Source organism: Hyperolius riggenbachi, chromosome 7 (genome assembly GCF_040937935.1).
Source record: "Hyperolius riggenbachi isolate aHypRig1 chromosome 7, aHypRig1.pri, whole genome shotgun sequence".
Lineage (NCBI taxonomy): Eukaryota > Metazoa > Chordata > Amphibia > Anura > Hyperoliidae > Hyperolius > Hyperolius riggenbachi.
Genome location: NC_090652.1, coordinates 287,190,590 through 287,334,768, shown reverse-complemented (window position 1 = coordinate 287,334,768; position 144,179 = coordinate 287,190,590). Strand labels below are relative to the sequence as shown.

General features: G+C 45.8%; 1 protein-coding gene and 1 long non-coding RNA gene across 2 annotated transcripts; one reads left to right on the top strand and one right to left on the bottom strand.

Moving 5' to 3' along the window:
* Positions 1–68,304: 68,304 nt before the first annotated feature.
* On the top strand, positions 68,305–142,368 carry SPOPL (speckle type BTB/POZ protein like). The gene is made up of 10 exons (XM_068245881.1): positions 68,305–68,581; positions 81,868–81,989; positions 87,991–88,142; positions 100,303–100,430; positions 127,983–128,160; positions 128,269–128,324; positions 132,053–132,175; positions 134,627–134,769; positions 136,860–136,913; positions 140,051–142,368. Exons 1-10 carry the CDS (start codon positions 68,504–68,506, stop codon positions 140,193–140,195), a joined length of 1,179 nt encoding a protein of 392 aa, XP_068101982.1. The 5' UTR covers positions 68,305–68,503; the 3' UTR covers positions 140,196–142,368.
* Positions 97,373–119,849, bottom strand: LOC137525087 (uncharacterized). The gene is made up of 3 exons (XR_011022860.1): positions 119,726–119,849; positions 100,418–100,488; positions 97,373–97,819 (listed from the first exon to the last, which is right to left on the bottom strand). It is a non-coding gene; the product is annotated as an uncharacterized lncRNA (long non-coding RNA).
* Positions 142,369–144,179: the final 1,811 nt, after the last annotated feature.

Below are 144,179 nucleotides of genomic sequence, written 5' to 3'. Positions count from 1 at the left end.
CCAGCGGCAGCGTATAGATTAAGAGGCAACGGGCGGGGATCACTCACCTTTTCCGCGTTCCAGCGAGCGCTCCACTGACGTCACTTCCTGCAACGCCGGCCACTTACTGGGCGGCATTGCAGGAAGTGACGTCAGTGGAGCGCTCGCTGGAACGCGGAAAAGGTGAGTGATCCCCGCCCGTTGCCTCTTAATCTATACGCTGCCGCTGGTACTTAACTTTTTACAGCTGGAGGGGAGCATAGATCGGGGGACCCAGGCGAGGGAGGGGGGGTCCGACCCCCCTCCCCACCGCTAGGCCCAATACCCCCTTCCTGCCCGCTACCCCTCAAGCTCAGTGGGGGGCTTCTAGGGCGGCGATTTTTTTTTAAATTTTGCCTCAGGCGGCAAAAAGTCTAGGGCCGGCCCTGAGTACCATATTGTGAACTGTCACGAGTTTCCCCCGAGGTTTTGCTGAGCAAAATATATTGGACTTGGTGGCAAGGGACTAAGAACTGATTAAGTACTGGACTGAATTGCTCAGTAGACCAGCCCATTTCCCCAGCCCACGCCCAACATGGGTACTGTGAATTGTATATGCTGTAAAGTGGTTGATTGTTGTACAAGAAGACCTATTGTAGCTCACCATAATTTCTGTGTAACTAACCGTTTCCTACCGCAGCATTTACCGGTGCACCAGCAGTGAAGACCAGAAGATTGTGTTATTTGACCTTTGACGTGCAAGGAAAGTGTATTTTTACATTGAAGTGTACTTGATTGACTCTTTTCTACAGTGGCCTGTAAGGCTTGGTGGTGTATTCTCCACAGTCAGCATGCAACGCATGAGCTGGCGTGGAGGAGGTACACACACTAGCACAAGGAAACAGGCTATCCCTAGTATAGTGGAGGGGAGGACTGACTCCAAAAGGAGATTGTGGCGCACAGAGCCGGTGCAGATCCGACAGCCACAAACAATACTTTTGCGATAACGTCTCAGCGCAAGGTAGCGCTGAGCGCATAAACCAGGACTGAGGAGATCAGGACAGGTAGACAGAATGAACGCTTGCTAGCTAGCGGCTACTTAGCGACAGCAAGCGTCCAAAACAAGACAGACTGGAATGAGGCAGCCAATGCGTTTGCAGCGATGGCGTGCCTCACAAAGACAGGACAGGATAGTCAGGAAATAGCAGGATCAAGATAGATGAACGTAACACAGACAAAAATACAATAAGTATGTTTTCCTAGCGTATTACAATTACAGCTATCAATGAAACTATTTGTAACGTCTGACTAACATATGTATATATCGGCAATGAACCGATATATGACATAAGCAGGAACACTGACTTAGACTGGAGCAATACAGGGAACAGGACTCAGAAGGATTCGCTATCTCTTCGCAGAGATGAACGCAATCCACAAATGGTAACAGAACAGGATTCAGAAGGATTCGTTATCTCTTCGCAGAGATGAACGCAATCCACAAACAGAACCAGGAGCAGGGTAACTACCTCAGCACGGGTGATCACGGTACGCGCAACCTACCAAAACGTGCTGGAAAGCTGACTAACTGCACACAGGATATAAACAGTTCGTGTACGTATACATCAGCGACACTGATGTATCAACGTAACACGAATACAAGGAAAATAATAAACGTGCTGGTATGCATATATATTGGCAATGAACCAATATATGATGCAAAGACCAGCAAAGTATCTTTTAGAACAAGAAACACGATCGGGGGCTGAAGCGACAGCAAGACAGGCTTAAACTGAAGCTATGAAAACCCGAGGAGTCCTGCAGGAAGCAGATCTTTATACTGAGGTCATCCAATGGGAGCAGACATGCAGATTCCCACACAGGTGAATGATAATCAGTCACAAGCTGACAGCAGGGAAAGGCAGACAAAGCTATGCAGCTTGCATGGAAAGAGATCAGAACTGCCTGAGCTGCAGCACTACTACTTCCAGCAATACCTGCTGCAGCAGCGATCATGACATGGCCACTGTTAGGTCACAAATAAATCTTTGATAATTTCCACTCAGCCAATTGCCTGGTGCTAGCGGATATAGGGGGTTACAGTTGCCTTCACTACCCCACCCCTGATAGTCCCCCCCCCCCACAATAGTTGCCCCCTTCCCACCAATAGACACTGTCCCACTGCTCCCTAGGGGCCCCTGCACATAAGCTGCATGCTCATTGTCCCGTCGGGCGGCGGCTGCACTGTCCATGCAGTCTTCGGACACGCTGTCTGCCTCTTCTCTACCTGGGGCGTGTTATGTGTAGTCATGCACTAGATAGAGAAGAGGCGGACTCCGTGGTTGACAACGGTGCAGCCTCCGCCAGCTGGGACAAGTGAGTATGCAGCTTATGTGCAGGAGCCCTGCGGAGCAGTGTAGGAGTCAACTTGTCAGGGTCCAGTGGTGCAGGAGCCCCTGCAGAGGTCAGGGGCTCTGGGGCAATTGCCCCCTTTGCCTGTATAGCAGCGCCAGCCCTGAGGACAGAGGAAGAAAGGAGACATTTATAGAAGACTGGCGTCAAGCGGCCTACCTGGGTTTCTGTGCAGCCCTCAAAGTGTTTGCATGAGTGAGATAAGCCATGCAGCCAATCCAATAAATGATCAATAGCCAGGGTCGTGACTACATTGGGCCGACCCATCCACCCCTTGCAGAGGTCCTTCAGCCACCTACTACCCCAAACTCAATCACAAGGGATGGGGAGGGCAGGAGCTAGGGGGGCCCGGTCCTGTGCATGATACAGAGTGGAGAGTTATCCATCACTTCACTTTCTCTTCAGTTTGCAGGTGTTGTGTAGCCAGCCAATCACCATGAGGCTTCAGTGCCATATCAAGTGACAGGAACAGAAGCCTTATTGGCTGGCTGAGTTTTAAGTAGGTGGAGGGGATTGAATACAAGCATTTAATGATAGCTTGGAGAAAGGCGCCGCCAAAACTGGCATTTTCAACCGCTGTTATCATATAGGGCCAATTTATGGTGTCCAAGGCCTGCTCCATGTCCAGGGAGACTAAGGCCATTTCAGTTCCACTTTAAATCCCAGCTCTGGCAAATACAATTCATTTTAGTTTTTAACTGAGTGAAGAATGGCTAGATGTCCTGTGCGGTTGCCATTGCTGTCTGTGCTGCCTCTGGGGGCACTATTTCAGGCGGGGTTTACATATGGCATAGCGTGAAAAAGTCGCGTTTTAGGACGGTGCATTTGCGATTTTCTATTGCGTTCTTACCACTTTTTTGATGTGTTTTGCGTTTGCATTTTTTTTTACGCAAATGCGTTTATGCGTTTTGTGTGCGTTTTAATGCGTTTGCGTTCGCTAATGTAAAATGCATATGTGTTTTGTGTACTTTTTTTATTTACGCAAATCACTAGGAAGACAACAGGAAGGGAAAACACATCAAAAATCTTTCTTTTTTTAATTAAAAATGCATTAAAAACGCAATGCATATGCGTTACCATAGACTTTCATTATGTGCGTTTTGGCAGCCAGCCTGCATATTATGCAACACTAACCGTGTTTGCGGAACGCATACTGTACAAACGCAGTGAAATGCAGCTTCCCCTGCGTCCCAACAACTAACATTGCTGCATAAAATGCAGCGTTTCCCGCTAAGCTACGCAGCTAAGCGCTGCGTAATATGTTGGCGCTTTATAAATTCAATAAATAATAATAATTTCTGCTATGTGTGCACCCGGCCTCTGGCTTACTGTCCCAATGATATGAATCAAATCTTTCCAGTGGGGACAAAGGGCATCCCACAAATAGCATGTTATGTAGATAACACATGCATTGCCCATATTACGTCCGTTATTGGCTCACCACTAACACTTGCAATCTGGGCAACCAATACTTTGTATTAATAACATGCATAATGCGTATCATGTGACTTGCGTAGCTTGCACTGAACTTTACCAGCACTATCAGCATGATGTCAAGTTTATTGAATGAATCCCAAAGGCAGCATAGACAAAAAGAGGACTTTTAAGCCACCATCGAGCATGTGAGAACATACTCAGAATAATTTAGACAGTACTTTTTTTCCCTACTTTTTCAATTGCAGAGTAGAGATGTGGCGAACGGTTCCCGAACCGTTCGCCGGCGAACATCTCTGAATCCCTGGGGGGTTTACTACTTCCGGGTCGCTCTGACCCGGAGTAGTATGCCTGCACTGCCCGGCGGAACGCGTCCTAGATCGCGCTCCTGTTGCCGGGCACTTTCTGCGCATGTGCGTGATGTCATGAACGACGTCACGCTCATGCGCAGAGAGTGCCCGGCAACAGGAGCGTGATCTAGGACGCGCTCCGCTGGGCAGCGCAGGCGTACTACTCCGGGTCAGAGCGACCCGGAAGTAGCAAACCCCCCAGAAATGTTCGCCGGGCGAATCGTTCGCCACATCTCTATTGCAGAGTGTTGAAAAGTTACCATATTTTAAATAAAAGATGAAAAATTATCTCCTAGGAGAAAATGTTGTAGAAAAAGTGAATTGAATACAAGCCTGTTAGGTTTATGACTTCTGAGTTCTTGCAGAGGAGAGGTTTATTTTAAGTCACCAGGACAGAATTTTTCAGTAAATGTCTTGTAACAGTAAAGGTGGCCACACACCATACATTTTTTTTAATTTATTTTCAATTCAAGAATTGCAATCAATTGTTCTGATTAATTGTAACATTTGATAAATCTGACCAACGTACCTCACATGTATGTTCAAGTTTTCCACAATTATGATTAAAAAAATGATTGAAAACTCTGTCTTGAGCCAATACATACAAATTAACAATCTATCCTACACCATTCAATTTTCATTAAAATTGATCAGAAAAGAGGGGCGTGGTTTGGCGCCGCTCGAGAATGGCTGCGTGAGACGAGTGCTCCGCCATAGACCCGCTCTTTCTTCCAGCCTCCGGCTACAATGAGCACGAGCAGACCTCCAAAAAAGAGCCAGCAGACACATAAGACCTCCGGGACCTCGGAGCTACTGACAGGGAAACACATACCGGAATATTTTCGCCCTCAGAAGACAGACCAATCTAGGCCTCAAACCGGCAAGATGGCGCCTGAGTCTCCAACAGAAGATTCCTCTCCTCAGGCCACCTCGCAAGACCCCGGGTTAAATCCGGGCAAAGGAGTGATAGATCGCCTCAATAACATGCCTACTACGGAGATAATGAAAGCTATCGCCTCGGACATTAAGAATACCTTAGCTGCCGCTATTGCAGAGCTCCGGGAAGACGTGACGCAGATCAGCAAACGCTTAGCAGTAGTAGAGCAAGACAACACAAGCATCAAACAACAGGTCAGTGAAATTCAGAGTCAATCTACATACCGAGATTCAAAAATGCTTGACTTCCAGCAAAGATTAGAAGATCTTGATAACAGAGGCAGACGGAATAATATTAGAGTGAGGGGCCTGCCGGAATCGGTCTCTAACGACCAGATCAGAACCGCCATTACAGCAATTTTTAATCAACTACTTGAACGGCCCACAGACTCACCGATTGACTTAGAGAGGGCACATAGGGCTCTGAGGCCTAGGAAAAGTGATGATGACCCACCACGAGATGTGATCTGCTGTTTCGCCAGCTTTACCCTCAAAGAGGAAGTCATGAGGAAGGCAAGAGAGCAAGACGGAATTACATTTAATGACGCTGACATAAAACGTTTTCAAGATTTATCCGCTATAACACTCCAGAACAGAAGAGCACTTAAGCCGCTGTTGCAAGTCCTCAGGGAAAAAAATATTACCTATCGATGGAGATTCCCCTTCTGCCTTCATGCGACCAAAGGCACAATTAACGCGCTAATGCGCATACCTGCGGACACCCCTCACTTCTGCAAGCTTCTGGGCCTAGCCAAGATACATCTGCCTGACTGGCTCCCAGAAAATGATAGTCCTCCTGATGTCTTGAACTCAGCCCCTGTGGCCCGCTCCTCATACAACAGGATTACACGTAAATCGCCACTGAAAGGCCCAAGATTCCAGAGCGCTAGCCGCAGAAGGAGACACAGCTCAGCGTCTGATATACAAGGAGAGCTGTCTGCAGGAAACCCGTAAGACGATACGGTGGAATTGGAGGTCTCACCTTCGGACAACGAGGACAATCCCCTTACCTGAAAGATAGTGAAGCAGTGATTTTGAGTATCTCTCCTCTGGGAAGACTGGTAGTATATAATTTTCAGTTTTATTTCTTTCGTATTACATATATCTACCATAACTGTCGTTCTGACATAACAACCAGATAGTTGTTAGTTATGCTTCATGAAGAGGACTTTTTTTTTGCTGTTATATGCTTACCTCTCTGCACAATATTGTTCTACGATGTTTTTTGGGGTTCCCCCCTTGTTTCTTCCGCTTCCTCTCTGTTGTGAGCTTGCTCCTTTTTGGGAAGAACTTTTTTGCTTTTTGCTCACTTGGGACTGATACTCACCTGCCTTAGTTTATGAAAAGATTTCCTTGATAAGATGCACTAAAAATGAGGATATATAAGCTGTTAGGCTTTTTTACAAGTATGTACACCTAAAGGAGCAACAGGGAATTGCTTTCTAGGAGGGGGGGGGGGGGGGGGGGAATATATCAACAATGTTTTAGAGCTATATATATATGACTAACAATGTATTCCCTTACAGGTTCTAGATTTAGGCATCTTAACATAGGCTAGGTACTTGTTCTCCCTGAATATATGTTAGGACACATTAGATAATGACTAAACAACATATGATCCTGATAATATAGTAATAGATTGCCTTATGACCCCTCTGACTAAAAGCTCATGTTAACTGTTCTGACAAGCTCATCACATATTATTAGCAATAAGTTTTAAGAGATTAAGAGGCTGGAGGAGAGAGAGGACCGGGTCGAGGCTTATGAAAGTACTTATTCGACAAACACTCAGCTTGCCCGAGCAATCAGACCCCACTCCCACCCAGCGATTATTTTATAATTGCTGAGCCTTACTACGGTACTCTATAAGTGCTCTATACAGTAGAGACTTTGCACAACCGTATTATAATAACATAACTACTGACGAACTTAGATAACTTGCTGAAAACGAACAAATACTCTAATGCTTTTGACCCAGTGGTTCTTTTTGTCTGCTCTTTGGGCAAACGGGATAGTCGGGACCTCACCAGGGAACCTCCGCTTTGTAAACCTCGCCAGCACTACAATGCCACTCCGGTTGGGTCAAGAAGTACCGCCTGCTAGCTCCTGGAAAATAGCCTCGTACAATGTCAAAGGCTTAAATACCCCAGAACGCAGAACAGCTCTCCTCCAATTACTGCAAAAAGAAAAAATCACTATCGCTATGATACAGGAGACCCATTTCTGCAAAACTCACATTCCCAGATTGAACGATAGGTACTATACCAGGAGCTACCACGCAGTATCACCCTCAGGAAAGACAAAGGGCGTATCTATTTTATTGCATAAAAATTGTGAGGTTGAAATTACCAAACATCAAATTGATCCTGAGGGACGATATGTCTTCCTTCTGGGTAAAATTGACAATAGAGAGGTCACCTTTGTGGCTATATATGCCCCAAATGAGAAACAATCTGTCTTTTTAGCTAAGATAGTCTCACAGCTACTGACATTTGCAAAAGGAATGATTATATGGGGTGGTGATATTAATATTCCTTTAAACCCACTACTTGATACTTCCAATGGGAAGTCCACGGTTCCTTACCAATGTCTTAAAAAAATAAGAAATTTACTTAAAGATTTAACTTTGATTGATGTCTGGAGGATTTTCAATCCTAAAGGTAGAGACTTTACTTTCTACTCCAACGCATACAAAAAATACTCTCGTATTGATTACGTCATGATATCACAATCAGACCTACACTTTGTCAAAGACGTGGGAATTGGCACCTTGGGCTTCTCTGACCACGCTATGGTCTATTTCTCTATCACATTCCCTACTCATAGACACAAACAATATAATTGGAGGCTGAATCCAGAACTCTTAGAAGATCTGGAGACTAGTGACACAATTAAGAAACTATTGACAGAATACTTTCAGTTAAACTCCAAAGAGGGGATCTCGTCTCTGACTGTCTGGGAGGCCCATAAGCCTGTGATACGAGGGGAATTGATCAAAATCGGAGCAAGGAAAAAAAAAGAACATTTTTTTCCGAATAGATTCACTACTACAAAAAATTGAGAACCTAGAAAAGTCTCACAAACTATCTATGGACTCTAAAAACCTAGCCGAATTAACGTCCCTTAGGACAGAACTCAAGACTTTACTAGATAGAAAGGCCAAAAGTATCCTTCTATACTCGGAAGCTTCTTTCTATGAGTGGAGTAATAGACTGGGTACACAACTAGCCAGAAGACTCAAAAAAAAAAAAGCTAAACAACAAATCACAGCTATCAAGGACCGGGAGGGTGTGCTGAGACATACCCAACAAGAAATAGCAGACGCCTTTCGGCAGTATTACCTAGACCTCTATAATCTCCATAAAAGACAGAATTCTCCACATGAGCAATCAACTAAAAAAGACAAGATAATTAATTATCTAAAGTCTTGGGGATTTAAGACACTAGACAAACCAATCATAGACGATCTGGAATTGCCTATTACTATCTCTGAGTTTCTTTACACAGTGAAACACCTTAAGGTAGGTAAGAGCCCTGGCCCAGATGGCTTAATTTCAGCATACTATAAAGCCTTTGCTAAAGACCTAGCTCCATTTTTCATTAAAGCGATTAACGGTATCACTAACTCCACTACTCCCTCAAAACAATTCCTTGAGGCACATATAACTATTATTCACAAAGAAGGCAAGGATCCCACCTCCTGTGCGAGTTATCGCCCTATCTCTTTATTGAACAATGACGCTAAGATATTTGCCAAAATCCTGGCAAATAGAATCTCCCCTATACTTCCCAGTATTATCAATCCAGACCAAGTGGGCTTTGTCCCAGGCAGGGAGGGTAGGGATAACACCACAAAGGCAATAGGGGTACATGATTGGCTTTCTCGGCGATCCGTGGAGGGATTTTTTCTCTCCACGGACGCCGAGAAGGCTTTTGATAGAGTAGACTGGGACTACATGAGAGAAGTTATTACTACACTCGGCTTTGGGCCCTCACTTATGGCCTGGATTAACATCCTGTACTCCAACCCATCTGCTTGTGTAAAGGCCAACGGAATCCTATCCAGGAATTTTGACATTACAAATGGCACGAGGCAGGGCTGCCCATTGTCCCCTCTAATATATGTTCTCACGCTGGAGCCCTTCTTAAACTTTGTACGTAATAATGGCAAGATCGCAGGAGTTAAAATAGACAAAAAAATCTTTAAAGTAGCAGCGTTCGCTGATGAGATGCTGTTCTTCTTGACAGATCCGCAGCACACCCTCCCGGTTTTGATTAGAGCCTTGCAGGACTTCGGAGATGTTTCAAACCTGAAAATTAATTTTGGGAAATCATGGGCCCTTGGTGTTACTCTCAGGCAGTCGGAGATTGAGACCTGTTCTGCTAACTTCCCCTTCAGATGGGAAACCAAGGCCATCACTTACCTTGGAATGAAAATCCCAGTAAATCTTGGCGAGTTATATGCAATTAACTACCTACCTCTAGAGGCAAAAATAAAAACTGATATTGAAAACTGGAATGCACTTAGGGGTTTATCATGGTTTGGCAGGATGGCTGTCACTAAGATGACTATCCTCCCCAAGCTTCTATACCTGTTCCAGGTGGTTCCGACAGAAGTCCCCATGAGTTATATCCAAAACCTACAAACAAGTATCAATAAATTTGTATGGGCAAATAAAAGAATTAGGATTAGAGATGAAATCCTCTCCCTACCCTCTGAGTCAGGAGGAGCAGGTTTACCTAATCTAAAACTTTATTATTTTGCATCACACTTACTCAGAGTTATTGACTGGACAACCTCAGCCCCGCAAAAAGACTGGATAGAATTAGAACAGGCAGCAGGCGACACCTTCATGCCTGGATTGGCATGGATTTCTCCCCAATCTTTTACACAGCTTGACATTAGCCACCCCCTAATCAAGGCAACATATAAAATCTTTCACAAATGCTCTGTGAACTTCCAGATCTCACAATCTCCAGGGCCCATGACCCCTCTGGTGGGGAATCCAGATTTCATCCCCGGGGATTCCTCTAGATACCTGCAATCTTGGAACATAAAGTCTAACCCTAGAATTCTTAATTTTGTGCACTCAGGCGGGGTTAGAGATCTGATAGACACCCAACATCCAGACCCAGACGTACAATTACCTAAGTGGGTTTATTTTCAAATACGACACTTTATTCTCTCACAGAAAGTGAGAAACAAGGCTCTGACGCCTCTCACAGTATTTGACAAAAAATGTCTGGAGGTGTCCCCAAGAGAACACATGTTGTCATGGGCCTACTCACTGCTTTTAACCGCCAAACCAAGACCGTCCTTACACTTCCGGGAAAAATGGAATAATCTTCTACCAGCTCCCTTAACAGAAGACCAATGGGCAACCATCTTCACCAACACCCACAAATCAGTAAGAGATACAAACTCCAAAGAACAGAATTTTAAATTCCAAACTCTTTGGTATAGAACCCCATCGGTCCTGCACAAATTCAACCCAAATTATGCCAATATTTGCTGGAGATGCAACAACGCTCCTGGAGATCTTTTACATATAGCCTGGAACTGCCCAAAGTTAGACTCCTTCTGGCATGAAGTGCACAGAATCATAGGAATGGTCTCTGGCCTAGCGGTCAAGTTCTCCCCAGATACCTATCTCCTCCATAACTCAACCATATCTCCCCCAGTATACAGGAAGTCCATTTTACCTCACATGATAAACTCAGCAAGAGCCCTTATCCCCGCACACTGGAACACACCTACCATCCCTACTATAAAAGCCTGGTTCCAGAGACTCAACAAAATAAAAGACCTGGAAGAAATAATTTTGCTTGCCCATGACCAAACTCATAGAATTTCCTCTACCTGGGCTGTGTGGTACGAATTCCAAAGCTCTGATGAATATAAGTCAGTCATGGAATAGGAAAAACGCAGGTGGTTATTGATATCCACCTTCCAACTTTATCCCTTCTACCATGGAAAGGGTCCCGAAAGACTCCCGAAACCGCACTATCCATATCATTATACTCAATACTCTTAATGCCCACGAATCTTATCCCTAACAAAATAATAGGGTCTACTTCCAACATAAGACTTCCAAGACAATTGCCACATATAACTAGGTCAAATTTTCCATCACTTCCTTATTTGGGCCCACTTTAACCCCCTAAGTTTGGCTCTTCTAACATAAAAACACCAAGCATGGGAGATATGCAGAGCAATGACAGTAGAACATCACATTTACCCCAATGCTAGCTAGTAGGAATGGAACGTGAATGACCCTAAGGTTTCATCTATACTAATGGCTCTGTCTTACACTGTATTTCATATAATAGAGTTATGTTCCGCTACCTTGTAAGCTAGGAAAATAGAAAATCTATTATTTGGGAGCTTGCTCTCACTGTTCGAGTGAATTTTCTGATGATATTATAACAGAAGCTTCTTTTTCCCTGTTTATAATGACTTGCTCACTTGAACTATGTGTATTGTATCTTTATAACTTGTTAACCTGTTACAAGTTTTCAAATAAAATATATATTGAAAGAAAAAAAAAATTGATCAGAAAAATCCACCATTCCTAATCGACCTACATTGAAATGAAATGGAAAATTCGATCAGATTTCTCTAATGAATAAGAGAGATTTAGATTTTTCTGTACAACCTATTGGTTTTATCGATTTGCTGTAAAATTGAATCATTTTATTGTATCGTATGTGGCCAGCTTAACAAAAACAGCTATCATATTGAACCAAATTAAAAATAAAAAGTTTGGATCCTATTATGCTGTTGCGGTTTGTAATCAGCACAGTATTGCTTGCTGATTTTCGCCAAAGTCATTTTCGCCACTCGAAAATGCTATTTTCGATTTTGAGAAAATATTCCCAAAAATACATTGCAATATGGTCAAAGAAAATAAATTTTTCTTTCCAATGCAAAAATTCACAAAAAGCTTTAAATAAACTGTTTATTTTACTGCAAAAATGCGCAAATAGCGTTAAAATAATTTCATTTTAGTGCATAAATTCTCAAAAAATATTGAAAACTATTACAAACTTATTACAGAATTATTTTCAATGGCATTTTTGCTCGAAAGTTGAACTTGTGAAAAGAAAATTGGCATATTCCGCTCATCACTGATTCAACGGACATAAATGATCAAATCCATCTTCTGCTATGAAGCTTCCCTCAGCTCTACTGTATTCCTGTTTCTCTGTTTTCCGGATCTGAGCAGCGTCCAGGCCTGTCTGCTGCAGAGGCTTGATTAAATGAAAATCCATAGCCTGCAATGGTTTTCTCCTACACACTTTGCGGAGTGTTTTATGCTATGTGACCTGCCTCTCCTTATTCTTAAACCCGAATTGCGCAGCCTGCGGACGTCCATTAATTCATTGTGGCATCTCCTGTGTAGACTGTGCTGAGGAAGATCTGAACTGAGATTACAGGCAGTCCTCATTTTACAAACGCTTCATTTATGTGAATCTAAAATCATATCATCTGCCAAATCGGCTATATAATTTCATTTACATGAGCTGTTTAATATAACACGGATAGTGCAGGTAAATTGAGAAAGCTTAAAGAGACTCTATAACAAAAAAAAAGTTCCCCTGGGGGGTACTCACCTTGGGAGGGGGAAGCTTCAGGGTCCCAATGAGGCTTCCCCCATCCCTGTAGCTGCAGGCAGTCCAGCGCTGGCTCCCCCGAAGTCTCCTGCAATCCACACTCGTCAATCCTGACAAGGCTTGCTATATTTACCTTCCCTGGCTCCAGCAGGGGCGCTGTTGCGGCTCTCAGCACAGAGATAGGTGAAAATAGCCGATTTCTGTCGGGTCCGCTCTACTATGCAGGCGCAGGAGACTTGTGCCTGCGCAGTAGAGAGAGCCGACAGCAATCGGCTATTTCCACCGAGCGGAGAGCCGATACTGCACCTGCATTGGAGATGGGAAGGTAAATACCTACATCCGCTGTTTGGAGGGCCAGAGTGAGACCGCCATGGAACACAGGAGGATGGGGGAAGCCTTGATAGGATCCGGAGGCTTCCCCCTACCGAGGTGAGAACCCCCCAGGGGAGCTTTTTGTCATTACAGGTTTTCTTTAAAGGGCATGTAAAGTGTAAAAAGTTGTCCAGTTTAACTTACCTAGGGCTTCTTCTAGTCCCCTGTAGTCATTCTGGTCCCTCACCGTCATTCCGCGTTGCTCCCCTCAGTTGCTGTGCCCGGCCAAAAGCTGTCCTGCTGGGCCAGTCGCGAGCTACTACATATGGGTGACTGCGTGCCTCCTTGATCTTGTGATTCTTTAAAGTGTACCTGAGATGAAAGGGTTGATAAGTGTTATACATACCTGGGGCTCCCTCCAGCCCCCCCACCCCCTCACAGGTCACTCCCTCGCCACCGTCCTCCACCTGCTGGATTTTTTAATCTAATAAAGTTTATTTCTTAACTATTTATTCTAAATAGGTATATATATATATATATATATATATATATACCTATTTACCAGGTAAGGGGGGGGGGGGTAAGCTTCCTTAATATTGAAGGGTGTCCCTAGATTCCACCATAAGCTCCCAGGGCCTACACTCACAGGCATGGGGGTAGTAAGCCTCCGTCCGGGCACCAGTGGTGGGGAAGGGCCCCTTGTTCTTGGAGTGGACAAGAGCTCTGGGGAGAGGGGGAAGCTTAGCCACATCCCAATGCCAGAGCTGCCAATACCATAGACCATGTGGGCTGGTATAGCTCAGGGTGCAGAGCCCCACAACAGTCTGGGCTCCAAATTCTGTCTATACCAGCCTGCATGGGTGACAAGGGGTTAAAGAGGCTTGAGTGAGTGGACCCCACAATGTCCGTTTTGTTAAACTACAATGAAATGTATAAAAGATATTAAGTATGCCTCAGCCATTTAATGAGTTGAAAATCAACTTTTTTCCCATTGTAGATTCAAATCAATTTCCCCCAAACCTAAGAATTTAGAAATAAAAATATATAGAGTTGTTCCAACTATTCTCCATAACATACTCTGCAAATCTGATGATGATACCATGTATGGGGGCTTTGCTATTAACCCTTTGACTTCAATGTAAGTTTTCAAAATGTATTTGCCAAAACTTTGGCAGACTTGTCGGAAGTTCAACAAAAATCTAGCGATTAGGCCAGGAGTGATTTTGCTCATCTGTAGTTCTAGGCAGAACTGGTTCAATGGCTGATGCGGCCATGGGGCAAAGGTAAACTGAGGCCCATCCCAGCAAATTCAGCCCCCAGGGCCCCCAAGCAGCCTGTGCTCCATGATCTTTCCCTCAACTCCCCTGTGGCCCCTCCTCCCTCTGGGGCTACTGCACAATAGCAGCATTGTATTTCTTCTGTTCCAGCGGCTGGCACGCTGCTCCCCTTCTTCTTCTCGCTGTCTGCCTCCAGTGGCCGGTGCATGTTATGCATAATGGCATGCACCAGGTAACAAGAGGCAGGCAGCGGGATGAAGACGGGGAGCACGAACGAACAGAACAGCGCGCCAGCCACCGGGATAAATTAGACACAATGCTGTCACAGTAGGATTTATGGAGAGGCCACAAAGGCCCCAGCCTTGGGCAGCTGCAGTGCAAGGGGGTACCTGAACATAAAAGAGGAGTTGCTACATAGGAACGAAGAGGCTGAAAATGGGGAGCAACACATGGAAAAAAGGGAATGGAGCTGTGCAAGAAAGAGAGGGGCTGCTGCCTGTACATGGATGTTACACATGGAACAGGGGGCTGCACATGGAATGGGAGGGGCTGCTGTACATGGATGTTACACATGGAAGAGGGGGCTGCACATGGAATGGGAGGGGCTGCTGTACATGGATGATACACATGGAAGAGGGGGCTGCACATGGAATGGGAGGGCGCTGCTACACAAGGATGATACGCATGAAAGAGGGGGCTGCACATGGAATGGGAGGGGCTCTGCTGCACAAGAAAGGGGAGCCACAACATACTTGGCTTAGGGGCACAAAAAGTATAAATCCAGTCTTGAATTGTGCTATTGTGCAGGGGCCCCGGGAGCACATAAGAGTTCAGTTGGGGTTTCAGCAGGACGGGGGTGCCAGCAGCACTCAGAGGCCCTAGGACAATCGCTCCCTTTGCCTTAATGAAAGCACCGGCCCTGTTCCTAGGTAAGGTCATCACACATTATGCCGGACAAAACATTCTGGGATTTTTGGTTCCACAGACAGACACGCAAAGTAGCGGATTACTGATGCAGACGGCTAATTAAATGTCACAACTCATCAGTAAAATCACATCACGGAATCTTCGCTCACTCAGCACTCCGTCCATCTGTCGGGCGTCGGCACATCTGCGGCGGAGGCCGCGGCTCGCATCCCGGTCAGCAGAAGGACCCGCGTATCTCCGCTGAAGATCTGACTGCAACTTTTTAGCAGTGAAATATGTTTAGCCCAGCAGAACTATAAATAAAACTGCTTAAAGCACAGCACACGTTATTAAATCACTTTTTTCTCCTTAACTTGCTCGTAACTTTAAATCAAGGCTAAGATCGGGCTGCAACTTGGCAGGTCTCTGGTGATAGAGTGTCAAATATGTTTTGATGCATATTGTGTACTTGGAATTATTTTTCCTGGCAAATTATCAGCCCGCTAAAGGAGCTGAAGCTTAAAGCGACAGGAAGCAGCCACACTCCTAGTAGAGATACAGTTATCCAGCACATCCCAGTGCAAAGAGGACCTGTCATACTTGATACTTCTCTGAAATAAAAACACAGCTTACCGCTATGGGCTTTTGTTAAATAAATGTGGTGAATAAAAGCAGTATATAATTTAATGATACCAATGAAGGCCACATTGCCATAGTCTTCATTATCATCTTCATTTTTTTGTAGTTTGGATGTTTCCTTTAAAGACTGAAGTGATAAAATAACTCTCACTGTGAAAACTTATCTCTACACCCTAATAAGGCAAGATCGATGTGTGGTAGTAAGTTTTCTCTTGCCTTATTATCTCCAGCATGATCTTAGTGAATTGAGGCCAATGCTTCAAGTGACCTCCTATTGTAGGTACTGTCACTTGCAGTAACCCCTAGACCCCTATTTATTTGTTTGGAGTAAACCATTAGTGTGTATAAATGCTTTTAAGTAACTACTGTAAAATACTTATTTTTGTTTGTTTTTTGATGATTGATCAGTTATTAATGGGTGTGTTTATTAATAGTGGCAGTTAGGGCTGTCCGGCTCAGGGTGGATCAAACAACATGACCAAATTACACATTGAGTGTCAAACATTTATTGATTAGTCCTGAAGTACTTGTTTCAACTGCATGACACCCTCAATCATAGATCAAAACAGGGCCGGTTCAAGTAACAATTGGGCCCTATGGCGAAATTAGCCTGGGGGCCCCCCAACAGACACCACCCCAACCAAAAAGCATCATTAGAGGCCCTTTGTTGCAGCCAAATTTCACTCCTGGGCCCCTGAGTTGGCTGCCCAATCATCTCCCAACTTAACAGACTCTGCAGAGCAATAGGTAAGATAGGGAGGGACACCTTGGGGGCCCCTACAGGCTCTGGGGCCCTGGGGCAATTGCCCATTTTTTATGGTAGCTCCGGCCCTGGATCAAAAGGATCTAATATCCTGGTCAACCATCCTGAGTCCACCTTAAAAGCTGGAGACAGAACCTTATGTCATGCTGCCCCTACTTTTTGAAACTCCCTGCCACATCCAATCAGTAGAGATGGGCCGAACCTCCGATTTTAGGTTCGCGAACTTCCGCGAAAGGTTCGGTTCGCGAAAAAGTTTGCGAACCGCAATAGACTTCAATGGGGAGGTGAACTTTCAAAATTTTAAAAAATTCTATCAACTGGAAAAATGATAGAAAACATGTTTCAAAAGCTCTAATACCTGGAGCCCCACCTAATTGAGTGAAATACACATCACTGCTGGAGGACCCACCCTCCTCCAAGCAAGGTCCTTTATACCATTTGCCTACCTACACTAATTAGTTATGGGACAGCTGCTACACACTCTGCTAGGGAAATTTTAATTGGCCACCTCCCTCCTACCGGAGGGAGGAGGGTCTCTTCTGCCAGGGAATTATACTATTTTAAAAACCAGTGTACATCATACCATAGCTGGTACATCATACCATAGCTGGGAATACATACATAAGTATACATCATACCATAGCTGGGGATACATACATGAGTATACATCATACCATAGCTGGGAATCGAACCCAGATCTCACCGTGTGGTGGGCACATCACCCTAAGCACTGTACCACTACAGAAGTAAGTGAAGCTAGCCTAAAATTTAACATTTATGCTCAATGCAATAGAACCATTAGGTTGCTTAAAGGAGAACTGTAGTGAGAGGTATTTGGAGGCTGCCATATTGATTTCCTTTTAAGCTATACCAGTTGCCTGGCAGCCCTGCTGATCTATTTGGCTGCAGTAATAATAATAATCCAAACATTTGTATAGTGCTTTTCTCCTGTCAGACTCAAAGCACTGAAGAGCTGCAAGCCACAGGGACACGCTCAAGAGGCCACCCTGCAGTGTTAGGGAGTCTTGCCTTGAACTCCTTACTGAATAGGTACTTGACCTAGCCAGGATTCAAACCCTGGTCTCCCATGTCAAAGGCAGAGCCCTTAACCAGTACACTATCCAGCCACTGTAGTGTGAATCACACCAGAAACAAGCATGCAGCTAATCTTGTCAGATCTTACAAAAATGTCAAACACCAGATCTGCTGCATGCTTGTTCAGGGTCTAGGGCTAAAAGTATTGGAGGCAGAGGATCTGCAGGATAGCCAGGTAACTGGTATTGCTTAAAAGGAAATCAATATGGTAGCCTCCATATACCTTTCACTACAGTTCTCCTTTAAAGGGAACCTTAACTGAGAATTATATGGATGTTTCCTGTAAACAATACCAGTTGCCTGGCAGTCCAGCTGATCTTTGTGACTGCAATAGTGGCTGAATCACACCCTGAAACAAGCATGCAGCTAATCCAGTCTGACTTCAGTCAGAGCACCTGATCTGCATGCTTGTTCAGGGGATGTGGCTAAAAGTATTAGAGACACAGGATCAGCAGGCGATTCAGGCAACTGGTATTATGTTAAAAGGAAAAATCCATATCCTTCTCCGTTTAGGTTCCCTTTAAGGATTTGTAGCATAAAAGCCAACTCACATTGGCTGGGATTTGAACCTGGGTCTCACTGTATGGTGGACAAGCACACTAACCACTATACCAACTGAAGCTGGCCTGAAATTGCTGGCCTAAAATTTACTATTTATGCTCAATTAGTGTTGGGCGAACACCTAGATGTTCGGGTTCGCGAACGTTCGCCGAACATCGCCGCGATGTTCGGGTGTTCGACCCGAACTCGGAACATAATGGAAGTCAATGGGGACCCGAACTTTCGTGCTTTGTAAAGCTTCCTTACATGCTACATACCCCAAATTTGCAGGGTATGTGCACCTTGGGAGTGGGTACAAGAGGAAAAAAAAATTAGCAAAAAGAGCTTATAGTTTTTGAGAAAATCGATTTGAAAGTTTCAAAGGGAAAACTGTCTTTTAAATGCGGGAAATGTCTGTTTTCTTTGCACAGGTAACATGCTTTTTGTCGGCATGCAGTCATAAATGTAATACATATAAGAGGTTCCAGGAAAAGGGACCGGTAACGCTAACCCAGCAGCAGCACACGTGATGGAACAGGAGGAGGGTGGCGCAGGAGGAGAAGGCCACGCTTTGAGACACAACAACCCAGGCCTTGCATGAGGACAAGAAGCGTGCGGATAGCAATTTGCGTTTTGTCGCCATGCAGTCATAAATTTAATACAGATGAGAGGTTCAATAAACAGGGACCGGAAACGCTAACCCATCACAGATGTTCATTGTTCATGTTACTTGGTTGGGGTCCGGGAGTGTTGCGTAGTCGTTTCCAATCCAGGATTGATTCATTTTAATTTGAGTCAGACGGTCTGCATTTTCTGTGGAGAGGCGGATACGCCGATCTGTGACAATGCCTCCGGAAGCACTAAAACAGCGTTCCGACATAACGCTGGCTGCCGGGCAAGCCAGCACCTCTATTGCGTACATTGCCAGTTTGTGCCAGGTGTCTAGCTTCGATACCCAATAGTTGAAGGGTGCAGATGGATTGTTCAACACAGCTATGCCATCTGACATGTAGTCCTTGACCATCTTCTCCAGGCGATCGGTGTTGGAGGTGGATCTGCACGCTTGCTGTTCTGTGTGCTGCTGCATGGGTGTCAGAAAATTTTCCCACTCCAAGGACACTGCCGATACCATTCCCTTTTGGGCACTAGCTGCGGCTTGTGTTGTTTGCTGCCCTCCTGGTCGTCCTGGGTTTGCGGAAGTCAGTCTGTCGGCGTACAACTGGCTAGAGGAGGGGGAGGATGTCAATCTCCTCTTTAAAGTCTCCACAAGGGCCTGCTGGTATTCTTCCATTTTGACCTGTCGGACTCTTTCTTCAAGCAGTTTTGGAACATTGTGTTTGTACCGTGGATCCAGAAGGGTATAAACCCAGTAATTGGTGTTGTCCAGAATGCGCACAATGCGTGGGTCGCATTCAATGCAGTCCTAGGCCGAAGAGGTCATAGCCTAGGGTCACAAAAACCTGTTTATTTGGGCTATTTCAATGGTAGTGATGGTGACGTACATAAATCTCAGCCATGGCCGTTAGCAACGTCTGAATTTCACGAAATGTCTTATGCAGGTAGAAGACATATTGTTAGACTTGGATTCCAAAGATGGGGTCCCTACATCTCTGCAAACCAGAGTTACAGGGGTCCAAAATTGGTAAAATCCCCCATAGACTTTCATTGCCTCCCTATTTCACTTTCCAAAATCTCACATCTTTTCAAAGGCCAATGGCTCAGCAGTACCAAATTTTCTAGCATTGTAGGGACCCTTAGGGGGAACATGACTGGTGAGTTTCGGGCCCCTAGGCCAAAGAGGTCATAGCCTAGGGTCACAAAAACCTGTTTATTTGGGCTATTTCAATGGTAGTGATGGTGACGTACATAAATCTCAGCTATGGCCGTTAGCAACGTCTGAATTTCACGAAATGTCTCATGCAGGTAGAAGACATATTGTTAGACTTGGATTCCAAAGATGGGGTCCCTACATCTCTGCAAACCAGAGTTACAGGGGTCCAAAATTGGTAAAATCCCCCATAGACTTCCATTGCCTCCCTATTTCACTTTCCAAAATCTCACATCTTTTCAAAGGGCAATGGCTCAGCAGTACCAAATTTTCTAGCATTGTAGGGACCCTTAGGGGGAACATGACTGGTGAGTTTCGGGCCCCTAGGCCAAAGAGGTCATAGCCTAGGGTCACAAAAACCTGTTTATTTGGGCTATTTCAATGGTAGTGATGGTGACGTACATAAATCTCAGCTATCGCCGTTAGCAACGTCTGAATTTCACAAAATGTCTCATGCAGGTAGAAGACATATTGTTAGACTTGGATTCCAAAGATGGGGTCCCTACATCTCTGCAAACCAGAGTTACAGGGGTCCAAAATTGGTAAAATCCCCCATAGACTTTCATTGCCTCCCTATTTCACTTTCCAAAATCTCACATCTTTTCAAAGGGCAATGGCTCAGCAGTACCAAATTTTCTAGCATTGTAGGGACCCTTAGGGGGAACATGACTGGTGAGTTTCGGGCCCCTAGGCAAAAGAGGTCATAGCCTAGGGTCACAAAAACCTGTTTATTTAGGCTATTTATGATATGATATGATATGGATTGTTCCTTTTAAAATAATACCAGTTGCCTGAATCGCCTGCTGATCCTGTGTCTCTAATACTTTTAGCCACATCCCCTGAACAAGCATGCAGATCAGGTGCTCTGACTGAAGTCAGACTGGATTAGCTGCATGCTTGTTTCAGGGTATGATTCAGCCACTATTGCAGTCACAAAGATCAGCTGGACTGCCAGGCAACTGGTATTGTTTACAGGAAACATCCATATCATTCTCAGTTAAGGTTCCCTTTAAAGGAGAACTGTAGTGAAAGGTATATGGAGGCTACCATATTGATTTCCTTTTAAGCAATACCAGTTACCTGGCTATCCTGCAGATCCTCTGCCTCCAATACTTTTAGCCCTAGACCCTGAACAAGCATGCAGCAGATCTGGTGTTTGACATTTTTGTAAGATCTGACAAGATTAGCTGCATGCTTGTTTCTGGTGTGATTCACACTACAGTGGCTGGATAGTGTACTGGTTAAGGGCTCTGCCTTTGACATGGGAGACCAGGGTTTGAATCCTGGCTAGGTCAAGTACCTATTCAGTAAGGAGTTCAAGGCAAGACTCCCTAACACTGCAGGGTGGCCTCTTGAGCGTGTCCCTGTGGCTTGCAGCTCTTCAGCGCTTTGAGTCTGACAGGAGAAAAGCACTATACAAATGTTTGGATTATTATTATTACTGCAGCCAAATAGATCAGCAGGGCTGCCAGGCAACTGGTATAGCTTAAAAGGAAATCAATATGGCAGCCTCCATATACCTCTCACTACAGTTCTCCTTTAAGCAACCTAATGGTTCTATTGCATTGAGCATAAATATTAAATTTTAGGCTAGCTTCACTTACTTCTGTAGTGGTACAGTGCTTAGGGTGACGTGCCCACCACACAGTGAGATCTGGGTTCGATTCCCAGCTATGGTATGATGTATACTCATGTATGTATCCCCAGCTATGGTATGATGTATACTCATGTATGTATTCCCAGCTATGGTATGATGTACCAGCTATGGTATGATGTACCAGCTATGGTATGATGTATACTGGTTTTTAAAATAGTATAATTCCCTGGCAGAAGAGACCCTCCTCCCTCCGGTAGGAGGGAAAAGGTAGAAGGGAGGAGGGAGGAGGCCAATTAAAATCTCCCTAGCAGAGTGTGTAGCAGCTGTCCCATAACTAATTAGTGTAGGCAGACAACTGAGTCAAATGGTATAAAGCACCTAGCTTGAAGGGAGGGTGGGCGGGCGGGTTCTCTAGCACTGAAAGCAGTGTGTTTGACAATAACATGTCTGCTGACAGTGAAATGGAGGGTAAAAATTTTGCTCAATACAGCATTATGGGGCGAATCGAACTTCCGCAAAAGTTCGCCTAATGCAGGCGAACGCGAACCCCCAAAGTTCGCCTGGAACCGTTCGCAGGCGAACCGTTCGGCCCATCTCTACCAATCAGGACATCTCCATCCCTGGAAACATTTTAGTTCAAACTGAAAAGCCACCTGTCTAGTGTGCCCTGACTATTTCCTCTGTAACACAGTCCAGCCTGCAACCCTGTATTGATCTGTGACACAACTATGCGCTTTGAGTCCTATGGGAGACAAGCGCTTTACAAAGGTTATTGTATTGTATTATCTTCAATTTTTTTAACTTCTTACTTTGCAATGTCTTGATTTATTTTTTTCTCTCTATTTGTATCTTTCACTAAAGTTCCTCTTTATAATCCAGAGGATTACCCATTCGCGTTCCGTCGTTTTCACTTGAGAAATGTTCACCTCCCATTCATTAGCCTATAACTTTATCACTACTTATCACAATGAACTGATCTATATCTTGTTTTTTCCGCCACCAATTAGGCTTTCTTTGGGGGGTACATTTTGCTAAGAGCGACTTTACTGTAAATGCATTTTAACAGGAAGAATAAGAAAAAAACTGAAAAAAATCATTATTTCTCAGTTTTCAGCCATTATAGTTTTAAAATAATACATGCCTCCATAATTAAAACTCACGTATTGTATTTGTCCATATGTCCCGGTTATTACACAGTTAAAATTATGTCCCTATCACAATGTATGGCGACAATATTTTATTTGGAAATAAAGGTGCATTTTTTCCGTTTTGCATCTATCACTATTTACAAGTTTAAAATAAAAAAAATATAGAAATATTTCATCTTTACATTGATATTTAAAAAGTTTAGACCCTTAGGTAAATATTTACATGTTGTTGTTTTTTTCATTGTAATGTTTTTTTTTTATATTAAACATTTTATTTGGGTATTTTTGGGAGGGTGGGATGTAAACTATAGTTTTATAATGTAATTGTGTGTTGTTTTTAATTTTTTTTACTTTTAGTTGTAGTTTTACTTTTTGGCCACAAGATGGCGGCCATGAGTTTGTTTACATGACGTCACTCTAAGCGTAGCACACGCTTAGAGTTACGCAGGGGGAGGCAACGGCCAGAAAAAGTATAGCTTCCGAGAGAAGCTGTCGCTTTTTCAGCGGGGGAGAGGAATCAGTGATCGGGCACCATAGCCCGATACATTGATTCCGTGGCTACCGAATCCGCGGCCGGGAGTGCGCGTGCACGCGTGCGATCGGCTGCGGGAGCACGCGGTAGCGCGCATGGTTCCTGGATGTAGTTTCTACGTCCAGGAACCAAAATAGATTAAGCATTGGCCACAGTTATTTGTCTTTGCATCATCGGCCAGCGTATCCCAGAGAGTGAAAACACTCTGGCCTGTTGCCTCTACATATGTGTATGAGCCTTTTCTAGCAGCGGGGTAGGTATCAGTGCTGGAAACGAATGTGATCGGGACATTTAATAGAAATGTCAGTAAATAATTTTGCGGAGTGTTACAGCAATATGTCTTACCCCCGGGCGGAACACAACTTAATCTGCTGCACCCTAAGACTGGAAAATTCAATTAAAATTAACAGCATTCTTTATTTCATAGAGGGTAGGTTAGATGTCGGTAATGGCCTCTCCGTTTGCATGTGACACTTTGGGAAATTACAATGTTTTTATTTTCTCAGGCATGCATGCCGGGTTCAGAAAGCTGAAATATAAACGCTCTGGCACAAATGTGATTGTAATACTTGATAGCTTTGTATTCTGGCCAGGCCATTAGGTTTCTTAAAGGATACCCGAAGTGACATGTGACATGATGAGATGAGACATGTGTATGTACAGTGCTTAGCACACAAATAACTACGCTGTGTTCCTTTTTTTCTTTCTTTGCCTGAAATAGTTAAATATCAGATATGTAAGTGGCTGACTCAGTCCTGACTCAGACAGGAAGTGACTACAGTGTGACCCTCACTGATAAGAAATTCCAACTATAATTTAAAACACTTTTCTAGCAGAAAATGGCTTCTGAGAGCAAGAATGAGATAAAAAAGGGAATTTCTTATCAGTGAGGGTCACACTGTAGTCACTTCCTGTCTGAGTCAGGACTGAGTCAGCCACTTACATACCTGATGTTTAACTCTTTCAGGCAGAGAAAGAAAAAAAGAAACACTGCATAGTTATTTGTGTGCTAGGCACTGTACATACACATGTCTATCTCATCATGTCACATGTCACTTCGGGTATCCTTTAAAGAGTAAAGGTAGCTATACATCTAGCAATGATGGGCAGATTCAACCAAAAGACAACTCTCTCTTTAATCGAATCTGATTATAGAGAGATCTGTTGGCTGCCCATACACCGCCGATCGATTTCAGCATGAAATGTCTTGGGAATCGGCTGAATCTGCTGCGTCCGCCGTTCATAAACGTGTGTGCATGTACATTACCTGTCCCGTGACGCGGTGCCCATCCATTTTCTGAATCCGACACTCTTCCATAGCTGCATGTACACCGTGGGCGTGGCGTGTGACTTCACATGCCGTTGGTGGCGTGTATGGGTCTAATGGAACGGGGATTTGGAAGACTGATGGACTCCGCGATAGGTGACAAGCAATGTATAAATGCACACATTACATACACATTTATACAGTGGTGTGAAAAACTATTTGCCCCCTTCCTGATTTCCTATTCTTTTGCATGTTTGTCACACTTAAATGTTTCTGCTCATCAAAAACCATTAACTATTAGTCAAAGATATCATAATTGAACACAAAATGCAGTTTTAAATGATGGTTTTTATTATTTAGTGAGAAAAAAAAAATCAAAACCTACATGTCCCTGTGTGAAAAATAAATTGCCCCCTGAACCTAATAACTGGTTGGGCCACCCTTAGGGCTCTTTCACACTAGAGGCTGCGGTAGAAAAGGCTGAAAGTCAGCCTTTTGCCTAACGCCAATACATAGCGTTTTCAAAGCGTTTTCAAAGCCTTTTGAAAGAGTTTTACAGCCCATATGAAAACGTCCTTTTTTTTTTCTTCTATAAAAATAAGTGAACAAGATAGATGTAAAACGCTTTGAAAACGCTTTGAAAAGGCTTTGAAAACGCTGAAGTTGGCGTTTTCCATTGACTATCATTGAAACGCCAACAGCCAACTTCGGCTGTAAACAGCCCTGAAAAAGCTCCTGGGAGCGTTGAAACGCAACGCTCCAAAACGCCGAGTTAGATGTGAAAGGTAAAATGAAAGTCTATGGACTTTCTTTTACCTAGCAAAACGCCAACTTCAGCCGTGGCGTTAAAACGCCGAAAAATCCCTCTGGTGTGAAAGGGCCCTTAGCAGCAATAACTGCAATCAAGCGTTTGCGATAACTTGCAACGAGTCTTTTACAGCGCTCTGGAGGAATTTTGGCCCACTCATTTTTGCAGAATTGTTGTAATTCAGCTTTATTTGAGGGTTTTCTAGCATGAACCACCTTTTTAAGGTCATGCCACAACATCTCAATAGGATTCTGGTCAGGACTTTGACTAGGCCATTCCAAAGTCTTGATTTTGTTTTTCTTCAGCCATTCAGAGGTGGATTTGCTGGTGTGTTTTGGGTCATTGTCCTGCTGCAGCACCCAAGATCGCTTCAGCTTGAAGAACAGATGTCCGGACATTCTCCGTCAGGATTTTTTGGTAGACAGTAGAATTCATGGTTCCATCAATCACAGCAAGCCTTCCAGGTCCTGAAGCAGCAAAACAACCCCAGCCCATCACACTACCACCAGACCATCACACTACCACCACCATATTTTACTGTTGGTATGATGTTCTTTTGCTGAAATGCTGTGTTACTTCTACACCAGATGTAACAGGACACGCCCCTTCCAAAAAGTTCAACCTTTGTCTCGTCGGTCCACAAGGTATTTTCCCAAAAGTCTTGGCAATCATTGAGATGTTTTTTAGCAAAATTGAGACGAGCCTTAATGTTCTTTTTGCTTAAAAGTGGTTTGCATCTTGGATATCTGCCATGCAGGCTGTTTTTGCCCAGTCTCTTTCTTGTGGTGGAGTCGTGAACACTGACCTTAATTAAGGCAAGAGAGGCCTGCAGTTCTTTAGATGTTGTCCTGGGGTCTTTTGTGGCCTCTCGGATGAGTTTTCTCTGCGCTCTTGGGGTAATTTTGGTCGGCCGGCCACTCCTGGGAAGGTTCATCACTGTTCCATGTTTTTGCCATTTGTGGATAATGGCTCTCACTGTGGTTCGCTGGAGTCCCAAAGCTTTAGAAATGGCTTTATGACCTTTACCAGACTGATATATCTCAATTACAGTACTTTTGTTCTCATTTGTTCCTGAATTGCTTTGGATCTTGGCATGATGTCTAGCTTTTGAGGTGCTTTTGGTCTACTTCTCTGTGTCAGATAGCTCCTATTTAAGTGATTTCTTGATTGAAACAGCTGTGGCAGTAATCAGGCCTGGGGGTGACTACAGAAATTGAACTCAGGTGTGATAAACCACAGTTAAGTTATTTTTTTAACAAGGGGGGGCAATTACTTTTTCACACAGGGCCATGTAGATTTGGAGGTTTTTTTTTCACTAAAAAAGAAAAAACCATCATTTAAATCTGCATTTTGTGTTCAATTATGTTATCTTTGACTAATAGTTAACGTTTTTTGATGAGCAGAAACATTTAAGTGTGACAAACATGCAAAAGAATAAGAAATCAGGAAGGGGGTGAATAGGTTTTCACACCACTGTATATTAGGGCAACATTGCCGGGTTCATTACCCGATATCGCTCGCTGTTACAGCCGTGCACCTGAGCGACCACGACGGCCCGACATCTTGCAGCATGTCCGACTGATATATTCGACGAATTTCGGCCCAAAATTGGTGACACTTTTGCTATGAACTTGGCGGCACCGATTTTCATCCGATTCTGATTATAATAATTGAATCGGATGGTCGATCAGCTAGCAAGTCACCTGATGTATGGCCACGTTAGTTATAACAAAAGAAAGGGGCCAGTACAAATTTATTTGGTTGAGGCCAGTCTGGGATCAACCAGCCTATTATGAAATGTAATTGCTTTTAGTAGATTCTGCACAAGGCAATCATTACAATTTCTGTGTCCCCCAGAACATTCCCCCTCCTCCCCTCATTGCACACATACACCTCCATCCGCTTCCATTTGCATATAAGTATCAGTTCCTCTATTACATGTTTCAGTTTCAAATTTCTGTAAAGTGTAACACAGTTTTCCAGTCCCTTTTTTTAAATGTATAAGTCATATCATTTAGATGTTTCTCTATGCTCCGAGCAAGTATTGAACACTGTTTCTGTAAGGCTACCAGTTTTAAAAGCACAGCTAAATTGCTGAACTGAAATCAAAATGATATGATATAAAATACAGGACACCATCCACCACCATACATCTGTCACACCCAACTGGTTTCACTTACAACAAGCTTCTTCGGGGGCCTCTGAGGAAGCCTAAGCTTATTGTAAGTGAAACTGATTGGGTGTGGCGGACGTATGGTGGTGGATGGCATCCTGTACTTTACACAAAGCGAATTACAACTGCTGGGTCTCTATAATAAGGGTACATATGTAAGTGCTTTTATCTGTTTTTTATATGCAACATTGTATTAGTTCCAATAAATATCCATTAAAGAGGAATTGTAAGCCACAAAATCAAATTCTATTTCTATTGACTGTGATTTTACAACGTTTTAGAGTTTGACTGTTATTACAGATTTTTCCTTTATTTTGTAATATCATTCATGATAATATGGTGGGCCATTAGGCTATGACTATGTGCAATAATTGTTTAAACAAAATTAGGCAGGTGCATACATTTGGGCACCACAAAAAAGAAATGAAATCATTATTTAGTAGATCCTCCTTTTGCAGAAATTACAGCCTCTAATGACAGTCTGGACTCTGGTTGAAGGTATTTTGAACCATTCCTCTTTATAAAACATCTCTAGTTTATTCAGGTTTGATGGCTTCCGAGCATGGACAGTTCACTTTAATTCACACCACAGATTTTCAATTATATTCAGGTCTGGGGACTTAGATGACCATTCCAGAATGTTGTACTTGTTCCTCTCCATGTATGCCTTAGTGCATTTTGAGCAGTGTTTAGGGTCGTTGTCTTGTTGAAAGATCCAGCCCCGGCACAGCTTCAGCTTTGTCACTGATTCCTGGAAATTGGTCTCCAGAATCTACTAATACTGAGTGGAATCCATGCGTCCCTCAAGTTTGACAAGATTCCCAGTCCCTGCACTGGCCACACAGCCCCACAGCATGATGGAACCACCACCATATTTTACTGCAGGTAGCAGGTGTTTTTCTTTGAATGCTGTCTTCTTTTTCCTCCATGCATAACACCCCTTGTTATGCTCAAATAACTCAATTTAGTTTCCCCAGTCCACAACACCTTATTCCAAAATGAAGCTGGCTTGTCCAAATGTGCTTTAGCACAGGGCTTTTCAACTCTGTCCTCAAGTACCACCAACAGTGCATGTTTTGTAGAAATTCAGAGAGGCAGTTAATCAGCTCTGCTGAGACACTAATTACCTCACCTGTGCATGTTTGTGGTTTTCTGCAAAACATGCACTGTTGGTGGTACTTGAGGACAGGGTTGAAAAGCCCTGCTTTAGCATACCTCAAGCGACTCTGTTTGTGCTGTGGGCGGAGAAAAGGCTTCCTCTGCATCACTCTCGCATACAGCATCTCCTTGTGTAAAGTGCGCCGAATGGTTGAACGATGCACAGATTCCATCTGCAGAAAGATGATGTTGGAGGTCTTTGGTGCTGGCCTGTGGGTTGATTCTGACTGTTCTCACCATTTGTCGCTTCTGTCTATCCGAGATTTTTTTTTGGTCTGCCACTTCAAGCCTTAACTTGAACTGAGCCAGTGGTCTTCCATTTCTTAAATATATTCCTAAATGTGGAAACAGACATCTGAAATCTCTGAGACAGCTTTCCGTATCCTTCCCCTAAACCATGATGATGAACAATCTTTGTCTTTAGGTCATTTGAGAGTTCTTTTTAGACAACCATATTGCTACTCTTCAGAGAAAATTAAAAGAGGAGGGAAGCTTACAATTGACCCCCTTAAATACTCTTTCTCATAATTGGATTCACCTGTGTATGTAGGTGTCTGAGGGGTCACTGAGCTTACCAAGCCAATTTGAGTGCCAATCATTAGTTCTAAAGGTTTACGAATCAATAAAATGACAACAGTGCCCAAATTTATGCACCTGCCTAATTTTATTTAAACAATTATTGCGCATTTTCTGTAAATCCAATAAACTTCATTTAACCTCTCAAATATCACTGTGTGTGTCTCCTATATAATATATTTAACTGGCATTTTTTATCGTAACAACCAACAATTTATACAGGAAAATCATGACGATTAACAAGGTTGCCCAAAACTTGCATCCCACTGATATGGTAGGACATTAGACTATGACTATGGTAGGATTAGATTGTGAGCTCCTCCAAGGTCAGTCAGTGACATGACTATGTACTCTGTAATGTGCTGCAGAAGATGTCAGTGCTAGATAAATACATAATAATATTATGGTTGGACATTAGACTTTGACTATGATAGGATTAGATTGAGAGCTTCTCTGAGGTCAGTCAGTGACATGACTATGCATTCTGAAAAGCGATGCGTGAGATATCAGTGCTATATAAATATGTATGTATATATATATATATATATATATATATATATATATATATATATATATATATATATATATATATATATATATACAGTATATACTGTATACATATATATATACAGTGGTGTGAAAAACTATTTGCCCCTTCCTGATTTCTTACTCTTTTGCATGTTTGTCACACTTAAATGTTTCTGCTCATCAAAAACCGTTAACTATTAGTCAAAGATAACATAATTGAACACAAAATGCAGTTTTAAATGATGGTTTTTATTATTTAGTGAGGAAAAAAACTCCAAATCTACATGGCCCTGTGTGAAAAAGTGATTGCCCCCCTGGTTAAAAAATAACTTAACTGTGGTTTATCACACCTGAGTTCAATTTCTGTAGTCACCCCCAGGCCTGATTACTGCCACACCTGTTTCAATCAAGAAATCACTTAAATAGGAGCTATCTGACACAGAGAAGTAGACCAAAAGCACCTCAAAAGCTAGACATCATGCCAAGATCCAAAGAAATTCAGGAACAAATGAGAAAATGTAATTGACATCTATCAGTCTGGTAAAGGTTATAAAGCCATTTCTAAAGCTTTGGGACTCCAGCGAACCACGGTGAGAGCCATTATCCACAAATGGCAAAAACATGGAACAGTGATGAACCTTCCCAGGAGTGGCCGGCCGACCAAAATTACCCTAAGAGCGCAGAGAAAACTCATCCGAGAGGCCACAAAAGACCCCAGGACCACATCTAAAGAACTGCAGGCCTCACTTGCCTCAATTAAGGTCAGTGTTCATGACTCCACCATAAGAAAGAGACTGGGCAAAAACGGCCTGCATGGCAGATATCCAAGGCGCAAACCACTTTTAAGCAAAAAGAACATTAAGGCTCGTCTCAATTTTGCTAAAAAAACATCTCAATGATTGCCAAGACTTTTGGGAAAATACCTTGTGGACCGACGAGACAAAAGTTGAACTTTTTGGAAGGTGCGTGTCCCGTTACATCTGGCGTAGAAGTAACACAGCATTTCAGCAAAAGAACATCATACCAACAGTAAAATATGGTGGTGGTAGTGTGATGGTCTGGGGTTGTTTTGCTGTTTCAGGACCTGGAAGGCTTGCTGTGATAGATGGAACCATGAATTCTACTGTCTACCAAAAAATCCTGAAGGAGAATGTCCGGCCATCTGTTCGTCAACTCAAGCTGAAGCGATCTTAGGTGCTGCAGCAGGACAATGACCCAACACACCAGTAAATCCACCTCTGAATGGCTGAAGATTGAAAAACAAAATGAAGACTTTGGAGTGGCCTAGTCAAAGTCCTGACCTGAATCCTATTGAGATGTTGTGGCATGACCTTAAAAAGGCGGTTCATGCTAGAAAACCCTCAAATAAAGCTGAATTACAACAATTCTGCAAAGATGAGTGGGCCAAAATTCCTCCAGAGCGCTGTAAAAGACTCGTTGCAAGTTATCGCAAACGCTTGATTGCAGTTATTGCTGCTAAGGGTGGTCCAACCAGTTATTAGGTTCAGGGGGCAATTTCTTTTTCACACAGGGCCATGTAGGTTTTGAGGGTTTCTTCTCACTGAATAATAAAAACCATCATTTAAAACTGCATTTTGTGTTCAATTATGATATCTTTGACTAATAGTTAACGGTTTTTGATGAGCAGAAACATTTAAGTGTGACAAACATGCAAAAGAATAGGAAATCAGGAAGGGGGCAAATAGTTTTTCACACCACTGTATATATATATATATATATATATATATATATATATATATATATATATATATATATATATATTGTAAACAATGCACAAATAGCTGCAGGTTAATACCAGGAAACCTCTGTAAGCAGCTACGATAATATTATGTAATGAGTTACCACGTTTTATATTTTTTCTTTATACCCCTGTTATACCGCACAGACTTTACTCACCTCGTGCCATCCTTTAATCGGATGCGTCGAAGAAACAACTGCTCTTCCTATTGGAAAATTTGTGCTAATGATTTGTTTTCTTTTAATGGGCAGATACTGGGGCTGCATAATTACCGCAACAGTAATAGACTGTCACAGAACTGAATGATTCCATTACATGGATCAATGCATGAACACATTCCGGGCCTCCATTTTAAATATGAGCATTTTTCAAACGCTGTAGAGAAAGGAAAAAAAAAAAAACGAGCAGAGAGACAGCCAGACTTGAACGGCGGCAGAACAGCGTCCCTTCCTCCGTAGCCCTGCGGGCGATGGAAGCTGAACTGCGCGCCGCCATCAAACGGAACGCGATTTATGAACTGCTCGTAGAGTCGCAGGTGAAGTATTTAAAGAACGACTCTGGGAAATAGGAAATACAGAACTGCTAATGTCTCACCGGAAAACATTGCAGCTGCGCTAATGTCACTTGGTTAGGAGCCGCCTCGAAGCCATATTGGGCAATAGAAACGGAGCATATGGTAATAAACTATGAAATTACAGGATATGGAAAGTGACAACTGCAGTGTAGTTCCAGAGATGGGAACAGATGTGATATAACACAGTGGAGCTCAGAGCCGGGTCTAGATATAATGGGGTGGCTTTAGGGGCCCACTTTTGCTGCCAAATATCCCCCTCCCCCCAGGACCCTGATGCAGCTGCTGGCCCCCAGGTCTCCCCCAACTTTATTGTGGTCCACGAAGGCCCCTGTGGCCCCCAAAGGTTGTCCCTTCCCCCCCCCCCCCAGTGGGGTGACCATGCTCATTCAGATTTCACAGAATTGAAATTTCCGCATTGGCATTTCCGATCGGAAAATGGAAATCAGATTTCTGCAGAAATACCGCATTACAACAACTCAGTAATTTCAGCCCAATCACAGAACTCGGTAGCATTGGACCAATCAGAGAGTGCAAAGTCAACTCAAAATTATCAAAAAAAGACTCCTGGGAACTCGGAAATAAGATTTCCACAGAAATACATCATCAACCCCAATTTGGTAGTTTTAGTCCAATCACAAAACATTGGAAGCACTGGACCAATCAGAGAATGCAGAGTAAAACTCAAAAGTATTTGGCTAATCAGAGAATGCAAAAAATGCCCCCCCCCCCCCCAAAAAAAAAACTCCTCAGAAATCCTCATTTCCGACCATCCCTAGTGGTGACTCACTGCCTGGCTGGCATAAGTCTCCATTTTCATCCTCGCAGGGGCGCCTTTCTTCCGTGACCTGGCACATGTCTCGGACAGTGCCTTGGACACTGCGCCAACCCAGTGGTGCTCAAATACCCCTTTTTAAAATTCGAGTTTGGTCGAATTCGAATAGTAAATTATTCGAGGTCAGTCGAATATTCGAGTCGAATAATTTTTACTATTCGATTCGACCTCGGACTTCGAGCTGACTATTCGAGTCGGTATTCGAGCTCATTATTCGAGCTGACTATTCGAATTGGCCTTAAATAGCTTCCAACACTTGTTTTGAGGGTGAATGATGCAAGAAACATCTTTTTTTCCAAGTAACAACAGCAAGTGATTATGTGGGGATGTTCCTTTAAAAAAAAAAGGTGGAAAGAGAAGTTGTGTCCAGAATTTTGTTCAGTACTGTATATACTTCTTCTTCTTCTTCTTCTTTATCTTCTATATCTTTTTCTTCTATATCTTCTTCTATATCTTCTTCTTCTTATTCTATATTGTCTTCTTCTTTTTCTTCTTCTTCATCTTCTAATCTTCATCTTCTTCTTCATCTTCATCTTCTTCTTCATCTTCTTCATCTTCTTCTTCTTCATCTTCTTCATCTTCTTCTTCTTCATCTTCTTCTTCTTCTTCATCTTCTTCTTCTTCATCATCATCTTCTTCTTCTTCATCTTCTTCTTCTTCATCTTCTTCATCTTCTTCTTCTTCTTCTACTTCATCTTCTTCATCTTCTTCTTCTTCATCTTCTTCATCTTCTTCTTCATCTTCTTCATCTTCTTCTTCTTCATCATCTTCTTCTTCTTCTTCTTCTTCTTCTTCTTCTTCTTCTTCTTCTTCTTCTTCTTCTTCTTCTTCTTCTTCTTCTTCTTCTTCTTCTTCTTCTTCTTCTTCTTCTTCTTCTTCTTCTTCTTCTTCTTCTTCTTCTTCTTCTTCTTCTTCTTCTTCTTCTTCTTCTTCTTCTTCTTCTTCTTCTTCATCTTCTTCTTCATCTTCTTCTTCTTCTTCTTCATCTTCTTCTTCTTCATCTTCTTCATCTTCTTCATCATCTTCTTCATCTTCTTCTTCTTCTTCTTCTTCTTCTTCTTCTTCTTCTTCTTCTTCTCCTTCTCCTTTTTCTATATCGTCTTCTTCTTCTTCACTTATTTCTCTTTCCATTTTTTTTTTTAAAGAAATGCAGCTATTTTTGAGCGTAACAAATAGCTGGTGGGCGCACGCATGTTGGAAGCGCCATTGTATGTGCTCCCTGGCAGTGGAAACACACAGACAGCAGGAGGTAAATTCAGCAGCAGGAGAAGGAGGATGAGTGTGTGGCAGCAGGCAGTCAATGAGGCAGGCAGCGTGACATAATAGCCCTGGTACCTAGCGGTGATACCAGGGCTGTAAATAAACACAACAGGAGGTCCCAGACAGCGGTCGTGCAGCCCACATCGTGTCCAATACACAACTGGGACAACACAGTTTTCAACCCGGGCACCTCAGAAAAATTAAACCTTTTTTTTTTTAATGGTTTTTTGGTTTTGGTTTTACAACCAATTACACAGATATAGCTATTATTTGACGTAATAGCTGGTGGCAGAGTGGCAGCAGAAGGTAATTCTGTGTACCCTGGCAGTGGGAAACACAGACAGACAGCAGCAGCAGCAGGAGGAATGGAGGAGTAATTATGTGAGCAGCTATTGTTTGACGTAATAGCTGGTGGCATAGTGGCAGCAGAAGGTAATTCTGTGTACCCTGGCAGTGGGAAACACAGACAGACAGCAGCAGCAGCAGGAGGAGGAATGGAGGAGGAGCAGTGTGAGTGTGGCAGCAGGTAGGCAGCGTGACATAATAGCCCTGGTACCTAGCGGTGATACCAGGGCTGTAAATAAACACAACAGGAGGTCCCAGACAGCGGTCGTGCAGCCCACATCGTGTCCAATACACAACTGGGACAACACAGTTTTCAACCTGGGCACCTCAGAAAAATTAAACCTTTTTTTTTTAATGGTTTTTTGGTTTTGGTTTTACAACCAATTACACAGATATAGCTATTATTTGACGTAATAGCTGGTGGCAGAGTGGCAGCAGAAGGTAATTCTGTGTACCCTGGCAGTGGGAAACACAGACAGACAGCAGCAGCAGCAGCAGGAGGAGGAATGGAGGAGGAGCAGTGTGAGTGTGGCAGCAGGTAGGCAGCGTGACATAATAGCCCTGGTACCTAGCGGTGATACCAGGGCTGTAAATAAACACAACAGGAGGTCCCAGACAGCGGTCGTGCAGCCCACATCGTGTCCAATACACAACTGGGACAACACAGTTTTCAACCCGGGCACCTCAGAAAAATTAAACCTTTTTTTTTTAATGGTTTTTTGGTTTTGGTTTTACAACCAATTACACAGATATAGCTATTATTTGACGTAATAGCTGGTGGCAGAGTGGCAGCAGAAGGTAATTCTGTGTACCCTGGCAGTGGGAAACACAGACAGACAGCAGCAGCAGCAGGAGGAATGGAGGAGTAATTATGTGAGCAGCTATTGTTTGACGTAATAGCTGGTGGCATAGTGGCAGCAGAAGGTAATTCTGTGTACCCTGGCAGTGGGAAACACAGACAGACAGCAGCAGCAGCAGCAGGAGGAGGAATGGAGGAGGAGCAGTGTGAGTGTGGCAGCAGGTAGGCAGCGTGACATAATAGCCCTGGTACCTAGCGGTGATACCAGGGCTGTAAATAAACACAACAGGAGGTCCCAGACAGCGGTCGTGCAGCCCACATCGTGTCCAATACACAACTGGGACAACACAGTTTTCAACCCGGGCACCTCAGAAAAATTAAACCTTTTTTTTTTTTAATGGTTTTTTTAGTTTTGGTTTTACAACCAATATAGCTATTGTTTGACGTAATAGCTGGTGGCAGAGTGGCAGCAGAAGGTAATTCTGTGTACCCTGGCAGTGGGAAACACAGACAGACAGCAGAAGGGCAGTACACAGCAGCCCACTGTAGGTGTAAAATGTGTGGCTGCAGGCGACGTAATAGTCAAAGTGAACCAGGCTGGCTTAGTGAGCAGGAGCCAGGAGGTGGTAAAGGGTGGTAAGGCACATTAACGATGGTTCTAAGTTCCGGCAGCCAGTTCATGTCCCCCTCTCGCCGACAACAGGGGCCAGGAACTCGCCTTCCACCCATGCCTGGTTCATCTTGAGAAACGTCAGTCTGTCCACAGACTTGTGAGACAGACGTGAGCGTTTCTCGGTGACCACGCTACCAGCTGCACTGAAGCAGCGCTCGGACAGCACGCTGGAAGGGGAGCAGGACAGCACTTCCAGGGCGTACTGCGCCAGCTCGCTCCAGATCTCCAGGCGCTTGACCCAATACTCCATGGGATCAACAGGGGCATCGCTGTCAAGCCCGCTGTAGGACCCCATGTAGTCAGCCACCATGCGGGTCAGGCACTGGCTGTGACCGGAGGAGGATGCTGCTGCATGCACCTCCTCTCTAGTCACTGCTGCCGGAGCCTCTACAGTCCTGTAGAGCTCGTGGCTGAGAGACAGCAGGTCTGTGGGGCGCTTGCTGCTGGATGCAGGCACCTGCTGCTGCCTCTGTGCTGGCTGCTGGACAGTGGGGGTGGAAGGCTGGGGGAAGGCTTCCTCCAAGCGCTCAACAAGGGCCTGCTGCAAGCTCCTTATTTGTTGCGCTGGGTCTCCTCCTGCAGGCGGCAGGAACTGGCTCAACTTCCCCTTGAGGCGTGGGTCCAACATCATGCTGATCCAGATGTCCTCCCTCTGCTTCATCTGGATCACCCTGGGGTCCCTGCGCAGGCACCTCAGCATGTGCGCTGCCATTGGGAAGAGGCGGGCCACGTCTGCTGGCACATCGACGGCAGTGCTGCTGTCCTCATCCTCCTCCTCCTCCTCTGCCTCGTCAGCCTCATCCTCTCTCCACCCCCGCACCAACTCAGCTGCACTGTGCTGCTCCCCCTCATCAGCAGCAAGGTCAGGGACCTCCACCAAGTCCTCCTCCTCCTCCCCCTCAGAGGTGGACTGTGCAGCTGCTTGCCGCTCCTGCTGGTCCAAGGCTGCCGCTCCCTGTTCCAGCAAAGCATCGAGGGCCCTGTTCAGCAGACAAACCAGGGGCACCCACTCGCAGACCATAGCATGGTCCCTGCTCACCATGTTAGTGGCCTGCAGAAAGGGAGCCAGCACTAAGCACACCTGCTGCATGTGCCTCCAGTCATCATCTGGGACGATGGACGGGATGTTGCTGGTCTTGTCCCTTCTCTGAGCGGCGGAAACAGTGGCCAGGGCAAGGTACTGGTTGACAGCGTGCTTCTGTTCAACCAGACGCTCGAACATCGCCAGGGTGGAGTTCCAGCGAGTCGGAACGTCAAGGATCAGCCGATGGCGTGGCAGCTTCAGCTCCTTTTGCACGTCTTCCAGGCTCGCACAGGCTGCAGCCGAGCGCCGGAAGTGACGCATAACGTTCCTTGCCGTTTCTAGCAGTTCGCCCATCCCCTGGTAGGTGCGCAAGAACTTCTGCACCACCAGGTTCAGCACGTGGGCAAGACAGGGGATGTGGGTCAGGTTTCCCCTGTCTATTGCGGCAACCAGATTGGCCCCATTGTCGGCCACCACCTCCCCGACTCTGAGGCCTCTGGGGGTCAGCCAAATCCTCTCCTGCTCCTGGAGTTTGGCCAACACATGGGTTGCCGTCAGCTTGGTCTTCCCAAGGCTGACCAAGTGCAGCAGCGCTTGGCAGTGGCGGGCCTTCACGCTGCTGCTGAGGCGGGGGTTTTGGCCAGGTGTGCCGGAGGATGGCAGAGGATCGGAGGAACCTGCTGCAGTTCCCCTGACCCTGCGGGGTGGCACCACCCACTGTGTTGCTGCTGCTGCTGTGCCCGCTGCTGCTCTCCCATCCTCACCCCCTTCCACCAAGCTGACCCAGTGGACAGTGAAGGACAGGTAGCGGCCTGTCCCGAAGCGGCTGCTCCAGGAGTCCATGGTGACGTGGACCCTTTCACCAACCGCGTGCTCCAGCCCTCGCTCCACATTGGCCATCACAAAGCGGTGCAGTGCAGGAATGGCCTTGCGGGAGAAAAAGTGTCTGCTGGGGAGCTGCCAGTCTGGGGCTGCGCAAGCAAGCAGCGCACGAATGTCGCTCCCCTCCTGCACGAGCGTGTACGGCAGGAGTTGGGAGCACATGGCCCGTGCCAGCAAGCCGTTCAGCTGCCGCACGCGACGGCTGCTGGGAGGCAGAGCCCTAACCACCCCCTGGAAGGACTCGCTCAAAAGGCTCTGGCGTGGCCTTTTGCTGGCACGGGAATCAGCAGACACAGCGGAGGAGGCCACTGAGGACTGGCTGCCAGAACAGGCCTCAGTGTCGGCGGGAGGAGTTGCAGAGGGGGGAGGAGCAGTGCGTTTCCGCACTCCTGCTGGTGCTGCTGGAGGAGCAGGAGGGCGGGTGGCTGCTGTTGCTGCTGCTGCTGCTGCTGAAGGCTGTGCAGTGATGGGTGTGGTGCCACTGCCAGCACCAGATGCCTTCAGCCTCTGGAACTCCTCATGCTGGTGGAAATGTTTCGCAGCAAGGTGGTTGATGAGCGAGCTGGTGCTGAACTTTAAGGGGTCTGCACCTCTGCTCAACTTCCGCTGACAGTGGTTGCAAGTGGCGTACTTGCTGTACACAGTGGGCATGGTGAAATATCGCCAGATTGGTGACAGAAACATCCCCCTACGGCATGGAAGCGCTGCTGCCTGTCTCCCTGTGGTGGTTGGGGGCTTGGGTGCGGCTGGTCGTGGTACTGGCAGATGCTGCTGCTGCTGCTGCTGAGCCTGAGACACCAGCAGGCTGTGGGACCTGCCTACTGCTGCCAATGCTTGCAATGATGCGCCTCCTTGCAAGGCCCACAAGAGCATCCTCCTCCTCCTCCTCAGAGCTGCTGAGTACGACATCCCCTGGAGGTGGTGGCACCCAGTCTCTGTCTGTCACCGGGTCATCATCATCCTCCCCCTCCTGAAACATGTCCTGCTGGGATGATGACCCCCCAAACTCCTCTCCTGATGCATGGATGGGCTGCTTGACTGTCGCCACAGTCTTGCTGTCCAATCCCTCATCCCCCAAAGTGCCCATCAGCATCTCCTCCTCAAAATCGCCAACAACAGCAGACAATACCCTGATGGTGCCTGGGGTAAAAATACTGCTGAGTGACAGGTCGCCAACTTGTGACGGTGAACTGGCCTCCTCCCCAGACCCTGCTGGGCGGCTGCTGCGAACAGGGGTGGTGGTGGTGAGGGTGGAGGCCTCGGATGCAGAGCTGATGGCGGGCTGCTCATCCTCCGTCATGAGTTGCACCAGTGTCTGCATGCTTTTCCTCAATGGGACGTTTCCGACCCGGCTGGAGGAAAATCGGAGCAGGTGCTACACGCTGCTGCTGCTGTGTCTCTGCAGCGTGAGTTGCAGATGCTCCTGTTGGGCGGCGCCCAAGGCGTCCACGGCCAGTGGCTATGGGAGGAATGTTAGCCACTGATGCTGCTGCTGCGGAACTGTGCATGGTGGCGCGGCCGCGGCCTGCCACAATACTGCTCCCTCTCCTCCTGATTCCCTTGCTGCCCTTCCCCTTGCCCAAACCGCGCTGGCTGCCACTTCCAGACATCTTCAATGTTTTGGGCGTATAGACAAAAGTTTTTTAAAAGGGCGGGTGAAAAGTGGGGTACTTTAATGGAGTGGGTTGGTGGGTGAGGTGACTGAGTGAGTGTGCCTAGTACAGTAAGTAAGTAGTAACAGTCAGGAAGTACAACTAGCAGTTAAAATAATCAGTAGTAATCACAAGTAAATTTAGTGTGTGTACACTACAGACAGTGAGTGCACGCACGCGCAAACACGCGCAGGAGCTAGCCTATGAACAGTGACTGAGTGAGTGTCCCTAGTACAGTAAGTAAGTAGTAACAGTCAGTAAGTACAACTAACTAATTACAATAATCAATCAGTAATCAGAAGGAAATAGAGTGTGTGTAGTGTGTGTACACAGACAGTGAGTGCACACACGCAGGAGCTAGTAGCCTATGAACAGTGACTGAGTGTCCTAGACTCCTAGTACAGTAAGAGTAAGTAGTAACAGTAAGTACAACTAACTAATTACAATAATCAATCAGTTATCAGAAGGAAATAGAGTGTGTGTAGTGTGTGTACACAGACAGTGAGTGCACACACGCAGGAGCTAGTAGCCTATGAACAGTGACTGAGTGTCCTAGACTCCTAGTACAGTAAGAGTAAGTAGTAACAGTAAGTACAACTAACTAATTACAATAATCAATCAGTTATCAGAAGGAAATAGAGTGTGTGTAGTGTGTGTACACAGACAGTGAGTGCACACACGCAGGAGCTAGTAGCCTATGAACAGTGACTGAGTGTCCTAGACTCCTAGTACAGTAAGAGTAAGTAGTAACAGTAAGTACAACTAACTAATTACAATAATCAATCAGTTATCAGAAGGAAATAGAGTGTGTGTAGTGTGTGTACACAGACAGTGAGTGCACACACGCAGGAGCTAGTAGCCTATGAACAGTGAATGAGTGTCCTAGACTCCTAGTACAGTAAGAGTAAGTAGTAACAGTAAGTACAACTAACTAATTACAATAATCAATCAGTTATCAGAAGGAAATAGAGTGTGTGTACACAGACAGTGAGTGCACACACGCAGGAGCTAGTAGCCTATGAACAGTGACTGAGTGTCCTAGACTCCTAGTACAGTAAGAGTAAGTAGTAACAGTAAGTACAACTAACTAATTACAATAAGCAATCAGTTATCAGAAGGAAATAGAGTGTGTGTAGTGTGTGTACACAGACAGTGAGTGCACACACGCAGGAGCTAGTAGCCTATGAACAGTGACTGAGTGTCCTAGACTCCTAGTACAGTAAGAGTAAGTAGTAACAGTAAGTACAAATAACTAATTACAATAAGCAATCAGTTATCAGAAGGAAATAGAGTGTGTGTAGTGTGTGTACACAGACAGTGAGTGCACACACGCAGGAGCTAGTAGCCTATGAACAGTGACTGAGTGTCCTAGACTCCTAGTACAGTAAGTAGTAACAGTAAGTACAACTAACTAATTACAATAAGCAATCAGTTATCAGAAGGAAATAGAGTGTGTGTAGTGCGTACACACTACACAGACAGTGAGTGATCACACACGCAGGAGCAGCTAGTAGCCTATGAACAGTGACAGTGAGTGTCCTAGTACAGTTACAGTATATAACTACAATACTAATACAATCAGTAGTAAAGGACAGCAGAAATACTGGTATAGATGAGAGAAATAAACAGAGGACAGGAGAGAACAGCTGCCCACACAGGCAGGCCCTGAGGCCTAAAGCTGTAAGCGTGCAGCAGCTGTCTGAGTCTCTCTCTATGTAACACAAAAGCTACTAACTAAAATACAATGTCTAACTAACTAACAACAATATAGGTGTGTATAGGAGGTGTATGTGAGCAAAAACGCTAGGTAAATGACCACAATAGAGCTCTTGCTAAGCCAAAGCACAAAGGAGCAACTCTCTCTCTGTACAAGTCTCAGGCAAGCACGGAGAAACCTAACATGGCGGCCGCTATTTATAGGGTAGGGGCTGGCCAGGGTCCCCCTCTGTGATTGGCTGCCGTCAGAGGGCCTGGGAGCCCTCTGATTGGCTCTAAGGACATCAATCTGGGCTATGACGCTATTCGAGCTCGGTACCGAGCTCGAATAGCGCCGGTTTGCTCGAATAGCTCGAATAGTGAATGGGCTATTCGAGTGTACTCGAATAGCCCATTCGAATAGCTACAGCTATTCGGAGCTCGAATACCGAGCTCGAATAGCTGAAAAAGAGCTCGAATATTCGAGCTACTCGAATATTCGAGCTCTGCTGAGCACCACTGCGCCAACCAGGAAAAGTGAGTTGCTACACTGCTGAGATCTTTGCAGGGGCCCTGGGGACCACAACAAAGTGAGGGGGAGACCTGGCAAGCGCTGCAGCCAGCTCGGGACCCTGAGGCCATTTCCGAGGTTGCCCTTTTTGTAGCACTGGCCCTGGGGAAGCTGAAAGTTGACCTGCTGAACTGCCTTGTGATCCAAGTCCTTGCCCATGATTTTTTTTCAACTAAACCCTTTTCCACCACCAATAAACCCATTGTGGACTCCCAACCTAAGACTTTTCCCATGCTCATCTCTAACCGTCTTCAGCTTTGGAGCCACATGACCACACTATTTATCCACATAGCCATAGAGTTGCTTCAGCTGTGTGTTTTTTCAGCAACCTTCCACTTGACACACTTAGAACCGTTTTTTCTTTCGTATTGTTGATTTTGCTATTGTGCTCAATTTGCCTCAATGGTTACAGAACAAGTACTGTAACGCTTTGAAGACTTGAGGAGTGTTGCTTGCAAACTCAGGTCTCATGGAGTTGAAGAGATCACAATACCGGCCACTGTGAAGGATGTCACTGCTCTCCTTCCTGTCAGAACAACGTTGACGTTTCGTCAGAGTCTTGATGAACAGGATATTGTTTGTTGTGCTCAGTGCTAGAGGGATGGGTTCATCCTCTGCTCATTTCTCTGGTGGCTCTCGATTCCATCTTCCTATCTTCTAATCACAAGCTCAGTAGCCTAGCGACTTTCTCGGCTGCCTCTTCCCGGCCGCGCTTCAACAGACCATTTATTGATTCTGCTGCACTGGCTGAAGAGAAGAGACAGAATTCAATTTAAGCTATTGACCTGTACATCTTGCACAGTTCATGCACCGTGCTATCATACATGCTGTCTTTAGGGCAGAGCTATAATCTTTCTTCCTAGGCTGGGCTACGGACACTGCAGCCTCTCGTGGAGCTAATCTTCTATTTTTTCCTTTAGCATTTCATTAATTAAATTCCTTTCTGCTCACAAAAGGTCAGAATCACTATTCTAAAACTGACATTATAATGTACGGTATATCCTCAGGAAGGTAGCAGTGTGTGATTGGGGCCTAATAGCAAAATGATTATAGGCGCCCCTGTTCTGAAATCTGCTACACAACAGTAGTTGGTCCTGATCGATTACGGTTCAGTTCAGTCATTTTGGTCAAAACTCCTTATAGTCTCCTGCGTCTTTGTAAAATGTTTAGTTTGTCCAGAGGGCAAAGTGATCTGGATTGTGCATCGAGCAGTACGAAGTAATGTTGAAGAGATGGGGTGCCTGGATGAGTACGTATTGTCACCCCACTGGTGAGCTACCGCTCAAATCTCTGGCAGTGTTAAATACTATTAAACCCCCCCCCCCCCTGAAGGGAGATGTAATTCGGGGTCTGTCGATCGTTGAGTGCCGGGCGCCAAAATGGCTTTGTGCCTGGACACCATGTAGGAGAAAAAGACACAGAAGCAACGGGAGCCCAGATAGCTTAGTATGTATTTGTTGGAAAAGAGAAATCATAAATGACAAAGTGGCTACTCAAAAATTGGGTTGCAAAGGGGGCAACCAACCATTGGAAGAAGGTGTAGACAATTCACTCGATTCCACTCGGGGTGTCCAGCCAAATCTGGATGTGGTCACTCTCTCTGGTAAATAAAGGGACTGGCTCTCACACTGGTGTCAACCAAACGAGGCCAGGGAGGAGGTCTCCAACCTCTATGGGGTTTAGGTAAACACAGCACAAAGGGGTAAAGAGGTGCCCAGGTATTAAAAAAAAACAGGTTAAAAACACTAAAAACATAAAGGGTAAGGTGGCTTACCTCGATGACGATACTTATAATGCTTATCAATAGGTATTACTGATTCCAGACAGATTTCTCAAGCAAGACAGGCCAAAATGATGGTCTGGGCAATCACGTTCACATCCATACATGGGAATTCTCTGGTTTTCAGACGGCACTATTGGCATTTATTACCCTTTGCCAGCATTTCTCCAAGCAACCTCAGTTTCTATGCCACCCCTGCTAGAAGACTGCTGTGTATGTGTATTATAGTTTTTTCAGTGCACCTCCCAAACGTCTTCTGTTGACCCATAGCTTTCTTCTCCACCCTTGTCTGACACAGTGGACGTGTGATTTCATACATCAAGTGATACTGAGGCCATCACATCAGTGTTGTAAATAGACATGGTAGGTAAAGGAGGCTTTAATACCCAGGCAGGTCACTATAACATAGCTCAACATGCTCCCAGATGCTAATATCTGCAGGTGGTGGCACGCATTGTAGTAAGGACACTAATTCCCAAGTGTAATTGGCTAGGTTCCCTTCCGGCTATGCCAAACCTAAACACACAGGGCCATTTTTAGCCATAGACAAACCAGGCAGACGCATGGAGTGACAAATGCAGGAGGGGGCACCCCAGAGTGCTTGATGGAATTCTTATACACAACTAATAGTTGGCACGGCTTGTTAGCATAACAATGATGACATGGAAGGTGCTATTAATGTGCTAATCTCCTCATCCCCTAAACACCTCATAACAATTAGAATCAGAATCATTTTATTTCGCCAAATACAGCAGAGCTATATTCAGAATTATTTGTGGTACACATGGCATAGACATAGTACAGGAAGACAAGACGCACAGCATAAACAATTTGGAACTACAGTAATGGTATAGGTCTGACCCTTACTAGTAACAGACCCGGGTCATCAGTTAGTGTTTTCACAGGTAGGAGTGGATCCAGGAATGTGCTAGGCCCTTGATTCCCAGTGTTGAGAGGGTCTGGAGAAGCAGAAGATGATCAACAGTGTCAAATGCGAAGGACAGATCTAGGAGTCTTCTTCGCAACGATTCCCGGAGGCAATCTCCTGTTATTCCTCCTTTCTCTGCTTCCTGTCCCCTAGGAAACACGTCCCCCAGCGTATCCCTCTGATGATGCTGCCTGTGCCCCCTGGTGTCGGGTGCATGCAGCGTTATCACATCAGGCAGGAAATTCAATTTTTTTGTATTGGATTCAATACAAATCTCTGTATAGGATCCAGTGTAAAAGAAAAAGCTATGGACAGCACTATTACCAATAGCAACAAATAATAAACTAAAATAAATAAATAATATGCATATAAGACTACTTTTCAACCCTTGAAAATCTTCTGAAAAGTCAGGGGTCGTCTTATACGCCGGTTGTCATTGATGCCAGGTGATACGCCCTATCCTGTTCCCGCCTCTCAGATCTCGCTGCTGAGGACTGTAGTGAAGCGGTGGAGGCACGCATGTGCGAGTTTGGAGAGGCAGAGAAGGAGGTAAATAGGATACAAGGGTGGTGAAAGAAGGGTGAAAGAGGCGTGTTTTATGGGAACAGCGCAATCTGTTCTTCCCTACCGCTCTGATAAACAGGGGGAAAAGGAGAGCTGACCAGTCCACTTAGGGAAAGGGAGAGTTGACCAATCCAAACAGTCAATCTCCCATATACGGTTAAGGGTTTCAGCTTGCAAGACCACAACTTGCAAGCAATCCAGCAAAAATGCTTACAATATAAAAAAAAGGCTTACAAAAATTGTACTGCTTTTGGAAGAAAAATTGCAGGGAGATGAAATGCCGGGAAGGTGAATCAATTTTGATTGTGATTAAACATTTTTAGAGGGCCCCCGCCCTTATGCAGCATGGACAGTAAATCTGTTGCTATGATTTTCAAATTATGTTTGAAATTCGCTCTAAAAATAATAACTAGCGGTCCAATAAGTAATTTCAGGCTTGGTGATGAGGATGATAGTTTAGCAAACAGTTCATACAGTAACCCATGTACTGGCACATTAGACATTGAACTGTTGTTTTCCCATCATAATGCATCAGAGCTGCGCTGCTATTGGCTACTGTGTTTGTGTCTCATTATAATGCATCACATGTGCACTTACACAACGCATTTCATTAGCCCTAATTGCTGTAAACAAGCTAGTCCTGATTTTTTTTCCCACCAGAAAGCCAATAATGGAAAGGTCGATAACTTAATGGAATGTGTCTTAAATACAGGGAACAGAAGTGATCACTGTTTTTAAAAGAAATGGGACTTATAATTAATTTAACACCAAGGTACACATACTGTACTATAATGTAGACCGTTAAACAAACAAACAAAGAAAAAAGTTCCCTATGACAACCAGTCAGAATCCATCTTTCTGTAGAATAAAAATGTGTGTGGTTACACCACTTTTCAACCACAGTTCTTTCCCCTTAAAAAACCAGAGCAATTTTCACAACATGCTCCTCCCATTCAATCGCCAATAACATTATCGTTACTTATCACACTGAAATAATCTATATACTGTTTTTTTTTCAGCACAAATTAGGCTTTCTTTGGGTGGTATTCTTTGGTAAGAACTATTCTCTTTTATATGCATTTGAAACAAAATAATAAAAAAATGAGAAAAAAAATAATTATTTCTCAGTCTTCAGCCAAAATGCGCTACAATAGATAGAACCCATGTTTTATTTGGCCATTTGTCCCCGGGTATCACAACGTTTAAATTGTGTCCCTAGTACAATGTATGGCGATAATATTTTATTTGGCAATATTTTTCCATTTAGTTTTTTTTTTTTTAAACGATATCAATAATTACAAGACTTTATTTACAAAAATAACAGTAATATACCCTCATGACATACATATTAAAAAGTACCTAAGGTAACAGTACACAATTTTGTGTATATGTTTTAATTTCACCTTGTAAATAAATACCAGCTTCTCACTGATGCTTGCTTTCAATCATTACAGGTGATGTGATCGGTTTTGGGAACAGCTGTTCCCATTCAACACCGATCATGGAATGGCTGGATGGCGGTGGAAGCGGATGGGAGTGGTGCGGCAAGTGGTGAGGTAAATAAACATGTACGCATATCTACACCCCTTGTGCGCAAGTGAAGTTTGGTGTACATATGCATACCAGTGGTGGAGAAGAGGTTAAAAATCCTGCTTGTAAACATTTGTAGTCTTCAGCTGGGTCATATTGAAACAGTGGGGGTTAATAAAAAGTTAGTTGGTATTATGTTCTTCTAGGTATCTAGGTTCTTTCAATCTAATGGCACTCTTCCTTCCTTTCTAATAGGATGCTTTGAGTTTCCCTCTCTAAACTCTCTTCCCCTTGCCCAGTGTAAGTACCTCAAGGCTCAGTCATTGGTCCCCTTCTTTTTTTTATCTATACCTATGGATTAGGATCACTAATCATTTGGCGTCCAGTATCACTTTAATGGTGATGACACCTAAATCTACCAGTTTGCTCCTTCAACATGCTGTGTCCTTAACTGTCCTAGGGCCATCTCCTCTTTCACGTTCCTCACACTGAGGCAGTTAATTTGGATACTGACCCCAAACATTTAACCCGGTGTCGCCATAGACTGTAGCATGCAGCAGGGGTGACAAATTGGCTGGATGTCTTGACTGTACAGAGTTCTGAACTTCCCAAGTACCTGTATCTATGCTCTCACTGTAAGTTTGTACGATGTTTATGGCGCTACATAAACAAAAAGTAATAGTATATTAACATAGTAATAATCTATCAGGAGAAACCCATCAGGGGACACAAGCATAGGAACCTCTCTGATAGTTTTCATTGTGACCTTCCCTGCAAACCTTTATACGTTCCACCTCCGGACCGCGTCCATTCTAACATGCAGCGACCTTGTCACCGAGCCATTTCTGAGCTTCTCCGAGGTTCTGGCTGGTAACGGAGGTGGGGCAGACCTTTCTGATGAAGCCATTTGTCTAGATGTCTCAGTGTTGGGGCTGCTGCACTGCTACTTTGCAGGAATACACAACATAACAGATTTTATATAGCGAAAAAAGAAGGAGGGAGGGGGTGCTTTTGTAAGCAGTGGTGGTGTTCTTTTTTTATATAGCACAAATCTTTTTTTGCTACAGGCAAAACTAGGTAAAATAACATACAGAAGTATCGCCTGTGTTATGTATACTTGAACTTTAACAGCGCCCATGAACAGTGCGTTTTTTAGCGAACGATTGTGTATCTGATAAGATAATTCAGATCGCAAGAAAAGATTGTATTTAGTTGATCTGCAGCATCAAAGGATCCAAACTGCAATCATATCTAAAGGACTTGCAAATGCATCTATGAAAAATCCAGAACATCGATTAACCATTTCTTTAAAGAAGAACTATTAGGTATAAAATGCCCCCCCCCCCAAAAAAAAAACATATGTAAGTAGATAAATACTTGCTCTACTTACATAACAGTTGTATTGTAGTGTCTACAATTTGCTTCCTGTCAATCACCTGCAGTAATATATGAACAGTGCTGTGGATGGCAGGGGCCATCTTGTGTCCTCCGGCTATATCCTTCCCCAACCCCCCCCCCCCCCCCACACACACACACACACACACTGATACTGTGCACAGTGGGGAGGAATAAATTCAGCAGCCACAGACTCACCTACTAATGGATCCAAGCGCTGCCGTTCCACTCTATTCTCTGCACTACTGCCGGCGGTAGTGCAGAGAGTATAGAAGGATACTTCAGCGCATGGAACCATTATTCTGTGAGTCTGTGTGCGCCGCCATTATCCTTCCCCATTGATCAGTGCGGGGAAGAGAGAGAATGCAGCGGCGGTGGCAGAAGAAGGGAGGGGGGGGCGCGGACATGCCACTGGAGGAGGGGGGCAGAGGACAGTGACAGGAGATGGCCTCTGGCCCTCCTCCCTGCGCTCTAACAGAGGCTGGACCACAGGAGAGAAGGGAAGACCAAGGCGGCCAATCATAGAGGAGAGAAGTGAGTGACAGAGGCTACAGCCAATTAGGTTTATTCAGCATGCCTGTCACTACTCTTCTGCGGCCTTGCGTATGCGCTTAGAGCCTAGGGGCATGAAAATCTGCTTGAAAAAAAAGTAAGAATGATTTTAATCTTTTGAATTGCCTGGTTAGCAGCCTTTCCACTAATATATCAGCCTGCAATAGAGATTGTATTGTGTATTATATGCCTAACAGTTACTCTTTAAAGAGAACCCGAGGTGGGATTTAATTATGCTAGTGGGGCACAGAGGCTGGTTGTGCACACTAAGACCAGCCTCCGTTGCCCCATGGTGTGCCTCCAGGACCCCCCTCCGCGCCGCTATACCCCCCGCAGTGCTGGCGACACACAGCATGTCGCCAGCACAATGTTTACCTAAGTGCTGTCTGTCAGCGCCGCTCCCCCGCCTCCTCCGCATTGGCGCTACCCGCCCGTGTCCCTCCCTCCCGCTGATAGGAGGGAAGTGACGCGGGCGGGTAGCGCCGATACAGAGGATGAAGGGGAGCGGCGCTGACAGACAGCACTTAGGTAAACATTGTGCTGGCGACATGCTGTGTGTCGCCAGCACTGCGGGGGGTATAGCGGCGCGCAGGGGGGTCTTGGAGGCACACCATGGGGCAACGGAGGCTGGTCTTAGTGTGCACAACCAGCCTCTGTGCCCCACTAGCATAATTAAATCCCACCTCGGGTTCTCTTTAAGGAAACAAATGATAATGCAATTGTTGAGGATTGACTGGGCCCATCAGTGTCTCTGTTTTCATACAGTATGATCTGAATAATGTGATCAAAATTACATTCATACACTAAAATTACGTAATTTTACTTTGGTGTCAAATTTAGCAGTTAATAACAAAGCTCCCATATATGCTATCATCACCAAAATTGCTATGCATGTTAAAGGGAAGGTTCAGGGAACTCTTGAAAAAAATAAAAATCCCTATCCACTTACCTGGGGCTTCCTCCAGCCCGTGGCAGGCAGGAGGTGCCCTCGCCGCCGCTCCAGAGGCTTCCGGTCGTCTTCGGTGGCCGACCCGACCTGGCCAGGCCGGCTGCCAGGTCGGGCTCTTCTGCGCTCCATGGCCGGGCTCTTCTGCGTCCCACGCTGGCGCGCTGACGTCATCGGACGTCCTCCGGGCTGTACTGCGCAGGCGCAGTAGTTCTGCGCCTGCGCAGTACAGCCCGGAGGACGTCCGATGACGTCAGCGCGCCCGCGAGGGACGCAGAAGAGCCCGGCCATGGAGCGCAGAAGAGCCCGACCTGGCAGCCGGCCTGGCCAGGTCGGGTCGGCCACCGAAGACGACCGGAAGCCTCTGGAGCGGCGGCGAGGGCACCTCCTGCCTGCCACGGGCTGGAGGAAGCCCCAGGTAAGTGGATAGGGATTTTTATTTTTTTCAAGAGTTCCCTGAACCTTCCCTTTAAGGGGAATATAGTAGTGGGAACAATTCAAAAAAATATTTTTTTTACAAAATAACTTGTAGTTTTTGAGAAAATTGTTCTTAAACTCAGAAAAATGACTGTATAAAATTTTTTTTTCTAAACTGATCATCAGAATTTACAAGGTTTTTTTTGAAAAATTCAAATTTTCACTTGTTCCCAGGGAGTAAATGGAATGTCAGGTACTCCCTATCTTGCCTGATGAAGCAGGTCACACCTGCGAAACATTGTGGAGTAGTCACATAAAGCTAAATTTTGTTTAAATTTGACAAAATCGAGTTTCTTTGAGGAGGTAAGTTCACCACTACCCCCCTTTTTAAATGACTTTTTTTATAATGCCTAATTTTATTTAAATAATTATTGCACACTTGGGGCCTGATTCACAAAGCGGTGCTAACAGTTAGCACCCTGGTGAAAAGCCCTTTATCACGCCTAAACTCAGTTTAGGCATGATAAGTTTAGGTGTGATAAGTTTAGGTGTGATAAGTTTAGGCATGATAAGTTTAGGTGTGATAAGTTTAAGCACCAACTGCGTTAGCACCGCAGTGCACAGCTGATCAAAAGTTTTGCGCTAGCAAAGTCTGGTGCACTTCGCATAGAGTTTAATGGCGCTGCTCTGCGTGCGGGACTTTGCACGCTATCTACACTTATCTAAACTTATCACGCCTAAACTAGTCACACCTAAACTTATCATGCCTAAACTGGCTTTTCACCAGCATGGTGCAATGGTTATCACGCCTAAAGTCTTTTAGGCATGCTAACTGGGTTAGCACCGCTTTGTGAATCGAGCCCTTTCTATAAATCCCTGTGTGTGTCTCCTATATGATATATTGTAACTGACATTTCTTAACGTAACAACCAACGATTTATACAGGAAAATCATGACGATTAACAAGGTTGCCCAAACTTTTGCATCCTACTGTAGTTAGAATACAGTATAGTGTGATTATCCATAGTTTTTAGGGAGTATAGTGAATACTGTATATAGGTATAAAGTTAGTATACAGCATAGCATGATTACACGTAGTATTTAGGTATGATATATTGTATAGTATATTGTACATATAGTATATGGGTGTATAGTTAGTATATAGTGTAACGTAACTATACATAGTATTTAGGTAGTACATAACATAGCGTATATACAGTATATAGGTACTGTATATAGAGTAGTTAGTATTCAGTGTAGTATGATTTTACGTAGTATTTAGGTAGTATAAAGTATAGCAAATATATAGTACATCGGTATAAAGTTAGTATACAATGTAGCATGATTATACATAGTATTTAGGTAGTATATAGTATATATACAGTAGTATATAGGTTTTATATAATGTAGTTATTTTACCCCTTAATTAAATTCTTTACCAAATACACGGGGGGGGGGGGGGGGGATCTAGTTTTCTAGATGGGGTAATTTATGTGGATTTTCGAGGGTCTCTTGATCTTTTTGCAAAAAATTGTGCTTTGCAATTTCAGTCCATAAAAATGAACTGGTTTCTTTGATTCTGGGCCCCCTAGTTCTCTAACAATGGGATTGTTTATTTATTTTATTTATTTATTTATTTATTTATTTATTGTATTTATAAAGCTCCAACATATTACGCAGCGCTGGACATTAGTTTAGGTTACAGACAATATTTAGGGGCGACATACAGCAATATGACAATACAGGACTACAAGAAAACCAGATCACGCAGCACAGTAGGAGTACAAGGTAATGCTTAGTCACTTGAGGGGAGCAATGGAGATTACGCAAGTCGCATTCACTCAGATCCATAGGATGGGTGCACGGTAATGGAGGTGCATGATCAGGTAGGAGACATAAGGAGGAGGACCCTGCCCAAAGGCTTACAATCTAGAGGGAGAGGTAAGGACACGAAAGGTGGGGACCAGAGTTCTGCTGCGGGTTTAGAGCACTTGGGAGGGGGGTAGGCCAGAGTGAAAAGGTGAGTTTTGAGGACCTTCTTGAACATGTTGAAGGAGGGGGCTGCCCTAATGGGTGGATGTAGGAAGTTCTATAGTATTGGAGCAGCTCTTGAACAGTCTTGGAGGTATGCATGGGACTGGGTGATGCGGGGGAGGGGAGGGCGGTCAGGTGAAGTTCATTGGAGGAGCGGAGTGAGTGGCTAGGTGTGTACCTCTGAGTAAAATCAGAGAAATGTAGGTTGGGTAGGTTTTGTGGACAGATTTGTAGGTCAGACACAGTATCAGAATCAGAATCGCATTTATTTCGCCAAGCACGACTGGGTCGTGCCCGGAATTGGGCTTGGCACAGAGTACAGGGCATGTACATAGAAACATAAGAAACAGCATGGCATAGAGCCTAGTGGCATGCCTACATCTAACAAAAACATATACATATACATAAGAGTTTCTAAACACAACTGGATCCAAACCTAAACATACTGCTTTAACTTTTCCAATCACATCTGTCAGGTGGATTACAAGCAGAAAGTCAAGGGTGAGGGGGGGGGGGGGGGGGGCAGTCAACGGGGGGAGTGCATGGCAGAGTTTATTGAGTTCAGTGTAGTTACAGCCGAGGGGAAGAAGCTGTTTTTGTGTCTCGTGGTCGTTGTTGAGATGGACAGGTACCTCAGATACCTCCGCCCCAAGGGGAGCTGATTGAAAAACTGGTGGCCAGGGTGGGAGGGATCCCCGGCAATCTTCAGTGCTCTGGAGCGTAGTCTGGTATTGTAGAGGGAGTCTAGGGCAGGGAGTGGGTTCCCGATGATCCGTTCCGCAGACTTGATGACCCTCTGTAGCTTACGTCTGTTGCCTTTGGTGGAGCCAGCGTACCAGACAAGGATGGAAGAGCAGAGGACGGATTCGATGGTTGCGGTATAGAAGTTCGTCAGGAGTTTTTGTGACATGCCAAACTTCTTCAGTTGGCGGAGGAAGTAGAGCCTCTGCTGGGCTTTCCTCTGGGTGGAGACAGTGTTAGCTTTCCACTTCAGGGTGTTGGAGATGGTGGTGCCCAGGAGTCGGACACAGGGCACTTCCTCCACTGCCGTACCTCCAATGTGCAGTGGGGGTGGGGAGGAGGCATGTTTCCTAAAGTCAATGATAATCTCCACGGTTTTTGCGTTGTTGAGGACTAGCTTGTTCTCCCTGCACCAGTCGCAGATCCTGTCCACTTGCTGGCGGTATTACTGCTCGTCGTTATTGACAGAGCTTGCCGAGGATCTGCAGCTGTTCGTGTACAGGGAGAACAGGAATGGTGACAAGACGCAGCCTTGTGGGGCCCCTGTGTTGGTGGTCTTTGGTTGCGAGGAGGTGGAGCCCAGCTTTACCACCTGGGATCTGTTTGTAAGGAAGTCATTGATCCACAGTTGGAGTGTGGGGTGGACTCCGAGCTCAGCCAGATTCTCCTGTAGTATATGGGGGCTAATGGTGTTGAAAGCCGAGCTGAAGTCGAGGAAGAGGACCCTGGCGTATGAATTTGGTTTGTCAAGGTGGTTGTTGACAAGCTCCAGAAAGCTGTTTATGGCATCGTCCGTCGACCTGTTTGCCCTGTATGCAAATTGATACGGGTCTAGCTGGGTTTCTGTATTGTGTTTAAGGAGAGGCAGGACCGCCTTTTCGAAAGTTTTCATTATGACCGATGGGAGGGCGACAGGCCTGAAGTTATTGAGGTCGGACACGCCCTGTTTTTTGGGTACAGGGATGATGGTGGACCTCTTGAAGAATGCCGGTACTTTGCCACACTGTAGGGACTTGTTGAAGACGGAGGAAAGGATAGGAGCGAGCTGCTGTGCGCATGTTTTCAGGCAGGCTGGCGACACTCCATCAGGGCCTGGGGCTTTCCTGTCCTTTAGCCTGGACAGGTGGCACGCCACGTCCGACTCATTTAGGGCCGGGGGAGGCAAGTTTTGTCCTGGTGGTACTGCGGTATGTGGTGAAGTGAGGGGAGCCTCTGGCATTGGAAGCTCCACAGGAGCGTCGTTCTCCTCGAAACTGCAGTAGAAGTCACTGAGGTCTTCCGCCAGCTCAGTGCTGGGAGGTGCACTTTGGGGGGGAGGCTTGTAACCGGTGGCGGCTTTAAGCCCTCGCCAAACTGCTTGTGAGTCGTTTGAGGAGAGGTCCTCTTTCAGCTTATCTGCGTAACCTTTCTTAGCGCTTCTCAGTTCCCTGTCAAGCAAGTTTCTTGCCCTGCTGTATTCCTCCTGGTTCCCGGACTTGTGTGCGGCTTCCTTGCTTCTGCGCAGTTGCCGAAGTTTCTTGGAGAACCATGGCTTGTCGTTTGGATAGACTTTGTGAGTTTTTGTTGGTATACAGGAGTCCTCGCAGAACCTGATGTACGAGCTCACGTTGTCTGCCCTATCTTGAATCTGATTCTGGACTGGATAGGAAGCCAGTGAGGGATTCACAGAGGGGAGCCGCCGTGGTGGAGTGATGGGAGCAGTGGATAATTCTGGCTGCCGCATTCATGACGGACTGCAGCAGGGCAATTCGGGTTATAGGGAGACCAGACAGAAGGGCATTGCAGTAGGCGGGAAATTATGAGGGCATGGATGAGGAGTTTGGTGGTGGCAGAGGTCAGGAAAGGGCAGATCTTGCAGATGTTACGGAGGTGGAAGTTGCAGGACGAAGGAAGTGAAGCAGAGTGAAGGCGAGTGCGGAGTCCAGGGTGACACCCAGACAGCGGGCTTAGTATTTAATAATCCCATACACAGGAGATGTTGATGAATATGTTTTATGATGTATTTGTGGCCTGCAAACAGCATGTGAGCATTATGTGCTTTCAAAGTAACATATTTCAAACAAAATAAATCCACTGCGCTCTCGTGGCCTGAATCCAGTGAGCCTCTCCGATTACGGGTGGTGGTGACACGAGTGGAAACACTGTTTGCTCACACTGCACGGGTTCTGAAGTGCTGAACTTTTGAATACAGTATCACGCGATGTATAGTTTGTCTGTTTGTCACTAGGTTGTTACCATTGGAACGAGAGCGCAGTGGATTTATTTTGTTTGATCATCTCTTCATTGGACACCCCCACAGCGAACTCAGTGGACTGTTGTATAGCATTAAGAGACATTGATGTGTAGGTCTTAGGTTGGCGCGGCTGACATATATATATACAAAGCAGCATATTTGCAGAAAAAATATGGAATTTTTAAATTTTACTCCATTCTTTCAATCAAAATGGAAGAAAAGACCATAGGGCCAAATCCCTAATTATATCCGTTGTTGAATATGGTGGTGGGGGGGTTAAGGTCTAGTTTTTAGATGGGTTCATTTGTAGGGATATGCAATGTACTTGTGCCCTTTGTTCTGCTATGAATGAAATATGGTGTTAGTTTTTATGCATTTATTGTCTTTTGTAATGTGTGGTATTAAATGTTTAGCATTGGAAAAAATTGCTATCTGTCCTGAAATAAACAATAGCAGGACTATCTATGTCTGACAAAGAACAGCTGAGCCATAAACTGTGCAACTGTAATCCTGGAAACGCACAATTCAACTTCCAATCTGATCGACAGGAATCGGGAGAATATTTCCGACCTGTCCAATCTGCTTCTGATCGACAAAGGGATCGATTTTGCAAAGTTATCATCAGAAAATCGATCCCTTTATCGATCGGGGGCAGTTTGGACATGTACACACAACACAACTTCCCATCAGATTACCCGTACATCGGATGGGAAATTGTATTGTGTATCGAGAGCTACTTTCATAGACGGTAGCAAAGCGGTTAAAGTTCTCACACACCTATTGAAGCAAAGAGTAGGAACCGCTACACTCTCTCACCTGGTCTTGAAGTGCCGGATTCAATAGCAGCAGAAGGTCGACTTAGAAGTAGAATCCACACACTCCGAAAGCGGACATCCAAAAGGTTTTATTAAAGACGCTAAACGATATCGTTTAACCATAACGATAAATAAAAAAGCCTTTTTATTTCGTCTTTTTTGTTTATTTAGTAAAACCGTCTGGATGTCTCCTTTCGGAGTGTGTGGATTCTACTTCTAAGTCGCCCATGCACTTATTGACTGGATCAGAGAGGGATCTATCTTTTTGCCACATTGGGTGGCAACTTATTAATGTATGTGCCCCTTGATGCCGGTTTTATACCTCTATAGAGTGTTGCGCCGCGTACGTACGAAAAGGGTGTCGGGAAAAAAGGGCGCGTGGTATAAACGATAAATGGAAATATCGTTTATAGAAATTATTGTGTAGAATTTCGTTTATAAATAGTGTTTTATGAATTTATAAATCACTAAATAATGTGTATGAGATCGGCAATTCTTAAAACGTTAATCTTCCCTGTTTGTAAAGTGAAACTTATATTTTCGTTTATTAAAAACCCTCCCTGTACCTATCCCTAACCCCTAGACCCCCTGTTGGTGCCTAAACCTAAGACCCCCCTGTTGGTGCCTAAACCTAAGACCCCCCCGTTGGTGCCTAAACCTAAGACCCCCCTGTTGGTGCCTAAACCTAAGACCCCCCTGTTGGTGCCTAAACCTAAGACCCCCCTGTTGGTGCCTAAACCTAAGACCCCGCTGTTGGTGCCTAAACCTAAGACCCCCCTGTTGGTGCCTAAACCTAAGACCCCCCTGTTGGTGCCTAAACCTAAGACCCCCCTGTTGGTGCCTAAACCTAAGACCCCCCTGTTGGTGCCTAAACCTAAGACCCCCCTGTTGGTGCCTAAACCTAAAACCCCCTATGGATAATAATATTTTACAGACATTAATAAATAAAAAATGTAAAGAAAAAAAATGTAAATTATTTTTTTGGGTGGATAATAATGTGTTAGAAATGTTTCAGAAATAGTGATTTATTATCTTCATAAACGTTATTCGTCACGGGCTCATTTTGTAAACTTAAATCATCACAAACATAGTTATAAATCCTTAAAAATCTCCGGGCGCCGTTATAAATCCTTAAAAATCTCCGGCGCCTTATTTTCCCCGTTCAGCGCCCATTAAACGATATTTATAATGGAAGTGAATGGGGCGCCCTTTTTGTCCACTTGTCTCATGCGCCCAAATCTACTGCTTCCGTTGCGCCACCCCCTCGTATCGCTCCATAACGTCAAAAACGTATGTATAGCGCCACCCGCCTTCCGCATGCCACTCGCAAGCACTTTTCCACCCCTCGCCACGTGATGTACTCCCTGCAGGACAGGAGGAATGTCACTGGGATTCCCGATTTCCCCGTCGTATTTGCGTCGTTCCACGCATGAGCGCAGTACTGCCGCCACAAACAAATTGTAACGCGCTGTTAACTTTGCGGCGGACTTCCAGTCGGATACTTCCCATCAGTTTACCCCTCGATCGGACAGGAAATTGCATCGTGTGTTCCCAGCATAGCATCCCCCAAGGCAAAAAGAAAAAAAGTTTCGGTACTGAGGGCTATTTTCACTGGTGGTAGTGAAGTGGTTAAAGTGCCTATGCACTTATTTGAGTCAGAGTGGCAACCTATTAACATATGGGCACCTTGAGACTGATTTTATACCTCTGGAGATCACTGCAGTGCGATGCGCCGCTGCCGCCACACCCCCCTCCGCACCATGACGTCAAAAACATACTTCATACGACACTGCAGCAGAGTGTGAGTGACACACATGCATAGCACCAACTCCCGCATGCTGCTTGCACGCCCGTCGCCACCCCTTGCCCAGGACAGGAAGTACATCACTGGGGTTCCTGGCTTCCCTGTCGTATTTGCGTCGTTCCTCGCATGAATGCAGCACTACCGACGCAAACATATTTCAAGTTTCTGAATCGCGCATTGACTTCAATGCATTCACGGAAGTCGCATGGTAACGCCTTTCTGGAGCAACATGTGGAAAATGTACTAGGCCCCATACACGTTCTTTGCGGTTGCGTTAGCCTGCATGCTAACACAACACAAATAAAGTGCCTATGTGTAATAGGGGCCTCTACCTCTATTCAGCCATCTGTAGGAACTAGCCCCAACTGTCTGAAATGGAAATCTCATTTGATGCACAGCGAACAAAACTTGTCTGAAAATAATTACTTGTCATATAACATGTATGGGTAAATGTGGTTTGAATCGCTCTAATCTCCATTTCTATTTAGAGAACAAACAGAGGTTTATATTACCACTATATAGAAAAGCAGCAACCAAACTGAACGCAATTTCAGCCAAGTGCCTGGGGCACGAAAACCAGCAGTTGGAGCGCAACGCATGGTCATAAAATTGCCAAGTTAGGGGTCTGTGGTTGGGCCACAGATGTCAAGGACAGAGGCAGAAAAATGCAATATAACTCCATGGAAAGTTAAAACAAGTGCTGTGCAATCATCATGCAAAAAATAAAATATTAAAAAAACTTTATTTTCAAGAAATTATACAATTATTATAATCAATAATTAAATATTTAACTCTATCATCTCCCAACATGCTGAGCAAAAATATAAATGTGAAAGCGTAATAAAGAAAGCACAAGCAACAGAAACGTATACAGTTGTGTAATGCAAATGTCCAGCTACAACAAGAAGCAACAGGGGAGAGAGCAATGCCTGGCTTGACATGAAAAATATATGGAGAGACACCGTCTAATAACAAGTCGGTCCACCTTTTGCTTTGATCACAGCCGATATTCTTCTTGGCATGGACTGATGATACCGTTGCTGACAGGGCCGGGCCGAGGCATAGGCTGAAGAGGCTCCAGCCTCAGGGCGCAGTGTAGGAGGGGGCGCACAATTCATTGAGCTGTCATTCCTAATTGTGTATGAAGCAGAAAGAAATAAGAAAAGGGGATACATAGCAGTGACTGCAAGCCAGATAACTAGATATTAATGTGTTGGGGAGGTTGTGGGCCCTGTGGCCCTCTTAGTCTAATAGCAATCAGTGTGTGACGGCTGGGGTGGGAGGGATGGAGGGGCGCACTTTGGTGACTCAGCCTTGGGTGCTGGAGGACCTTGTCCCTGCTCTGGTTGCTGAGGATGAATGGTGGCCCATGCTGATATAATGTATGGAGAAAACAAAAAAGAAGTGCTCCAATAGTGCATTAAAATGTTTAATGAGGATACGCAATATAAAAATGCACTTACATTTAGGTTTCTTTAAAATCAGCGTGTAGTGGCCTGCCCACGATCGTAACCCTCTGCCGCGGTCTGGCCAGGACCCGGAGATGCAACGTTGTTGTTCCACGTTCCGCTGGCTGCGGTGTCGCCAGGAGCGGGGCGTGACCGCTCACATAAATGCCTCTACATTACTACCAGTTTCAGCGCTTCCTGTGCCTTCATCAGGTGATGTAGAGGTTGGTGTGTGCTGTATTTAAGAGCCAGCCGCATGATACTATGAACTTCCGTGGTTCGCGATCGCAACAAACCGGGAATATTTCTGGAAGTTCGGTTCGCCCCCATAGTGCATCATGAGGGTCAACTTTGACCCTCTACATTACAGTCAGCAGGCACATTGTAGCCAATTAGGCTACACTCCCTCCTGGAGCCCCACCCCCCTTATAAAAGTCAGGCAGCGTCAGGCAGTGGACTCACTCGTGTGCCTGCAGTAAGTAGTGAAGGGATAGCTGCTGCAGACTCTCATAGGGAAAGATTAGTTAGGCTCTTGTAGGCTTGTTAGCTTGCTCCTGGCTGATTGTTATTGCTAAAAAAAGCACCCCTCAACAGCTCTTTTGAGAGCTAATCTTGTTATGTGATTTTTATTTTTTTTCCGGCCCACTTGTATTATATACAGCACTGTCAGTCAGTGTCACTGTGCCTGTCTGTGTGTGACAGGTGCACATGTAATACCCATCACTGCATATGCTCACTGAAGTGTTCACTTCAGTGCACCCACCTACCTACGTGAGCGCACGCAGTGTCACTGTGCCTATCCGATACCTGTCTATGTGTGACAGGTGCACATGTAATACCCATCACTGCATATACCTACTACCTGTTGTTCACTTCAGTGCACCCACCTACCTACGTGAGCGCACGCAGTGTGATATACCACTCCTTGCATACCTGGTAACTGCACTTGTGTGACTGACTGCACATTGTATTAGTCAAGTCAGTGCATACCTTTCACTTAATCCCCCCCAATATGGCCAAACAAAAGGCAGAGGCAGGCCACCTGGCAGGTCTGTTCGAGGTCGCGCTGTCGTGATTTCGTGCGGCCCTCGACCAAAGTACAGTGTTCAGAAGAAGGCACGTGCCATCAACCCCCAATATTATCAGGACATAGTTGACTATTTAACACAGAACACCTTATCTTTCTCAGCTTCCGCACGGAAGCGTGACATATCTTCCTCCTCCTGCTCTGATTCTGGCACCCCACTTAACACTCAGTCGGCCGCCACCATTAAAGTGCCATCATCCCAGGGCTTAGCGGTGTGGACATTTTTTTGTGGGTCTGCCTCAGATGAGAGCAATGCCATCTGTACTCTCTGCCACCAAAAATTGAGCCGTGGAAAGACCAAGACCCGCATAGGGACAACTACCTTACAAAGGCACATGATTACAAAGCACAAACTGCATTGGGATGACCACCTGAGGGAAAGCAGCACACAAAATCAAATCCACACACCGCAGTGGAAGACATGCAATTATTTCTCAAAAAATGCAAGTGGTGTCATCTCTGCCACACAGCGTTGGGTCAAGGGACCATCTGACCACATGGTCTGCAAAGCACGGTCAGGCCTCCCCGAAGACTAAGTCAGTCCCCACACACAGCATCTCTGCCTGCATGCTGTGTGACTGCCTGCCCCAAGACTAAGTCGCTCCCCACACAGCATCTCTGCCTGCAGGCCGCTTGACTGCCTTCTCCGCCACCACCAACAGGGTCCAGGACTCCAGGCGGATTCCTGAATTTTTAAGAATAATTTTTCTGGTGCGTGTACATGCCTGACTAATTTTTCTGGCTGCACTGCGGCTGCAACAACAAAACAAAAGTCATGTACATATGCCAATTCCCCTTCGTGATCATTACCTTGCCGCGGTGAAGGGGCTTACGTATCACAATGAAGCAATGACCGCCGGCTATATGAGTGTCTCGAGGGGAGGGGGGGGGGGCACATCAAAGATAATAAGGTCATTGCTTCATTGTGGACATACCAAATTTGATCAGCTGGACAGTCACTGTTCTGTCATTCAGCTACCTCAGCCCGGCGACCATATGGGTTCGAAAACCGCCATGGCCTGCACTCTGGCCATGGTGCGCACCAGTCCAGCACGGCCGTCACTACACAAACAGCTGTTTGCGGTGCGTTACACAGTGAGTTTGGTGTGTCAGTGTGGAGCAGTACTCTAATTACACTCCCTGATTGATGTATATGTTACGGCCAGAACCCGAAGTTTGGCCACTTCTAGTTCTGGCCGGCCAATGTGCGAAGTGGCCGCTGCGCTGTGGCCAATGTGAGAAATTGATTGATTCCTGTGACATTAAGGTATCTTCTGGCCGCAGCGCAACGGCCAAACGTATAACAACTTAGTTAATTTAATGCAATTAAGCCGGCGGCAATGTAACAATTCAAGTCGCCGGCTTTTTCTCTGCCTCTCTCTCCTCCCTCCGCCTCTCTCTCCTCCCCCCGCCTCTCTCGCTCTCCTATGGGCAGCCGGCGGGGACACGCGTGTCCCCTCCAGAGTCGTTCGTCGCGGCAGGCTTCCCTTCCGTTCTTGCAGAGCGAGTGCTGGCAGAAGCAATGTCTGCAGCCTCCCCGCTCTGCTTTCCTGGTGCGACGAACGAATCTCATGGACACGCATGTCCCCGCCGGCTGCCCATAAGAGAAGGAGGAGAGAGAAGCGGGGGGGGGGGGGGGGGAGGAGAGAGAGGCAGACCAAAAGCCAGCGGCTTGAATTGTTACATTGCCGCCGACTTAATTGCATTAAATTAACTAAGTTGTTATACGTTTGGCCGCTGCACTGCAGCCAGAAGATACCTTAATGTCACAGGAATCAATCAATTTCTCACATTGACCGCAGCACAGCGGCCACTTCGCACATTGGCCGGCCAGAACCCGAAGTGGCCGGCCAGAACTAGAAGTGGCCAAACTTCGGGTTCTGGCCGTAACATATATACATGCAAGATGTTTTGCAGCACTTTAGGCCTGCAATTTAGCATTCAATGTGATTTAGGCCCTTAAAACGCTGTTTTGCGTGAAATCCACTATTCGTCTAGTTAGGCAAATAATTAGCAGGTCACTGGTGGCGGGTTCCATCAGAGGAGGACGGCATGGGACATTACAGCTGCAGGGGGCGATAGAAGCTTCAGGTAAGTGTCAGTTTTAGCTTTTTTAAAAATACAAGCGAACCCCTTTAAAGCTATAGGCTTGCTAGACCCCAGCGGTTCTGGATGCAAGCTTGCCTTCAGGGGCATAAAGTGATAATTTGCATATTTAGTAGCGGTGCATTGTCGGTAACCACAGATGTTCAATTGCTGAATTATCACAAATTCCTTCTGTTTTAAGAAGGCAAACCACACTAAGCATTGTTTTTTAGTAGGAGGGCTTTTCGGTCTCTTTAAGTCCCCTATACTTTCCTTGTATATTTGGGTCACCCCGAGCTGCTTGGGTATTCTGTTCTGGTCTAAGCCTCTATCCCATAGAGCCATATGAATGCCTGCCATGCACTGAAGAGAACCAAAAGTAAGAAACAGGCTGTCTGCATGTTGGGTTGATGTGGCTCTGTAAAATTTAAAGCTATAGGGTTGCTATACACCAGTGGTTCTGGATGCTAGCTTGGCCTCAGGGGAATAAAGAGATAATTTACATATTCAGTAGTGGTGCATTGTGGGTAACCACAGATGTTTACTTTATGCTGAATTATCGCAAATTCCTTCTGCTTTAAAGGGAACCTTAACCGGCGGGGAAAAATACATTCACTTACCTGGGGGCTTTCCCAAGCCTCCTGCAGCCGTCCTGTGCCCGCGCCGGTCCTTCGGTGCCCTCCGGACACCCTCCGCCGCTAAGTTTCGTTTTCGGCCGACCGCCAGTCGTCCTCCGGCAAAGCGTCCTCTTCTTCCGTATTCCTCGTCGTAAAGAGCCGTAAAGCGCGTCCGCATGACGCGTTTGGCGTCATGCGGACACGCTTTACGGCTCTTTACGACGGGGAATGCGGAAGAAGAGGACGCTTTGCCGGAGGACGACTGGCGGTCGGCCGAAAACGAAACTTAGCGGCGGAGGGAGACCGGAGGGCACCGAAGGACCGGCGCGGGCACAGGACGGCTGCAGGAGGCTTGGGAAAGCCCCCAGGTAAGTGAATTGATTTTTCCCCGCCGGTTAAGGTTCCCTTTAAGAAGGCAAACCACACTTAGTCTACTTTGTAAATGTTTAAATACTGTATAAAATAAAGCCATGGAATATCTAAAAAGCCATTTTAGGAGTAGGAGGATAACTACAATTGTTTATCTCATCAATTTATTTTCACCTCGGGTTAACTTTAATAAGGGCCCAGGCTCCATATGCAATTCATTTTTTCTCTGAGTTTTTCTCCTGATGATATTTGCAAACTTGTCAATAAAACGCTTTTGAACCATCAGAAAGCAAGAAAATAGTACTTAAAATAATTTTGAGAGCTTTTTTAACCTACTTTTTGTTACTTTTTCAATTGCAAAGTGCGGAAAATTACTCTATATAGAAGATGAAAAATTATCTCCAAGGAGAAAACTCAGGTGAAAAAGTTACTTGCATATGGGCCCAGGTCTGCTCTCTGTCACTCTGCTCTGTACACCTTCCCAGTCTCTGAGGTTGATGCGGAAGATGTACAGAATGATTAATAGCAGCTCTATTGTATAGGACCAGAGTTGGCAATGCAGCAGATGATTCATGCTGGTCTGCAGCACTGCTCTGCATGGGGAGGGGGTATCCTCCTGGTGGCTGGGATTTTTTTTTATTTGGGAGAGGAGAGGGAAATGGTAGCTGCACTTCTTGAGGGAGGGGTGAATAAAGGCTGAAGTTGTTATAGGGGGCCCACGCCTACAGTTACGGGATAAGACTATGCTGACTACAGAACTAATGTGTTCCCAAAAATCAACACAGTGGTGTGAAACATATACAGTAGAATGCTTGTTATATTAATCCTCTGGCTAGAGTAAACTCAGTCCCCAGGACCCGTCTATGCACCTGTACGAATGTACAATGCATGATTGTGATAGAGTAAACTATTTGGCCACGTACTTTAGAGTTTACTATAAGGCTAGTTTCACACCAGGACGTTGCGTTTAGGGGACGTTATAGGGCACATAGCGTGCCCCTAACGCAAGGCCTGGTGCTCTATGGTGTGGACGTCGGAGTGAGCCGCGTTGTGCAGCTCACTCTGGCGTCCGTGACGCCGTGATGTGTACTCTTGGACGCATGCGGCATCACGTGGTCCCGCCGGCCAATCGCCGCACAGAGCGGCCGCTCCAGGAAGTAAACACTGCACGTCACTGAGTGCAGTGAATATTAATTAGCCATGTGCTCGGCCGCTCTCCCCTCCTCCCCAACATGACGGAGCATGTGCAAACAGTCTAACGCGGCTTAGCCGCGTAGAACGCACAGCATGCAGCACTTTGCTGCGTTACAATGTAATGTAACGCAACGTGGGCAGTGTGAACAGCCCACTTGTGTTACATTGCTGTGCGTTGGGGGAGCGTTACAGGCTGCACTAACGTGCGCCTGTATTGTCCCTGTGTGCAAGAAGCCTAAAGGGATTCTACTGTGGCAACAACAAAAATTGTTTGTTTGATTAAGTGCTTTTTTGCCATAAGACTCCAGGGTCTAAATGCAATTCACTTTTTCTCCTCAGTTTCCTCTAAGGGCCCTTTTCCACTAGAGCGATTGTGATTGCTGAATCGCAAAATCGCAAATCGCTAGTGATTTTTAAATCACTAGGGTTGTTACTTTATCATAGAAAGCATGAGAAGTATTTTCCACTACAGTGATTCGATTTGGAAATCGCTAATCGCAAATCGCAATCGCTTGCTGGAGCGATTTTTACAATGATAATGCAATGCAAATGAAAATCGCAAATCGCAATCGCATAACAGAATTAATGAAAAATCGCAATCGCAATCACTGGCGTTTGTGATTTGTGATTGCGATTGCTAGTGGAAAAGGGCCCTAAGTGATGTTTTCAAACTTGTCAATAAAATGCCTTTTAAATCACCAGCAAGCAAGAAAATACTTAAAATAGTTTTAATAGTACTTTTTCTCCTACTTTATGGTACTTTTTCTCCTACTTTTTGGTACTTTTTTGATTGCAAAAGGCTGAAAAGTTATTCTAAATAGAAGATGAAAATGTATTTCCTTTTCTCCTGAGTTTTCGCTTAGGTGATATTTTCACAATGCCTTTTAAACCACCAGCATGCAAAAAAAAAAAAAAATACTCAAAACAATATTAATAGTACTTTTCAACTACTTTTTGGTACTTTTTCAATTGCAAAGTGCTTAAAAAATATTTTAAATCCAAGATGAAAAATTATCTCTTAGGAGAAAACTCAGGAGAAAAGTTAATTGCATATGGACCCCAGTCCATACATAAGGAGGGTCCTTCCACACTGCATGTGCTTCCATATGCACATGCCTTTTGCCGATCGCAAGGGCACCATGATTGACAGAATGGTGGCCTCTACACATAGCTCCCACTTGTCCTTTTTTTCAGAGGGACAGTCCCTCTTTGGGGATTAAATCCCTCTGTCCCTCTTTCTTCCCGATTTGTCCCTCTTTCAGCATACATTTAAAATCGGCGCCGGGAGACTTGGGCGTAGGATAGATACAGCCGGTTTATGGCTGATCCTGCTGCTGCACAAGTCTCAGCCGTGTTAATTACTATTCCCCTTCCAGGCCGCCATGGATGGTGGGGAATTATGTAATTCGGCTTCCAGCGATTGCTGGCGGTTTAATTATTGTGTTTTAAAAGCAAATTCAGCTCCGACTTCTGACGGCGCCGACGTTACTCACTGAGCGTAGCTATAGCTGTAATTCCTATTACGGTCTATGGTGGCGCCGGCTGCGTCCAAATCTGCCTGCGCTGAAGAGCACTGCTCCGCTCTTTCAGGACTAATGTACAGATCTATGTAAATATATGTATTTTTCTACTGAAAAATGTGTTTAATATACTCTAAATGTTATTTCTATTATTTAAACTATGTTTCTTATTTTTAAATGTTAAAATGGAGAATTAATGATCATAGAGAGGACCAGCGTGGTCTGAATTTGTAGGACTTTTTCACAGTGGGACGTTGCGTTTGATGCAACGTTAAGGTAACATAACGTGCCCCTAATGCAACGCATTGAAAGACTATAACTTGGACGTTAAAGTACTCTTTAGCCCTACGTTTGGTGCACCGTTTTCGTCGCACAGTAATGGAACAAAAACGGCGTATGCGTTACATTAAAAAAAATAAACATTACTGAGCATGTGCAACACACATAACGCAGCAGATTTATTGCTAAACGCACAGCATGCAGCACTTTCTAAATATTGCTACACGTTACACACAACGCAACGTGTGCACTGTGAATGTCGCACAGACTTAATATTGCTATGCGTTAGTCCACGCTAAAACATTTTCTAACATGCGACTTTAACGTCGCACTGTGAAAGAGGCCTAAAACTTTGTCTTTTACCTCAGAATTCTTTCTGGTATCAGGGACTATTGGCGTGGCTGGAGCGTGATCAGCGGTGTGTCTAAAAGGACACATCAGAGGAATAGAAAACGAGCTCTACTTACCTGGGGCTTCCTCCAGGCCCTGGCAGCCGATCTGTCCCTTGCTGTAGCTCCGGGGGCCTGCGGTCCGCTGCAGATGCCGACCTCGCCAGGCTGGCATCTACTGCATGAGTGCCGCTGGTGATCGTGATCACGTGGTCTGGAGCGAGGTCGGCATCTGCAATGAAGGGGACCCCGACCAACTGGAGCTACAGCAAGGGACAGATCAGCTGCCAGGGGCTGGAGGAAGGAGGCAGGAAATTTTGGCGCATGAGGCAGGTGTAAAAAAAGGGCGCCGCCATTCACTCCCATAATAAATATAGTTTAATGGGCGCCCAACAGGAAAAAAGAGCGCCGGAGAAAAATAACGTTTTACAAGTGGTGCCCGGAGACTTTTAATGTTTTATAACTGCTACTCATGATTACACATTATTTAATGATTTACAATTGTTTAAACATTATTTTTAAACGAAAAACAGTACAATATTTTTTTTAAAACGTTATTAATGCTTATCACAGGGGGGGGGTCTAAGGTTTAGGCACCACCAGGGGGGTCTTAGGTTTAGGCACCACCAGGGGGGTCTTAGGTTTAGGCACCACCAGGGGGGTCTTAGGTTTAGGCACCACCAGGGGGGTCTAGGGGTTAGGGGTAGATACAAGGAGTGTTCTGTGTGAGAGTAGGGTTAGGTATAGTTTTAGTAAAATTCTTATTAATCCTTTATAAAACTTTTTATACATTTCACTTTTTAAACAGGAAGATTAACGTTTTTACAATTGCAGGTTTGATACACATTATTTAATGATTTATAACTTTATAAAACATTATTTTTAAATGAAATATAGCACATTTTTTTTAAAACGTTATTCATGCTTATCGTTTAAAACCCTGCGCCCTTTTTTTCTCGATGCCCTTTTTTAACGTACGCCTGGAGGAAGCCCTAGGTAATTAGAGCTCGTTTTTTTTTTACTCCTGTCCCTATTTCTAATCTCAAAAAGTTGGGAGATATGTGTACAGAGTAGTGCGCTCCGTTCTACAGCTAACCGAAATGTAGTGGCGCTTTTTTTTCCATGTTTGCAACTGGGTTAAATTAAATGAGAGTGCGTACAAATCGTGGTGCAAAAACTTCCAGCAACTTTCGCCCCCATCATCGGGAATTGTGATCGCACGCACTCATGATTGCAGTGAAACGTGCACTTGTAAATTAGTGAATATTGCGATCGCACCACAATTTTCAGGGTGTAAGAACCCTTTTAATCCCATCAAAGTTACAAGGCGCCCCAATGCATTATCCTATTTCTAGGCTTATTCCATAGCTCTCTGTAACTCATGAAAGAGAAAGCTGATGCTTCAGGAGTCAGAACAAGACGGGTGACCGGAAGCAATGATGATCATCATGATGATGGCAAAGCACACAAACACAAAATATAAACGATAACTACTGTTTACACACTCAGCACACACTGCGCATGCGCACACCCGCTGCTCGCAGATCTCCCGGCCACCTGCTGCGCACGCGTACTGCCCTGGCTGACCGCAGTCCGGCGGCCTCACAATCCGCACTGCGCAGGCGCCCCGGCATCTCGCGGGACTGCTGTGTGAGATTTGGATAGCGCATGCGCGGTGGAGCCTGAAGAAGAGATCCTGTGAGGTGCCGGTGCTCGGGAGGGGAGCCGGGAAGTAGCCGGCATTATGTGACCTCCCCGGTGCCCGATCACGCTGTGTGTGGGGCCTCCCATGGAGCCATGGAGTGACGGGGAGATACAGAGCGCTGTGTGCTGAGCCCCGACTTCCTATAGGAGGCGCTATGTCTGCGGGCTCCACAGCGCCCCCCTCCTCTCACATGGCCAGTGCAGCTGTGGCTGAGAGCTGGTGCTACACCCAGGTAACCCAGGAACTCTGCCCTGCATCTCATCCTAACCTTATCCATAGCCTGACCACTCCCCCTCTCTAACCTTATCCATAGCCTGACCACTCCCCCTCTCACCCTAACCACTCACCCTAACCTTATCCATAGCCTGACCACTCCCCCTCTCACCCTAACCTTATCCATAGCCTGCCCACCCCCCCTCTCTAACCTTATCCATAGCCTGACCACTCCCCCTCACCCTAACCACTCCCCCTCACCCTAACCTTATCCATAGCCTGACCACTCCCCCTCTCACCCTAACCTTATCCATAGCCTGCCCACTCCCCCTCTTACTCTAACCTTATCCATAGCCTGCCCACCCCCCCTCTCACCCTAACCTTATCCATAGCCTGCCAACCCCCCCCTCTCACCCTAACCTTATCCATAGCCTGCCCACTCCCCCTCTCACCCTAACCTTATCCATAGCCTGACCACTCCCCCTCTCACCCTAACCTTATCCATAGCCTGCCCACTCCCCCTCTCACCCTAACCTTATCCATAGCCTGCCCACTCCCCCTCTCACTCTAACCTTATCCATAGCCTGCCCACCCCCCCCCCTCTCACCCTAACCTTATCCATAGCCTGCCCACTCCCCCTCTCACTCTAACCTTATCCATAGCCTGCCCACCCCCTCTCACCCTAACCTTATCCATAGCCTTCCCACTCCCCTCTCACTCTAACCTTATCCATAGCCTGCCCACCCCCTCTCACCCTAACCTTATCCATAGCCTGACCACTCCCCCTCTCACCCTAACCTTATCCATAGCCTGACCACTCCCCCTCTCACTCTAACCTTATCCATAGCCTGACCACTCCCCCTCTCACTCTAACCATATCCATAGCCTGACCACTCCCCCTCTCACCCAAACCTTATCCATAGCCTGACCACCCCACTCCCCCTAACCTTATCCATAGCTTGACCACTCCCAATTCCCTCTCACCCTAACCTTATCCATAGCCTGACCACTCCCCTCTCACCCTAACCTTATCCATAGCCTGACCACTCCCACTCCCCTCTCACCCTGACCTTATCCATAGCCTGACCACTCCCCTCTCACCCTAACCTTATCCATAGCCTGCCCACTCCCCCTCCTCTCCCTAACCTTATCCGTAGCCTGCCCACTCCCCCTCCTCTCCCTAACCTTATCCATAGCCTGACCACTCCCCCTCTCACCCTAACCTTATCCATAGCCTGACCACTCCCCCTCTCACCCTAACCTTATCCATAGCCTGCCCACTCCCCCTCTCACCCTAAGCTTATCCATAGCCTGCCCACTCCCCCTCTCACTCTAACCTTATCCATAGCCTGCCCACCCCCCTCTCACCCTAACCTTATCCATAGCCTGACCACTCCCCCTCTCACCCTAACCTTATCCATAGCCTGACCACTCCCCCTCTCACTCTAACCTTATCCATAGCCTGACCACTCCCCCTCTCACCCTAACCTTATCCATAGCCTAACCACTCCCCCTCTCACTCTAACCTTATCCATAGCCTAACCACTCCCCCTCTCACTCTAACCTTATCCATAGCCTGACCACTCCCCCTCTCACTCTAACCTTATCCATAGCCTGACCACTCCCCCTCTCACCCAAACCTTATCCATAGCCTGACCACCCCACTCCCCCTAACCTTATCCATAGCCTGTCCACTCCCAATTCCCTCTCACCCTAACCTTATCCATAGCCTGACCACTCCCCTCTCACCCTAACCTTATCCATAGCCTGACCACTCCCACTCCCCTCTCACCCTGACCTTATCCATAGCCTGACCGCTCCCCTCTCACCCTAACCTTACCCATAGCCTGACCGCTCCCCTCTCACCCTAACCTTACCCATAGCCTGACCTCTCCCCCTCTCACGCTAACCTTATCCATAGCCTGACCACTCCCCCTCTCACCCTAACCTTATCCATAGCCTGCCCACTCCCCCTCTCACTCTAACCTTATCCATAGCCTGCCCACTCCCCCTCTCACTCTAACCTTATCCATAGCCTGCCCACTCCCCTCTCACCCTAACCTTATCCATAGCCTGACCACTCCCCTCTCACTCTAACCTTACCCATAGCCTGACCTCTCCCCCTCTCACGCTAACCTTATCCATAGCCTGACCACTCCCCCTCTCACCCTAACCTTATCCATAGCCTGCCCACTCCCCCTCTCACCCTAACCTTATCCATAGCCTGCCCACTCCCCCTCTCACTCTAACCTTATCCATAGCCTGCCCACTCCCCCTCTCACTCTAACCTTATCCATAGCCTGCCCACTCCCCCTCTCACTCTAACCTTATCCATAGCCTGACCACTCCCCTCTCACCCTAACCTTATCCATAGCCTGACCACTCCCCTCTCACTCTAATCTTATCCATAGCCTGTCCACTCCCCTCTCACCCTAACCTTATCCATAGCCTGACCACTCCCCCTCCCCTCTCACTCTAACCTTATCTATAGCCTGACCACTCCCCCTCCCCTCTCACCCTAACCTTATCCATAGCCTGACCACTCCCCTCTCACCCTAATTTTATCCATAGCCTGACCACTCCCCCCTCACAGTATCCATAGCCTGACCACTCCCTCTCACCCAAACCGTATCCATAGCCTGACCACTCCGCCTCCCCTCTCACCCTAACCTTATCCATAGCCTGACCACTCCCTCTCACCCTAACCTTATAGCCTGACCACTCCCCCTCGATGTAACGCTCAGGAGGTTATTGTTTATTTTTGTATATATATATTTGTTTTTGTTTTCTTTTTATTAAATTTTGTTTTTGCTTATTTTTTTTCTTTACTACACCCCTCAAGACAGCCAATCACAGCGATCGACTCTCACAGATGACATCAGCCTATGAGAGCCGATCGCTCTATGAGTCTCCCCAGGAGACAGCAGATTGCCTCGGCTGTCGCCAGTACAGTGCTGCTATAGATCGCAGTGCTTTACAGTGAAAATAGACGGCGAAGCACCGTCTAACAGTCTCCTAGCATCGATCACCGCTGGGAGACTGCTCCTTCATTCAAGCGGGGATGCACACGCATCGGGGCGTGCGGTCGCCTGCAATCTCCGCCCCCAGGACTTCATGCCAATTGGCATTAGGCGGAGGTTAGGTAGTTAAGCAATGCAGATTGCCTGGCTGTCCTGCAGATCATCTGCCTCAATACCTTTACTGAATACTCCTGGTACACACCATGCAATTTACTGTCAGAATGAGGGTCGAATTGATTATCTCCGATAGGTCCGATCTGATTTGATTGATTTTGTATAGAAGTGATCGGAAAAACTATCAGGAAAAAAATTGCAAATCAGAATGGACCTGTCAGAAATAAATGATTAGACCATCAGGCTAGGTGCAAACTCTGCGTTTTGGCCGCTAATGGAAGTCTATGGGCCGCTGGAAAAACTCATATGCGGTTTTAAACGTGTTTTTAAAAACACAGGTTTTGTTGCATAATATTCAAAAATGCATCAAAAACGCACATAATGAAAGTCAAGGTGAACTCAATGGTATGTGTTTTCCATGCGATTTTATAGTTTTTTTTTTTTATTGTTTTGTGATGTATTTTTGTATTCTGTTGTCTTCATAGTGATTAGCATAAAACGCAATGAAAAAACGCACGCAAAACGCATCTGTGTAAAAAAAAGCACACAAAAAACCGCACATGACAGAAAACGTGACCTTTTGCGCTCTGTGTGCACCCAGCCTTATGCTACGTACACACTTGCGACTGTTCGTTACTAGCAGCAGCTTAACGATCGGTCTGCCGACAATCAGATAAAGAAGTTTACCAAACGATCATTAAGTACAACGATGAAGTATATCGGCATGATGAGAAAATCCAACAGGACAGATCATATTGAACGACAATCGTTACAAAACTATAGTGTGTACAGTTATCTGCCGAGCACGATCGTTACAAGGGCCATTGTGCCTGCGTTGGATTTTGCCCAGCTTCTGTACTTCCTGTGTAGCGCAGCCCGTAACGATTGTTACATTTTTAAAGGGAACCAGAGAGGAACGAGGGGTGAAAAAAGGGAAAGATTTTATACATACCTGGGGCTTCTTCCAGCCCCATAAGCCTGAATCGCTCCCACGCCGCAATCCTCCGCTTCCTGTATCGCCGGTACCGGGCCCGTCACTTCCGGTGGACGCGGCCAATCGTCCGCATCACAGGGGCTCCCTCCGTACATCTACGCATGCGGCTGCGCAGTAAGCAGCCACATGCGTATCTGTATGGGGAGAGCACCCTGTGATGCGGAGAATAGGCCGCGTCCGCCGGCCGACTTGTCGAGTCGCGGCAATGACGGGACCCGGTGGCGGCGGATCCAGGCAGCGGAGGACGGCGGCGTGGGAGCGATCCGTGCGTATGGGGCTGGAGGAAGCCCCAGGTATGTATAGTTCATCCTCTCTGGTTCCCTTTAAATTTCAAACACTTTGTTTTCAAGTTAACTATCATATATTTTTATCTTGTTACCCAGTCTTCTCCACATAATTTTTTTCCAGCCAGGTGGCTTTAAAAAGTAGCCGGGTGGCATGAGAAAATAGCTGGGTGGGGCGATATGAGAGAATGCTGGACAGGTGCTCCTGTGCACAATTCTGCTTACAGCATAGGAGGAGGTGAGCCGATGACAGCCAGGTTCTCACCAAAACTAGCCGGGTGGAGCACCTGGCTAAAAGAACCTGGGGAGAACACTGTTACCCCATGTTTGTTTGTTTTATTTTGTATAAATATGTACGCAACATTTCCCTCTTATCGTTCTTTTCTACGAGAATGATCATCAGTATGTGTATGTTGGTTGCTGTATACCATCGTTACATTCCAATCGTTCCAATATTGTTTGTCTGGTAATTATCGTTCCTTGTAAACGATCGTTATCGCAAGTGTCTAATGGAATTTGCATTGTGTGTACCAGACATTAGTTATAGACTCAAGCACGCAGATCAGATGTTTCTGACTGAAGTCTAAGGGCCCATTCACACTAGGGCGATTCCCGCTAATCGCCGAAGCGCTAGTGCAATATTAACCCTATGGCAGTGATTTCACTGCTGCGAATGCCGCCGATCGCGGGCGTTTCGCGATAAACCGCAATTGCAACACGCGATGCCTGCAGCATTTTCTCGTGATTCAGGAGCGATCCCGATAGGAGAAAAGCGCGATATAAATGTTATTTGTCTTGTCTTTGTCTTGTTTATAAAAGCGCCAATTGCGAGTGTGTGTATATAGGGCTTTTACTGCGGTAATCGCGGTAAAATCATCCAATCAAAAAGGAAACGCTACCGTTTTGCGCTTTTTAGTGTGAATTGGCCCTAACTGGATTAGCCACATGCTTGTTTCAGGTGTGGCTCAGACACTACTACTGCAGCCAAAGAGACCAGCAGGACGCCAGTCAACTGGTATTGATTAAGGGCTCGTTTCCACTATCGCGAATCTGCATGCGTCCAACGCATGCAGATTCGCACATGTAATGCAAGTGGATGGGCCTGTTTCCACTGTAGCGTTGTTGAGGTGCGTTTTTTTCAGCGGTAAAAAAACGCACAAAAGAGCCAACGAATTTGCCTGCGAGTGGAATGCATGCGAATCGCCGCTAATGTATTTAATAGTAAAAACGCATGCGTTTGTTACATGCGTTTTTACCCGCGATTTCGCGTGCGATTTCGCACCTTTTTCAATTTTATTTTGCCCTGGCAGTGTCATGGTTAATTTCGCATGGCACCCTGCCATGCGAAATCGCAGGTAAAAACGCATGCGGAAACGCATCCGCATGCGTTTTTACAAGCGTCGGAATGCCGGCGAAATCGCGTCGCAACAGTGGAAACAAGCCCTTAAAGGAAAGGAGTGTGCCAGCCTCCATACCCCTCTCATTTTAGGTGTCCTTTATAGGAAAATGCTTGAATCTACTTTTTCCAGTTTAAAAAGTTTTCCGAAGTTTTTGTCCTTGAATAGCTAGCAGCTGCAGTAATCGCTCTCTGCAGCCAGCTGGCTGAGTTGTCTGTTCCAGCCAGAGTCTGCAGATAAGCAGCACAAGCAGGATATTTGCATTACAGATTGTCGCTACATTTGTTTTTAAAGACCAAAGAATACCGGTTGTCTGCTTGAGAATAGCTACCTGTCATTAGTATGGATGGTCATCAAGTTGCTAATGATTCTAAGTTGATGTAAATTTTATACAAACTTTAAGCAAATCTGCAAGGCTCTGCAACAGGAGTTACCAAGCTTGCTTACAGTTGCATCATCAACTTGGCATCTCACTGACCACTTCTAATCATGAGGCTGGGTGAACCCATAGCAGAAACGCAAGTGGTGCGTATAAACGCTGCGGTTTTGCCGCTAATGGAAGTCTATCGGCCGCAGGAAAAAAACACATATAAAAAACCATATGTAAAATGCATAATATTCATAGACTCATCAAAAGCGCACGTAAGGAAAGTCAAGGGGAACACAATGGTATAGGTTTTTGTGTTCTCCCCTCCAAAGGAAAAATTATTTTTTTCCTTGTTTTTCTGCTCCTTGTTGTCTTCCTAGTGATGTGCATAAATGGAGATATAAAAACGCATGGAGAACGCATATGCGTTTTGTATATATGCGAACTACTAGCGCATTAAAATGCACGCAAAACGCTTGAAAAGAGCAGTAAAAACACATAAAACATGACATAAAACGCAGCCTTTCACGTTTGTGTGCACCCAGCCTGAGGGATAGCCGGCGAGATGCTAATCATTTCAGTTAATGCGAGATTTATGTTAATCGTATGCAAATGTATGCAGCCCGGAATTCAGACAATCAAATCCAGATGGTGATTTTTGACTGGCTCAATTCTAAGGCTACATACAGTGGCTTGCAAAGGTATTTGGTCCCCTTTTAAGTTTTCCACATTTTGTCACATTACTGCCACAAACATGAATCAATTTGATTGGAATTTCATGTTACAGACCAGTGGTGCACACGTGAGAAGTGGAACGAAAATCATACACGATTCCAAACATTTTTTACAAATAAATAACTGCAAAGTGGGGTGTGCGTAATTATTCAGCCCCCTGAGTCAATACTTTGTAGAACCACCTTTTGCAGCAATTACAGCTGCCAGTCTTTTAGGGTATGTCTCTACCAGCTTTGCACATCTAGAGACTGAAATCCTTGCCCATTCTTCTTTGCTAAACAGCTCCAGCTCAGTCAGATTAGATGGACAGCGTTTGTGAACAGCAGTTTTCAGATCTTGCCACAGATTCTCGATTGGATTTAGATCTGGACTTTGACTGGGCCATTCTAACACATGGATATGTTTTGTTGTAATACATTCCCATGTTGCCCTGGCTTTATGTTTAGGGTCGTTGTCCTGCTGGAAGGTGAACCTCCGCCCCAGTCTCAAGTCTTTTGCAGACTCCAAGAGGTTTTCTTCCAAGATTGCCCTGTATTTGGCTCATCCATCTTCCCATCAACTCTGACCAGCTTCCCTGTCCCTGCTGAAGAGAAGCACCCCCAGAGCATAATGCTGCCACCACAATATTTTACAGTGGGGATGGTGTGTTCAGAGTGATGTGCAGTGTTAGTTTTCCGCCACAGATAGCATTTTGCATTTTTGCCAAAAAGTTTCATTTTGGTCTCATCTGACCAGAGAACTTTCTTCCACATGTTTGCTGTGTCCCCCACATGGCTTGTGGCAAACTGCAAACGGGACTTCTTATGCTTTTCTGTTAACAATGGCTTTCTTCTTGCCACTCTTCCATAAAGGCCAACGTTGTGCAATGCACAACTAGTAGTTGTCCTATGGACAGATTCCCCAACCTGAGCTGTAGATCTCTGCAGCTCGTCCAGAGTCACCATGGGCCTCTTGACTGCATTTCTGATCAGCGCTCTCCTTGTTCGGCTTGTGAGTTTAGGTGGACGGCCTTGTCTTGGTAGGTTTACAGTTGTGCCATACTCCTTCCATTTCTGAATGATCGCTTGACCAGTGCTCCGTGGGATGTTCAAGGCTTTGGAAATCTTTTTGTAGCCTAAGCCTGCTTTAAATTACTCAATAACTTTATCCCTGACCTGTCTGGAGTGTTCTTTGGACTTCATGGTGTTGTTGCTCCCAATATTCTCTTAGACAACCTCCGAGGCCGTCACAGAGCAGCTGTATTTGTACTGACATTAGATTACACACGGGTGCACTCTGTTTAGTCATTAGCACTCATCAGGCAATGTCTATGGGCAACTGACTGCACTCAGACCAAAGGGGGCTGAATAATTACGCACATCCCACTTTGCAGTTATTGATTTGTAAAAAATGTTTGGAATCGTATGATTTTTGTTCCACTTCTCACATGTACACCGCTTTGTATTGGTCTTTCACGTGGAATTCCAATAAAATTGATTCATGTTTGTGGCAGTAATGTGACAAAATGTGGAAAACTTCAAGGGGGCCGAATACTTTTGCAAGCCACTGTACACACTTGAGATATAAGTCTTTGGAAAATGAAAGATCACAGACCAATGTTACCCACTTCCATGTAGTATGAGAGCCATACCTACACAGTCTATTCTATTGAGCTGAACTCCCCATCAGATAAAAATCCTTGCAAGATGCTGCACACAAAGATGCTGTACACGTTCAAAAGATCAGTATCTGCAAAAGATCTGTTCCAGCAAAAGATCCGTTCCTGCAAAATGCATTCATAGTCTATGATATCTGCAGATCCTCATACACACCTTGTTTGTTCCCGAGAGATGTTTCTTTGATCTATCTAGGGAACTGGCAGGTTTTGGGGGCTGCAATCTGGCACAAAGGTAGTTCGGGGGGGGGGGGGGGGGGGTGTGGTCCCTTCCATTCGCTCAAAATTTGGGGAGTGTAGGAGGCGTGGCTGCGGGCCTCGGCATAAAATAATAGGAACTCTTGCAGTACAGCATCATACTGCGCATGCGGGGCAGCATAAATTTCCAGGCAGCACAATCGGACACGGCATCGGCACTATTTTTTTTTTTTTTTTTTTTAACGCAAGGTTTCTTGGTACAAATTTCAATATACAAACAGGCACAGATGCATTTGGTACCCACAAAGACTGAAGAGCAGAGATACAACTGCATCATTTTAAACAGGGTTACAAAACATTCAGTAGAATAGCATAGCCACAAATAACAGCAAATTATTAAACTCTACGACCAATTAAACCCTAGCGTAACAAACAATCAAACGTAGAGGCCCTAGCATCACATTACAAGCTTTACAACAGGGGTCTCAAACTCAATTTACCTGGGGGGCCGCAGGCGGCAAAGTCAGGATGAGGCTGGGCCGCATAAGGGATTTCACAATCGCGGCGCATCGCCGCCTCTTCCCACCCCTCTCACTCTTCCTTCACAGAGAGGGGCGGGGAGAGGCAGCGATCCGTGCGGCGATTGACGTCAGGAGGGGCAGAGCTGAAGCTGAAAGCTCTGCCCCTTCCAGGAAATGCCGGCGGATTGCCCCCCCCCCCCCCCCCCCCCCCCGGCGATTTGGGGGCTCTGCAGCCCTCGTTTAGCGGCGAGGATGCGGCGGATTACTTGGGAGCACTGAAGCAAACTATAAGGAAGCTTTTGCCGGCGAGGGCCACAAAATATTGTATCGAGGGCCGCAAATGGGCCGCGAGTTTGAGACCCCTGCTTTACAATAATACCAAGTAGTACGAATACCAATAACCTGTCCCAGAAATTGGCAAGTGAAAAATTAAACTGGGCAAGTATACATCAGATGGGTCAGGGGTCAACCATGAGGACTGAGGAAAACCCGGTAATACCTTATTTTCCCAAAAATAAGACACTGTCTTATACTAATTTTTGCTCCAAAAGATGTGCTAGGGCTTATTTTCAGAGGATGTCTTATTTTGGGGGGAAACACTGGTAGTTTTCCTATACAAAATGTATATACTGCATGCCCTGCTGAAACACAAGCAGCATACACAGAGCTTGTGGTTTGCAGATATTGGCTCTCACTTACAAGAAATTGATTCTGCTGATCATGTGTGTGAGGCCTAGTGCACACCAGAGCGTTTCGGCTGCGGTTTGCGATCCGCTTGCGGGTGCGAATGTGGAAACGCTTGGGTAATGTATTTCAATGGGCTGGTGCACACCAGAGCGGGAGGCGTTTTGCAGAAACGCATACTCCCGGGCTGCTGCAGATTTTGGATTGCGGAGGCGTTTCTGCCTCCAATGTAAAGTATAGGAAAAACGCAAACCGCTCTGAAAAACGGCACTTCAGAGCGGTTTGCCAGGCGGTTTTTGTTACAGTATCTGTTCAGTAACAGCTTTAATGTAACAATATATGAAATCTACTACACCAAAAACGCTTCCCAAAACCGCAAAATGCTAGCTGAAACGCTACAGAAAAAAGAAAAAGCGTTTCAAAATCTACTAGCATTTTTCGGATCTGCTAGCGTTTTTTTGGTGTGCACCAGGCCTAGGAGTCTATTTCTTGCAGGCAGAGAACTCTGTCAGGCTCCCCAGAGCTATGATGGGATAAGCTGTGTGTCCTGGGAAGAGGTGAAGTGCTGCTGCTGATGCTTATCACGACAGATCAGGGGGGCTGCCTCCAACAAAAACACAAGTTGCCTGACACATATACAGGACTGTAGAACTCACATTATACTGCTGCTCTCCTGTATCCAGGCTTTGTATTGAGCGTGACTTGCTGGTGTCATGTGGGCTGCTGCTAGGGCTTACATTCCGGGGATGTCTTATATTTCAAGCATGCTAGGAATTCCTGCTAGGGCTTATTCTCAGGGGATGTCTTACTTTAGGGGAAACACGGTATGTACCCCTATAGGACTGCCATCTCTCCCAAATCAAATTAAAGCGGTCCAGGTGTTCTATGCTAGAATAAATTCCCTGTCCATCAGCATTAACATATCAGGGCATCGTTTGACTAGGCTAAAATCCAGATCCAGAGCTTTCCATTTAAAGGCAATGCTCCATTGAGCAGCCAGTAACATGTAACGGTACAAGACACGGAAAGCTCCCGGAACCTCCCCCTTAGGTGAATACAAGAGAGCCTGTTTTATCGCACAACACGTGTGATCACCTATTGCCGACAGTCAGGTGTTCTCAGCTGGCTGCCGGCCAGATCCGGCGTTCTCCCGCGGCCCAGAGTGTGACCCTTCCCTGGAGGTTTAGTCATAGGTGGCAGAGTTGCTTGGCAGTCTCCTGTATAATGCTGCCATGGCCTCAGATATCCTCTGCCTTCCTCCTCACCTGTGTATGGAGGGCGGCTCTGCTGTTTGCTGAGGGTGGAAAATCCCTTCTAAAGTTGCCAATTGAGTTTTTTGTTTTCTTTTCTAAAAGATCTGAGCTTCTTCAGTGAAAAAAATCCCTCTCACAGATTTATTTGTCTTTACAGAGCTGTGACTTTAGTTGCAATACTAGATGGCTTCTACTTCTGAATTGTTACTACACTAGTATTCCTTTATAGTAAACACCAAGGGACCGGTAAGGGCCCGTTCACATCTGAGCGGGAATCGCGCGATTCCTGCTCACCGCAAACCACTAGCGGTTTTTAAAACCGCTCAGCACATAGTTTGCTATGGCAGTGTTCTTACTGCCGCGATCATGGGCGATTAGCGATAATCGCAAACGCGTTACATGCAGTGTTTTGGCAGCGATTCTTGAGCGATCGAGATTAGCATGTATAGAACTGCTAATCGCGATCACTCGCTAGTGTCCTGTCATTTTTTTTTCCGCTGAAAAATGACTCCCGCAAAACCAGGGCTGTGGAGTCGGTACAAAAATCTTCCAACTCCGACTCCTCAGTTTATGAAACCATGACTCAACTCCGACTCCGGGTACCCAAAATGGCTCCGACTCCTCGACTCCGACTCATTAGTTTAATACTTAACAGGCATGTGGACTTTGTACAAAAATCATCCGACTTCTCAGTTTATGACATCTCCGACACCGGGTGCCCAAAATTGCCCCGACTTCTTGACTCCGACTCCCCATCCCTGCGCAAAACGCTAGTGGTAATCGCTATCATTTTGTGATTTTTAGATACGATTGGGGCCTTAAAGTTGTTTACTAGACCAGAAGTTTACTATATTAGAAATACACATAAGGTATGCTATAGTACCGGATCTTAATTCAGTCAATATTAGGGAGTATTTTTTTTTTCTTTAACTAGCCTGGCGGTATGGACGAGCTCAGCTTGTCCATTACCGCCGGAGGCTGCCGCTCAGGCCCAGCTGGGCCGATTTTTTATCAAATAAAAAGGTGCACACGCAGCCGCCACTTTGCCAGCCGCGTGTGCTACCTGAGGGTCCCCCCAGCCGCCTGAGCCCAGCGCAGCCGAACCAAACAGTTCCGGCCAGCGCTAAGGGCTGGATCGGAGGCGGCTGACGCTCATCGCGGCCTTTCTTGTTACTTCTGATCGCCGGAGGCGATCAGAAGTACGCAACAGGAGCGCCCTCTAGTGGGCTTTCATGCAGCCAACTTTTAGTTGGCTGCATGCAATACTTTTTTTTTTTTAAATAAAAAATAAAAAGTCCGGTCGTCAGCCTGGCGATCTTAATAGAACGCCAGGCTGGTTAAAATGCTTCAGCAAGCGAGCACAGACTCGCTTGTCTAAGCTAAATTACAATGCACAGTGCTCAATATACAAGGATTTGCATGCAATGATCATGCAATAGCGTGCACAGGAAGCATAGATCTCACCAGTTAATGCAGATACAGTACTGATAGTGTGCTCCTCTGTCCACATGTCTGTGCAGCCTGGATGATACTGTAACATTGCAGCCATGCACAAGCAAGTCACAGATGATGGGCATTGCCCTCAGTAATCAGGCAACAGCTTACACAGGAAGCATAGGTCTCACCAGTTAATGCAGGTACAGTACTGACAGTGTGCTCTTCTATACACATGTCTGTGCAGCCTGGATGATACCGTAGCATTGCAGCCATGCACAAGCAAGTCACAGATGGGCAGTGCCCTCAGTAATCAGGCAGTAGCTTACATGGGAAGCTTGGCTCTGTGTGCAGATAGTGGGCAGGCTATGCGTTGTAGCCAGCACGCCCACAGCTCATGGGTCTCCGACTGACGTATGACGTGTGTGCCCACCCAATTTCCACTACAGCTGGATACCGAATACCGCAGTGGCCAAAAAACAGATTTACTATAACAGAAGTTGTATTATATCAGGGTTTACTATAACAGGGATTACTCCCATTACTTGTAATCGTGATTGGCTGCGATCTGGACACATAGTTTACTATATCAGAGTGTATTATAACAAGATTCTACTGTACTGTGTTAAGTGTTTTTCTTTCTTTTTTAGGTGAAAGTCGTAAAATTTTCATATATGTGGACCATAAATAACTTTAGTTTTTGCCGAGAAGAAATGGGTGAAGTTTTAAAAAGTTCAACGTTCTCTTCGGGGCCAAATGATAAGATGAAATGGTGAGATATTATTGTTTGCATTCCGAGTCCTTTCCAAGGGAAGATTCCATCTTTGTCTTTGTTTAATGGACTAAATGAATATTATTTGCTTACGGTTGAATCCTGATGCTAGAAATGGGTATTTGTGTAAACTAAAGACCTGAACAGAGCCAGACAAGTCACTTTGTTTGAATTTGCACGGTGATTAAAACAAGATATACAGTTGTGGTGAGGATGCTGGGAGTGTGTGAAAAATCAATATTACACAATGAAGGTCTTCTCCCACTTGAATGTATAGTTTATTATTGCGATTACAGACTTTCACTGAGATTTGGTGCTCTGCATAGAACCACTGAGATTTTGGGCTTTGTATAGAATCATTGAAATTTTTTCTTCATTGCTCTGCAGGTATCCATTGAGATTTGGTGCTCTGCAGATTCACTGAGATTTGGTGTTCTGCATAAATTAAGTGAGATTTTGTGCTTTGCAAATTCACTGAGACTTGGAGCTCTGCAGAGATTTACTGAGACTTGGAGCTCGGCAGAGATTTACTGAGACTTGGTGCTCGGCGGAGATTCACTGAGACTTGGTGCTCGGCAGAGATTCACTGAGACTTGGTGCTCGGCGGAGATTCACTGAGACTTGGTGCACGGCGGAGATTCACTGAGACTTGGTGCTCGGCGGAGATTCACTGAGACTTGGTGCACGGCGGAGATTCACTGAGACTTGGTGCTCTGCGGAGATTCACTGAGACTTGGTGCTCGACGGAGATTCACTGAGACTTGGTGCTCGGCGGAGATTCACTGAGACTTGGTGCTTGGCGGAGATTCACTGAGACTTGGTGCTCGACGGAGATTCACTGAGACTTGGTGCTCGGCGGAGATTCACTGAGACTTGGTGCTCGACGGAGATTCACTGAGACTTGGTGCTCGACGGAGATTCACTGAGACTTGGTGCTCGGCGGAGATTCACTGAGACTTGGTGCTCGGCGGAGATTCACTGAGACTTGGTGCTCGGCGGAGATTCACTGAGACTTGGTGCTCGGCATAGATTCACTGAGACTTGGTGCTCGGCATAGATTCACTGAGACTTGGTGCACGTCGGAGATTCACTGAGACTTGGTGCACGGCGGAGATTCACTGAGACTTGGTGCTCGGCGGAGATTCACTGAGACTTGGTGCTCGGCGGAGATTCACTGAGACTTGGTGCTCGGCGGAGATTCACTGAGACTTGGTGCTCGGCGGAGATTCACTGAGACTTGGTGCTCGGCGGAGATTCACTGAGACTTGGTGCTCGGCGGAGATTCACTGAGACTTGGTGCTCGGCGGAGATTCACTGAGACTTGGTGCTCGGCGGAGATTCACTGAGACTTGGTGCTCGGCGGAGATTCACTGAGACTTGGTGCTCGGCGGAGATTCACTGAGACTTGGTGCTCGGCGGAGATTCACTGAGACTTGGTGCACGGCGGAGATTCACTGAGACTTGGTGCTCGGCGGAGATTCACTGAGACTTGGTGCACGGCGGAGATTCACTGAGACTTGGTGCTCTGCGGAGATTCACTGAGACTTGGTGCTCGGCGGAGATTCACTGAGATTCGGTGCTCGGCGGAGATTCACTGAGACTCGGTGCTCGGCGGAGATTCACTGAGACTCGGTGCTCGGCGGAGATTCACTGAGACTCGGTGCTCAGCGGAGATTCACTGAGACTCGGTGCTCGGCGGAGATTCACTGAGACTCGGTGCTCGGCGGAGATTCACTGAGACTCGGTGCTCGGCGGAGATTCACTGAGACTCGGTGCTCGGCGGAGATTCACTGAGACTCGGTGCTCGGCGGAGATTCACTGAGACTCGGTGCTCGGCGGAGATTCACTGAGACTCGGTGCTCGGCGGAGATTCACTGAGACTCGGTGCTCGGCGGAGATTCACTGAGACTCGGTGCTCGGCGGAGATTCACTGAGACTCGGTGCACGGCGGAGATTCACTGAGACTTGGTGCTCGGCGGAGATTCACTGAGACTTGGTGCTCGGCGGAGATTCACTGAGACTTGGTGCTCGGCGGAGATTCACTGAGACTTGGTGCTCGGCGGAGATTCACTGAGACTTGGTGCACGGCGGAGATTCACTGAGACTTGGTGCACGGCGGAGATTCACTGAGACTTGGTGCACGGCGGAGATTCACTGAGACTTGGTGCACGGCGGAGATTCACTGAGACTTGGTGCACGGCGGAGATTCACTGAGACTTGGTGCTCGGCGGAGATTCACTGAGACTTGGTGCTCGGCGGAGATTCACTGAGACTTGGTGCTCGGCGGAGATTCACTGAGACTTGGTGCTCGGCGGAGATTCACTGAGACTTGGTGCTCGGCGGGGATTCACTGAGACTTGGTGCTCGGCGGGGATTCACTGGGACTTGGTGCTCGGCGGAGATTCACTGGGACTTGGTGCTCGGCGGAGATTCACTGAGACTTGGTGCTCGGCGGAGATTCACTGAGACTTGGTGCTCGGCGGAGATTCACTGAGACTTGGTGCTCGGCGGAGATTCACTGAGACTTGGTGCTCGGCGGAGATTCACTGAGACTTGGTGCACGGCGGAGATTCACTGAGACTTGGTGCTCGGCGGAGATTCACTGAGACTTGGTGTTCGGCGGAGATTCACTAAGATCTGATGTCCTTTCCCTGCATGCTTCGGTGACTGAAAGTGGCATGTGTCCGGCTGACTGGGAATGGATCAGGCAGATATTGGTGATAAGATTCACTGAACTTTCAGAGCAGATAAACAAGTGAATGTTCTGTTAAAGGAAAACTGTGAGAAGTATATGGAGGCTGCCATATTTATTTTCTGTTAAATAATACTAGTTGCCTGGCAGCCCTGCTGATCTATTTGGCTGCAGTAGTGTCTGAATATATATATATAACACCAGAAACAAGCATGCAGCTAATCCTGTCAAATCTGAGAATGTCAGAAACTTCTGATCTGCTGCATGCTTGTTCAGGGGCTATGGCTAAAGATATTAGAGGCTGAGGATCAGCAGGACAGACAGACAATGTGCATTGCTTAAAAGGAAATCAGTATGGCAGCCTCCATATCCCTCTCACCTCAGGTGTCCTTTAACTCCCCTTGGCGTTATGATTCTTTCTGGATTGTAGGCTTTAAAAGCAGTGCAATTTTTTTTCACGCTTTCAGACCCTAAAACCTGCTGCTAGGGAGATCTGCAGCAGCCAACTCACTCGCCTCCCTGGGATCCAGCGCTGCAGTTATACTCCTACAGGTGGCGCTGTAACCTTAAAGTGAGATTGTTGGCTGTCGTTATGACGATAGATGGCGATCTCACCAGGGGGAAGCAGAGCCTCGGAGGAGCGGAAGAAGAATGGCGGCCGACGCCGGGATCCCCCGGGAGGTGAGTTAAAACGCTCACTGCGCGCATTGCTCTGCATACAGCCTCCGGCAACTACACCAAGTGCAGGTCAGGGTTACCGCCAAGGAGGTTAAGGGAGCAGATTTGTATAAGGAACAGAAGTAAAGCTGTTGCTATTAAATTCATTGGGAAACCATTGTTTAACCTGCCTGGCGTTCTATTAAGATCGCCAGGGAGGCTGCGGGAGGGTTTTTTTTCAATAAAAAAAAAAACTATTTCATGCAGCCAACTAAAAGTTGGCTGCATGAAAGCCCACTAGAGGGCGCTCCGGAGGCGTTCTTCTGATCGCCTCCGGCGGCCAGAAGTAACACGGAAGGCCGCAATGAGCGGCCTTCCGTGTTTCGCTTACCTCGTCGCCATGGCGACGAGCGGAGTGACGTCATGGACATCAGCCGACGTCCTGACGTCAGCCGCCTCCGATCCAGCCCTAAGGGCCCTTTTCCACCAGCGCGTTTGCGCTGGCTGAATCGCAAAACCGCAAACCGCTAGCGATTTTACAATCGCTACGGTTTGCTTTTTAACATAGGAATCGCGGTAGGTCATTTCCACTACCGCGATTCGCTTTTGTCGGGAACGCGAACGCGCGGCGGAGCGATAATTGCCGCGATTTTGCTATGCAGTGCATAGCATAGCAAAATCGCGGCCGCAAACGTCGGGGGAATCGCCGGTTTTGCGATTCAGCAATCGCTAGCGTTCAGTGTGAACGCTAGCGATTGCAGGTGGAAAAGGGCCCTTAGCGCTGGCCGGAACTATTTGTTCCGGCTGCGCAGGGCTCGGGCGGCTGGGGGGACCCTCTTTCGCACTTCAGCGGCGATCAGGCAGCACACGCGGCTGGCAAAGTGCCGGCTGCGTGTGCTGCTTTTTATTTGAGCCAAATCGGCCCAGCAGGGCCTGAGCGGCAGGCTCCGGCGGTACTGGACGAGCTGAGCTCGTCCAGACCGCTCAGCAGGTTAAAGCCTTAGTCCAACCTTGCAGATTTCTCATTGTTAATAAAGGAGAATGGAGGACTGTGGCATCACCTAGTTTTCATATTTCAAACTATTGAACTTTTTATCTTGTTTCTGCTCTCAGAAGTATTTCTCTCAGACACACAGAAATGTTATGACCTCTGATTAGTTATACAAGAGAGCTACACTGTATTCAGAGAAACTGTCATTTAGAGCCTTAGGTTCTTATAGTGAACCCAAGGAGAAAATTATATGGAGGCTGCCATATTCATTTCCTTTTAGGCAATACCAGTTGCCTGGCAGCCCTGCTGATCCTCTGCCTCTAATATTTTTAGCCACAGACCCTGAACAAGCATGCAGCAGATCAGGTGTTTCTGACATTGTCAGATCTGACAAGATAAGCTGCATGCTTGTTTCTGGCGTTGTTCAGGTACTGCTGCAGCCAGATAGACCAGCACGGCTGCCAGGCAACTGGTATTGTTTAAAATGTCAACACGGTGGCATAGTGGTTAGCGCTTTTGCCTTGCAGCGCTGGGTCCCTGGTTTGTATCCCAGCCAGGTCAACATCTGCAAGGAGTTTGTATGTTCTCCCCGTGTCTGCGTGGGTTTCCTCCGGGCACTCCAGTTTACTCCCACTTCACAAAAAACAGACAGATAAGTTAATTGGCTTCCCCCTAAATTGGCCCTAGACTACGATACATACATACATGCATGCATACATGCATACATACATGCATACATACATGCATACATACATGCATACATACATACATACATACATACAAGGTGAAAAACCGAGAGCCCAATATAGTGTAGTAGGTATTGGAAGGTGGAATGAGTAATGTGAAACATAAGTATTATACTTACAAACCAGGGTTACCTCCAAGGCAACCACTGAAGAGGCAGGTGGGAAGAAAAAGCCTGTCCCCACTCAGGATTAGGACATCGCTCTCTGTGGATAGGAGGAAAGAAGAGAGTATATCACCCTTCCACCAGGGGTGGATTTCTTGATACGCAGAGAAGTACAGAGGCGCCAGTAGGATAAAATTCGCTAAAATGTTTAAAACTTAAGGGATGCGGTGGTGGACCAGCCAACCCAAGACAGACGCAAGTACTGTCAATTAAAGTAACAAACAATTTATTTATATACTCCCAAGAACAGTTGCAACGCGTTTCGCAGGCAAAGTCCCGCTTCTTCAGGCAATAAACAACAGGAGTGAAACACCGTATGAAATCTAGAGCATGCTTGGCACCTCTGTAGAGTGCAGCGTGAAGAGAACAGGAGAGCAGGTCACAGCCTAGTTCTAAGTAGGATTGGAACTGTACACATGCAAGTTTGTCTGATCATGTGACATGTCAGTTTCATGGTCCCTTTAAATATCTACCAGATCAATCTTCCTGTGTGTGGCCATTATGAGGCTGCATACACACCTCCAAGCGAGTCATTGGCCAATTTTACTACTTCCATGTAGTATGAGAGCTTACCTGCTGAATCTGCTCACGGTATTCAAAATCTGTTGGTCCTGCTGGCGATACTACATGTAGGTGGTAAAATCGGCCAATCGAAGTTGGATGTGTGTACCAGGCTTAACGACTTGGAGGAGGTACCTAGGTCTTTACTTTGCCTGTGCGTAATACCTTAAACCTATGTGTTTCCTCTTAGGTGCTTGCGTGTGAACCCAAAAGGGCTGGATGACGAGAGCAAGGATTATTTATCTCTATACCTGCTCCTCGTTAGCTGTCCGAAAAGTGAAGTTCGAGCAAAGTTTAAATTTTCCCTGCTGAACGCTAAGAGGGAAGAAACAAAAGCCATGGGTGAGTATAACTGGAACAGATATTTTTAAGTCCTGCGCTCTGCTTCATTATACTGGCTGGGTGTGGGGTATTTTGCTCCTAGGCGCTGCTCCAAGGACTGGGTAGTGCCAGTTAAAGGGGCACTGTGGTGAAAATGTTAAAATATGTGCAAACATATGCAAATAAGAAGTACATTTTTTCCAGAGTAAAATGAGCCATAAATTACTTTTGTCCTATGTTGCTGTCACTTACAATAGGTAGTAGAAATCTGACAGAAGAAGGTTTTGGACTAGTCCACCTCTTCATGGGGGATTCTCGGGGATTTATTTATTTTCAAAAGCACTTAGTGAAGGACAGTTGCTCTGTCCAACTGCCAAAAAAACTGTAGCGAGCAGAGAGGCTGGCCAGCATCATTGTTTAAATCCTTTTTAGGGAATATCTTTATAAAGAATAAAAGCCTTGCTGAGAATCCCCTATGAAGAGATGGACTAATCCAAAACCTGTCGCTTCTGTCAGATTTCTACTACCTACTGTAAGTGACCGCAACATAGGAGAAAAGTAATTTATGCTCATTTTACTCTGGAAAAACCATACTTCTTATTTGTCTATTTGGACATATATTTTAAATTTTACAAATGTTTTGCTATAGTGCCCCATTAACTGTATAGAATGAAAAGAAGAACAGGAGGAGGATGGTGCGTTACCTTTTTAATACATAGATTATCCGCATAAATATGCACTTACAATTTTGGAGTAGATAGTTGCGCGTGTCAAATATAGCACCCTCTGTATACCTCTTACTTCAGTTCCCCTTTAAAGCACACCTTTAGCGATATTATTATTATTTATTGTATTTATAAAGCGCCAACATATTATGCAGCGATATGAGAGGGATATGTCATGGCTGCCATATGTATCTACTTTTAAACAATACCCGTTGATTGACCGTGGTGCAGGACAGTCGCAGTCTGATCGGCTTTCACGCATAACCTCTGCTGTAGAACCACGATTATGGAATGTAGATAGCGGGGTCATATATGTTGTCGATGTGTTCTGGCAATAAACAGTTTTTGCCCAAATCAACATTTGAATGTTGAATTGGCCTAAATATTGTATAGTCAGTTTTAGAGGCAGAGGATCAGTAGGACTGCCAGGAAACTGGTATTGTTTACAAGGAAATAAATATGGCAGCCTCCATATTCCTTTCACTTCAGGCGTCTTTTAAAGTGGATCAGAACTCTTTCACGGGACAGAAAGAAAGCATAGAGAAATGCACCCTGTGTGTATTTAGAGAGTTAAGCCTGTCTAATTTCCCCTCAGCTGTGACTAATCACAACTGTAATTTGATCTCTCACCTTTGTCAGCTGGCTGCCTCGGTAGAGGAGCTAATTTGTAAACACGGGAACTTAGCCTCTGCTTCCATGAAAGCAGGAAGTAGACAACACTGCAAATGTATTGCAGGATTTGTATCGGTTGAAATAAATGTTTTTCTTCAAATGTTATTGTACTGTTTTCAGAGCAGAAAATAAATTGAGTTCAGGTCCGCTTCAAGTAAGTTAAATGTGCTTTAACCTCCCTGGCGGTTTATTTATTTTGCCAGGGAGGCTGCAACGTGGTTTTTTTTTAATAAAAAAAAAATATTTCATGCAGCCAACTGAAAGTTGGCTGCATGAAAGCCCACTAGAGGGCGCTCCTGTTGCGTTCTTTCGATCGCCTCCGGCAATCGAAAGTAACAAGATAGGCCGCAATGAGCGGCCTATCTTGTTTCGCTTTTGTCGTCGCCATGGCGACGAGCGGAGTGACGTCATGGACGTCGGTCGACGTCCTGACGTCAGAGCCGCCCGATCCAGCCTCTAGCGCCGGCCGGAACTGTTTGTTCCGGCTGCGCTGGGCTCGGGCGGCTGGGGGGACCCTCTTTCGCCGCTGCACGCGGCGGATCGCCGCGGAGCGGCGGCGATCGGGCAGCACACGCGGCTGGCAAAGTGCCGGCTGCGTGTGCTGCTTTTTTCAGAATTGAAATCGGCCCAGCAGGGCCTGAGCGGCGACCTCCGGCGGCATACCCCGAGCTCAGCTCGGGATTACCGCCAAGGAGGTTATAGGATACCTGAAGTAAGAGGGATATGGAGGTTACCATATTTATTTCCTTGTAAACAATACCAGTTGCCTGGCTGTCCTGCTGATCCTCTGCTTCTAAAGCTGGCCATACACTATACTATAATTTTTAAAGAGAACCCGAGGTGGGGTTCTGACAATGAAAGCCGCATAGAAAGGCTAGGTCTACCTACAATGGAGGAAATAATTATTTGACCCCTCACTGATTTTGTAAGTTTGTCCAATGACAAAGAAATGAAAAGTCTCAGAACAGTATCATTTCAATGGTAGGTTTATTTTAACAGTGGCAGATAGCACATCAAAAGGAAAATCGAAAAAAATAACCTTAAATAAAAGATAGCAACTGATTTGCATTTCATTGAGTGAAATAAGTTTTTGAACCCCTACCAACCATTAAGAGTTCTTGCTCCCACAGAGTGGTTAGACACTTCTACTCAATTAGTCACCCTCATTAAGGACACCTGTCTTAACTAGTCACCTGTATAAAAGACACCTGTCCACAGAATCAATCAATCAAGCAGACTCCAAACTCTCCAACATGGGAAAGACCAAAGAGTTGTCCAAGGATGTCAGAGACAAAATTGTAGACCTGCACAAGGCTGGAATGGGCTACAAAACCATTAGCAAGAAGCTGGGAGAGAAGGTGACAACTGTTGGTGCAATTGTTCGAAAATGGAAGGAGCACAAAATGATCATCAATCGACCTCGCTCTGGGGCTCCACGCAAGATCTCACCTCGTGGGGTGTCAATGGTTCTGAGAAAGGTGAAAATGCATCCTAGAACTACACGGGAGGAGTTAGTGAATGACCTCAAATTAGCAGGGACCACAGTCACCAAGAAAACCATTGGAAACACATTACACCGCAATGGATTAAAATCCTGCAGGGCTCACAAGGTCCCCCTGCTCAAGAAGGCACATGTGCAGGCCCGTCTGAAGTTTGCCAATGAACACCTAAATGATTCTGTGAGTGACTGGGAGAAGATGCTGTGGTCTGATGAGACCAAAATAGAGCTCTTTGGCATTAACTCAACTCGCTGTGTTTGGAGGAAGAAAAATGCTGCCTATGACCCCCAAAACACCGTCCCCACCGTCAAGCATGGGGGTGGAAACATTTTGCTTTGGGGGTGTTTTTCTGCTAAGGGCACAGGACAACTTAATCGCATTAACGGGAAAATGGACGGAGCCATGTATCGTGAAATCCTGAACAACCTCCTTTCCTCTGCCAGGAAACTGAAAATAGGTCGTGGATGGGTGTTCCAGCACGACAATGACCCAAAACATACAGCAAAGGCAACAAAGGAGTGGCTCAAGAAGAAGCACATTAAGGTCATGGAGTGGCCTAGTCAGTCTCCGGACCTTAATCCAATAGAAAATGTATGGAGGGAGCTCAAGCTCAGAGTTGCACAGAGACAGCCTCGAAACCTTAGGGATTTAGAGATGATCTGCAAAGAGGAGTGGACCAACATTCCTCCTAAAATGTGTGCAAACTTGGTCATCAATTACAAGAAACGTTTGACCTCTGTGCTTGCAAACAAGGGTTTTTCCACTAAGTATTAAAGAGAACCCGAGGTGTGTTTAAAGAATGTTATCTGCATACAGAGGCTGGATTTGCCTATACAGCCCAGCCTCTGTTGCTATCCCAAACCCCACTAAGGTCCCCCTGCACTCTGCAATCCCTCATAAATCACAGCCGTGCTGTGAGGCTGTGTTTACATGTGTAGTGTCAGTCTCAGCTGCTCCCCGCCTCCTCCATAGCTCCGGGCCCTGCCCCCGTCCCTTCCCTCCAATCAGCAGGGAGGGAAGGGATGCAGGCGGGGACTGGAGTTCTGCAGGAGGCGGGGAGAGCAGCAGACTGACACTATAGAGATAAACACAGCCAGCTCTGACAAGCTGTTTGTCAGCAGCGTGGCTGTGATTTATGAGGGATTGCAGAGTGCAGGGGGACCTTAGGGGGGTTTGGGATAGCAACAGAGGCTGGGCTGTATAGGCAGATCCAGCCTCTGTGTGCAGATAATATTCTTCAAACCCACCTCGGGTTCTCTTTAAGTCTTTTACTGTTAGAGGGTTCAAAAACTTATTTCACTCAATGAAATGTAAATCAGTTGCTATCTTTTATTTAAGGTTATTTTTTCGATTTTCCTTTTGATGTGCTATCTGCCACTGTTAAAATAAACCTACCATTGAAATGATACTGTTCTGAGACTTTTCATTTCTTTGTCATTGGACAAACTTACAAAATCAGTGAGGGGTCAAATAATTATTTCCTCCACTGTATACAGCCCAGCCTCTGTTGCTATCCAGATCCCCCCCCAAGCCTTATTGTGACGCGCTGCGTGTCGGCAGCGCGGCTATGATTTATGGGTGATCGCAGAGTGCATGGGGGGGGGGGCTTAGGGGGGATCTGGATAGCAACAGAGGCTGGGCAGTATAGGCAGACCTAGCCTCTGTATGCGGATTTCATTGTCAGAACGCCACTTCGGGTTCTCTTTAAGCTAATTCAACATTCAAACCTCAATTTCGGCAAAAATTTAGTTTACTGGGGGGCACTTCGATACTGCGAATGACTCCCGCGATCGTCATTTGGTGATCAGTGATGGTGGTTCTATCAGGGCTGTGGAGTCGAAGCAATTTTGGGTACCTGGAGTTGGTGGTTTCATAAACTGAGGAGTCTGAGTCAGGAGTCGGATGATTTTTGTACCAAATCTACAGCCCTGGTTAGTATTAGACTAAGGAGTCGTAGTCGAGGAGTCAGAGCCATTTTGGCTACCTGTAGTCTGTGGTACCGAGGAGTCGGATTATTTTTGTACCGACTCCACTGCCCTGGGTTCTATGGCCGCCGTCACACATATCATCGATCAAAATGTTGACAGTCCGGGACAGTCATAGCCCAATCAGCACCACGGTCAATCAACTGGTACTGTTAAAAAGGAAAATTAATATAGCAGCCTCCATACATCATTCTCACTTCAGGTGTTCTTTAAGAAGAGAAAAGGCTCTGGATAATATGGAGCAGAGCCTTCCTGTTCCTCCATGCTGCCCATCATTCCTGTGCCGTGCCCGGATAAACTTCCTTGCTATACTAGCGTTTTGTAGTCTTCGGGAAGCCTTCAGAAGTACTTGTGTCACTGAGTACTTCCTAAGACAAGCGGACCTGTACTTCGTATGCGTGTGTCCAGGCTAGCGCATGCACAGCAGAGAAGCACGCTTATTCCGAAGCACTGGGAGACACAAGTACTTCTGCAGAGTACCGACGTGCTACTCAATCTAGCAATTCGAAGAAGTTTAACCGGGGGGAACGGGGCAAGAAGAACGGCCAGCACGGAAGAAGAACGGGAAAGCTCTATAGCACAGGTGTCAAACACCAGGCCTGCGGGCCGAATGTGGCCCTTCTTGCCATTTTATGTTGCCCTCAAGATCTTCCAAAGTAAGCAGCAAAAGAAAGACCAAAGGAGCCTACTGGGAACAGTTTTTGAGCTTGGGTACAGCAATAACCCACTGGACTTCGCCCCCCTTTACAAAATTATTATGGGGCTTCCTCCTTGGATCCAAGCCTCACCCCCCTCCCCCCCCCCCTCCCCCAGTAACTGGTAAATCATACACACACCTACAATCCCCCCCTCCCCAACAACATCTGCCCACATTGCAAATTAGCACAGCGGAACAGTTTTATGTTTGCCTGCTCCAGTGATACGTTGTCTCTTCTGTTCTTCCAGGCAGTCACATGACATGTGCTTCCATACCTCCTTCTCCTGATCATGTGACATGCCGCATGTGCCTGGTGTGTGCAGCATAGAGCGTGTGGCTGTCAGGAAGATCAGAGGAGACCTGAAACATGCTCCACTATGCTACACTGCAGAAGGGGAGGAGCAGGCCACCCACGGTCACTGTAGTGACGCCACTTAGTTTGAGATTGTTAAATCTTAATAAACAGTTTGGCCCATAACTTAAACTGTTGTGAATTTTTGCCCCTTATGTGATTGAGTTTGACACCCCAGCTCTATAGTATCTAGATCCTCCCCGCTTCTTAAGGTGGCCATACACTGGTCGATTTGCCATCAGATCCGACCAACAGATCCCTCTCTGATCGAATCTGATCAGAGAGGGATCGTATGGCTGCCTTTACTGCAAACAGATTGTGAATCGATTTCAGCCTGAGACCGATCACAATCTGTGGAGCTGCTGACGCCCCCGCATACATTACCTGCTCTGGCCGGCTCGAGTCCCCTGTCACCGCTGTCTTCTTCTTCTCCGCTCCGGCTACTGAACTTCCTGTCCAGGGGGAGTATAAACAGTAGAGGGCGCTCTACTGTTTAAACTTCCTGCCGGGACAGGAAGTTCTGTGTAGCTCTGGAGCCCGAAGCGGAGAAGACCAGGGGACTCGCGCCGGTTGGAGCAGATAATGTATTACCCGCTGTATTGTGTTGGTCGTCGAGCATTTGAACGGCGCTAACGACGCACTCCCGACCCGCCGGCGACCGAGAAAAATCTTCCGCACGGATGGGTCGATGGGAATCGACAGGAACGATCGATTTCGGACGGAAATCGATCGTTCTGTCAGCGGTGTGCGTGGCGATTTTACAGCCGTTTCGATCACTGTAAACGAAACGGCTGTATATCGGCGGGAAAATCGTTAGGTGTATGGGCCCCTTTAGGTACCAAACCCAACATAAGATTACAGATTTAAACACTTTTTTTTTTCCATCTTACTCACTGTATTGCCCAGTGTTCAACTAGAGATGTTTTACCTCCTCTTCTAGTGACTCCACAAATCTCCCTGTTGGGTACTTAGCTGTAAAATCCTTAAAGAGGTCGCTAGTCTTCCTCGCTCTCTCTCCGAAGCTGACAAAGGAGTCTCTTTCTTCGGCCGTTTTGTAACGGGAGCTGTTCTACTCTTGAGTGTTTTTATTTCGGCACTTTTGTATGCCTCTAGGTTTGGAAAATTACAGCCAGAGCTTTGAGCTTGCTCCAGATGGTGGAAGAGTAGGAGATGTATTTTTAGGTCTTTTCTGTTGTTGCCAGTGGATGTGCGTATCTCCGGGCTGTTGTGTGGCTTCCTGCCGCCTAAATTAATCTTCTAGACTCCTAAATTCTGTGAGGATTCATTCGTCCTTGCTGTGTAATGGTTATTTAAACCATGATTTGAAATGTCTTGCAGTAGATGAGTAGTGAGGACACTATGGCTTCTATTTCATGTACCAGCTGACCCTCAGATTAGTCAGCTTCTCACTCATACTTGGAGTGTGTATTTACACGGCACCGGCTACATTATGCTGTGCCGAGTGGCTGGGCAGCACGTTGGTGCCATCCCCAGATTCGAATCCTGGCCAAGGCACTATTTGCATGGAGTTTGTATGCTCTTCCTGTACATACCGTACATGAATTTCCTCTGGACATTGCAGTTTTCTTTAAAATCCATTATATAGGTAGAAAAAAAACAACGTTTTGTAAGAAATAATACCTTTTAATGGCTAACTAATAGAGTTAAATGATGCAAGCTTTCTGGGATCTAGTCCCTTCTTCAGGCATATTTTCAGATGTGAGGTGAAGTAAAACACTGATGCAGATAAATGGTAAAACACGAAGATGACAGTTGTGCTGGTTACTGTTTATCCGTTAGGTGTCAGGTGATCAGCAGGCTGGAGCCAGTGAGTTAGTGCAACCATACATGAAATCCAGCAGGTTTCTGAAGATCATGAAGCCAAATCAATCATGTTACATAAGGAGTCATGAATCCCATTCCACAATTTAAACCTTCTGTTAATGTCTTGAACATTTTCATAAATTTGTACTGTATTTTTCTTGATTGATCATTTTTGAAGTTACCCTTAAGAACAAGTACTTTTAGATCTTGCATGCTGTGCTTATTTTTTACAAAACGTTGTTTTTTTCTACCTATATAATTTGTTTGGCTAACACGGTACAGAAACTTTTTTGCTACTATCATCACTTTAAAATCCATGTAATGTGCCTAAACAGAAAGGACCCCTGAAGTGAGAGGGATATGGAGGCCATATTGATTTCCTTTTTAAACAATGCACATGATTTGATTGGTCTGGACTCAAGCTGCATATAATTTGTCATTTGCATGTCATGCTCTGTCTTAATGACGGATGGGGGGTGGTCTCGGGATCAAAGCAGTTAATTTCGGTGCTTGCGCTTTCCCCTGCTGCACCTGAGTCAAGGAGTTGGAGCAATTTTGGGTACCTGCAGTCTTCTCCCCAGAAAATATTTCCAGCAGAGTGGCATGAAAAAGTAGCCGGGTGGCATGAAAAAGTAGCCGGGTGGGGCGTGATAACAGAATGCAGGGCTGGCGCTTCTCTGCATACAACAGAGGAGAACGTGAGCCGATGACAGCCGGGTGGTCACCAAAACGAGCCGGGTGGAGCACCCGGCTAAAAGAGCCTGGGGACAACACTGACCTGGAGTTGGTTGTTTCATAAACTGAGGAGTCGAATTCAGGAATCGGATGATTTTTGTACCAATTCTACAGCCCTGGTTAGCATTAGACTAAGGCCTTGTTCACATAAGGGCCGTTTCTGTGCGCTTTTCACGGCGCACTGCCCTGTACCTTCAGCAAGGTATTGATTTTCCCATGTAACTAAATGTAGCTGGGTCACATCTATGCGCTGCGCTGAGCAGCATTACAAAAACGTAGGGTTGCATGCATTTCTGTGAGCTGAGCTGTAAAGCGCACATCAATGCAAGTGAATGGATGCGCTTTTTTAGCGCGTAGAAGCGCATGCGTTGTTTACCCCTAATTGGAGAAAAAAATACATTTACATAGAAAAACAAAGTTTTATTGACAACTTCTACTGCTACAATAAGCAAAACATGCTTAAAGAATCGCAGCGCAATGCACAGAAGCACGCACAAGCGCATGCGTTTTTACCACGCGCTTTCACACGTTTTTCAGCGTAGCAGATGTGAACGAGGTCTAAGGAGTCGTAGTCGAGGAGTCAGAGCCATTTTGGGTACCTGGAGTCGGTGGTTTCATAAACTGAGGAGTCGGAAGATTTTTGTACTGACTCCACTGCCCTGGGTTCTATGGCCGCCATTGCGCATGATATCGATCAAAATGTTGATTGTAGGACAGTCATAGCTGATCAGCACCATGGTCAATCAACTGGTACTGCTAAAAAGGAAAATTTAATATAGCAGCCTCCATACATCACTCTCACTTCAGGTGTCCTTTGAGAAAAGGCTCTGGATAATATGGAGCAGAGCCATTCTGTTCCTCCATGCTGCCCATCATTCCTGTGCCGTGCCCGGATAAACTTCCTTGATATACCAGCGGTTTGTAGTCTTCGGGAAACCTTCAGAAGTACTCGTGTCACTGAGTACTTCCTAAGACAAGCGGACCTGCACTTCGTATGCGTGTCAAGGCTAGCGCATGCACAGCAGAGAAGCACGCATATTCCGAAGTCTTAATCATGATGGATGGGGGGTGGTCTCAGGATCGAAGCAGGTAATTTCGGTGCTTGCTGCGCCTGACGCCTCGCCATAGACATTTTGTTATTATGGCTGCACAGCCATCATCAGGTGCCGGTGATCACTGGACCCAGAATTACTTCTCCCTTCCGAGTTGCTATGACGCAGAGAGGGAATAGTAATTAACCAGTTCGCATTCCACTGTTTTTACTTACCATTTTTGATACATTAGCTGTGTCATATTTATACATCAGTAACTTTTTAACTACTTATGCCATCTTCGTTACCTATATCTTTTTTTTTTTTCAGTACAATCTAGGTTTTCTTTGGGTAATATTTTTCTCCTAAAACTATTTTATTTTATGGCGAAAGTTAGGTATAGATGCAGAAAAAAACTATTTTTTCATTTGTTACCCTTCCTAATTTTCACATAACACGTCCCACGGTTATAAGACACATACAAATGAATTGTTTGGCCCTTCCCGCTTACCCGATACCTCATATGCCATATTTTATTATTCGCTGAGCATGTTGTGGACCGTTATCCCCAGGCTGCGCATTTGTGGCGATCGGATGCATTCGCTAGGGTGATAGTTCGGGGGCCACAATGCTCTACAGATGCATCGCTAGGCAAGGGCAGAGCGATTCATCTGTAGCTCATTGGGGCCCCAAACGTTCACGCTAGCGATCGCATTCGATTGCTACAGGCAGCAGTCGTTAATAGTTTATAAACAGGTAAAGGTATTGTAGGTGTTAGTAATGGGTTAGTAGGCTAGGTTGGGGTTACAAATTAACTAGGGATTAAAAAAAACTGTCACTTTATTTTTTTATTTTTACTTTTTAAACCTTTTTTTTTATTCTAACTGTATTGATTGATTGTTGCTGTTAGGTAGCAACAATCATTCACAAGACCTTGCATGGGCGTGGTCACGTGCGGGAGCGTGCATACGCACGTGCGGCTGCAGGCGGCGGCTTTATGCAGGACGTAGATTCTACCTCCTGAAATATACAGGAGCACTAATTAGGATGTAGAATCTACGTCCTGGAATCTTAAGTGGTTAACACCAACCGGAATTTGTGCGGCAGCGCGGTAAACCGTCATTCAGCTCACCCTGTGCCAAAATGACGGGGGCGGGGAAACGCCATGTACGCCTCAGGATGAATGAAATGCTTTCCTGATGTGATTGAGCCACGCTCCGCCCCTCCTCCGGAACACAGCCGCAGCCATGTGTCGGAAGTCTGCCGAATCTCTTAGGAAACCTGTGACTGCATTGCACTGCGCCGTCCCCAGTTAGTCAGCCAACAATTAGGCTGTGGCTGCCAAGCTGGGGACGGGCTGTGGCAACGCAAATGGGAGACTTTCAAAAAACTCACCACGGCCGAAATATCGAGGGGGGAGTTACAGACCACTGCCTTGATGAATGTCGGAACAGATACCGTAATTTTCGAAATATAAAACACACTTTTTCTCCCCAAAAAATGGGGGAGAAAAAGTCCCTGCAACTTATATTCCAAAGACCGGGATTCCCGCAACGTCGGTCTTGTCCCCCCTGTGTGGTCCTTCACCCTGTGCTGGTCTCCTCCGCTCCCCCTGTGTAAAATTAGCAGCAGAGTGGCTCACCTTCCTAGCGATTCCAACGCTGTGTGGTCCTCCGACCCCCCTCCCTCCCCCTCCCCCCCCACTGCTCTCTTCTGCTCTCCCTGTGTAAAATATATTAGCGGCAGAGCAGGTCACCTCATCCGGCGCAGCTCCTCTAGTGAAGCTTCCCTTAGTGAAGGCTTCTGTAGATGATGCGATCAGCAGAAGCCTTCACTTGGGGAAGCCGCACAGAAGATATGTCGGCTGATTCTCACTGGAATCACCAGATGAGGTGACTTGCTCTGCCGCTAATTAATTTTACATGGGGGTAGTAGGGGGGCTGGGGACTACACAGCGCTGGAATCTCTAGGAAGGTGAGCCACTCTGCCGCTAATTCATTTTACACAGGGCAGCAGAGGGGACGCGAGGAGCAGGAGGGGACACGGGGTCAAGGACAGGACACGAGGAGACCAAGACTGTACACAGGCAATAGGAGGGGACACGGGTACATTAGGGGGCAAAGAAGAACACACAGAGGGAGCAAAAGAGGACACAAGGGGGCAGAAGGAGACACATGGTGGACTGGAGGGGAAACAGGACGACACGGATTAGGGGAGACCATCTACAAGACGCTGTGTGTGTTTGTGTTAAGGTTAGCATTTAACCCTGACCCACCCCCCCATCCTCTGTCATTAAGACAGAGACAGTCATGTTAGGCTGTAGGTACTCTTTAACTTTCTCTAGTCCTAATTCCAGATCTTGGAGTGGGGAATGCTGTCACTCTAGGTCAGGCATGGGCAAACTTGGCCCTCCAGCTGTTAAGGAACTACAAATCCCACAATGCATTTGCCTTTGCGTCATGACTGTGGCTGTCAGACTCCTGCAATGCATTGTGTGACTTGTAGTTCCTCAACAGCTGGAGGGCCAAGTTTGCCCATGCCTGCTCTAGGTTCCCGGGTGCTCATACAAGATGATCTGCTAGCGTATTGGCCCATGTGAATCTCCTGCCATTATGTGTTTTTTTTAAGAGTTTCTAATTGTGTATTTGCCTTTTGATGCAGAGAGTCAGAGGGCTTATCGGTTCGTTCAAGGCAAAGACTGGGGCTTCAAGAAATTCATCCGCCGGGATTTTTTACTTGACGAAGCTAATGGTCTCTTACCAGACGATAAACTTACCTTGTTCTGTGAGGTAGGTGGAGTTCCTTCGTCTCACCCCATGTGTTATTTGTCTCTGGTCATTATTTCCTCTGCTTGGAGGTAAAACGTTAGTATTAGAGCCTAAGTTCAATTAAAACACGTGGTTACATGTCTTGGTTGAAAGAAAGCAGCCACTTCATTGTACTGCTCTAGTCAGATGATGCTGTGTATGAGGAGGTTACACTGAGCCAACTGGCAGCCCTGCATCTACTTGAGGCTGGGAATGGGGCGGGGTTTCCGGGCTGCTGAAATCCGTATTTATATAGAACAAAGTTAGAAAGCTAGTATCCGTTTGCTGTAAGGTACGGCACAACTGTCCACAATAGATACGGTACAGTCGTGTGACGTTTCACTGCTGTGCAGCTGGCCTGAAAAACAGCAGACCTGGATAGAAAGGAAGCGGACTTATATTCTATGTCGAGACAAGATCAAGTTAACAAAAAAAAAAAAATCCAAATAGGACTAGTGATGGAACGCAGAAAGGGGTCATAGAGATGGGAGTGAGGTGCAAATAATTTCAGCTTGCATGTAAACGTAATGCAAATTGCAGCTTGGGATTGGCCCAATCAAAATCGACAGGAAAAGCAGCATATGATTAGCCCAGAGGTTTGCACGCAAGCCATGATTATTTGCATTTTATCGGCTGTCCGTAATGCCTGGTATACACAATGCGATTTTCCAGCAGATTGATGATCAAATCGATTTTCCTTCAGGTCTGATTTCCGATCGTTTTTCTGATCGATTTTGTATAGAAGTGATTGGAAAAACTATCGCACTTCAGATTGGACTGTCAATCTGACGGAAAATAGTATCATGTGTACCCGGCATAAGGGGGTCACAGAAAGTCTGCTATGCGTTATGAATCTGAGGTCATACAACAATGTGCAAATAAATGTAGAATAATGATAACATGAAGATCACAAACCCAATTAACAGTATCTAGGATAATCAAAGACAGGGCCATGCCATGCCAGGTTCTGCCTTAAAGGGCAACTGAAGCAAGAGGTATATGGATGCATATTTATTTCCTTATAAGTAATACCAGTTACCTGGCTATCCTGCTGATCCTCTGCCTCTAATACTTTTAGCCACAGCCCCTGAACAAGCATGCAGCAGATCAGATGTTTCTGACATTGTCAGATCTGACAAGATTAGCTTCATGCTTGTTTCTGGCATTATTCAGACACTACTGCAGCCAAATAGACCAGCAGGGCTGCCAGGCAACTGTTATTGTATAAAAAGGAAGTAAATATTTCTCACTTCAGTTGTCCTTTTAATTATGTAGGTTGGGGGAGGGGCTCCCAGGGTTAAATACTTACCTGATCTTCTGTATCTCATTCAGGCAGGTGAGTGCTCCGCCCCCTTAAAATTGCGGCCGTGGCATTTTCTGTGTTCAAATTTTCTGCTGAGGCTCTGGCCACTCCCTCCTGTCTTGTCACAGCCCCCCCCCCCCCCCCCCCCAGGTCGGCAGCCACAGCCTGATTGGTGGCTTCTGAGCTGGGGGCAGGCCACGACAACACAGGCAGGGGTTTAAGAAGAGCTTCAGTAGACTTCGGAAAAAAGGCCGCAACTACGTTCCTGAGAAGGGGGGGGGGGCGAGGCAAGTAATTAACCCTGGATGGGTATAGAGCCTTCCTGTTCCTCCGTCCGGCTAGTCGTTCCTTTACTATCAGAAGGGAGCAACTTGTATAACATTTTCAGGGTTTTCTTTAGTTTGCAGTTTTTACACTTAGCTTTATGTGTATTGCAACATATATTTTACATGCCAAATTTTACAAGTTGGGGTTCAAATGGAGCGAATGTGGTAAATGGCGAGTGCCATGCGTGTTATGTGGAATTTATTCTTGGAAACCAGAGGTCTTTTCTACTGACTTCATAACTTTCACTAAACAAACATTCCGCAGAGATCACCTGCCAGTACTAAAGATGTTGCCGCCTGTGATGAATTCCGGAAAGTAAATCGTAAATGATTATTGTTAAAATAAATAAATACTTGCCTGCATAGCCACCTTAGGCCTTCTCATCCTGTAAAGCTGCCAGTAATTTAAAGAGAAACTCCGACTAAGAATTGAACTTTATCCCAGCTGATGCCCCCTTTTACATGAGAAATATATTCCTTTTCACAAACAGACCATCAGGGGGCGCTGTATGACTGATATTGTGGTGAAACCCCTCCCACAAGAAACTCTGAGGACCGTGGTACTCCTGGCAGTTTCCTGTCTGAATCTTGCTGCATTGTGGGAAATAGCTGTTTACAGCTGTCTCCAACTGCCAAAACAGCATGCAGCAGCTACATCACCTGCCAACAGTAAAAATGTCACCATGTGATATATGTCAGAATGTTATTCAGGGATTCAAAAGATTTTACAATGGGCAAACACTGACTAAATCATTTATACATAATTATTGTAAAAATGAAGTTTTTTTTCAGGGCTGTGGAGTCGAAGTCGAGGAGTCGGAGTCGGGGCAATTTTGGGCACCCGGAGTTGGAGTCGGAGTCGTGGTTTCAGAAACTGAGGAGTCGGAGTCGGAGTCGCATGATTTTTGTACAAAATCCACAGCCCTGTTAAGTATTAGGCTAAGGAGTTGGAGTCGAGGAGTCGGAGTCTGACCAATTTTGGGTACCAGGAGTCGGAGTTGGAGTCGTGGTTTCAGAAACTGAGGAGTTGGAGTCGGAAGATTTTTGTACCAACTCCACAGCCCTGCTTTTTTTATTACATTATTTTCACTGGAGTTCCTCTTTAACTTAAGTGAGGCGAAATGATTTATGAGATTTTGTGAATCGCCTCTTAAATCTGTGGAAAGTATCAACAAAATATTAACACAATTACACCTTCCTGGTGTGGCTGGATGGTGTAATGGTTAAGGGCTCTGCCTCTGACACAGGAGACCAGGGTTCAAATCTTGGCTCTTCCTGCTCAGTAAGCCAACACCTATTTACTAAGGAGTCCCTAACACTGCTACTGCCTGTAGAGCATGTCCTAGCGGCTGAAACTCTGGTGCTTTGAGTCCTCCAGGAGGAAAGCACAATATAACTGTTCTGTGTCTTGTCTTATGTTATTTTGGTTACAGTGCCTCTTTAATGTGATCAGTATGGCAATCAACAGACTACTGTACCGCTTATATATGCAGAGCGTCATGTCAGTAAACCTCTGCTAGGCCTGCTTCATCTCCGAGCAATCTGTGATTTCCTGCCATAGGTCGTAGCCCGAGAGGTGCTGCTAAACGCATTTTCGCACATCCCCGTCAGTTGCCACCCCTTGATTAGTAGCTTAGGCGGCTTGCGAACGTGCGAACAACTGATACGCTTCCTTCCGTTCTGCGCCTCCCGCAAACGTGCAAAAACTGGCAAGATCGCAACTTAATTATATGATATTATTACATGCAGGGGAATAATTGATATACGGCCCCCGAGAGCCCCTGGTGCAAATATAGCACATCCTATTTCCATTTAGACAAGTGAAATGAGCTGTACAATGAATTTGTTATGAATACAATTAAGGGGCTGACAGAGAGGATGCAGCGACTGTCTGTCTCGGAAAAGGAACGCCATTCCAGCTGACTGCTGTCCCTTAATGGCCCAACCCATTGGTAATTTCAGTAATCCTTAAAATGTCATTATAATATACGCAGAAATGTAGGCATTTGTGGGTTTTACGCAGTTCATTATTGCATGTATCCAAATGGGAGCAGGCATGTGACGTGCATTTTAAAGTGGACCTCAATTCTTGCACATGGCAGAAGGGAAGCAGAGAAATGCACCCTGTATGTATTTAGAGAGTTTAGCTTGTCTAATTCACCCTCATCTGTGACTAATCATAAGTTGTAATTTGATTTGTTAGCTGTGTCAGCTGATTGTCATGGCAGAGAGCTAATAGGTAAACAGTGGGCCAGATTTATCGATGCATTACCGACGTTTTTTTTTTTGTTTTTTAAAGGGAACCTAAACTGAGAAGAATATGGATTTTTCCTTTTAAAATAATACCAGTTGCCTGACTCTCCTGCTGATCCTGTGTCTGTAATACGTTTAGCCACAGCCCCTCAACAAGCATGCAGGTCAGGTTCTCTGACTGAAATCGGACTGGATTAGTTACATGCTTGTTTCAGGTGTGTGATTCAATTACTACTGCAGCCAAAGAGATCAGCAGGACTGCCAGGCAACTGGTATTGTTTAAAAGGAAACACCCATATCCCTCTCAGTTTAGGTTTCCTTTAAACTGTTTTAACCAGCAGGGAGACGGTTCTGCATGATAAGAACCTTCTTAATGAGAAACTCCAGTGAAAATAATGTAATAAAAAAAAAAAGTGCTTCATTTTTACAATAATTATGTACAAATGATTTAGTCAGTGTTTGCCTATCTTTCCTCTCCCTGAATTACATTCTGACTTTTATCACATGGTGACATTTTTACTGCTGGCAGGTGATGTCAGTGGAAGGAGATGCTGCTTGCTTTTTTGGCAATTGGAAACACCTGTAAACCGCTATTTTCCCCTATGCAATGAGGTTCACAGACAGGAAACGGTCAGGACCACAGTCCTGACATCACACTGTGGGAGGGGTTTCACCCTCCATTCGAGAAAAGGAAAAGATTTCTCATGGGAAAGGGGGTATCAGCCACTGATTGGGATGAAGTTCAATTCTTGGTTACGGTTTCACTTTAAATAATAGGTAATAGTGGCTGTTTAACACGAATTTCTAGAGTTGCGCTACAGTTAAGAAAAGTGCAAATCCATCCCTAAACTGCTGCAGATTAAGAAGTGCTTGATAGCAGTTCCACAGATAGTGCAGCAGTGCAGGCTAGGCATGATTTTTGAGGTATCCCCCACTGAATTCCTCCTCAGAGCCTGCTGGTATCAATACAGCAGATGTATTGGTTACCTCAGCAACAGCAATTTACCTCATACACTGCACTGTCTGAGAGACCGTCCTAGCTCCTCCTATTTTACAACAGTTTTAGAAGTAATCTGCACTATCTAGGGACAGTTCTGCATGAATTTCTAAAAACCTACCAATATTTTGTCTTTCACTCTTAATAAATGTGACCCAATGTGTCTGCTTCCTAGTAGAAAAACTGCAGCTTTATTGCAGGATTTGTATCAGCTGTAACAAAGAAATGTTTTTCTTTAATGGTTATTATCGTGTTGCGTATCTTTAGAGCAGAGAGGAAGTTCTGAGTTTAGGTCCGCTTTAATTGCAGTCTTATATTAAAGCTAGCATTATTACTGTAGGCATCCTATATAATGCCAGGATAGCTGCGTCCATGTCAGGGCTGATCCACTGCCGCGGTTGCGATTCTTATTCAAGTGAATGAGAGGTACTGCAGAAGGGATTTTTCCACAATTGCATTTGCGATTCTTATTCAAATAAATGAATCGCTGCAGAATTTTTGCTTTTTTTTTTTTTTTTTTTTTTTTTTTTTTTTAAACTTAACCACTTGAGGACCTAGGGCTTTCTACCCCTTAAGGACCGGCCACTTTTTTTCCATTCAGACCACTGCAGCTTTCACGGTTTATTGCTCGCTCATACAACCTACCACCTAAATGAATTTTGGCTCCTTTTCTTGTCACTAATAAAGCTTTCTTTTGATGCTATTTGATTGCTCCTGCGATTTTTACTTTTTATTATATTCATCAAAAAAGACATGAATTTTGGCAAAAAAATGATTTTTTTAACTTTCTGTGCTGACATTTTTCAAATAAAGTAAAATTTCTGTATACATGCAGCGCGAAAAATGTGGACAAACATGTTTTTGATAAAAAAAAACCCCATTCAGTGTATATTTATTGGTTTGGGTAAAAGTTATAGCGTTTACAAACTATGGTGCAAAAAGTGAATTTTCCCATTTTCAAGCATCTCTGACTTTTCTGACCCCCTGTCATGTTTCATGAGGGGTTAGAATTCCAGGATAGTATAAATACCCCCCAAATGACCCCATTTTGGAAAGAAGACATCCCAAAGTATTCACTGAGAGGCATAGTGAGTTCATAGAAGATATTATTTTTTGTCACAAGTAAGCGGAAAATGACACTTTGTGAGAAAAAAAAAAAAAAAAAAAAGTTTCCATTTCTTCTAACTTGCGACAAAAAAAAATGAAATCTGCCACGGACTCACCATGCCCCTCTCTGAATACCTTGAAGGGTCTACTTTCCAAAATGGGATCATTTGTGGGGTGTGTTTACTGTCCTGACATTTTGGGGGGTGCTAAATTGTAAGCACCCCTGTAAAGCCTAAAGGTGCTCATTGGACTTTGGACCCCTTAGCGCAGTTAGGCTGCAAAAAAGTGCCACACATGTGGTATTGCCGTACTCAGGAGAAGTAGTATAATGTGTTTTGGGGTGTATTTTTACACATACCCATGCTGGGTGGGAGAAATATCTCTGTAAATGACAATTTGTTAATTTTTTTTACACACAATTGTCCATTTACAGAGATATTTCTCCCACTCAGCATGGGTATGTGTAAAAATACACCACAAAACACATTATACTACTTCTCCTGAGTACAGCGGTACCACATGTGTGGCACTTTTTTGCACCCTAACTGCGCTAAAGGGCCCAAAGTCCAATGAGTACCTTTAGGATTTCACAGGTCATTTTGAGAAATTTCGTTTCAAGACTACTCCTCACGGTTTAGGGCCCCTAAAATGCCAGGGCAGTATAGGAACCCCACAAATGACCCCATTTTAGAAAGAAGACACCCCAAGGTATTCCGTTAGTAGTATGGCGAGTTCATAGAAGATTTTATTTTTTGTCACAAGTTAGCGGAAAATGACACTTTGTGAAAAAACACAATTAAAATCAATTTCCGCTAACTTTTGACAAAAAATAAAATCTTCTATGAACTCACCATACTCCTAACGGAATACCTTGGGGTGTCTTCTTTCTAAAATGGGGTCATTTGTGGGGTTCCTATACTGCCCTGGCATTTTAGGGGCCCTAAACCGTGAGGAGTAGTCTTGAAACGAAATTTCTCAAAATGACCTGTGAAATCCTAAAGGTACTCATTGGACTTTGGGCCCTTTAGCGCAGTTAGGGTGCAAAAAAGTGCCACACATGTGGTATCGCCATACTCGGGAGAAGTAGTACAATGTGTTTTGGGGTGTATTTTTACACATACCCATGCTGGGTGGGAGAAATACCTCTGTAAATGGACAATTGTGTGTAAAAAAATCAAAAGATTGTCATTTACAGAGGTATTTCTCCCACCCAGCATGGGTATGTGTAAAAATACACCCCAAAACACATTGTACTACTTCTCCCGAGTATGGCGATACCACATGTGTGGCACTTTTTTGCACCCTAACTGCACTAAGGGGCCCAAAGTCCAATGAGTACCTTTAGGATTTCACAGGTCATTTTTGTTTCAAGACTACTCCTCACGGTTTAGGGGCCCTAAAATGCCAGGGCAGTATAGGAACCCCACTAATGACCCCATTTTAGAAAGAAGACACCCCAAGGTATTCCGTTAGGAGTATGGTGAGTTCATAGAAGTTTTTATTTTTTTGTCACAAGTTAGCGGAAATTGATTTTAATAGTTTTTTTTCACAAAGTGTCATTTTCCGCTAACTTGTGACAAAAAATAAAATCTTCTATGAACTCACCATACTCCGTACGGAATACCTTTGGGTGTCTTCTTTCTAGAATGGGGTCATTTGTGGGGTTCCTATACTGCCCTGGCATTTTAGGGGCCCTAAACCGTGAGGAGTAGTCTTGAAACCAAATGTCGCAAAATGACCTGTGAAATCCTAAAGGTACTCATTGGACTTTGGGCCCCTTAGCGTACTTAGGGTGTAAAAAAGTGCCACACATGTGGTACCGCTGTACTCAGGAGAAGTAGTATAATGCGTTTTGGGGTGTATTTTTACACATACCCATGCTAAGTGGGAGAAATATCTCTGTAAATGACAATTGTTTGATTTTTTTACACACAATTGTCCATTTACATAGAAATTTCTCCCACCCAGCATGGGTATGTGTAAAAATACACCCCAAAACACATTATACTACTTTTCCTGAGTACGGCGGTACCACATGTGTGACACTTTTTTGCAGCCTAGGTGCGCTAAGGGGCCCAACGTCCTATTCACAGGTCATTTTGAAGCATTTGTTTTCTAGACTACTCCTCGCGGTTTAGGGCCCCTAAAATGCCAGGGCAGTATAGGAACCCCACAAGTGACCCCATTTTAGAAAGAAGACACCCCAAGGTATTCCGTTAGGTGTATGGCGAGTTCATAGAAGATTTTATTTTTTGTCACAAGTTAGTGAAAAATGACACTTTGTGAAAAAAAAACAATTAAAATTAATTTCCGCTAACTTTTGACAAAAAATTAAATCTTCTATGAACTCGTCATACACCTAACATAATACCTTGGGGTGTCTTTTTTTTCTAAAATGGGGTCACTTGTGGGGTTCCTATACCGCCCTGGCATTTTACAGGCCCAAAACCGTGAGTAGTCTGGAAACCAAATGTCTCAAAATGACTGTTCAGGGGTATAAGCATCTGCAAATTTTGATGACAGGTGGTCTATGAGGGGGCGAATTTTGTGGAACCGGTCATAAGCAGGGTGGCCTTTTAGATGACAGGTTGTATTGGGCCTGATCTGATGGATAGGAGTGCTAGGGGGGTGACAGGAGGTGATTGATGGGTGTCTCAGGGGGTGGTTAGAGGGGAAAATAGATGCAATCCATGCACTGGGGAGGTGATCGGAAGGGGGTCTGAGGGTTTGGCCGAGTGATCAGGAGCCCACACGGGGCAAATTGGGGCCTGATCTGATGGGTAGGTGTGCTAGGGGGTGACAGGAGGTGATTGATGGGTGTCTCAAGGTGTGATTAGAGGGGGGAATGGATGCAAGCAATGCACTGGCGAGGTGATCAGGGCTGGGGTCTGAGGGCATTCTGAGGGTGTGGGCGGGTGATTGAGTGCCCTAGGGGCAGATAGGGGTCTAATCTGATAGGTAGCAGTGACAGGGGGTGATTGATGGGTAATTAGTGGGTGTTTAGGGTAGAGAATAGATGGAAACACTGCGCTTGGGTGGTGATCTGATGTCGGATCTGCGGGCGATCTATTGGTGTGGGTGGGTGATCAGTTTGCCCGCAAGGGGCAGGTTAGGGGCTGATTGATGGGTGGCAGTGACAGCGGGTGATTGATGGGTGGCAGTGACAGGGGGTGATTGATGGGTGGCAGTGACAGGGGGTGATTGATGGGTGATTGATAGGTGATTGACAGGTAATCAGTGGGTTATTACAGGGGAGAACAGATGTAAATATTGCACTGGCGAATTGATAAGGGGGGGTCTGAGGGCAATCTGAGCGTGTAGGCGGTCGATTGGGTGCCCGCAAGGGGCAGATTAGGGTCTGATCTGATAGGTAACAGTGACAGGTGGTGATAGGGAGTGATTGATGGGTGATTGATGGGTAATTAGTGGGTGTTTAGAGGAGAGAATAGATGGAAACACTGCGCTTGGGTGGTGATCTGATGTCGGATCTGCGGGCGATCTATTGGTGTGGGTGGGTGATCAGATTGCCCGCAAGGGGCAGGTTAGGGGCTGATTGTTGGGTGGCAGTGACAGGGGGTGATTGATGGGTGATAGGTGATTGGCAGGTGATTGACAGGTGATCAGTGGGTTATTACAGGGAAGGACAGATGTAATTAATGCACTGGCGAATTGATAAGGGGGGGGGGGGGGGTCTGAGGGCAATCTGAGCGTGTGGGCGGGTGATTGGGTGCCCGCAAGGGGCAGATTAGGGTCTGATCTGATAGGTAACAGTGACAGGGGGTGATTGATGGGTAATTAGTGGGTGTTTAGAGAAGATAACAGATGTAAACGATACATTTGGGAGGTAATCTGACGGCGGGTTTGCGGGCGATCTAATGGTGTGGGTGGGTGATCAGATTGCCCGCAAGGGGCAGGTTAGGGGCTGATTGATGGGTGGCAGTGACAGGGGGTGACAGGGGGTGATTGATGGGTGATAGGTGATTGGCAGGTGATTGACAGGTGATCAGTGGGTTATTACAGGGAAGAACAGATGTAATTAATGCACTGGTGAATTGATAAGGGGGGGTCAGAGGGCAATCTGAGCGTGTGGGCGGGTGATTGGGTGCCCGCAAGGGGCAGATTAGGGTCTGATCTGATAGGTAAAAGTGACAAGTGGTGATAGGGGGTGATTGATGGGTGATTGATGGGTAATTAGTGGGTGTTTAGAGGAGAGAATAGATGTAAACAATGGATTTGGGAGGTGATCTGATGTCGGATCTGTGGGCGATCTATTGGTGTGGGGGGGTGATCAGATTGCCCGCAAGGGGCAGGTTAGGGGCTGATTGATGGGTGGCAGTGACAGGGGGTGATTGATGGGTGATTGATGGGTGATTGACGGGTGATTGACAGGTGATTGACAGGTGATCAGGGGGATAGATGCATACAGTAAACAGGGGGGGGTGGTCTGGGGGGGGGGTCTGGGGAGAATCTGAGGGGTGGGGGGTGATCAGGAGGGGGCAGGGAGCAGGGGGGGGGATAAAAAAAAAAATAGCGTTGACAGATAGTGACAGGGAGTGATTGATGGGTGATTAGGGGGGTGATTGGGTGCAAACAGGGGTCTGGGGGGTGGGCAGGGGGGGGTCTGATGGGTGCTGTGGGCGATCTGGGGCAGGGGGGGGAGAAATCAGTGTGTTTGGGTGCAGACTAGGGTGGCTGCAGCCTGCCCTGGTGGTCCCTCGGACACTGGGACCACCAGGGCAGGAGGCAGCCTGTATAATACACTTTGTAAACATTACAAAGTGTATTATACACTTTGTATGCGGCGATCGCGGGGTTAACATCCCGCCGGCGCTTCCGTATAGCCGGCGGGATGTTGCGGCGAGCGAGCGGTGACAGGCGCCGGCGGAGGATCGCGTCACGGATGACGCGATCGCTCCGCCCATGCCCTTAAATGGACCGCCGCCTCTGTGGGTGAGGCCGTCCTGCAGGGCTCCACTTCCCCGCCGCCCCTGTGTAGTGGGCGGTCGGGAAGTGGTTAAAGGCAGTGCAAACGCAGCCAGTATGGATCAGTCTTCAAGGACAACTGAAGTGAGTAGAATATAGAGGCTGCCATATTTATATCTTGTTAAACAATACCAGTTGCCTGGCTGCTCTGCTGATCTATTTGGCTGCAGTAGTGTCTGAATCACACCAGAATTAATCATGCAGCTAATAATGTCAGAAACATCTGATCTGCTGCATGCTTGTTCAGGGTCTGTGGCTAGAAGTATTAGAGGCAGAGGGTCAGCAGGATGCCAGGAAATTAGTATTGCTTAAAGGGAAATACATCTCACTGCGGTTGCGCTTTAAGGGCTCCTTTCCACTAGCGGTTTCTCATTAATTTCCACTACTGTGATTACTATTGCGATTGAGCTAGAAGTACTATGCTCAGCAGTAGCGATCGGATCGCAAAATGCTACACACAAAACGCCAATGTAAAAGAGACCTAAATGTCCGCCTTTGTGCGCTTAAGTGGCCAACAACCAATGGCGGTGGATCCGCTTCACGCATGTGCACAACAGTGGGGGAGATGGGGAAGGCCTCGCAAGAAGCAGGCGGCTGTGCTTCTAGAGCCCATTATTTTAACGGGCTACAGGTATAGTTAATAATATTGCCTGCCACTATAAACAGGGAGCGTCAACAGAAGAAAGGAGCAACAAACTTGTTTCTTTCTCTCTCTCTCTCTCTCTCCCTCTCCCTCCTCCTTTTTTTTTCCTCTCTCTATCGCTCCCTCCTTTGCTCTCTCTCCCCTTCCCTTTCCCTCGTTCTCTCTCTCTCCTCCCCCTCATTTGTCCTCTATCCCTCATCCCCCTCTCTGTCTCTTTCTCTTCCCCTCCCTCGTTCTCTCTATCTCTCCTCTCTCCCTGTTTCTCTCTCTCTCTCTCTCTCTCTCTCTCTCTCTCTCTCTGTCTCTCTCTCTCTATCTCTCCTCTCTCCCTGTTTCTCTCTCTCTCTCTCTCTCTCTCTCTCTCTGTCTCTCTCTCTCTATCTCTCCTCTCTCCCTGTTTCTCTCTCTCTCTCTCTCTCTCTCTCTCTCTCTCTCTCTCTCTCTCTCTCTCGTTAAGTTATCTGCAGCAATCGAATAATTTTTGTACAAAAATTATCCGATTGTCCAACCCCCCCCCCCCCCCCCCCCTTTGACCCTACTCAGAAGAAATGCAATCAGTCTGGGTGGATTCAACTCCAGTCCCAAATTAAAACATACCATCTCACAGCTCCGTGAGCACAATCCTCAAACGTTGCCTTTTTTTCCTCCGCAGCTTAAAGAAAACCTGTACTGAAAATAAAAGTCAAAATAAGCATACACAAGTCATACTTACCTTCCATGTAGTCTACTCCTCAGTGTCTTTTTCCTGTCCCGCGTCCTATTTGTTCACTATGATCAAGGGAATTTTCCGTCCTCCATTTTGAAAATAGCCATTACCCATAACAGCTTTCTGATCAGCACACTGTTAAACTGTAACATCGCCCACTTGAGCCATAGGGAAACATGGGCATTACCTGGTACATCCGTTTTCCTCTCAGCTATAACTGACAGCAACTGATATTTTACTGACAGCAACTGATATATTTCAGATCTGACAAAATATTGTCAGAACTGGATGTGATTATTGTCAGAAGAAAATGGTGAGCTTCTGAGAGGAACTGATGGCAAGGTAACTCTGCAATGTTCATTTGAAGTTACCTCATGTGTTTATTTTAAATATTTTTACTCAGTACAGGTTCTCTTTAAAATCCTGTTTTTCAAATTGAACAGCTCTGTGTAGAAATTGTGTGCTTATCACATTAATTAAAGCTCATTTCCAGCACACAAAAAAAGAGAGAATCCTTCGGCTTACAGCACTTCTTGCTTATCTGAAAGTCTAAATCGAGTGACTCATGCTGCCAGCACACATTTCTGTTTTTTTTAGACAAGCTTTATACTGTGAGAAGTTGTGAGGGGTGTAAAAATGCAACTGAATCCTTCCTGGGGTGTGGCTTAGGAAATTGTATGACCCTATAGGATGAGGCTATGTTCCTGCTTCATTTGCATTAGAACTTTTTATCGCAGTGTCTTTCTGTGGCTTGGAAAGCGAGTTTGCCAGCATGAGTCGCTTGAGTCAGATAAGACAAGCAGGAGACACAGGAGAAAACAGTTTGAGACTAGGTCCATGCTGTGCACAGCTGTGCATTCGCAGCTTCTACTGTACAGATATGTTGAGCCCGTCAGATGGTCAGAAGGACACACTATGTAGGGCTGTAGAGTAGGGTTGCCACGGTATACCGTTATGATGGTATAGTGCGGTTTGATTGTGCATGGTAATCATACCACGCACAATTGCGGTTTACCGATTTTTAGGGGACGGGGCGACGTAGCGGCGGGCGCACGAACAACGACTGAGATAAATAAATCCTTTTTTAGCGGGTCCTGCACACGTGGATTACCTACTACTTTCTCCTTCTTGTTCTTGCGTTCCCTTTCCCTGAAACAGCGCCTCCTGGGTGCTGTTACAAGGAGATGGAACGCAAGAACAGGAAGAAGAGAGCTGGTTACTGGCTACACCCATCCTTGGCTACCTATGCTGCGGCCACCTAATGCTGGCTAAACCTATCCCTGTCTACCTATGCTGCGGCCACCTATTACCAGGGCTGTGGAGTCGGTACAAAAATCCTCCGACTCCTCGGTTTAGGATTCCACCGACTCCTCGACTCCGACTCCTCTAATTTGCATATTACAATCTTGTTGATTGAAAGTATGTAATATGAAATTCGTCTCTTAGCTGCCAACACTTAGGAATTTTAAGACAACGGAAGTGAGAAGGATATGGAGACTGCCATATTTATTCCCTTTAGTCATAAACTAAAACTAGTCCTTGGTAAGAGTACTTGTAAAAAGTACAGACCATAACAAAGAACATCTATCTGGCCCAGGGAATGTAACTGTGCGTACATGTAAGAGTGATGTGCAGGTACTCTGCAGGGGAATAAGGAGATTCTTCCTCTATTACACATTCTTCATGCACAATCTAAACCAGGTTTATGGGTGATAGACAGCACCTCTGTGTTCAATGTGCACAACATTCTCAGTGGATTCCCTGCAGCTCTGTGGAGAGTGCATATGTAGAGTATAGTACTACTGTGTAACAAAGTAAACCTGAGACAGATGAAATTAAAGTTGTATACATACCTGGAGCTTCCTCCAGCCCCCTTCAGGCTAATCAGTCCCTCGCTGTCCTCCTCCGCCACCTGGATCTTCTACTACGAGTCCAGGTACTTGAGCCAGTCTGGCGTAGTGCGCATGCACACACTCCGCTGCCCGGGAGCATACTACACCTGTGCAGCACTGTTGCGCAGGTGCAGAACGCTCCTGGCTGTGGAAGCGGCATGCGGCCGGACTACGCTGACTAGCTGATCTACTTACATTACAACATATAAAATTATTTGATTTCATGAGCATAAATCAGAATCAACGCAGAATTATTTCCATCTCATTGACCATCTCTATTAGTGACACGGCTACACATCAGGCTTTATACTTCCAGCATAGATATTATTTCGTATATATAAGAAATTCCTGTGTACACATCATATACTGTATACAGTCACAATCAGATATGTATATCTGACTTTAAAAATACGGGGACTGCTTTATTGAAGCAGCACAAGTAACTCATTTTGATTGGTTTATTTCATTTTTGTGGACTAAGCACAGCTATTACTGTATGTATACATTATTTATGATGACTGTTATCTGAGAAATAGAACATTTTATCATATTTTCTATTTTAATGACAGTTTAAATTCATTAGGAGTCTGAGTCGGTGCATTTTTTCCCGACTCCGACTCCAGGCACCCAAAATTGCTCTGACTCCACAGCCCTGCCTATTACTGGCTACACCCATCACTGGCTACCTATGCTGTGGCCACCTACTACTGTCTACGCCTATCCCTGGCCACCTATGTTGCAGCCACTTACTACTGGCTACACCTATCCCTTGCTACCTATGCTGCAGCCACCTGCTACTGGCTACGCCTATCCCTGGCTACCTATGTTGCGGCCACCTACTACTGGCTACACCTATCCCTTGCTACCTATGCTGCAGCCACCTACTACTGGCTACACCTATTCCTGGCTAACTATGCTGCGGCCACCTACTACTGGCTACACCTATCCCTGGCTACCTATGCTGCAGCCACCTACTACTGGCTACACCTATTCCTGGCTACCTATGCTGCGGCCACCTACTACTGGCTACGCCTATCCCTAACGCCACCAGGACACCAGGAGCAGGGTGAGCTTAATCATATGTGTGCCGAGGGAGTGGGGCATCCCAAATAATTGTAGAATACCGTGGTATTTTATTTTTTTTTTTAGATATACCATGGAATTTCATACTGTTGCAACCCTACTGTAGAATAAGTATTCAGTAGAGAGTTACTGTGTGGTAGGTGGTGAGTAGACCATCTTAAAGAGGTGGGTTTTCAGGGCTTACTTGAATGTGTTGAAGGAGGGGGCAAGTCTGATGGGCAGTGGAAGGAAGTTCCAGAGGATGGGGGTGGCTCTTGAGAAATCCTGCAGGTGCATGGGAGTGGGAAATGTGCTGAGCAGTTAGGTGAAGATCGCGCGAGGACCAGAGGGGGACGGCCTGGTTTATACCCGTGAACAAGCTCTGAGATGTAGGTAGGGCAGGTTTCGTGCACAGATTTATAGGCCAAACATAGAATCTTCAATCTTATGCATCGGATAGGGAGCCAGTACAGGGATTTACAGAGGGTGGATGTGGAAACAGAACGGTGAGAGGAATGGATGAGTCTAGCAGCCGCATTCAAGGGGGGGCAATGCGTTTCAAGGGGAGATCAGACAGGAGGGAGATGAGAGCATGGATGTGCAGAGGGTAGTGTCCGGGGTCAGGAAGGGGCGGATCTTGGAGATATTGCGGAGGTGGAGATTGCAGGCTCTGGTGATGTTTTGGAGGTGGGGAATGAAGGAAAGGGTATCGCCCAGGCAACAGGCCTGGAAGGTAGGGATGTATAGTGATGATAAATGTTATACACATTTCTGTACCTGTTATCTCCCAATAGGATCATTCTATTGTAACCTGATACTTCTCCTAACCCTAACCAATGAACCTAGAATTTCCTGCCTGATCATCAATACTTCCTGACATTCATAGCCCAAGCATGCCAGATCTTGCTAACTAATGGAACCATTTTGATATTCAGGATTAGGACTGCCTGTTATCCCAACATTGGTTACCCAAATAAGTGTTTACTCATTTTTCAGAGAAGAATTGAAATGGAACCTGAAGTAAAATGATATGGAAGCTGCCATATTTACTCCCTTTTAAACAATACCCGTTCCCTGGCAGTCCTGATGATCTTTCTGGTTGCAGATGTGTCTGAATCAACCCCTGAAATAAACATGCAGCTAATCTTGTCAGATTTTTGTGAGAAACATCTGATCTACATGCTTCTTCAGGGTCTAGGATTTATACTTACCTGGGTCTTCCTCCAGCCCCCTGCAGTCTGTGGGCTCCCTCAGTGTCTGTCTGGTGCCATCCATTCTTCCGCTGGCAGCCTCGGTAGTCGCTGACTACTGCACATGCCACGCTCCTCTTTTATTGCGCTCCCATCTGCAGTTAGTTAAGTTATAGTATTCAAAACCTGTTGGTCCTCATACTACATGGAGATGTACGATTGGCCAATCAATACTGAAGGTGTGTACCAGGCTGTAGATGCAGAGGATCACTAGGACAGCCAGGCCACTGGTATTGTTATAAAAGATGGAAGCCTCCATATCCCGCTCACTTCAGGTTCCCTTTACAGGAATGCATTTGGAGAGGTTTTTACAAATACATTATGAGATGAACATGTGTATGTACAGTGCTTCGCATGCAAATGACTTTGCTGAAAGAGTTAAAGATCAGGTATGCAAGTGATAGTTTCTGTCTGGGTCGGGATGGAGTCAGACTATAGCGAAGCCCTCACTGATAAGTAATTACAGCCATAAAACACTTTCCTAAGTAAATGGGTTTTGAGAGCAGGAAAGAGATAAAAGAGGTCAATAGTTCATAGATTTGAGCTCTGGCATACTTCAATGCATGTGTCATTGAGCAGAGACAATGAAACGGTAACATCTAGATTTAAATGTAAAATAAAACTGGGATATCTAAGAAAAAAAGTCATTTTTAAGAGGAGGAAGATAGATACAATTATTTATCTCATCAGTTTATTTTCACCACGAGTGTCCTTTAAGAGTCTATGCTCCCCCTTCCTTGTATTTATATCTCCCCACATGTGACTACCTGGGAAGCCAACAAGGAAGAGGAAGACACTTAGTAGCAAGCAGCAGAAATACTCTTTTTGTGTCACCTATAAGATCACAGCGCTACAGCAGTATTGTGACTACGCATGAGAGTCTCCTGTGGGCAGCTGGTCTGTGTACCTAAAGGCTCGGCACTATCATCGGTTGCCTCACTCACATTTTCCTTTGGATGTAGTCCAGGCTGCCCTGAGAGCCATAAGGTAGGTTTTTTAGAAGTCAGGTAACGTGCCCGTCTGTCACTGATACAAAGTGCTGAGACAGTGGTGGCTGCAGCGATGGGACAACATTGCCTGGCGGATTTCAGGAGTTTCTCCAGTCCTGGCGGAGGAAGGCTCCGCTTATTGGGGGTAGGGCTTGTTTACATGTAATGCAGGCTTGTTCAGTAATCCTGTTACTCTGTCAGTAATTAATTTCTTATATCCCTCCTAATCTTACTGTTCTTTTCATTCGTTTGCTGAGGGATTTTTCCTTTTTGTCTCAACATTGTGTGATCTGTTGTTAGGCTGTTTGGTTGTTTTTCTCTGCAGGTGTTAAGCTGTGTACATTCTCTCAGTAAACATAATGGTGCATATGTCTCTAATCGGAGGGAGATCTGTCGGCTGCCCATACAGCACAGGCCGATTCCCAATCGATTTCAGTATGAACTCTCTCGGGAATTGGCCTTGCAACTTTGCATCTCCCCCCCCCCCCCACCCCACACACAAACGCTGCCCCCTAGCATTTCCTGAACAGCCGTTTAAAGAGGAACTCCAGTGAAGAAAATGTACTAAAAACTGCTTCATTTTTACAATAATTATGTATAAATGATTTAGTCAGTGTTTGCTCATTGTAAAATCTTTTCTCTCCCTGATTTACATTCAGACATTCATCACATGGTGACATTTTTACTCCTGGAAAATTATGTCAGTGGGAGTAGCTGTTGCATGCTGTTTTGACAGTTGGAAACCGCTGTAAACAGCTGTTATTTCCCACAATGCAACAAGGTTCACAGACGGGAAACTGCCAGGAGTACCATGGTCCTCAAAGTTTCTTGTGGGGGGGGGTTTCACCACAATATCAGCCATACAGCGCCCCCTGATGGTCTGTTTGTGAAAAGGAATAGATTTCTCATGTAAAAGGGGGTATCAGCTACTGATTGCAATGAAGTTCAATTCTTGGTTACGGTTTCTCTTTAACTGTCAAAATAGTAAGATACCAGCCAGCCTCCCTTGCACACTATTTTGTCAGTTAGACTTTGCAACTGCTGTTCAGGAAATGCTGTTGAAAACAAAAAAAAACCCTGAGAATCCCCCATGAGGAGATGGACTGGCCCACAACCTGTTGGTTCTGTCCGATTTTAACTGCCTACTTTTCTCGCGATAGTGGTCCTTTATATTTGGCCCCTGGTTCACTATACACTACCTGTCCGCATACACCACCCTACGTGGGCGTGTGTGTGAAGTCACACATCCTCCCACGTTACTCCAGCAACCACATGGGGCACGCGGATTGCGGCGGAGCCCAGAGCCAGTGGTGGACATAGACAGGTAATGTATAGCGCATGGGGGGGGGGGCACATTTAACATTAGGGGGGGTGGCATTTGTCGCTTGTCCTGATATCGCTCGCCGTTACCGCCGTGCACCCGGCCATGCACTTTGCAGCACCAATTTAATAATTATCGAATCGCATGGTTGCTCGGCTGCCAAATCGCAAGATCATTGATGGATCGTCAGGATGACAAGTCTGCTGTAGCCACGCAGCACGTACTGCTCAATAGAGCGGGGAGGAGGGATGTAGGGCGGCACGTGAGGGAGTGGCTTCCTGCTGCTGGAGAAAGTAAAAAAGAGAATGGTCTTATTCATTGCCTGTCATTAAAGAGGAACTGTCGTGAAAATCTTAAAATGTAAAACACATACAAATAAGAAGTACATTTCTCCCAGAGTAAAATGAGCCATAAATTACTTCTCTCCTATGTTGCTGTCACTTACAGTAGGTAGTAGACATTACCAACAGGTTTTGGGTTAGTCCATCTCTTCATGGGGAATCCTCAGCATGGCCTTTATTCTTTATAAAGACATTCCCTGAAAAACATTTATGCAAAGATGCTGACCAGCCTCCCTGCTCCCTACACAGTTTTTTGGCAGTTGGACGGAGCAACTGTCATTCACTAAGTGCTTTTGAAAATAAACAAATCCCTGAGAATCCCTTAAAGGGAAGGTCCAAGCAAAATAAAAAAATGAGTTTCACTTACCTGGGGCTTCTACCAGCCCCATGCAGCCATCATGTGCCCTCGTAGTCACTCACTGCTGCTCCAGTCCCCTACTGTCAGCTTGCCGACCTCGGAGGTCGGCGGGACGCATTGCGTACGTTTTTACGCATTCCCGCTAGTGCAGGAACATTAACACATACATTTTTACGCATTACTGGTTCAATGCGTAAAAATTTACGCATTGAACCAGTAACGCGTAAAAATGTATATGTTAATGTTCCTGCATTAGCGGGATTGCGAAAAATAAAAATGTTCGCAATGCGGTCCGCCGACCTCCGAGGTCAGAAAGCTGCCAGCAGGGGACTGGTGCAGCAGTGAGTGACTACGAGGGCACATGATGGCTGCATGGGGCTGGTAGAAGCCCCAGGTAAGTGAAACTCATTTTTTTATTTTGCTTGAACCTTCCCTTTAAGAAGAGCTGGACTAGCCCAAAACCTGTCGGTAATGTCAGGTTTCTACTACCTACTGTAAGTGACAGTAACATAGGAGAAAAGTAATTTATGGCTAGGCTGAAGAAACGTACTCCTTATTTGTATGTGTTTACATGTATTTTAAATTTTATGATTTTAGCGACAGAGGTCCTTTAAGTGATCTGTCACGGCGGGTTGCGAATCTTCCTTGTGGGCAGCTGTACACGCTAGATCCTCAGCTAAAATTATGCAAAATGATCCTCTCGGCCTAGGCATATCCAGCATGTGTATGAGGACCATTATCGCGAAAAAAGTAGGTAGTTAAAATCTGACAGAACCGACAGGTGTTGGGCCAGTCCATCTCCTCATGGGGGATTCTCAGGGTTTTTTTTGTTTTCAACAGCATTTCCTGAACAGCAGTGGCAAAGTCTAACTGACAAAATAGTGTGCAAGTGAGTAGGGTGGCTGGCTGGTATCTTACTATTTTGGCAGTTAAATTGCTGTTCAGGAATTCGTTTTGGAAGTAGGAGAATAGATTCAATTGTTTATCTCATCGGTTATTTTTCACTTCGTGTTTCTTTTAGAGTACCTTTATTTTTAATACTGTATAAAGTGCTCAATATTAGGCCTCTTTTCCACGGACCGTTAAACTGTGTGCTCAGCAAGCAGTTACCGGGCAGCAGTGAGCAGTTACCGGGCAGCAGCGAGCAGTTACCGGGCAGCAGCAAGCAGTTGTGAGAGTTTGAGAAGCATTTCACTGCCTATCAGCAGTCCATGGAAAAGAGGCGTAAAGCTCTATCTCCTTCCTGCACAGATTGGCAGGTGTCAGTAACTCGCTCACTATGCTCTAGGTGGAGATCAATATGCCAAGTATGCACTAGTGTGAGATAGCCATGCTGATTGAGCGCCTGAAAAGAAGGTGATTAAGGAGTGTCTCTGCAGATGACCTGTTTAGATAGTGTGCATATGGTAGTTTGGATGTTAGGTTGGGCCAATCACCAGTGTTGCAAGTTTATGTGAATCATCTGCCGAGTCAGGAATGTTGTTGATTAAAGCTCAGTGTTCAAGCACACCTGAAGTGAGAGGGATAAGGAGGCTGCCATATTTATTCCCTTTTAACTAATACCAGTTGCCTGGCTGTCCTGATGCTCTGCCTCTTATACTTAGCCATAGACCCTGAACAAGCCTGCAGATCAGCTGTTTCTGACTGAAGCCTGACAGAATTAGCCACATGCTTTTTTTTCGGTTGTATGAATCAGCCGCTGCTGAAGCATGAAAGATCAGCAGGGCTGCCAGGTAACTGGTATTGTTGAAAAAGAATTAAAATATGGCAGCCTCTATTTTCCTTTTTAAAGGGAATCTTAACTGAGTAATAAAAAAAAGTTCCACTTACTTCCCCTAGCCCTCTGCAGATGTCCTGTGCCCGCGGCGTCACTCACCGGTCATCTGGTCATCTGGTTTCATTTTCGGTGACTGGCTGAGCCAGTGCGTCTGCGTGGTCCTGGCCGCGCATGTCTTTGATTGCGCTCCTGTCTCTGTGGCCGTCCTGCGCATGGGCAGTATGCGTATGTACGTAGTACGCAAACTTCTACTACGTGTGCGTACATAGTACGCATAGTGCACATACGCAGTACAGCTACAGGGGCGGGAGCGCGATCAAAGACACATGCGACCAGGGCCACGCAGACGCACTGGCTCAGCCAGGCCGCGAAAATGAAGCTGAGCCACGGCGTGGGACTGGATGATCGGTGAGTGACGGCGCGGGCACAGGACGTCTGCAGGGGGCTGGGGGAAGCCACAGGTAAATGAATATTTTTTAATTACTCAGTTAAGGTTCCCTTTAAGACACTGCCAAGGCATCTCCGAATACACAGTAAAAGTTGCTGTTATGTTCTGCTGTTAATAGTAAACTGGTTGCAATGAGCTGGATTCATAAAGCTGCGGTAAATTTACAGCAGACACATAGCGCGGGTTAATATTACCAAGCAGCAATGTCATAGTAGGGCAAGTGGCGAGCGATTTGCTGCCGCGGTACTCCAGTAGCGTGGCCCCTACTATGGTAACGCAGAGGCTACTGGAGTACTGTGGTTGCGTTATGAGCACATCGCTCGGCACTGGCTCGCTACTATTACATCGCCATGCAGTAATATTAACCCGCACTATGTGTCCGCGCTAAATTTACTGCAGCTTTATGAACCAAGCCCGATGTGTGCTGAACCCTGCTTGAGAATTTTATCTCTAAGATGTTCTCGCTTATGAAGTGTTCACCCTTCTCCCCCTGGTTGTAAATGTACTCTCCACGCCTCGTACCCTTTGTACAGCATGGAAGCCAAAATCCTGAGCACTGAAAAACGGGCCAAGGGCTCAGACACACTATAAGCTCCCATTGACTAGCATTAAAATCGCTATCGCAGTAAAATCATGCCAATTTTACCGCAATTTTAATGTAAGTCAATGGGAGCTTTTTTTTTAAAAAAAGGTCTGGAGACCAAAAATCGCTCAGAAAAGCGCTTATAGCCCTAATCCTGTGTAATGTAAACAATTGGAATTAAGGTGGCCATACATCTAGCGATTTGGCTGTACTATCAACCACTCGATTCAATCATTTTATAGAAAATGAGAGGGAATCAAAAGGAATTTGAGTGTGTTCCAGTTTGCCCAATCAATAAAAACTGGCTGCTATCATGTCGGACCGACCAGCTTAAAGAGAGTCTGAAGCCTTAAAAAAAATACCTCTTTTTGCTCGGCATTCCTGTTCAGCAATAAGGCCATAGCTGAAACGCTGCATCCCCGCGGCAGAACGATCAGTGAATACTCCCGAAATCCCCGGGGATTTGTCTGAGCCCTAATCCTTAATTCCTGCACGTGTGCATCGTAGTACATCTAGTATTTCTGTGTGCCTCTCACTGTGGGGTGATCATTTGTGCTGCCTTTTGCCACAGTGCACAGTGAAAAGGTTGCTTTGGCTGCAGTATTTTACAGTTGACAGCAGTAAATTAATAAGCCCTTTCATGATGAACGATTCAAAAAAATCAAGTTTTTATATAGCTGGTGATTAGGATATCGTGCATTAAACTGCTAGTACCATGACAATTTTGCTTTTTTATGCAGGTGGTAATGCTGTTACAACTACGGACAACTGTTTTGGGCTGTGACAATACTCATGTTACTTCCTGGTTTGCTGGGAGCACAGAAAGGGTTTAACTCCTGTGTCAACATATTAGTTCTCAACTCGGCAGTCATCAGACAGCTGGGAGATCAAATTGCACTAGCTCATTGTTCACTGAGAAAGGAGAATTAGACAGGCTGTGCTCTATAAACACACACGGTTAATTTCTCTGTGTCCTCCTTCTCTCCTGTGGAAGAGTTTAGGTCCGCTTTAATACGGTGGCGTTGTTTACACACAGGGCACGGAAATAGATTCACATCATCCGTTTTGTCTCCTATGCCTAGTACACACAATGCAATTTTCCGTCAGATTAACAACCAAATTCAGAAAATCAGAAAAACGGTCGGAAATCAGATCAGACATGTCACAATTTGATTTGACCGTCAATTTGACGGAAAATTGCATTGTGTGCACTAGGCATTAGAGGTTTGTGATCTGTTATACTTCATTCACCTGCTGGCTACATCTGCCTGCTCCCTCCTCTACAGGCTGTGGGTAGTGCTGCTTTATCTTAGCAATTTTAACAACAAATCAGAATTATTTGCATCACATAGACCAACGATGGCGAACCTATGGTACGCGTAGCCTTATCTGCAGATACGCCATCGCTGCTCATCTGGCCACCGTATGATTGCATTGAACTGGCCGCAGCGTCTAATAGACACCGCGACAGTTCATAGCCCGCAGCCCTGCTCCAGCCTGCATAGTATTCGGCAGGCAGAGAAGGGCTACGGGAAGATGGCGTCCGAAGCCCTGCACTGGAGACTATTTGTGTCTCTAGTACAGGGCTTCGGGCGCAATCTTCCCGCAGCCCTGCTATTTCATCCAGCGCGGGAGATATGCAGGAGGATCGTCCGGGGAGCTGCACACCAGAGGCCAGCTGGGTGAGGAGACTTCTGCAAGGTGAGTAAATTCTTTTTTTTTTTTTTTCTTGCGCTTGTGAAAAGCTGCCCTCATTGCGTTGATTTTCTGGTGAAAAGCTGCCCTCATTGCGTTGATTTTCTGGTGAAAAGCTGCCCTCATTGCGTTGATTTTCTGGTGAAAAGCTGCCCTCATTGCGTTGATTTTCTGGTGAAAAGCTGCCCTCATTGCGTTGATTTTCTGGTGAAAAGCTGCCCTCATTGCGTTGATTTTCTGGTGAAAAGCTGCCCTCATTGCGTTTATTTTCTGGTGAAAAGCTGCCCTCGTGTTTATTTTCTGGTGTCTGGGGTAACTGTTGCTGCATTCATTATTTAATGGTCATAGTTGGCTATATTTGCTGCTTTGGGGTTACGGTATACTAATAAATAGCATCACACAGTTTCTGCACACCCATGATGCGAATCTTCGTTTCACCACATCATGGCGGAAACACTGCTTTCTTATGCTTCGCTGTTGCATCATTACGTCAGCTCCGTCCATACAATGTCATGGCCACGCCCATTTTTCAGCTGCGGGTGCCGCAACCCTCCCCCCCGCCCCGTGTTGAACCCAGAAAAATCTGCCCACTGTAGGTTTGAGGGCCTGGTATTTGTCATCGCTTCTGGGGGGGTCATTTTGTTCAAATTGGCGTGTTGGCACTTTACGAGAGACGAGAGACTTTTGAGTTGAAGTTTGGGCACTCGGTCTCGGAAAGGTTTGTCACCACTGTCACAGACCATCCCTACTAGTGACACAACTGCACATCAGGCTTTATTTCTACAGGAGAGATGTTATTTATTACTGTATATACAGGTAGTCCCCGGTTAACGAACGAGATAGGGACTGTAGGTTCGTTCTTAACCTGAATCTGTTCTTAAGTCGGAACATTGGGCCATCTCTGTCCCCTGTACCTCCTCTGTCCCTCTCTGTGTCACCTCTGCCCTTTGTACCTGTTTATACAAGTTTAAAAGCTATTTTTTCTTTGTTTTTGTTTTTTAATTGATTTTCTCAAAAACTACAAGTCCTGTTTGAAATTTTTTTTAACTTGCTCCCATGGAAACAGAGAATCCATGCCGTTCGTAAGTCAAGCGTTCGTAAGTCGGGGTCTACCTGTACTTGAGTCTAAGTCTAGAAATTTAGGTCTGACTCACTAAATTAAAGTATACGGGGTCGACTTATTCACGAGTCACAGGCAGCACTGAGCACACTGAGTAATGTCTGTACTGTTAGTGACATTCCCATTTGCAGCAATTCACCCACTGGTAAGTTATACTTTGAGGAATGGAAATGCCAAGAAAGCACAGGTCTGAAAGTCCTTAAAGTTAACAACAATTAACAAGGAAAGGGGCAGGGGGGGGGAATACTGGGCTGCAGGAGGAGGAGTGAATAATTACAGCACTTGGTGGCCTGGAGGAGGTACTGGCTGCACTTAAGGAACAGGAGGGGTTAGTGGCTGCAATACTGTATGCAGTGCAGTCATTAACCCCTCCTAAGCCCCAAGTGCAGCCATTCACTTTGCTGGGTAGACTTATACTTGAGTCAATAAAAACTTCCAGCTTGAGAGGGTTGAATATTGAAGTTGACTTATATACGAGGTCAACTTGTATTAGAGTATATACGGTTTATATATAAAAGGTTAATGTGTACATGTCTGCTATACAGTCACAATCAGATATGTTTATGTGACTTTAAAAATGTGGCTTTATTGCAGCAGCACAAATAACTTGTTTTTTGATTATTTCATTTTTGTGGACTAAACAAATAATAACATAAGTTATTTATAACTATTATCTGAAAAAATAGAATGTTATCATATTTTCTAATTTGATTTAAAATGTATTAGGAGTCGTAGTCGGTGCATTTTTTCCTGACTCCAGGGACCCAAAAATGACTCCGACTCCACAGCCCTGTGCAGAATAAGGGTCTGTGATTTAGATCTATGTAAGATAAATATATCCAGGCACCCGGAGGCTAGTGACTTTTGGAGCGCTTGTGTATAGAATGGAGCGTGCATACAAATGCCTCGGGCTGCCTGTGCTGTATGTAGTCTCGTGTCATCACAGGGGACAGATGTTCCATGCCATCACTGCTCTAGCCAAAGCTACATAAAGAAAATCTGGATCCAGTTGTGGTTTAAAGATCTATATTATGCTGATGACCGTGGCAGAAAGTAGGTGTTCTATTTACGTCAGAGTAAAGTACTAAACTGGCTACATTTCAGCTGTAGTTGAGATGACAGAGAGAGTTGGTTTGCGGAGCGAGAGTGAAAGTGGTAGGTAGATATTTATTGAGATCCTATTATCTCGGGCTTATCTCTGGCTTGCATGGAAAGGTAATGTGACTTGTATGTGGCTTGGAAGTGGCCAGTCTGAATTGTCATTGAGCCATAGTGCTTAGCACTCTCGCCTTGCAGGGCTTGGTCTCCCAACCAGGGCATCTGCATGGAGTTTGTGTGATCCCTGTGTATGTGTGGGTGTTCTCCAGGAACTCTGGGTTCCTCACACATCCCAAAAACATACAGAAAAGGTAACTGGCTTCCCCTAAATTGGCCCTAGACTACGATACATACTCTACACAATACATACATAGCAGTGTTCTCCCCAGGCTCTTTTAGAAGGGTGCTCCACCCGGCTAGTTTTGGTGAGCGCCCGGCTGTCATCGGCTCACCTCCTCCAATGCTATAAGCAGAGTTGTGCAGAAGCACCGGCCCTGCATTCTCTCATCCCACCCCACCCAGCTACTTTTTCATGACACCCGGCTGGAAAAAAATGTCTGGGGAGAACACTGCATAGACATATGACTATGGTAGGGATTAGATTGTGAGCCCCTATGCCCAAATAAGAACAGAAAATGAAAAATAATACACTCCTGCACTAATTGAACAGTATAAAAAAATCCATTTCAGTTTTAATTGGTATGCTGGCGGGACTGGTATGCGGGCGTTTCTAACGTATAGGGACCTATGGGGGTGGCGGCTGAGGACACGAATGGATGGGGCAACCTCGGCGGGGGAACTCGATGAGCAGGTATCGAACGTATCAGAAAGCCGGATGAAAAAGTGATGCACAATATAAGAAACTGAAAATGGATCAGTTTTCCATCTGGTATAGTGTGAATCAAGCCAAAATATGTCACCACCTGTGATACATATCGGATTGTAAATTTCGGTGAGAAAAGATTTTACAATGGGCAAAATACTTACTAAATTTATAAATTAATATTTTTAAAAACAGCCTAATTCTCCTTTCTCAGCAAGTAGTGAGTTAATGTAATTTAAGCTGTCTGCCGAATTCTGTGCTAATAGGTAAACACAGGAAGTTTACCCTTTCTGTGCTCCCAGAATACCAGGAAGGAAATACATATGGCAGCCTCCATATACCTCTTTTTTAAGGTTATTATGCTATTGCTTTCATTTCAGGTCCCCCTTTTAACTACCCCATTTTCACTACAGTCCCTCTATAAACTGAGGCATGTCTCTCTCTTTTTGCGGTTATTAGGTGAGTGTGGTTCAGGACTCTGTGAACATTTCAGGCCAATCCAATTCAAACAACCTGAAGGTGCCGGAATGTCGGCTGGCTGAAGATCTTGGGTATCTCTGGGAGACGACCCGGTTCACAGATTGCACCCTGTACATAGGAAGCCAAGAATTCAAAGCCCATAAATCTATCCTAGCAGGTAATGTGTCTGTGATGGTGGTTATCTGTGTTATTTATCTCACTGGAGGAAGTGCAGATTGTCTGACTCCCCCCCCCCCCCCCCCCCCTCTTTTCTTCCTCCTCACAGCTCGCTCTCCCGTATTCAGTGCAATGTTTGAACAGGAGATGGAGGAGAGTAAAAAGGTACTTAATGTTTGCAGCTTCCTCTCTGGGTGATAAATCCCTCTTTTATCTGTGTGCTCGTGTTTGGGTTTTGTTTCCTAATATTTCACTCAGAAGCCTTTTACTGATGGCCGCTGTTGCGTAATTTACAGCCCTGCTTCCTCTTTCGTTTTTATAGGCCGCTGTCTATCTCTTGTTTTGTTACGTCGCGTCTGATACGCTTTCATTGGTCGTGTGCAAAAATCCTCGGCGTATTCGTATAGCCGCAGTAATATATATTTATGGGCCGTTTTATCGCAAGTGTTGGTATGCTCACGTAAGATTGTTCAACTTAAAGAATACATGCACCTACAACAAAAGTGTATTAAATCAGTCCAAAGCTGCTCCCTGATCAATAAGTCAGTTATAATATAGCTTCCTCCTCAGCACATAAACTCATACATACATAGCTGTGTTCTCGCCAGGCTCTTTTAGCCGGGTGCTCCACCCGGCTAGTTTTGGTGAGCCCCCGGCTGTCATCGGCTCACCTCTTCTGCTGTAAGCAGAGTTGTGCAGAGAAGCACCGACACTGCATTCTCTCATCTCGCCCCACCCGGCTACTTTTTCATGCCACCCAGTTGGAAAAAAGAACACTGCATACAATATACATGTGCAACATGTATCAGATACATATACCACACACTCGCATGTACACACACACACACACACACACACACACACACACACACACACACACACACACACACACACACACACACACACACACACACACACACACACACACACACTTGAGTCGTTTATGAAATTTTTTTTTTCCTTTTTTTTTTATAAATAACCAGGGTGTGGACTCCACAGCCCTGGAGATAACTCTAAAGGCTGCCATCTTCAGCTCCTTTTTAAAGGGAACCTGAAGTGAGTGAAGGGATGTGGAGGCTGCCTTATTTATTTCATTTTAAAGAGACTCTGAAGTCTCCCAAAATTGCAATTTTTATTTAACAATTCTCTTAAGCAGTATAATCCAAGCTAAAATGCTGCATCCCCACGGCAGATCGCTGTATTTAACCCCCCAAATACCGGGGGCAAAAATCCCGACTTTCAAAGTCGTGGGTTTTGCTGCCCGGGGAGGCAGAGCTTTGAGCTGCAGCTCTGCCTCCATGCGTGTCAATCCGTGCGTATCTCCGCCTCTCCCCGCCCCTCTCAGTGAAAGAACACTGAGAGGGGCGGGGATTGAGACGCATGGAGGCAGAGCTACAGCCCAAAACTCTGCCTCTATCAGGAAACGCTCCCCGATTTTAGCCCCGGGGATTTGGGGGTTTAAGACCCTTGTTCTGCTGCGCCAATGCCGCGGTTTAGCTTGGATTATACTGTTTAAGGGAATTGTTAAATAGTGCAATTTTGGGAGACTTCAGAGTCTCTTTAAACAACACCAGTTGCCTGGCAGTCCTGCTGATCCTCTGCCTCTAATACTTTAGACATAAGCAGGACAGCCAGACAACTGGTGTTGCTTAAAAGGAAATTAATATGGCAGCCTCTGTATACCTGTTGCTTCAGGTTCCCTTTAAATAGAAATGGATGGAAGTGACACACAATCAGCAAAGCTTTGAGCTGCATGGGCCAGTACAAAGCTAGTAGTAGCAGCAACATATAACATTAGATCAACTCTCTGCTTAAAAAAAATGTATTCTTTGTTTTTATTTATGTTGGTATTGAAAGTGACTCTCTTCCTTCAAAAGTTTTAGTCCCACGTTGTCATTAGAGATTAACGAGGTGCTAATAATTACTACATGCCGGCCTTAAAGTGGACCTGAACTCTTGCACAGGACTGAAGGAAAACCTAGAGAAATTCTCCCTTAATGTATTTATACAATACAATAACATTTCTATAGCGCTTTTCTCCCATAGGACTCAAAGCGCTTAGGCTCTCTCAGATTCAGTAATTAGTAGGATGAAGTTTTCACACAACAAAAGTTATATTTCTGCAAATGCCAAACTGAACAGGTGGGTTTTCAGTCTGGATTTAAACACGTCCAGGGATGGAGCTGTCCTGATCTGTTGAGGTAAGGAGTTCCAAAACGTAGGGGCAGCATGACAGAAGGCTCTGGGACCAACAGTTTCCAAGTGGACTCTGGGTATGACTAGATTATTAGAGCCTGTGGATCTGAGAATGCGGGGATTGCTACACAGCTGTGTATCCAGGGCCTAGATTATTCAGGGATTTAAATGTCAGTAGGCCGATCTTGAATAGGACCCTCCATTCTATAGGTAGCCAGTGAAGGGAGTGCAGGACTGGCGTTATGTGGCAGTGACGGGGTTGGTTGGTTAGCAGTCTGGCAGCAGTATTCTGTATCAGCTGTAGTCGGTACAAGACCTTTTTTGGAAGGCCAGTGTAGAGAGCATTGCAGTAGTCCAGTCGGGATGTGATGAAGGCGTGGACTAAGGTTGGCAGATCTTCTGGGGGGATGAGGTGCTTGATTTTTTGCAATGTTCTTCAGGTGAAAATAGGATGATTTCACCACAGCAGAGATTTGAGTTCTGAAGTTTAAATCCCCATCAATTAGAACTCCCAGGCTACGCACATGATCAGAGCTGCCTAGATCCGTGCCTCCTATTCCCAGTGGTGAAGCAGCCTTTGTCAAACTTTTTAACCCGGAGGAGCCCTGCAAACAAATTTTGGATCTCAAGGAACCCCTGCAAACAGTTGTTTAAAGGGACTCTGAGTAAAAGAAAGCAAAATTGGAGCTTACCTGGGGCTTTCTCCAGCCCGCCATAGGTCGGGAGGTCCCCCGGCGTCCTCCTGGCTCCTCTCCCGGTCCATCCGCAGAAATCACGACCGGCGACACCGGGGCTGAGTGTCCGGCTGACACTTCCTAAACGATGACGCTCCTCGTCATCACGTCGGCTGCTACGCGTCATCACGGCAGCCGGCGTGACAGTACTGCGCATGCGCGGTTTGTTCAGGAAGTCATTGTTCAGGAAGTCGCTGGTCGTGATTTCTGCGGAGGGACCGGCATAAGAGCCAGGAGGATGCCGGGGACCTCCCGACCTACAGCGGGCTGGAGAAAGCCCCAGGTAAGTTTCGATTTTGTTTTCTTTTACTCCTCAAAGTCCCTTTAATCTCGAGGAACCCCTGGATTTATTTTGCAGGAGGCGTGGTCTTTAAAAGTAGGTGTGGCTGTTTATTTCACTACCCCCTATTACACTGCCACTCGTTATACTGTCTCCTTATTATTCTGACCCCCACTATAGTGCTCCTTTTTACAGTACCCCTTACTATAATGCGCTCTATTGTACTTCACTCACGATGGGGGAAAATGCCAGGGAACCCTGCTTGAGAAAGCCTGATTTAGAGAGTTTAGCCTAATTCCACCTTATCTGTGACTAATCACCACTGTAATATATCTCAACTGTGTCAGCTGGCTGCCTCGGCAGAGCAGATCATTTGTAAACACAGGATCTTAACCCTATGTCTGCTTCTGTGAAAACAGGAAGTAAACACACTGCCGATGTATTGTAGGATTTGTATCCGCTGTAACAAGGAAATGATTTCCTTTAAAGGTTATTATGCTGTTGCTTGTCTTTTAGCGCAGATAGGAAGTACTGAGTTCAGGTCCGCTTTAATACAAACTACATGCAGCCAATCGGATGCGTCTAACCTTCTGTATTTGTCATCTCTGGATCATACGCTCTCTGACAAGACTCACACGGCTCTCCTCTTCCATGTGTGTCCCCCTGCTTTTGTTGTTGCACAGAATAGAGTAGACATCCACGACGTGGACCCCGAAGTATTTAAAGAGATGATGAGGTTTATCTATACAGGAAAAGCCCCCAGTCTAGACAAGATGGCTGATAAGTTGTTGGCAGCAGCGGATAAAGTAAGTAATTTGCCAATTAAAAGTGTTTCCATGTTTTCACACCTGCTGTAAAGAGGCTGAGACAACCGCGGGAGGCTTCGTTTAGTGTCATTCGCAAGCAAGTCAGCTTTTGGCATCTGGTGATGTCATTTCTTAAAGAGACGCTGCGGGTTGCTACAAAATTCCCAAGCGCACGCATGTTCCCGATCAGAGACGATTGGGCAGGTGCAAATTTTCCTGACATTTATGCAAATGTTGCTGCGGATCGCAGACAACTTGACGTTGGAACAGTCACGTTCAGCAGCAACTGCATTTCTTTGGTTCAGTTCCAAGACATGTTGCAAAAAAAAATTTGCATTTGCTTTGAAAATTTACACCTCGTTGCTCATTTTGATCCCTGGTCCTTCTCTGATTTGGCTCACTTTAAAGGGCTACTTAAGTTTAGAAAAAAATAAATCAGTTTAACTTAACCTAAGGCTCTTTGCAGCCTCCTGGAGTCATCCTGTGCCTGCGCTTTCTTTCCACAATTCTCCAACGAGCAGCGGCGACCCCCTGAAAGCTGGCCGGTTGCGGCCAGTCGGAGGCTACTGCTCATGTGCGGCCCGAGCCACGCGCACTCTTAGTGCTCTGCGCATGCGCAGTAACGATTTTCCCATACTGTGAATGTTCACAGCAGCAGGGAGTTGCGTGGCTGACCAGCTTAGCAGGGGTTGCCGCTGCTGGCCGGAGGGTCTCAGAAGGACGGCGCAGGCACAGGACGACTCCAGGGGGCTACAAGAAGCCCCGGGTAATTTAAACTGATTTTTTTTTCTTGCCTTTAGATTTCCTTTACAATATTAAAAAATACTGTATACTATGCACCTACTTTCAAAGAGTTCTGTTCATGTGAACAGTTTGGTGTAACAAGACTTTATATTGCTTGTAAGGCCTGGTGCACACCAGAGGAGTTTTTCTGAGCGTTTTGAGTTTTTAAATCTGCTGCTAATGTTATCCTATGTGTCTGTGCACACTGGAGCAATGAGGTTTTGTAAAAAACCCCATAGCATTCCATTGGGAAGAGCTTTTAGAGGTTTCAAAAGCTCTTCCCAATGTAATGCTATGGGTTTGTTTTTTTTTTTTTTTTAAACCTCATTGCTCCAGTGTGCACAGACACATAGGATAACATTAGCAGCAGATTTAAAAACTCAAAACGCTCAGAAAAACGCCTCTGGTGTGCACCAGGCCTTACTCTTTATCTTCATGTCAAACCATAGTGCCCTCTTCCAGATACAGGCTTCTAGCAATGCTAAAAGTATTCTGCGCACCTTGGTCGTTCTACATTCTTAAAACTTTTTAAAAACCTCCCACTCCCCCCATACACTGGCCATACACTGGTCGATTTGCCATCAGATTCGACCAACAGATAGATCCCTCTCTGATCGAATTTGATTAGAGAGGGATCGTATGGCCACCTCACTGCAAACAGATTGTAAATCGATTTCAGCCTGAAACCGATCACAATCTGTGGAGCTGCCGCCCCCCGCATACGTTACCTGTTCCGGCCGGCGTGAGTCCCCTGGTCCGCTGTCTTCTTCTCCGCTCCGGACCGTTCCTGCAGCTACTGAACTTCCTGTCCAGGGGAAGTTTAAACAGTAGAGGGTGCTCTACTGTTTAAACTTCCTGCCGGGACAGGAAGTTCTGTGTAGCTGCAGGAACGGTCCGAAGCGGAGAAGACAGCAGAGACCAGGGGACTTGCGCCGGCCGGAGCAGGTAATGTATACCCGCTGTATTGCGTCGGTCGTCGTGCATTAGAACGCCGCTATCGACGCACTCCCGACCCGCCGGCGTTCGATAAAAATCTTCTGCATGGACGGATCAACGGGAATCGACGGGAACAATTGATTTTGGACGAAAATCGATCGTTCTGTCAGCGGTGTGCGCACGGCGATTTCACAGCCGATTCGATCACTGTGATCGGATCGGCTGTATAACGGCGAGAAAATCGTTAGGTGTATGGGCCCCTTTACACTGTGGGGACGCTGGCTCTGCGTACACAGCAGTCGGCAGAGGTCACTCTCATCTCATTCACAGCTGGTAGACATGCAAGCCAGCTTCCCAGTGAAGCATATGGAGCGGGTTATTGGGAGGATTAGAAAAAAAGCACAAAGTAATTACATGTATGTCAGGGTAGCTCAGTTTGTTAAAATACATGAAAAAGATGTTTGTTTTGTATTTTTTTTTCTTTGGTAAAGTGGCTGCAACTCTTTAGGCTACAATGTCTGGTTTTGCAAATCTCATTTTAGTTCATTAAGTGTGAAATAGTGACAGGGCCCTTTAAAAAGCACGGAGAACTTATTTCTCTCTCACATCTGAACCTCTGTGGTTGCTATGGGTTACCACACTCAGCCAATCATTACTCTTCATTAACCTATGACTGATCCCCGTGTATGTGTTTTTAGGCTATTCTTTATTTTCTCTTCTTTCTCTCCGCAGTATGCATTAGAGCGATTAAAAGTCCTATGTGAAGAAACGTTATGCAGTAACCTCTCTGTGGAGAACGTTGCTGATATCCTTATATTAGCAGATTTGCACAGTGCCGAACAGCTGAAAGCACAAGCAATAGACTTTATTAACAGGCAAGTACCGCGACGTGGCTGTGTGGCGTGGCTGTGTGGCGTGGCTGTGTGGCGTGGCTGTGTGACGTGGCTGTGTGACGTGGCTGTGTGGCGTGGCTGTGTGGCGTGGCTGTGTGACGTGGCTGCGTTCCACCAGTCGGCACTGATTCGCTTCGTAGCTATGGAGTGATAAATGTGGTATGGACAGAACGTATTCTATGACTTCCACTGGTGCTTCTGAACTTGAAGGGTGACATCACAAGAGGGCGTGTCCACAGCCAGAGACTGGGGCTCGGGAACACTCTGGAGCCAATACATCCTCAGAGTTATTTGTATTATTATTGTTAGCGCATTGATAAAAGTACAGAGAAAGTGGAAATATTGTCCCTTTTTTTTTTTTTTTTTTTTTTTTTTTTTTTTTAGTGTCTCACTTCTTACAGAAAAAAAACACTTTTTTTTTTTTTTTTTTTTTTTTTTTTTTTTTTACAGCCACATATTTGAGATTTTTGTTCACCCAAAAAAAGGTCCATTCTGCTCCCCACATTTACATGCATTTGGCAGTTTGGATGTTTATACAGTAGAGCCTTGGCTATCCCGCACTGACGGGGATTGGCTGATTGATGAGAATCAATTTTATAAATAGGCCTAGAAAAGCTGGTACCATACCCCACTCTAAATACATACCATGGGTGTATTTAAAGCGGTATAAAACCCTGACATAATATTCAATAAAAACATGTTTTCCTACTTTTTATATGCCATACGGTTAGCAGATTTGCTTTTGTGCATAATAATTATTATTCATTTAGAAATTATACGTTCCTAAAGTACACTTATTTTACTCTGAGAACTGACTTTGCATTTTATTTATAACTACTTTATTTATCCTCTAACTTAATCAGAAAGCATTTATGCTTGTCTGACTTTGTTCAGGGGATCTGGAAGTGTGAGAGAAGGCTTTGTTTACATTTCTCACTTGATACAATTAAACACCAGATAACATTATGTAAAGTTCGGAAGCGGCCAGCTCTGCTGGAAGGGAAGCTTCTAAAGCCTGTGTTAACCCTTTGAATGCAGGTTTAGTAAAAAAAAAGTGCGGGTTGTATATAATATGCTGTAAATAATCTATTAGAGCAAAGTAGTAATGCTGGGTTTCATTCCGCTTTAATGTTAAGATACAGTAATTGAAAGTATAATAACCTTGAGGAAGCATAGAAGCCAGTCTCTAAACACAGCAAAGCCTACAAAAAGCCTAAGAAGTTGCCCTTCACCACTTGTATTATCTGATGTGAATGATAACCACTTTCTAATGTTTTCAGCTCCCATACAGACAAATATTGAACTGTTGACCTTTTATTTTTTATGTCTATGTCATGCAAGAGTTTTATGGCTTGTAATAAGTTGAGATTTATGCTACCCCACTGCAGAATGGGTGTCATTTACAGCCTTGGATCCTTAACCCTTACTGTGGCCTATTTGCAAATAAGTTTTTCTCCTCGGTTATCTGGAGATCATTTTTGTATTCTCTTTAAAATAACTTTTCAGCATTTTACAATTGAAAAAGTATTTAAAAGTTGAAGAAAAAGTACTATCAAAATTATGTTAAAGTGTACCAGAGATGTAATATAATAAAGACTTTATACCCACCCGAGGCTTCCTCCAGCCCCATGAGCGCGGATGCGTTCCCTAGTCATCCTCCTGGGTGCGTCCGTTCAGCCGTGATCAGTCCCGGTAATGTTGCTCAGTCGCGGCAGTCAGGTCTTCTGAGCGTGCGCGGCCCGACTGCACGTGCGCAGAAGAGCTGACTTGGGCGACTGAGCAGGTTTACCGGGACTGATCACGGCTGAACGGACGCACCCAGGAGGATGACTAGGGAACGCATCCCCTGACCTAGGAGAAAACTCAGCAGAGAAAGTGAATTGCATATGGGCCTGTGAGCGAAAAGGAACACAGCCTAGTTCTGCGTAGGACCGGAACTATACATACACGTTTATCACATCATCTCACGTGTCAATTCAGAGTCACTTTAAGAAAGTGAATCATGTGTATCTCTCCTTATGCATAGACCCCTTATGAACACAACTTACAATCTTTCTCTTCTCTCTCTTCAGATGTAGTGTTCTCAGGCAACTAGGTTGCAAGGACGGCAAAAACTGGAATGGCAGGTAAGTGGTGATGGTAGGTCGACGGGCCCTATGTTTTTATATAAAATGCATGTAGACCTGTCTCTTTTTCCACATTTCCATTGCAGTAGTGGAACATAAAGTCCCATCTTGCACAACTTTTCCAGTCAGCCCGTGGAAAACAGACATAACAATGATGGCAGGAATGGTGCTACAACAGCTGGTTTGGATCCACTGTGACCGTATTTAAAGGGATACTGTAGGGGGATTGAAGGAAAATGAGTTGGAGTTACTCAGGGTTTCTAATGGTCCCCCGCAGACGTCCTGTGCCCGCGCAGCAACTTACCGATGCTCCGGCACCGCCTCCAGTTCACTTCTGGAATTATAGACTTTAAAGTCTGAATACCACTGCGCCTGCGTTGCCGTGCCCTTGCTCCCACTGATGTCACCAGGAGCGTACTGCGCAGGCCCAGTATGGTCTGTGCCTGCGCAGTACGCTCCTGGTGACACCAGCAGGATCGAGGACACGGCAACGCAGGCGCAGTGGTTTTCAGACTTTAGAAGTCTGAAATTCCAGAGGTGAACCGGAGGCGGGCCGGAGCATCGGTGAGTGGCTGCGCAGGCACAGGACGTCTGCGGGGGACCATTAGAAGCCCCGGGTAAGTTCAACTCCTTTTCCCCCGACCCCTCTACAGTATCCCTTTAAATAATATTTTCAGTTCAGCATAGTACGGACCAACCCTTAAAATGAAACCCTAGATAAAGGAAAAAGCTGAGTTCTACTTACTTGGGGCGTCTTTCAGCCCCCCCGTAGTCTGTTGGGTCCCTTGGTGTCCTCTCGGGCCGCACTGTTGTCACACCCGTTAAAGTCTGCACTGCGACTGGCTGATTCGTGTACTACGCATGTGCAGTCCCAGCTGCGCTCCTCCTTTATTGCGCTCCTGTAGCCGGTGCCATTCTGCGCATGTGCAGTCCCAGCTGCGCTACTCCTTTATTGCGTCCTGTAGCCGGGGGCATTCTGCGCATGTGCAGTCCCAGCTGTGCTCCTCCTTTATTGCGCTCCTGTAGCTGGGGGCATTCTGCGCATGTGCAGTCCCAGCTGCGCTCCTCCTTTATTGCGCTCCTGTAGCCGGGGACATTCTGCGCATGTGCAGTCATAGCTGGGCTCCTCCTTTATTGCGCACCTGTAGCCGGGGGCATTCTGCGCATGTGCAGTCCCAGCTGGGCTCCTCCTTTATTGCGCTCCTGTAGACCGGGTCATTCTGCGCATGTGCAGTCCTAGCTGGGCTCCTCCTTTATTGCGCACCTGTAGCCGGGGGCATTCTGCGCATGTGCAGTCCCAGCTGTGCGCCTCCTCTATTGCGCTCCCATACCCGGGGGAATTCTGCGCATGTGCAGTCCCAGCTGCGCTCCTCCTTTATTGCGCTCCCATACCCGGGGGCATTCTGCGCATGTGCAGTCCCAGCTGCGCTCCTCCTTTATTGCGCTCCCATACCCGGGGGCATTCTGCGCATGTGCAGTCCCAGCTGCGCTCCTCCTTTATTGCGCTCCCGTAGCCGGGGCATTCTGCGCATGTGCAGTCCCAGCTGGGCTCCTCCTTTATTGCGCTCCCATACCCGGGGGCATTCTGCACATGTGCATTCCCAGCTGCGCTCCTTTATTGCGCTCCCGTAGCTGGGGCATTCTGCACATGTGCAGTCCCAGCTGCGCTCCTTTATTGCGCTCCTGTAGCCGGTGGCATTCTACGCATGTGCAGTCCCAGCTGCGCTTATCCTTTGTTTGTCAAGTGGCACGTCTGGCGTCCTAATTAGGAGGTGTTGTGAACTGGACCACACCTTCCCCCTCCCAGAAGGCAATCCTCACTTACTTGCTAATCTCAAAATTAAGGTATCTCTAGGTCATTTTATACCTTTATTTTTATTTTAGTATTGTAGTAAGTGTGGGTGAGAGTGAGTCAGTGGAACAGTTAAAGTTGAGAGCGGAGAGGGACTTTAATGTATCATGCCTGAGTCCAGCTTCATTCGTTCTGAACCCAGGAAAGAGATGAAAGAGCTCTCCAGTATCACACTGAGCCAGACGCACTTTAACGATAAGGCAGCAGGGCTAGTAAATAAACAGGACAGATGGCTGCCCCTGACGTGACTTTGTTTCTGGTAACTCTAGGCACTAGTAGAATCGCTCATGCTGAAATGCTACAACTTTTTTTTTTAACTTAGAAAATTAGGACCCGACAATTCAGTATGTCTATAGGAAACGTCCAAAGAAAAAAATAAGATGGCTTTAGCTGGTTACACATTTAGTTTCTTCAGGCTTGAGGTGCATTTCTTCAGGCTTAAAGTGAACCCGAGGTAAGAGTGATATAGAGGCTGCTATAGTTATTTCCCTATAAGCAATACCAGTTGCCTGGCATCCCCGATGATCCTCTTCCTCCAATACTTTCAGCCATAGACCCTGAACAAGCATGCAGCAGATCAGGTGTTTCTGACATTATTGTCAGATCTGACAAGATTAGCTGCATGCTTGTTTCTGGTTTCATTCAGCCACTGATGCAGCCAAATAGATCAGCAGGGCTGCCAGGCAACTGGTATTGTTTAAAAGAAAATAAATATGGCAGCCTCCATATTCCTCTCACCTTGGGTTTAAAAAAATAAATTAAAAAAAGCAGTTTAACTTGCCTGGAGCTTCTTGTATCCCCCGCAGGCATCGTTGGTGACCCCATCAAAGCTGGCTGACCATGCACCTCCTCGACAAGCAACCGACATAATGGAGACCACAGGGGTGCATGGCAGCGATCTGTGCATGCACTGTACGGGAAAATCGCTTCTGCGCATGCGCAGAACGCTCCCGGCAGCGGGAATGCAATCAGGGTGCGCGTGGCTCAGTGACTCACATGCGCAGTAGCCTGCCACTGACAACGACTGGCCAGCTTTAAGGGCACTGCCGCATGCTGGCTGGAGGGGCAGCATTGGACACAAGATGAGTGCATGGGGCTGCAAGAAGCCCTAGGTAAGTTAAACTGCTTTTTTTTTTTTTTTTTTATCCCCCTCCGAATATAACATGGGCTTGGTAAGAGAACCTTCACAGAAATCTGTAGGCAACGGCTGGACTTTTATGCACATGTAGTGCGGCTGCATTTCCCCTCTCCATTCTTTAATCCTATTGATGTATTTAACTTTCAGTCAAGCAACCGACATAATGGAGACCGCAGGCTGGAAATCCATGATCCAATCCCATCCTCACTTAGTAGCTGAAGCCTTCCGAGCGCTGGCGTCCGCACAATGTCCGCCATTTGGAATTCCCAGGAAACGTCTAAAGCAGTCCTGAACCGACTTCCCCTGTGAACTGTGCATCTCCACCAAACAATGGGCTGGACAGTCAAGTGTTCCAAGCTGTTGTACCACACATGATGCTGAGGCCTCCGTTCCCTCCCACTTCCGTTGTGCGTCACCACGGCAACTGAGGACAGCGCTAACATTGCAGATGGACGACGACGCGCTCTAATCCACAGCTTTAAATTGGACTGGTTGCTCTCCGATTCACTGAATGGCCTTAAAATACCTTCAGCAAGATCCCATTTCAATTGTTACATATGACCGTTTGCGTGTTCGCTTTTTTTTTTTTGTATAAACAAACTGTGCCTTGTCATGTGACCAGGCTATGCAGGATTGCACTAACTCCATAACGCGGTAATAATAACTGATTTCTGTGTTTCAGAAGGAGAAATCTGTTTTTTTTATTCTTTTTGTTTTGTTTTTTTGGTCTCTGTAAAAAAAAAAAAAAAACAATAATAGTTGTTTGGCTTTGTCCATGTTCTGTGTCATAGCTGGCGGTCTATGGCTTTTTTTTTCAGCTATTTGTGGGACGGTCAGGCCCAGTGTGAAGTCGTTTCGTATGAAAGTTTCTGAAATGTGAGCCTTGTTGAGCCGCGTGTAAAGAAAATTATTTTTTATTGTAAGGATGGAGCATCTGTTTGCTTCGAACGTACTTCAAATTTGTAGTTATAGCGCCCCTTAAAGTGTACCTGAGGCGAACCTTGTGTTAAAAAATACAGACTTACCTGAGAAGGGGAAAGCCCCTGGATCCTATAGAGGTTTTTCAGGGCTTATTTGGGGCCACGCCCACTTCTGGCAAGAGCAGGGCTGCACTGCATCTGCGCAGGGGTTGCTGCACCCGCACAGTAGGAGCCGCTCGTGCCTGAAGCAGGGCGTGGCCCTGATCTTCTGAAGGGTCCAGGCCAGCAGGACACAGGAAGCATCTACAGCAGGGGTGTCAAACTGTCACATAAGGGGCCAAATTCTAAAAACTAGTGTAAGTTGGGGGCCAAGTTGTTAATAAAGATTTAACATTTATTCAAACTGACGTAACCTCAGCCAGCATGTGGGGGCAGCTCCTTCCCCTTCTGCAATGGAGCAGTTTAATATTTACTTACCCCCAGTACTGCTTTGGCAGAAAAGGAACAAGATCAAGTGTGGCTGAAGGCAAGATGCTAGCCTTTACTTCCCCCATAGTCTTTTTGGTAAGCTGAAGAATGGAGGGGGAGTCTACTAGCCACACAATGGGGGTTTTGATCCCCAAAAGGGGCTTGGCAGGAGGGTGAGGGGGCGTGGCCAGGGCTGTGGAGTCGGTACAAAAATCCTCCGACTCCTCAGTTCATGAAACCACTGACTTCAACTCCGACCCCAGGTACCCAAAATGGCTCAGACTCCTCGAGTCCGACTCCTTAGTCTAATACTTACCAGGGCTGTGGAATTGGTACAAAAATCATCTGACTCCGACTCCTCAGTTTATGAAACCTCCGACTCCAGGTGCCCAAAATTGCTCTGACTTTAACCCTGGGCGTGGCGTTCCATGAGTTGTTGCTGTGCTACTGCTAAAACTGACAATGTTTCGACCAGAAACGCTGTGACTGGCGTGCTCCTCTGGTTGGGAAGGCAGTGATGCACTGATGCACATTTGAAGCTCTGGAGGGCCACTTAAAATGGCAAGGACGGACGAATTCAACCCATGGGCCTCGAGTCTGACCATGTGCTCTACAGCATCCAGAAGTTTCCCTCTTCTTCATTAAGTATGCCTTTTTTTTTTGTACCCGAAGTTCACCTCTGGTTCCCTTTAAACACCCATTAAAAGTTACAGTTGTTAAAAAGGAAAGCAGGACCTTTTTTCCACAAGCTTGAGTCCAATGTCATGTGACCACCTGCTTCAGCCAAGATTACAGAGCAAAGGCCAGCATTCTTTCTGACAGTCCAAGACACGCCCCTCTACTATCGGGTTTTGCTCAACAGGAGGGAGCCTGTCTGTGTGGGACACACCTTTTCCTATAAGATACTACGTTAATGGGATGCTACATCATAGATATGAGAGTTCCCCATCATCAAAACATGAAGCAGGAATTGCCCTATGACAGTCACGTGACTGCAGGCTCAAGCTTAAAGGACAGGTCCAAGGGGGAAAAAAATCTATTTACCTGGGGCTTCCTCCATCCCCTGGCAGCCGTCCTGTGCCCTTGCCGCAGCACCAGTGTCCCACCGGTGTGACACCGGAGCTGCGACGAGGGACATATTGGCTGCCAGGGGCTGGAGGAAGCCCCAGGTAAATAGATCTTTTTTTTTTTTTCTCAGATTAATGAAAAAAAGGTAGTTGGTTTTCTTTTTTCCTGTTTTTAACCACTGGTGTTATTGGTTATGTGCTTATGTAGTGGAGATGGAGGACAGAGATCTGTTTTTAAGAGAACTTCCACTTTCGTTTAAAGAAAATGACATTTCTCACCGTGTCTCAAACACTTTGCAATTCAGGATTAATAAAAATTAAGTCCCTTTGCAGCCAGGCAGGATTTATTTTTTTTTTTGTGCAACTATGACAACAATGGAGTCTATGGACAACAGACTGCTAACCCTACAGGTGCCCACTAATGATACAATCTTGGTTGCATACTCCCACCCCCCAAACAATCGGGCCCAGTCAAAAAGAGCAGGCGGCTGGTATTGGCTTGTGACGTTGCAGTGCTCCCGCACTGATTGGCCGTACAGGGGTCTGGAAGTTGACACAAGCAGCAATGACATGGAGGGAGCTGGCTTATTGGATGTCTGGTTAAACTTCAGCCATATATATCATTGCCAGCGGGACAGATGCAGCACAAGGGGGCAGAGTTGGATAGAGGGGGCACGGGACATAGAACACTGCAGGGGAACAGAAAAGACACGGGGACATAAGAGAACACTGCAGGGGAACAGAGAAGACACGGGGACATAGGAGGACATCACAGGGGAACAGAGGGGAACCGGGGGACAGAGGAGGTCATACGGGAAACAAAGGGGGACATAATTGCGGGCATTAAGGGGGGGGGAGATCCACAAGATGGCCCTGCACTATGGGTGCACCGTATATATGTATATATACGTGTGTGGGTGTGTATGTATGTGGGGGGGGGGGTTGCTGTTACAGGGCTGACGCTGACATTTTTTTCTAAACAAAAGTGGAATTTAACTTAAAAGATCTATTTGCTTTTAACAGCCTCCTTTTGCCCTCCACAGTCCCCCAATACCTGCTATCATCTATCCCCACCTGTAGGTACTGGGGTGCTGACTGCAGCCAGTGTAGTGTTTACATAGCACACCCCAGCTCCCATACATTCTACATCCATTCATTTCATTAGTGAGGCCATCCTCCGTGCTGGAGCCTGACCAGCTGAAGGAGGCGGGGATTACAGTAGCCATATGGTCTCTGGCTGCCGGGAGCGCACAACAGGGAACTTTAGAGGGTGATGAGAGGTTTTGGGCAGCTGCCAGAATTCGAGTACCTTTATAAGTATATTCATGCTGTGAGCTTCTTCACTTCTCAACTTTATTCTTAAAACACCTCTATTGAATTGTCTTGCATTGATGAGGCGCTTCCTATTGTTCCCAATAATACACTAGAACAGAGAATCTGATTGGAGATGTGGGTCTCTAAACCACTCCCCCTTTTAGTCACCTAGTCAAAGGGAGAAGAGTGATTTCCCTCCATTTTATATGCAGCCCTACTTCTTTGTGTAACATTTATGTTCAGCAGCTCTCTACTATAACATGTATAGAACTCCTCACTCATATGCAACATCCATGTACAGCAGCCCCCTCTTCCATGTGCAGAAGCCTCCTGCTATTTCCCGTGCAGCCTCTCTCCCATTTGTAACATCCATGGACAGCAGCTTCTCTCTTTTTCATGTGCAGCTCCCCTGAGGAGCAGCTCCTCTATCCCATGTTTTTGTCACCCCATCTGCCAAATGCAGCCACCTCAGACCCGGGCCTACAGGTGAAACTAAAAAAAAAAATT

Bases quoted from the DNA above. Each gene is read 5' to 3' on its own strand.
- SPOPL (XM_068245881.1), top strand. From the start codon at position 68,504: ATGTCTGCGGGCTCCACAGCGCCCCCCTCCTCTCACATGGCCAGTGCA. The intron at 100,431-127,982 runs GTAGGTGGAGTT...TGCGGTTATTAG, and splicing joins AACTTACCTTGTTCTGTGAG to GTGAGTGTGGTTCAGGACTC. The intron at 128,161-128,268 runs GTAATGTGTCTG...TCCTCCTCACAG, and splicing joins CCATAAATCTATCCTAGCAG to CTCGCTCTCCCGTATTCAGT.